We start from the raw sequence: 144,179 nt of genomic DNA, 5'->3' as shown, positions 1-144,179 counted from the left end.
TTTACATTTATTTAGTGCAATTTTTTTTAAACCCAAGCAAGAAATCATTGTAACCTGTCAGCTACGAGATCCTCCTGCACAGCATCAGTCTGCTGAACCAGACTCCATTCATAAAACAGTCATTTTAACAGCAATTTCCTTGTGTTCCTGCAGACAGACCTGACAAAGCATCAATTCAGACTTTTCCCACATCAGCATCATGTTGGAGTTATTTCTGCATCATTTTGATCCGTTTATTGACATTAAATGACAGATAAATCACTTTATTTTGATGCGTAACATCCCATAAACTTGGCCAAATAACATCAGAGCATCCCTTAATTTTTGCCTTACATCATCCCAATTTTTCAGCTAACATTTTTAATCTGTTTTGTGTTTCAGCCTCTTAAAAACTGTTTGACAATCCATATAAAAACTCCCTAATAAATGATATGCATTGATTTATAACCCTGATGAACCAGACTCCATTCAGAAAACAGTCATTTTAACAGCAGTGTTCTTGTGTTCTTGCAGACAGACCTGACAAAGCATCAATTCAGACTTTTTACACATCAGCATCATGTTGGAGTTATTTCTGCATCATTTTTGATCAGTTTAATGACAATAAATCACAGATAAATAACTGTATTTTGGCTTCATACTGATGTTTTAGTGCTGTAGCAGCAGTGATCCAGACACAGCTCCTGCAGAAGGTGATGAGGGTGATGAGATCAGCTGGAACAAATAACATTTATTCTCACAGGTGGAAGTCAGCGAGGTCAGTCCACAAACTATTTTCGCCCTGCAGGAATGTTTTGCAGCATACATTTCTGTGCAAACTTTTATTACAGAAGTCTGTGTTTGGAGTGAAATGTTTCTGCTGCACAACAACCTCAGACCGAAAACACTTTTTGCACACATTTTCTAATGTTTCTCTTCATGCATAAAACAAAAATACTCAGAAAACATGTGCAAGGAAACTGATTATCATAGATGGATTTCATTGGTCATACATTTATTCTCACATGTGGAAGTCAGCGAGGTCGGTCCAGAAACTATTTTACCCTCTGCAGGAATGTTCTGCAGCGATGTTTAAGGATGCATACGTTTTGGTACATTTCTGTGCAAACTTTTTGACAAAATCATCTTTGGGGTGAAATGTTTCTGCAACACAACAATCTGAGACAGGAAACACTTTTTGCACACATTTTCTAATGTTTCTCTTCATGCATAAAGAAAACATGTGAAAGCAAACAGATTATTATAGATGGATTTCATGGGTCATACATTCATTCTCACATGTGGAAGTCAGCGAGGTCAGTTATGAAACTCTGTTATTCTGCAGGAATGTTCTGCAGCGAAGTGCAAACATGTAGGAGAAACCACAAAATCAGTTTTGGGACATTTCAGTGCGTGCAAGGTGAAGAACTGTGATTATTCTCTGAGTCTGGTTCTGCTATTGTCTGCACGGCAATCAGACAGGAAACACATTTTTCAAATGCATTTCAAATGTTTCCACTCAGTTTGTCTTCATGCACAAAGTGACAATACTCAGAAAAACATTTATTCTCACAGGTAGAAATCAGCAAGCTCAATCTGAATGACTTTAACTCTGCAGGAATGTTCTGCAGCTGTGTGCAAACAGCCCATAAAATATTCTTTTTTTATTTTTTCTTTCCGTGCAAAGTTTTGACAGAAGTCCGTGCTCGGTGTGAATGTTTCTGTCTACAAACTCAGACACTTTTAACACAAACGTTTTTCAAGTATCATGTTTCAACTCTCACTTATTTTTATGCACAAACTGGAAAAACATGTGAGAGGAAACAGACAGAGAGGAAAAGAGAAGAGAAGAGAAGAGCTCAGACAGAGGAGAAGTAGAGTTCAGCTGAGGTCGAGTCCAAGCAGCCGACTGAGGAACATTCCTGACGTGCTGACGTCTCACCTGTTCCCCTCGGCTCACCTCAGAACATCCTGCAGCTCCTGGAACATTAATAATCATTATGTGACTCCTCCTCACACACCTGAAGCTGCTGCTGTGATCTGGAGCCGCCTGTTCCACTTATAATGGTTTAATTGTCTGAAACCAAACCTGATTACCATCTTTTATTGTCTTCATGACGCCAGAACAGGAATTCTTCTGTCCCGACCCGAGAGAGGAATGAAACATGGTGTTGCTCTGCAGCCACAGGGGGGCGCTAACCTGAAACCACAGAACAAACTGATCAACAGATCAACAGCAGGTTAACCCAGGTCACAGCCTGTCCTCCTCCTGTCTCCTCCTGGCAAAACAACAATAGAGGTTGTGTGTACAGGCAGCAAAAACAAGATTTATTTACAAATTTCACCATCCACTGTAATTAGCCCGCCGCCATCTTCACAACGTAGTAGTCAGTACGTTTACATGACACTTGAAAAAACAAATTATTGCCTTTATCCGACTATAACTGCACAACTGAAGTGCAGCTAAATGTGTTAGTGTTCTCCAACTCTGATTAGGAAACCCACATAATGTGTTTGGAATAGGATTATTTTGATGTATAACAAGGCATGTGCGCACGTTAGCCGGTCACACATTAACCGGCCACGTTAGCTGGTCACACATTAGCCAGTCGCTTTAGCCGGTTGCACATTAGCCGGTCACGTTAGCCGGTCACACATTAGCTGGTCGCTTTAGCCGGTTGCATATTAGCCGGTCACTTAAGCCGGTGGCACATTAGCCGGTCAAGTTAGCCGATCGCTTTAGCCAGTTGCATATTAGCTGGTCGCTTTAGCCGGTTGCATATTAGCCAGTCGTGTTAGCCAGTGGCACATTAGCCGGTCACGTTAGCCGGTCGCTTTAGCCAGTTGCATATTAGCCGGTCGCTTTAGCCAGTTGCATATTAGCCGGTCACTTTAGCCGGTTGCATATAAGCCGGTCACATTAGCCGGTCGCTTTAGCCAGTTGCATATTAGCCGCTTGCTTTAGCCGCTTGCATATTAGCCGGTCGCGTTAGCCGGTGGCACATTAGCCGGTCACGTTAGCCTGTCGCTTTAGCTGGTGGCACATTAGCCGGTCACGTTAGCCTGTCGCTTTAGCTGGTCGCACATTAGCCAGTCACGTTAGCCGGTCATGTTAGCCGGTCAGTAGCGACAGCACAACAGAAACTGCAGCCTTTTTTTATAAACAGAATTTATGAGCACTGGTTTGCACACCTGTAACTTTAATTTGTCTTTGACCCAGAAAAAACATTTGAAAGCAGGTCGAGTTTGAGAGCAGGAAGTCACATTATTGTGCACATGTTTAAATTCACCCCACAGCACTCATAAAATGATGAAATATGTCATTTATATTTATAGAAACAAACCAGCTTTTACTTTGTATTCTGCTGTTTTCATGTCATACTTCCTGTTTTTTATTATCAGTTCTGGTTTGTTTTTCTGGTTCCTGTTTCTCTGAAATTCACTAGAATTTAATAAAATGACCTCTCTCTCTCTCTCTCTCTCTCTCTCCCTCCCTGTCTGTCTCTCTGTGTCTCCCTCCCTGTCTGTCTCTCTGTGTCTCCCTGTCTGTCTCCCTGTCTTCCTGTCTGTCTTCCTGTGGGTTATTTCAGGGTGTATCAGTAACATTCCTGTGTGATGACTCGTCTGCTGGTGTTGAACTCGTCAGGTGACGATCAGCATCTGCAGGAAACCGTCTGTTTACTGTCCCGGACTCTTTACACACCGTGTCCCCGTCCTCAGGCCAGACTATCCACGTGTCTGTCCTCATGTCTGTCCTCATGTCTGTCCTCATGTCTGTCCAGCAGACTGTCCACATGTCAGACAATCACAGGAACAACAAAGACAACAGCAACATTTCTCTGCTCTGAAAACACACAAATAGCTGGAATATCTGTCCTTCCTGTGCTAGACGTCCCCACATCCCTCCTCCGTCTCCGTCTCCCGCCACAGAATGCAAACAATGCTGAGCACGTCCTTCATGAGACACAGAGACCCTGTCTGTCCTTACAAGGAGACGCAGAGGACAGATAGATAGATAGATAGATAGATAGATAGATAGATAGATAGATAGATAGATAGATAGATAGATAGATAGATAGATAGATAGATAGATAGATAGATTTTCGTATTTAAAGTTTATTTTGATCCTTTGAATTTCGACTAAATTTATTTTTTAATTTATTATTATTATTATTATTATTATTATTATTATTATTATTATGTTATTATTATCATCATCACCATTATTATTATTATTATTATTATTATTGTTATTATTATTATTATTATTATATTATTATTATTATTATTATCATCATAACAAATTATTATTAGTATTATTATTATTATTGTCATCATCATCATTACTATTATTATTATTATTATTTTCATTATTTTTATCTGTTGTGTTTATTTTTATTTATTTATTATATTGACTTTCAGTTACTGATTTTCTTTGATATTTTATTGTTTTATTGTTGTAATTTTTAGTTTTTATTATTAGTTTTTCTCTGTGCAGCACTTTGAGCTGCATGTTGGTATAAAATGTGATTAATAAACTCAATAAAGTTCAGTCCAGTTAAATACTTCAGTAACATTGTGACTTTCACTGAAAGTCTTTCTCCACTGCAGTATTAAAACTTAACTAACTGAAGTAAAAGAAGTGAATAATTCTTCCACCTCTGATGAAAATAAAACTCTCAGCTGAACTTTATTGAAGTTATTCTATAAACAGCCTGTAAGAAGCTGCGACGTCTTTAAACAGAACAAATATTAGTTTGAGTTTCAGCTCCGACTGTTTGTTTTATTTGAGCTTCTGTTCTCTCCGACATGAGAAATATTTCCTGCTGCTGTGACCTCAAACTGCAGCACAGAGACTCATGCAAACAAAGAAAGACATTAATAATAATAAAAAGATGTTAACTGTAATCCTGACTGAACTTCCTTCCTCCTCTCTGTTTATTGTAATATTATTTGGATCGTTTCCAGGATCAGATTCTCCTGATGTGACTCCATGTGATCGGACCTGTCGGCTCGGTCTAATAACTGGAAGTTAAACCTGCTTCAGGTTCACTTCACACCTTCATTCTTCTCATTCCTCTCTCTCTCTCTCTCTCTCTCTCTAACCGTCACCTTGTTTCTGTGTTTGTCGGATCTGCAGAACAAAAAACATCCTGATGATTCATCTGTTCTCTCTGAAGGTTTATTTATTTATAAAGCAACAAAGAAACTCACAGTTTCTGATAACACACATTAAATACCTCACAGGGCTGGGTTGCAATAGTTTATGTCTTGGATTTTTTTTTTTTTAATTGAATGATCAGATGTCTTTTAAACATATTTATTTAGATTTAAGATTTTTATTGTATGTTTATTTTATTGTATTTTTTATTATTATTACACTGCTTGTGTAATTGTGCATTAAACAATAAATAAATAAATATTATTTTAGTTTTATTTTATTTAATAAACAAATATATAAAAATATAAATAAACACATTAATAAAATTATAAATAAATAAACTGACAAAAAATTAATTAATTAAATCACAAAAATAAAACGAATGAATATATCAATTATACCAAATAATGCAATAAATAAAACAAATTACTTAAATTAATTAAATAAATAAATAGACTTTTATAAAACACTAATAAATATAATATATGAACACAAGCAAATAAAACAAATAACTTAAATAAAAAAATAAAAACAAAAAACATAACAAATAAGATAAATGAATGAAAGTAAATAAATCAATAAAACAACTAACTTAAATTAGAATAACAATAGAAAAACAAATAAAATAAATAAATCGAGTGTTGATCCAAAAGCGACTTGTCACCTTTCTGATCTCTGGTTTGATTTGATTGACAGTTGCAGAGCGACAACAACAACAACATGAGTCAGCGTGAGAGCGTCTCTTTAAATGAGATTATTAAAATCAGAATATGCAAATCAGAGTGTGTGTGTGTGTGTAGGAACACAGTGATCAGGTCGACTTGTTGATGTGACGTCGTCACGCTGCTGGTTTACATTCCTTCCTTCACTCTGAACTCAATGTCTTCAAACATAATGTAATGGTTTATTATAGATTAAACTATAATGGTTTATTTGAGATTAAAGTGACAGTAGAGACAGAAAAATCAGCTCAAACTTTATTGAGTCCAGAAGCTGCCAAAATAAAAATAAAAATAAAAATAATGAATACATGTGGGGGAAAAAATCTACATTTCAGTTTTGCTTATTTATGTGTTTACCTTTGAATTAATTATCATTTTTATTTGTTTTTATTGCTAATGAATTATTATGGACTAAACTGACAGTAGAATCAGTAAAATCAGTCCAGAAGCTGCCAAAATAAAAATAAAAATGTCAGTAATTTTGTATCATTCTTTAGTCATTTTGTGTCTTTTTTTTTGGTCATTTTCTGTCTATGTTTTAGTCTTTTTGTGTCTTTTTTTGTCATTTGTGTCTTTTTTTAGTAATTTTGTTTCTTTTTTTTGGCCATTTTCTGTCTATGTTTTAGTCTTTTTGTTGCTTTTTAAAAATAAAAAAAAATACATGAGAAAAAAAATCTACATTTCAGTTTTGCTTCTTTATGTACCTTTGAATTAATTCCCCTATTTATTTATTTATTTATTTATTTATATATGTATTATTTATTTATTTATGTATTTATAGAATTATTATTTACATATTTAATTTTCCCTTTCATTTATTTATTTCTTTTTATTACTAATGGAGGCTCCAGAAAATCATGTTTCAGAAGCAGCTCAGTTTTAAAAAGTTTTTTTTTATGACAACACAGACGCAGTTTGTTCATTTTTTTTCTTTTTTTTACACAGACAGAAGATAAATAGGAAATAAATGTGTGATAAAACCTTCAGAGCAGTCAGAATGTCTCACTGATGAGCTCGTTTAGTTTCACAGCTGATCGTCTCATTAATCAGCTGATTGGAAACAGCTGCAGCTCATTAATCAGCTGATCAGAGACTTCCTGTCTGATTTATAAGAGACTCGTCAAACGGATCTCACTGATAGAAACGACTGATTCTTCACCTCACTGAAAACATTTCTCATGCATGCTGATTTTCTATTATTTTAATTTTGTGTGTGATTTGTGGATATTATTCAGGTTTCAGGAGCATTTTCTGCACTTTCTGACCTTTAGTTTCCTGTTTACAGTCAGCACAAAACAACAAGGCTGCAGGAGAGACGCAAAGAAAAGAAAAAGAGAAAAATTTACTTTAAACATAACATACCATTATATATACATACAGTAATGGGAAAAAAAATATTAGACCACCCTTGTTTTCTCTAATTTCTTGTTCATTTTAATATCTGGTACAACTAAAGGTACATTTGTTTGGACAAATATAATGATAACAACAAAAATAGCTGATAAGAGTTTAATTTAAGAGCTGATATTTAGACATTTAACATGGTTTTATTGATAATGATTTTGGTTATTTAGTCGTCACAGCAGCTCAATATACAGACACATAGATATAACAAAAGAATAAGAATATAAACAATAAGACATATACATACATACTTCAACATGTTAAATAGGTTAAATAAGTTGTTGCATGTTGTGGTATAAACACCAATGAATAAATATATTTAAATATATGCAGAGATAAACACAGTATAGAATAAGTGGTATATGACAAATATAATACAGGAAAAAACACAGAAGGCCTAATATAGACCTATTGTGGTCAAATGTAAACAGATCAAATAAATTATGCAAATAAATAAACCAGTAAAGTGACCTAGTGGTACAAAATAATGTGGAATTACATGTTTTTAATTGAAAAATGTTGGAGAGTGTGGAGAAGAGAACCAGACGAGTTCTCTAAATGTTGGACTGTTCCTTTCACTCATTATTTCTGTTTCTTGAGATAGTGTGAAAATATAAATAGATTTTATCATCTGTATTCTCACATCAGTCTAAAGTGGGGTTTTTTTTGTCTTTTAAAGGCCCACGTTGGTTTGACAGCTCACATCTCTTGCATCACGGCAGGACGTCACGGAGTCACAGTGACGGAGCAGAACGGGTCACATGACCTCGGTTTCCCACAGCGAGGCGGAGCAGCCAGTGGTTTCCCTTCAGCTTCCTCCTGAGACGCTGCTGCTGCTGCTGCTGCTGCTGACGGCTGCTGGTTTCTGGTTTTCACCGCAGCTCACAGAGACGTCAAACTGAAACTGTCAGCCTTCCCCGTGTCACATCATCGTTTCCCACGGTGATCTAAGGTTTTCTATGATAATTTAGGCTTATCTGTGGTTATTTAGGGGTTTATTTATGGTTATCTGTGGTTATTTAGGGTTATTTATGATGCTGGAAAGTTATTTTTATACTGCAGATAATGGAATAAATCTACAGATAAACACAGGGATATTTTATCTCTGACTGGTGGAGTCAGTGTTCCTCTGTGAGTTAACAAAAATACCCTTTCACATGCTTGATTTTGCACGGATGATCTTATCTTTTTTGCATATTATATTCAAGTATTTTACTGCACAGTGTAGTCATGACTGAAGGTTGTTTCCCTGTTTAAATATGTGTTAAAATATATTTTTAAAACTCCACAAACTGTTTAAAAGGGTGTAGGTTTTCAAAAAACTCTGCTGATTAATTATTTCCTCCCTCAGGATAATTAAAAGTGATCCCCAGGGCTCTGTACTGGGTCCTTTACTGTTTACACTCGACATAAAGACGTATAATATCCGTTTCTATGCAGATGATACAGACTTCAACTTCAACTCAAATTATATCAATATATCACATACTTGATTTTGCACAGATGATCTTATCTTTTTTTTGCATATTATATTCAAGTATTTTACTGCAGTACAGTGTAGAGACATGTCGAGAAAACTTGAAAAGTCGTGACTGAAGGTTGTTTTCCTGTTTAAATATGTTTTAAAATATATTTTAAAAACTCCACAAACTATTTTCAAAGTTGTAGGTTTTCAACATACTCTGCTGATTAATTATATCCTCCCTCTGGATAAATAAAGGTGATCCACAGGGCTCTGCACTGGGTCCTTTACTGTTTCCATTGGACATAAAGACGCATAATATCCATTTCTATGCAGATGATACAGAATTCAACTTCAACTCAAATTATATCAAGATTAAAATCTGCCACCTTTAAAAATCACTACAGGATATTTTAGTAACCTTGTGCCTTTTTGGTAATTTTACATCTTTTTATTGGTCATATAATGTCTTTGATGCTCATTTTCCCTTTTTTTGTGTCTTTTTTAGTTGTTTTTTTTACATCTTTCATTGGTCATTATTGGTTGATTTTGTGTCTTTTTTGGCAATTTTACATCTCTTTTGTAATTTCACATCCTTTTCATGTCTTCTTTTGTAACGCTGTGTCTTTTGTAACGCTGTGTGTTTTATTGGTCATTTTACATCTTTGTACATTTTTTGTTTGTGTCTTTTTGTGTTATTTTACATCTTTCTTTGGTAATTTTGGTTAAATTTGTGTTTTTTTTGGTCATTTTAAGCCTCCTTTTGAAAAAATTCTTCCTGGGTGAAAGTCCTGGTTTGTTTGACTCATTCACCTTCCCTTCTTCCCACCCTAACTGACACTTTGTGCCTTATACTCAGAATCACTACAGCCTCTAGAGGGCGCTACTATCTCCAAACAGAGACCTGGAGAAGGATTGAGCTGCTGGGAACGACCTCTGACCCCTGCAGCCATAATGTGCTGAAGCCTCCCTGAATAACTGCTGCTCACTCAGCTGTTTGCCTCCCAGCAGCAGCAGCAGCAGCAGCAGCAGCTGGGAAAGTGTGTGTTGAGTTTCATGAGAAACACTGTGACCTCCTGAAACCTCCCAGAGAGCCAGGACCTGAACCTCCGACTGCTCTGCTGCAGGAACTCCTGATGGACAGACTGGGCTGAGGTCAGATCAGAGGAAGGACTCGGAGCTGCTGGAGCTCAGATTCTCTGGAACATTACAAGTTTCTGCTGCTGCTGCAGGGAAATGATCCGTCTTCTCTTCTCTTTATGCAAATATCCTGAGATTCACTTTCTCTTTGAGCTCCTCCTCCCTCAGGAATGTGCAGAGATCATATCAGACACATGATCAACAACCGCAACATGACCTCATTCAGCCCTTCAGCTGCACCAACAACCAACTCTGTTAATGTACTGCTACTGCTTAGAGCAGTAGTTCTCAGCCTTTTTGAGTTTGAATCTAACATGTTGTCTCACTGGACAGAATCTCACAGTTCAGATCAGACAAACTCAGTTGATACGACGAATTTTGGACAAATAATGAAGCAGACAACAACTAAAACATCTCTCTGTCTGTGCATTTATAGATATTTTTTATATTTTGTTGTAACTTTTAATCTAAGTCCTTTGCTATCAGTTTAAAGGTCCATTCTGACCTCCTGAGTGTGTAACAGTCAGCTTCAAGCCAGAGACTCCTTGGAAAGTAACAACTTGATACTTGAAAAGACACAAAATTACCCAAAAAAGAATCAAATTGACCACAAAATGACACAAAATGACCAAAACTTTACATAAAATGAAGCAAAAATGGACTCAAATTGACCACAAAATGACAAAAAAAATTAGGAAAAAATGACCAAAAAAGACACAAATTGACCACAAAACGATCAAAAAAAGACACAAAATGACCAAAAAAACACACAAAATGACCAAAAAAGACACAAAATGAGTAAAAAAAAAACCCCACAAATGACCAAAAAAATACATTAACTGACCAAAAAGACTAAAACACATGAACACTTTAACATAGTGGAGACAGAGCTGACTTCCAAAATGATTTGGCGACCCCCAGAAATCATCTTGTGACCCCAATTTGGGTCGGGAACCCAAGGTTGAGAATAGCTGGCGTGTACTACTGCCACTACTATGACTATTACTGCTACAACTACTACTACTACTACTACTACTACTACTACTGTTAGTTCTGCTGCTGCTGCCCTGATTCTCTCTGTGCTGATCACTTTGTGGTGCAGCAGCTGCAGTGTTTACCAGCCGGTGACTCGGCACTTTTGAACTGGACTGTGATCTGATCTGACAGGAAACAGGAGAATCACAGCAGAGTGACAACAACAAGATAAGACGCAGAGGAGTCAAAACAAATACTGGGTCGAGGAGATAATTCAGGTTCGTGTGAGGAGAAGAAACGTGATCGCTGCAAAAACACTCCAAATAACTTGTTCATTACTTGTTTGCATGTTAAAGATCTGCATCTTGAAAAGATAAACCAGTGTAGGTGATGCAGAAATACAACATTATTTACATGCACACACAAGTTTTTAACATGCAAACAAGTAATGAACAAGTTATTTGCATGCACACACAGGTTTACAACGTGCACACAAGTAATTAATGGTATGCAAATAAAGATGCAAAGTTATTAATAGGTCTGACACGGTTTTAAACACACGCAAATCAAATAATAATAACAATAAATAATAAATTAATGGCATTTTTTTTCTGGAAAAAAATGCTCAAAACTGATTAATCTATTGTCAAAATTGTTGGCAATTAATTCAATTGTTGATTAATTGACTAATATTTGCACGTTAATAACTTGTGTGTGCATGTAAATATCTGATCAGATATGTAAATTACTTGATAATAATTTGTTAGCACATGGGTTGTTTGGACCTATTTATTACTCATGTGCACAATGTTAATAACTTGTTTGCAAATATCAAGAATTTGATAATTTGTTTGCACGTTTTGAACTTATTTGCACGTATTAATAACACATGTAAATAACTTGTTCATCTTTTGTTTGCACATGCTAATGGGGTTGTTTGGACATATTTATTACTCATGTGCACATGTAAATAACTTGTTTGCACATGTTAACTTGTTAATAATTTGTTTGCAAATATCTAGAATTTGTTAATTTGTTTGCACGTCTGGAACTTTGAAATTTGCAAGTATTAATGTTTGCAATTATGAATCATTTGTTGCTAACTTGTTTGCACGTTGTGAACTTCTTGATAACTTATTTGCACGTATTAATAACACATGTAAATAACTTGTTTGCACATGTTAACTTGTTAATAATTTATTTGCAATTATTAATCATTTGTTGCTAACTTGTTTGCACGTTTTGAACTTATTTGCACGTATTAATAACACATGTAAATAACTTGTTCATCATTTGTTTGCACATGGTAATGGGGTTGTTTGGACATATTTATTAAACACGTGCACATGTTAATAACTTGTTTGCACATGTTAACTTGTTAATAATTTATTTGCAATTATGAATAATTTGTTGCTAACTTGTTTGCACGTTATGAACTTATTTGCACGTATTAATAACACATGTAAATAACTTGTTTTCACATGTTTCTAAGCTGAGCAGATGAATCAATATTTCCTGTGTGCAGCAGCTGAGTGCAGCTCTGTAGAGTAAAAGTCATGATGTGTGTGTGAGTCATGCTCCAGTCTGAGCAGCAGACCTTGTTGAGACGTCAGGACAAAGTGTTGGACGGACACTCAGACTGACTTCACGTCCTCTCGGCTGCTAACGGAGCAGAAAACACAGATGGTGAAATAATGAGAGCGCTCTGAAGTGCAGAATGTGCAGAACAGCAGCAGCAGAACATGCTGAGACGAAGAAAAACAGAGAAAAACAGGAGACATGACTAAATAAAATGAAAAAAAAAAAAAAAGTTAGTATGGAAGCAGAAAATGTGTCAAAAGCCCCGAAGATAGAGAGTTGATAATAACTAGACGACTTCCAGTAAGAGGAGACGAGGAGAGCAGCTCAACAACATGACTCAGCATCAGCTGCTGGCCTGCTGCCACACACACACACACACACACACACACACAAACACACACACGCACGTTTATACACAGCTTCATACTGTCGATAAACAACAGAAATATAGATTAAAAAACAGTCATAAATCTTTTAATATCCCCTTGTGCTCACATGATCTCTGTGCATTTATACATTTAGTATTTTTTAGATAAACATTGAAGTCATTTGGACTGAATAACCTTTAAAATTCTGCAAAACAACAATAGGTTAATAAGTTAAAAAAATATTATTTTTTTTGCCCAGCCATTCCTGCAAAATGGCACATAACAAATGATGAATGTATTTAATTTAACTAATGCTTTTAATATTTATTTATTTTCTATATTATAGTTGTATATCATAGTTTTTAAAAATATATAAATACTATCTATTTATTATTATTATTATTATTTTTATTATTGTTATTATTATTACATATTAGATATATTGTTTAAGTTTTTAATTTTTTAATTATCTATATTATCTGTATTTATTCATTTATTTTTGTGAAATAATGCCTGTTAAATTCTGTGAAACCCCATTAAATTAATTAGTAAAAAATAGAAAATAAAGTCATGCAACCTGGCACAAAAAATGTTTTTATTATGTATTTATTCAAACTAATGATTTTATTATATTATTGTTATTTGTGGTAATGTCCTGAATATGATTTTTTTTTTGTGCACGTTTTTTTATTGTATTTTTCAGTATTGTTTCTATGTGTATGTGAGACTTTTTTGAAACTAATATTGAACAGTTGCATAAATGATGCAATTTTTGCTTTTGAGCACTTTAATTTGAACAAAAATAATCATCTCCAGATTAAAAATGAAGAATGTCTGAATGTAATTAAAGCGTCGCAGCAGCCTGTCGTCTTGTGGTTTCTGTTATTTTGAGTTATTTTGGGAGTCGTGACGATTCGTGCTGAGGTGAAAGTGAAGTCAGCAGAAAGTGTCTGAGATTTACAGACGGTGAGGTGGTCAGTAAAGCAGACGTGAGTCAGTAGGACAATCTGTCTGTCTGTCTGTCTGTCTGTCTGTCTGTCTGTGACTCATGTTGATGTCTGATTTTCTTCATAACAAACCACAGCTGACAATCAGCTGATCTGTGATGTCACAGCTCCTCCTGCTGGTCGGCAGCAGCAGCTCACTCTATAATAATAATAATAATCTGTTTATGTAAATTAAATAAATCTGTGGTTTTTAAACTAGTTTTCCAAACAAAGACACTCTTTTTTAAAATAACAACCCATCAGTTCACAACAGGACTTCTCTATGAATCATCAGAAGAGCAAATCTGTGCATAAAATGAACATTTCTGCTATTTCTGCATCACATCAGATCTGAATCTTGAAAAGGTAAACCAGACATTTCAAAGAGATGTATATATATATATATATATATAATGACAATTTTTTCTGGAAAAATATGCTTAAAACTAGTTAATTTATTACCAAAATGGTTGGCAATTAATTCAATTGTAGATTAATTGATTTATATTTGCAACTAAACAACAAGTCCTCCAGACCAAACGACACAGAAACTTAACGTTGCCACTGTTAAAAGGCCAAAAGTTTCCTTTAAGATTACTTTACAAAACCATTTCTCTAAGGACAGAAAAGGCCATGGTTCGGTTTTAAAAGAGAGTTCAAAAAGTAAAATAAATGCACATAAATAGCTAAAGTTAAGAAGTTAGAAGGATGATGTTTATACTGGGAGCAGGGCGCCATGAAAAAAATCACATTGAGCCCAAACACGTCAATGCTGCAAACTGCACTAACCTTAAAAACACATATAATAATAATATATATATCCTAAAATATAATAATACTGGTAATAACGTAAGCTGAACAGCATCCAATAGAAACTGTGGGCTGTTTCTGTTTCATCCTCGGATCTCTGTGTGGAAAAATAATTGCTTAAGTGCTTAAAATCATATAATTGAAAATTACAATTATTATATTATTTTCCAGAATAATAATAAGAAATGTTTGTTATTATAAAGTAATTAATTTTATTCAGCAATATAAAGACTGTCTTGTTGTTGTCTAAAGAGACGAAGAAACAGTTAATATCATTGGCACACTGCGAAGAAAGGGAAGTGTGTGTTAAAAGTATAATAATGGAGAAAAAAAAGTCATATTTTATCTGATATCCATCTAATATTTTTTAGGGCTTTAGAATTGTCCAGAAACGTAAATATTAGTTGTTTTTTGCTCTAAGTACAAACATATATTGACGTTTTTCCACCTCCACTCCCACCTGTCTAAAAAGGAGACTTTTCGTGCTTAATATTATATTTTATTATATTATATTTTTCGTGTCACTTCCTCCTTCGTTCATATCTCCTACGGCCACTAGAGGGCGCCGCTAAACATCCAAACCTCAATCTGATGAACCTGGTTTGCTTTTTTCGGGTGTAAAAAACATTTTATTAGAGGGTTCATTGGCTTGACTGTCTGAGCATCTCACCTGCACGATGCACCTGTTCACACACACACACACACATACACACACACACACACACACACACACACACACACACACACACACACACACACAGCATCTAAAACACTACAGAGGGTTGAAGGTCTGCAGAGTCAGAGCACATGACTCAGCATCTGAAGGCTGCTGAGATAGAAATGCTGAGTCATGATGCTGCAGGAACACACGTACACACATACACACACACACACACACAGACACACACACACACACACACACACAGATACACACACTTCCCGGAAACAGCGATCGGCGGGGAAGGAGGAGGTGATGCTCGGCTCCTCGCTGCTCTTCCCGGCAGTCAGACAACCTCACGAGATGCAGCGCACCATCACCACGGAGCGAGCCGATTGGCTGCTGCCGAGCCGGCTTCAGGGCCAATCAGAGAGCAGCTCCGAGGCGTGTCTGTCGACCAATCAGACGTGAGGAAAAGATGAGATGAGAAAAGATAGAGAGAGTTCCCGTCATCGGTGTCAGTGAGGAGGACAGAGTGTGTGTTCAGCATGGATCATCAATCAGGACAGTACAGCAAACACACCTCTTATCACACACACACACACACACACACACACACACACACACACTAATATTGATCTGTCCAGCAACAAACAAACACACAAGTACTTTTATTTTACTGGGTTACTCACACATGTTCAAAATGAAAATGATAAACTAAACTAAACACACACACACTCACACACACACACACACACACACACACTAATATTGATCAGTGTAGTAGCAAACAAACACACAAGTACTTTTATCTTTATGAGGTCACTGTGTTACTCACACATGTTCAAAATAAAAAAGCTAAACTCATCTAAACACACACACACACACACACACACACAGGGATACACTCATTTTGATCATTTGATCATTATTGATTATAACCCGAACATTAAAACCAAGTCCTGACCCTGAAACAGGCCTCTGAAGAAGCTTTTTCACCATGTCCTCACTATGCTTGGTCCCCACTTTGAAGGACATATAAGTACAAACACCCACTCACACACAAACACCCACACTGAACTCAAACAAATACAGCACGGACTTGCTCCAGATCCGGCCTACGTGTTGAAAGTCAGGGCAGTTTGGTGTTTTATCTCCGAATGACAGAATCAAAACTTTGATTGGTCATCGACAAACATCACGTCAACAAACACACACTGGACATCTGTTCTCTTCTGTTGGTGGCACATTACAGAGCGTTATGTCCAAAATCTAGGTAAAGTAACCGGACAGTAAGTTAGCATGATAGCATGTTAGCAGCTTGGGGTCTTACTTCTCAAACTCAGTGAGGACTCTGAATGTTGTGGTGGTTAGAAGCTTAAATAAGGTCTGTGGTTAACACGAGCTGAAGAGATGTTAGTTTTGTTGTACAACATAAATTATGTTGAATTCTGTAGTTTTTAAGTGTTGTAAAGGTCTCAGGTTCGTAGATTGGAAGCCCAAGAGTAAACACACACCAGAGAAAAAGACTGGTATTACTGCAGCAGGCCTTTATTTAAGTCACAGGTAAAGTTATGCAGACTGACATCACTCTCACAGGATCCCAGTCAGAATGAGCCCCGATCTCTGTAATAATTCAGATTTCATCCTGTACAGAAATTGGACTCAAACGCAACCAAGTTCTTTTGACCAGTTACCAATGATGTGTTGGGGCATTAAACGTCATCACGCCAGACACGGACAGGAGCTCACTCACTAGTCCGCCAGGTTTTTCACAGATAAGGTTAATAAACGGCTGGTTATCTTGTCGGAGAATGTCTAAAGTGTGACGTTGAAGTCATGTGACCGTGGTGTAGTTCTCTATAGCTATACCATTGTGGATCAGAAATTGTTAAAGGAGGACACAGGGCTTCAGGAGTAGTTTCTTGTGGCTTTACTCAAACATTTGGCAGCATAGACATTACACCATATGCCACCAGGGGGCATCTACATATACCTTATACTTATACTTTATTCCCAAGAGCTCCCTCTAGGGTAATACCAAATAACAATCTCAGGATATTACAATAGCATAACTTTTGCTTTTTACTTCTGTCGGCTGCAATAACACATCAAACATCATGAAAATGCAGTTCATCCATGGAGAATAACCTTGTTCAGCAGGTTATTCTCCATGGATGAACTGCATCCATGGAGAATAACCTGCTGAACAAAACTTGTCAGCATCAGGAACGTGTATTTGCCACAGAATGTGTATTTGCCACATTATTTTCTGCAATCATCCAAATGGACTACATGGTGGTTTAGTGGTTAGCACTTTTGCTTCACAACAAGAGCGTTGCCGGTTCGACTCCGGCCTTTTCATGTTCTCCCCGTGTCAGCGTGGGTTCTCACCGGGTACTCCAGCTTCCTCCCACAGTCCAAAAATATGCACTTAGTTTTAATTGGTGACTCTAAATTGCCCGTAGGATTGAGTATGATTGTCTATTTGTCAGCCCTGTGATAGTCTGGAGACCTGTCTGTGCTGTGATTGGCTCCAGTCCCCCAAAGACCCAAGTACGGATAAGCGGTTAAGGATAATGATCCAAAATCTGATGCAAAAATAGGCTAATTCTAAAAAAAACAGACCCCATGACAATGCTAACTTCCATGTTGGCCTACAAAAATATGTCATTTCTTTCCCTCTTTATTGCTTTCCCGACTAGAGAATTGCTGCCTATCTCAATAAACCAACTCCTAATATTCACCTTAAAGTAGTGAGGGTAAACATGCATTAATTTGCATTTTCTTTAGTTGACTTTTCTAAATTCTGTTAAAATTTGCATTACATTTGGATGGAAACCTTGTTACAGTTTATTTTACATTTTCTGCATCAGCATTTCTAGTTAAATGGGGTCAGCAGCGATTTCAAAAGTCCCCTTTTCATGGTTTTGAAGCGGACAGAGTGCTGCTCACAAGGCGTAAATGTATCTGAAGTTACGGGTCAGTTGAGTAGCTGCAGGTCAGAGGAGCAGTGATGCATGAGAAGAGAGAATATCTGCATCATTTCTGAAGAACAACCATTATTCTTATCGCTTGCAGTGCATTAAAATGAGTTTAAAGTCCCTCCGTGCTGCAAAATGATTATTTCCAGATCTTGAGAAAGCTTCAGGAAACACGGTGTCAGCGACTGTTGGCCTGCACGTGTCCTGCTCATGATTTCTCAGCAGCAGCTCTGTGTTTGATGAAGTGATGCCAGGATCTGACTGTGTGATGGGAACAGCACAGTTTTCCTGAACCTTCAGGTCTGTGACTCTGATTTCTTCCTGGAGATCATGAACACCCTGTTGAACTTCTCATCAGTCCAGCTGAGTGAACGGTTTGTTCCAAACACTCAAAACACACACAAACGTTCCTAAATACAGTTTGTTTCAAGCATTTGTGTGTCTACTGTTGTTGAACGAGCTGTTTTAGCTGCAATTAACAACCTGTTACCGTTGTACATTTCTGCAAACAACAGATGAGTAAATGTTTGCTTACAATAAAACTATATATTTACTTACCTGCTGTTCCTGGATCTGCACTGTGTAAACTGTCACATCCTGAACATAAACTAAACGCTGATATACTGGAACTTGAACTATTTCAGCTGATAACCTCAACAAAATAGTTTAATTATAAGTTGTAGCTGTTAATTGTTTTATCTGCTAAAATTAACTTACACTTAGCCAAGTTCAACATAATAGTTGAGCAACAGAGTCCAGACACTAACCCATAACTGATCTGTTGGCTAATCTATTTTACCAGTTTTAGCTGCTTAATTGACTTGGGAGTTGCCAAATATTAGGTTATGAATCATTGTAGCTAACATGTTTGCTAACTGTCGTCTACCTTTAGTCCATCAACACAGAGTGACATTAGCATCTGAAGACCTCAAAATGTTAAAGCTACTCAATTAAACTGTTAGCTCTTCTTAAATTAACCACGTTAACTGCGATAAACAATTAGCAGTTACCTGACCTGAACCGTTCCCTAGCCTGGTGAACTCTGTTTATACTGATAAACATGCTTCTGAAAGCTAACCTGAACTATTTTAGCTGCTAAAATTAATCATAGAAACCAAAGCATCAGTTTATAAACAGACTAACTCCACATCCAGCAGACATTGAGCAACATCTGAGTCTAGAAATTAACACTCACTGTTGGCTATTTTAACAGTTTAATCAGTTTAACTGACTTGAGAGACACTCAAATATTAGCTTATAAAATCGTTGTAGCTAACATGTCATCTACTCTACATCCAGTTGACACAGACACAATCAATAATATCTGAAAACTGTCTTAAAATGTTTAACATAAACTGAATTAATCTGAAATTAACAGTCTTAACATCTTAAAGTTTATTTGAACCACACTGTTCTAACTAAATTATTAGCTACTGTGGTCGACTTTCTTTGAGCTACTAAACAAACTCTAAGCAAACAAGTTATTTAAACTCCTAACCTCAGCCAAAATGATTTTAATTATAAGTTATTAGCTGTTCTTAAATTAACCATCTTATTTCTGCTAAAATAAAGAGTCAGCAGTAAGCAAAGTTCAACATAATAGTTTTAGTTGCTAACCGGAACCGTTAGCTAACCGGAACTATCTTAGCTGCTAAAACGAATCAAAGACTCCACATCTGACAGTCTGGAAAATTACCCACAACTGATTCGTTGGCTAATCTAATGTAACAGTTTTAGCTGCTTAACTGACTTAGTCTTTTACTTCACATCCAGCCGTCACAGACATTAGCACGTTATTAACTTAAAATGTTTAACCTAAACTGAACTAATTTGAAATTAACCAATCTGTTTTAATAGTTAAACTACTAGCTAGTTTTGGACCACAGTAGCTAACTAGTTAGCTACTGTGGTCCTCATTCTTTAAGTTTAAAAACAAACTGTAGGCTAACATTAACCAAACTGTTTAATTACAAATTGTTAGCTGTTTTATATCCGCTGAAATAAACAGTTAGCAGTTAGCGAAGTTCAACGTAATAGTCTTAGTTGCTAATCTGAACCGTTAGCTAACAGAACTATTTTAGCTGCTAAAATAAATCAAAGACTTCACATCCGACAGACACTAAACAACATCTGAGTCTGGAAACTAACACAACACTGATCCGCTTGCTATTTAAAGCTGTTTTAGCTGCTTAACTGACTTGAGAGACACTAAAACATTAGCTTATAAAAATCATTGTTTGCAAACAGCCGTCTACTTCACAGAGCGACATTAGCGTCTAAAAACTGTCTTAAAATGTTTTCCATAATCTGAACTAATGTGAAATTAACAGTCCTAACTGCTAACAGTAAACTTTAACCACACTGTTTCAATAGTTTTAACTGTTAGCTACTGTGGTCCATGTACTTTGAGCTACTAAACAAACTGTAAGCTTCTAAAATAAATCAAAGACTTCACATCCAACAGACACTAGACAATATCTGAGTCTGGAAACTAACAGATAATTGATCTGCTTGCTATTTAAACAGGTTTAGCTGCTGAAATAAACAGTTTGCTAACTTAAATCAGTTTGAGCTGTTTAACTGACTTGAGATACACCGAAACATTATCTTATAAAATCTTTGTAGCTAACATGTTAGCAAACAGCTCGTCTACTTCACAGAGCATTAATAACATCTGAAAACTGTCTTAAAATGTTCAACATAAACCAAACTAATGTGGAATTAGCAGTCTTTACTGCAGTAACAGTAAACTTTAACCACACTGCTTTAATATTTTTAACTGTTAGCTTCTGTGGTCCACGTTCTTTGAGCTTTTAAACAGCACGTAAGCTAACGTTAATCAAACCACTATAGCTGCTAACCTCAATCAAACTGTTTAATTATCCACTTAACTGAACTTAATCCAACAGAAATAGGCAGATACATCAGATTATAAACCTACAAATCCAGTATTTTCTCTCTTTTAGTTCTGTTTTTGGTCTCTAATAACTCCTGGGGGAAATATTATCTGCTGGTTCTGACTGTGTCTGCATGTAACAAAGACCCTCAGAACCTCATGTTTCTGTCAGATAACTGGCCTTTATTTGGTTCTTTGTTTTAGAAACACTCACAAAACCCAAACAGGGGGGAGTCAGAAAGGTTGTAGCAGTTTTTTGGCTTTTTTACGGGCGTTTCCATGGCGACTGTGAAAATATTTCCAGGGGCTGAGTGTTTATCGTCGCTGGTGGTGAAGCGTGAGTCAGTGTGAGCGCCGTAAAACTCCTGCAGCCCGCAGAGAGCCAGTTTCCTCTGATAAAAACTACACACAGCCCTGGAAAACTGGAAAACTGGAAAACTGCTCTCAACATACTGATGACTCAGTCGTTCTGGTGACTGGAGGGTTTCCCTCTTACAAACTGTCTGAAACATTAGATGATTTAGCTCAGACACAAAGATTATTATAATAATAACTCTCAGTCCATGAGGCAGACATTTCAAACTGTGATTCAGAATTTATAGACGTTATATCTGTAACTCTTGTTCTACGGAAACAAAAACTGACAAAGAAACACTACAATAACCAAGTATAAAATATTAAAAATATATAGATAGATATGGATATGGATATGTACAGTCATGGAAACAATTATTAGACCATCCTTCCTTTTTTTGTTCAGTTTATTGTTAATTTTAATGCCTTGGACAACTAAAGGTACAGTTGTTTGGACAAATATAATGATAACAACAAAAATAGCTGATAAGAGTTTAGTTTAAGAGCTGATATCTAGACATTTAACATGGTTTCCTTGAAAAGTATTAAAAATGATGCTCTTGAATTAAACTCTTATCAGCTATTTTTGTTGTTATCATTATATTTGTCCAAACAAATTGTGCCAGGCATTAAAATGAACAAAAAATTTAAGAAAAAGGGCGGCTAATATTTTTTCCATGACTGTATATACCCTTTTTCTTGTGAAAAGCTTTTGACTTTTACCATTATTTTGTGTTTCAGTTTTTAAAATTCTGTCAGAAACAAACTGCACATAATTAACTTTATTCTGATATTAATAATCCAGAAGGAAAATCTGGTTCCAGATGGCTCCAACATTACAAAAACAATTAGAAAAACAATAGAATAATATAAATTTCAAAAAACAATATACAAAATTGCAAAAAAATAACAATGTATAGTATAAATATAAATTTAACCTCACATTGAAAGGTTTTTACACTTTAATGTAGCTGATGTTGATGTGAGATTAAACAGCAGCAAAGGAGAAAACCTGTTAGTTTAGTCTGAATTCACTGTATCCTACATTTCCCATAATGCACCTGAATAATGTCTCTCCTGAGAGTCTTGTTTTACAACATTTCCCAGAATCCCTCAGAAGCTGAGCAGCTCAGCTTCAGTCTGCAGACCACAAGATGGCAGCAGAGATCTGTTTACTGTCAGCAGAAGGAAGAAATTATGAAATATCATCACAAACATCATGGAAAAGACTATTTATCAGCATAATTTAAGTTTTTATAGTTTTATAGTTAATAAGTTAATGTAAAGAGTGTAAAACTTTCAATTTAATAGTTATTATTAACACTGTAAAAACTGATTTTTATTTTTTTTAAATAGTTTATTAGTTCATATAAACACAGGTGTAAAAACATTAATATTTCTTGTTTCATTCTATAGTTTATTAATGTTTCCTGTTGTGTTTTCAGCTCACCACACCCAGCAGTGACATACGGAGCTGTAATGTGAACCATCAGCCACCAGGTGGCAGCTGATCACTTTCAAAGATCACAACAGGATCAATATATTTAGCTGATAAAATTGGCTTGATCCCTGATTTGGAAACTTTGGAGGAAAGAAAACACTAAATCACCAGTTTACATATTTATTTTTCTATTGTTATATTTGTATTATATATTCTTATTGTTATCTAATTTCTTCATTGTTTTTCTTATATCATCCCATATTGTGATTGTTTTTGTAATTGTTTTGGAGGCTTTGGAGCGATCTGGAACCAGAATTTCCTTCTGGATTAATATTATTTTATCTTATCTTACATGTTTGTGATGAAATTACATAACGTGTTTTCTGTCATTGGTTGAATTTGTGACCAAACTGTAAAAGTGTTTTTCGTACTTTTAACTTTTTGATAAATAATAAAAATAAATATTTAAATAATATAAATTATTACAAAATATGCAAAAGTGACTTAAAGCCGAAAGACTTATCACGGGTCTCCTCAAGATTTATTAAAAATAAAAAAATGTAAAAACTGGTAATCTTGATTATCTGATAATGTTTTTAAAGCACTATTTGAACTGATTTAGATTTAGTTTTATGTTGTTGGATGTTGTTAATCCACATGCAAAACATACACATTTTCTGAAACTTGAAGATGTTTCGTATTGAACCTCATATATTTGGCATTGTGGCCTTAAAGTTCTTCTGTTTGGAGAATATGAAAAAGGGGGAACTAAAGAGGGTCAAAGAAGGAATGAAAGAGATATTTTCTGTACAACAGCGCAGTTTTTATTCTTCTTTACATGAGAAAAGTTTCCATTTTCCCTCAAAACAAATGAAGTGAAGCCACAGAACAGAGAGCAGCGACTCAAAAACATCTCAGAGATTAAAAATCAACCTTCAGTTGTGTTTCTCTGCACATTTTAAATGTTTCTTTAGTTTAAATATCCTAAAACTTGATTTGTCTGAAAGCTAATAGATAAATAAAAATCAATGATTTAATGTTGCCCATTTGAAACCCGCATAAAGCTTTGATCACATTTCAACCTGTAATGTGTAATGTAATGGGGAAATAACATTTACAGAAATTAGAAATGAATCTTCCCGCCCTCCTCGTCTCTCTGCACACCTGAGACCTGTCAGCTGATCAGGACTCACCTGCTGCAGCAGAAATACTAGTTCTCTGACTGATCGTCAAGAGAGAATTTAGTGCAAATTTTAGCCACATTTTAAAGGATTTTTGGTCCAAAGACAACACTAATGGACACCTGTGTCCACCACTGTTGTGAGTATTAGTTTGTTTTAACTCTATTGTGATTTATTTCCCCTTAAGTGCATAATAAAAATACATGATTTAGGAAAAAATTTAAACATTTTGAGATATTTGCTCGGTATAACCCAACAGCACTTTGGTTGATATTCACTGGACGGACCCCCAAAATCTTGGTTTAACAACATAAATCAAAATGGAGATACAGGTTTATGCTCTAACTGAACTTGCACTGACCCATATCAAATGAAGTAACAGAAACTGAAACAATTTTTACTTAATATTTATAGAAGTAGCTGTTGAAGTTTCTATTTGGTTCAGATCAATTATGAAGTTTATTTAAGTAACAATAACTTCATAATCCAAGCAAAACCTGCCAAAAATTATATTTAAGACATTTTTTAAGCTCTAAAATTCTGATTATTTGATTTTAGACTTTTTAAGGATCTGCGTAAACTCTGGTCCAGCCTCCTGCTATTTTTTACACATGCTACTCCCTGCAGGAAATCATGCTTAGACATGATATCAACTTAATCGCTATGCAGATGATGCACAACTTTATATCACCAGAAACATTTTTTAAAATAGATTAACAGCACAAATTAAATTAATAACTAATAATAATTAAGAGAAGCAACCACATTGCTGCCTTTCACTGGTTGCCTGTGTTTTTAAATGGGTGGTTATTTATTTGATTTTGTTTTATCTTGAGATTTTACAATTTGTTTTTACTCTAAAGCACTTTGTAATTCAGTTTGAAAAGTGCTGCATAAATATAAGTTATTATAATTATTAATTGAGCATTTATTTTTCCTTATTAAGAAAATTATTGTGGAAATCAACAGCTGAAAACTAATCTCTGCTCTTAATTTGCATGACATCATATGGTTCTTTCCAATGAAAGACGTTCTTTCCTTATTTATAAATAACCAACTGAATGCAAACAATGAGTCATTTGACACAAATCTTTTATCAGAATTACATAAAGGCATATATGACTCTAACAAAAATGATTCATAATTACATTTGGGAACACAAATCATCTTCTTACTGTGTGTCTGGGGAAAGATGGAGCTCATGTCAATGTTTAAACATTTGGTCTCATTTCTCTGCTGAGGCAAGTCTAAAAATTCTGGACCCCTAAAATAAAGCCCACTAAGCTCCTCTTGGAGCTGCCGTGTTTGTTTATATCTCACACTTATGAAAGCTACATAAACAAGTAAAAGTTATAATTCATGAACTAGAACTTAAAGTGCAGCTATTTTTTAATATTGCTGAAGCGGGTGTGAAGAAACGGGACGACGTCTCGGACACAAAACAAGTCAAAAAGCTTTTTACAGTGAAAAGAAACACATTTTTAAAAAGTGCATAAAATGTGATCAGCGTGGACTCGTGGCGTGTAAATAATCTGACAGACGGTTTCTGCAGGATGGACGTGTGCTTATCGGCTCGTTGCTCTCCAACTTCAGTTTGTTGTGTTTGTGCTTCGTAAAGTTTTAAGCTCACTTATGTTCGGAGAAAATACCAAACTGTCAAGTAAAGTGGAAGGAAAGGCATTTCAAATGTACAGCGGCTGCTCACGGGACGTCCAGTCCGGTCCGTCCGGAGCCTTAAAGGAACAGTGCAACATTTAAAAATCCAAAGAGAGACTTAACCTAGCACAACCTGCAGCAGGTAGGAGTGTAGCAGAAAGTTTCATTTTTTAATATAAATACAAAGAACACACTTCCAACAACTCTGAGTCTGATTTACATTGAAAATAAAAGCTTTGTTCTGCAGAACTGAAGGTTCTGGCAGCTGATGATGATCTTTTGTTACAGCTGATTAGAGCAACATGTTTTTTTTTGTTCGGCTTCAGCATCAGATCATGAACTTCCTATTAAAAATAAAGCAAAAAATGTCCTTAAAGGGCTCAGGATTTAATTAAATGCTCATTTAAAATCAAATTGAAGTGATGAAACAAAGCCGGAATATATTTTGACAGTGAGAACAAGTGGCGGCAATGTTATGTTTGCTTGCAATTCACCATTAAAAACATGAAAAATAAGCGGCCAAATGTTGTGATTGTTGTTTAAGTGTATAATGACCATGTTTGATTAGAGACAATTCTAAAAAAATATTCCTAAATAACACTAGTTAACTTGTACCTATTTAAAAAAGACTTTCTTTTTCAGTTTGGATGAAAATAAAGGCTTTAATGCCGATATGTAAATACGAGAAGTTGTTGTAAGATGGATTTCTACCCTTTTGTGATTGAGCTTGGCTAACAGTTTCCCCTTGCTTCCAGTCTTTATGCTAAGCTAAGCTAATGTAAACACGTATTTCTGTCCTGGATACACAGAAATGAAACTGCTTTCCGTCTGAGATGATTCCCAAAATGTTGCACTGTTCCTTTAAATAATATATATACAGTTCGTCCAACAGCTGCCTCCATCAGCAGCTACGTGTTGATGCTAACGGATGTTTTATCCAGTGACAGAGATGAAAACAGAGTCAAAGGCCGGCTTGTGCTTGTGGAAATCATCAAAGCCTTCTGAGTTTCCTGACGTCTGAAGAGCGTCTGCTGTTTCCTCTGCAGTCCGTCGGCTCATCTCGCCACCAGCACTGTGTTTGTGTGGAGGCTAAAGGCCGATAGCTCGTATGTAGGCGTTCCTCTAATGACGGCAGGAAGCAGAGCAGGAAGCATCCTGTCTTTTACGGTCACAACCGCCAAGAAGGGAATCATAATGGAAATGTCAGTCGTCTTATTAGATAAAGGAATACTTCACTGTTTTTCAGTTTTATCTGTAGCTGTTTCATTGGAGGCCCACAGTGTCAAACAACTGGTTTGAGCTGTTGTATGTAAATTGAATGAGGAACAGTCAAAAAAGACACTTAATATGCTGTTTCTCTTTGCTAACAGCTCTGTGGTAACTGATGTGGGTTCTCAAAGATTTGCCAAACAAGCATCAATCGGCGTCCAATGTTTTTCTGAGCAGATGCACTGGGACGCTTTTAAATTGGATTTCTGGAAATAGACTCTGAATAATTAATTATAGACTTCCGACTTGCAAAGTATTGCAGCACAAGTTGCTAATTTATTAGCATTTAAGTTAGTTGAACTTATTTCTTTGTCCTGTTGTTGCCGTTGCTTTCTTTGAGCCAAGTACTGCGAATTCAACAAACTCATGACTGTCCAATCATTGTTGAGCAAGTCTTCAGATTTCAACGTCGTGTCTAGAAGGTAAGGTGAGATTTACAAAAATTTGTAGAAGCAAAAGCCCAACTACCCATCTTAACCTTAACCATTCCCAACCAATTCCTAACCCTAACCATTCTTGACAATTCAAAGTCAATGCCTAACGTTAAACATTCTTAACCAATGGAGGTCAATGACTAAGTCTAGGATTTACTTCTAGATTTCAATCACTCTGTAAATAAAGTAGTTGCTTGTGGTGACTAATTTTAGTCTTTCCAAAATTATAAGAGTAAAAGTTAACATATTTAAAGCTCTGCTTCTAATATAAGCTGTTTATCATGTTCAGATAACTAGCTTTAGGAGTTAGCATATAATGTGCTAGCTCCATTATAGTGTGGAGTTCCAGGTTGCAATAGATGAAGGTCTAATAGCAACAAGGCATTTTTCTAAAGTTAGCAACTCTTTCCAACTCTTTAATGGATCTAAACCCCATAAACCTGCTAACAACAGTTGCTTTTGTCAACCCTGAAATCTAGTAATCATTGTTTGAACCTTTCTTTCTGACTTTGGCAATCGTTTTGTTGCAAGAAGCCAATGCCTTGCAAGCTAACAATGAGAAACTGACGAAATAAAGCAAATATATAGTTTTGGAGTCGGTCCAGGTCTCAAATTAGGCAGTACCAGCTGGGTTGGGTTTTGGCCAGGTTTGAGTCTTGGCTCATACAGAAATGTAACTACATCTGAGTGTTTGATATGAATACTGGAAGCTTGACTATGATCAGAAAAAAAATGTTTTCTGTCAATACTTCACTCTAATCTTTGTACTGTAACTGCTGCACAACAACATCCAGTTCTATCTCATCTTATGCTTCTGTAATTACAAGTTGGATTCATGGCTTGGCCCAAGATTCATAATAAAAAATGTGAAATATTCCTTTATTATGTCAGTGTGATGGTTAATGGTGGTAGCAGTTTGATGGGTCTGTATTTGTTTTTTGGGGCCAAAAACACAATCCAGTTCGGGGTCAGGAGGAGCCCCGAGGCCCTGGTATAAATAAAGTTCCCATTATCAGCCAGTCTCATGGTTTTGTTCCTCTGGGCTTCAGTGTTCAGACAGACGGAGGAGGAGAGCCACCACAGAACGGGAGGGGGAGTCTCTCTGGGAGTTTATCAGCAGACTCTCCCGCCCCCCTCCTGCCTCGTCTCCACGTCTCTACGGCGAGTCCGCCGCCGCTCGCCCTACATGATGCTGCACTTCCCCTTCAGCTTGTCGGCTCGTTTCTGTTTTCCCGATCGCTTGCCGTCGATGCTCAGGCTCATGTCCCTCTTCTTCTCCAGGGACAGCAGCTCCTGGAACAGTTCCTTCACGTTGGAGTTCGTCTTGGCCGAAGTCTCCATGAAGGCACACTTCCAGGCGGCGGCCTGAGCCTCGGCCTCCTTCGTCTCCACCTCGCGCTGGGCCGTCTCGTCACTTTTGTTGCCCACAAGCATGATGGGGATGGACTCCACGGTGCCTTTGATGGCCAGGACCTAAAAGGACATGGGACAATTCTAGATTTCTAGACATTCATGATGCAGTTTAAAAGCTTTGAGTTGTTACTGCCATCTAGAAACTAAAAATAAAGACTGGGACCTGTTGGTAAATGGGTTTGAGCTCCTCCAATGATTGGCGGCTGGTGATGGAGAAGACCAGGATGAAGGCGTGGCCCTTGGAGATGGAAAGGCGCTGCATGGCGGGAAACTGGTGACTTCCTGTCGTGTCGGTGATCTGCAGCGTGCAGACGCTCTTATCACAGCTGATCACCTGCAGAGAAAATGGGTACTGATCAATAATTCAACAAGTCAGTTATTACAAGAGTTTAAATGACTAACAGCAGCAGGGTCCTGTTTACATTTGAGATTAAAATGGAGTGTTAAATTGACAGGGAGGCGTTTATGGGGGCGTTGTTGTGAAGATGGAGCTGAGCTGGAAGGAAAGCTCTGGATTTACCAGTCCGACACTCACCTATGGTTGGGGAGTGACTGAAAAATTTTTATTGTTATTACAAGCAGCTAAAATGTGTATCCTGGCCTTAGAAACAGGGTGAGGAACCCAGATCTTGGGGGAGCTTGGAGAAGAGTGGAGTTGGTTCGGGCATTAATAAGGACACCTCCTGATTAAGGTTTCCCAGACAAGCCGGATTGGTAAAAGGCCTCAGAATAGACCCAAAACACACCGGCTGGACAAACCTCTGGGTTTGAAAACTTTAAAACCAATGCTGGGGATAGGGACATGTGAAATACTTAGCTAAGCTTGCGGTCCAGTAACCCGGTGTCATGCCATTGTTCGGACATCCAACTGGTCCAACAGCAATAGACTAACGAATTTATCTTTTTCTAACCTTAACCAAGTGTTTTTGTGCCAAAACTGCATATATCTAGATGGTGCTTATTCAGTTCAATGGGATTCCTCACCTGGTGTATACGCTAAAAAAGTTTTTCAGGCCTCCGGATTTATTTCCGAGCCCATTAAATATGTGCTGTAGTGTTTTCCCCATTCGCCTCGCCACTAGTTCCAACTCTCCCCGTAGACTTTACATTGCGAAGGCGTCACAAACTTTTAAATCTCTATTCTGGGCTGCAAGAAAGTTTTACAAACTTCATAAAAGAAAGCAACATTATTGAGCTTGTTTGCAATTTGAGGTGTCAACAGTTTTACAGACATCTCTTTTACTTTTGTTGTACGTATCTTGTCTGGCTTGGACAAACCTCTGGGTTTGGAAACTTTGGAAGCATTGCTGGGGATAGGGACATGTGGAATACTTAGCTTAACCCGGTGTCATGCCATTGTTCGGACATCCCACTGGTCCAATGGCCCAATAGTCCAAAGAATTGATCTTTCTCTAACCCTAACCAAGTGTTTTTTTCTGCCTAAACTTCATATATCTATGCATCAGACCCATGGATGTAATATAAGAACTGGATAGCGGAACCAAAGATGGTGCTTATTCAGTTGGGATTGGGAATGGGATTACTGCTGGGAAAATGATTTCTTGGCTGACCACTGGGAAAAATTGGCTGCAGGCCTGAGCGGTGGCACCCTATCCAGTTCATATTATTATTATTAGCTCCGGATAACCGGATGAAAATGGTTTAATGGAAAGTGAATCATACCTGTCTGTATGTGTCCTCCACAGTGGGGATGTAGGTGTCTCTGAAGGTGCCTTTGACAAACCGGAGCACCAGCGAGCTCTTCCCCACGCCGCCGGCTCCGAACACCACCACCCGGTAGTCGTTACTCTGCTCGGGCATTCTGGGAGTTGAAGTCCACCTGCTGCTCTGGAAAGCTGATGTATGTGCTGAAGAAGATAAGATATAAAAGTTTTATTATGACAGAAAGAAAAATCAGGAAATCAAAGTACACATAATTTACGACTGAATGTTTCAGTCAATTTTATACGTATCATGTACATTTCTGCTGGGTTTTACATTGATTTGGATTCATAATTGTTCTGATAAATTTTCCTTTTCGCTGGAAAATGAATAGTAATATGAAAGTGAATATCTGGTTACACTTTGAAAGCAGGAGAAAAGCAGGAAATGGGCATTAACCGTGATGACACTGTTCCAGTAGAAAGAGGCAGAAACACTAAACGGCCTGAATGTAATTATTCTAAGTGCCATCAACAGTAACTGGTAAATGAAAACCACTCTGGTGTTTTTATTCTGGGAGTCCTTCAGCCGGACTGCTTCAAGTGCAGATCATCTCCATCACAATGAGCATGTAATAAGCTTCAGCGCTTCAGTCCTCCTCCTCATTATCTCCACCGTCAGAGAGCCCAGCAGTCGATGGTTCAGTCTAAAGGTTAAACTGTCCGGTTCAGGTTAGCGAACGGACATTTAAGCAGTTAATTAAGCTAGTTTTAAGTTAATTTTAGTGGCTAAATTGGCTTGATGAAGGTTTCCAACAGTTCAGTTTAACTGCAGTTTGGTTTTGGTTAGCTAACAGTTCAGTTTTGAATATAAAACAGTTAAAGGAAGGCAACATTTAAATTTAACGACAGTTTGGTTCAAGTTAGCTAACGGTTATTTTTAACAGCTAAACAAGTTGGTTTAATGTTCAAACTAGCAGCTAAAACCTTTGGTAAATGTTACTAACAGCCTTTACAAAAGGCAATTTAACAACAGTTTTGGTTTAGGTTGGCTCATGGGTATTTAAAGCATCTTAAGAAGTTAGCTTAAGTTTCCATTAAATGGCTAAAACCGTCTGATGAAGGCAACAGTTCAACTGAAAACGCACTTTAGTTCAAGTTAGCTAACGGTTATTTTTAGCACTAACAGCTAAAACCTTTGGTAAAGGTTGTTAATATTCTAATTTAACAGCAGTGTGGTTCAGGTTGGATAATGGGTATATTAAGCATCTAAACAAGTTAGCTTTTAATTCAATTTAGCAGTTAAAAACAGTTTGATGAAGACTACCAACAGTTTAATTTAGAAGCACTCTGGTTCAGGTTATCTAACTGTTACTTTTAGCATCAAACTAAGTTTAAACTTTGACTAAAATAAATAAATAGATGATTAATCAGTTTGAAAGCCAACTTGGTAGCTAACGGTTCATTTTAGCCATTTTTTCTTGATAGCTAAGTATTGAATTTATCAGTGGTTTGGTTCAAGTTTGATAGTTCAGTTTAGAATAAAAAACATGTGGAAGCTTTTGGTGGCTTAAAGTTCGTGTTTGTTTCAGGTTAGCTAGAAGTTAAAACAAGTTTTGTTCTGGTAGGTAAACGGTTAAAACGATTAGCTTGTTTTTGATTCCGGTCAGCAATTGTTTAATTTAATAACTATAAACCAGTTTCAGTTCATTCACTCGGTTTTAATTTACAATTAAATATAACATAATAATACAATACTACAAAAGTCTACAACTACTGTAAATGTCTTTAAAGACATTAAATAAAACAATGTTTTCCCAAATAAAAGTATTTTTCTATCTAAATCTCTTTCTTTTCTCTTCTATAGTTCTAGGTTCAGATTTCAACTGGTGAAACTGGTAAAAGGTCCATTTTTTTAATTCAGAGTTTATTTTAGCAGTAATCAGGTTTTAGCTTTTGTTAGCGACAAAATACTTTGTTTATTTTTATTACTTTTTGGTTCATATTTGTTTTTTAGGAGCTAAAATATCTGGTTACTTATGCTTGCTGCTGAAATAGTTGAAATAGGTTTGCTAACAGTTTATTTGGGTCGGATTAGCAAACACTTTTATTCTTGTTGGCTCGCTGTTGTCCTGGTTCAGACAATACAAACTTTTTTTCCCCAGTATAATACAATAAATATAAAATTTCTCATTAATTGGGAATTGAATCTGGATCAAAAACTACGACTACGACTTCCTGAACTCAAATTTACTTTTCACCACAAACTACTGCATTGTTTGAACATCATGGTGTATTTTTTTCTTTTATATTCAACATTTAAGCATTTAAAAATAATCAAATATAAAAATAGGTATATATAATGTAAGTAAAACATGTGAATGGTGTAATGTATACGATCCAGTGTGTGTTTTTGTCTGTTCTGCAGCTCCGTGACATTTAAATCTTCAGCGGCTGAAGCATCCGGTGGGCGCCTCGTCCTCTCTGAACTCTGCGAGTGTATTCACAGATAACGTGACGAACGGGAATGAAAGGAGAAGAAGGAGCTCGGGCCTCGGGGAGTTTCCCAGCATGCCGAGCTGTATTCCCCCACAGAATGACTAACGAGCATTGATCAGAGCTTCGCGTGTCGTTAAAGAATAGAGCTGATAAAAGCCGGAGAGGAGAGAAAACTACCGCTTTTATTATTATCTATTTATGCAACAAACTGCTTTCACTAAGAGTTATTTTATATTTGGGGGCTTAGAAACAAGATTTAACACTTTTGACTGCAGAATATTTCAATGGGCTTTTCTCACTGTTTTATAATGTTTTTAGTACCAAATTCTTAATTGATTAAATGACAAAATAATAAATATACACAAAATTATAAATTAACACAATTGTTATATTAAGCCCTAGTTTCAACACATAAAAAAAAATTATAACACAATAAAAATAAAAAATTAAAATATGAATGATGAGAATGTATATTTAACTTGTAAATCAGTCTCGGTTAACCCACAAAAAAATCAAACAAGGCTTATTTTGTTATTAGGAGAAAAAGGTCAAATGATACAATTAATGTTTAAATATTTACATGTTTAAAAAAATGGACAAACAAATTTGGTGTCTATGCAGCGATTCAGATTTTTCTCTTTTTTTTTGTTTTACTTATATAAACAGTAAACTTGCGAACATAAACAACATAAAGACGAGACAGAGTCAGTCCAGTGTTTCCCTGTAATAAATCTGCGCTGAACTCTTTAATAATGCGTCTCCGGCTGACAGCCTCCTGCAGCTCACAGATCCAGACTGTGATAACGTCTGCACAACAAGACACGATACCATCGCACCATCCGCCTCGTTCTCCCACTGCTTCCTGCTGCAAGAGCCAAGCTGGACTCAGCATCACAGTCTGCGTCTGTACACCTCTCTGTCTATCTATCGATGTATAAATGTATGTATAACTTAGAAAGTGTTTATATCTCAAGAATGCACTTTAAAATAAATCACTGGGTCAGGATCTCTGAATTAAATATTCATAATGAAACAATTTACAGCACATTAACCTCTACAGTGCGAGTATTTAACTATTTAACTATTTATTTAAAAGCATTCTGTCTAATGTCCAGCAGGGGGCGACTCTACTGGCTGCAAAAAGAAGTCTGTTTGTATAGAAGTCAATAGAAATATGAGCCGACTTCTCTCTTGATTTCTGACCTCAGTAAACATTCTCATAATGACTTTATGGTCTCAGTCGTTAGTTTCAGGTCTTCTTCAGTACAGCGTGATGTTTATTTAGTCAATTGTTATTCTAAATAATATAATAAATAAAATATAAATAATATAAAATATTTTAAATGATTTAAAACGACATACAATTAAATATAAAAAAATGTAATTAATTAAAACCTAGCTTGAGACTTGAATATGATAATTATGTTTAAAAAAAATAACAGTAATAAATAATATATAAATATTACAAAAAAATTAAGAAAAAAATAAGAAGAAAACAATAGATCTAGCATTTGACTTAAATATGAATAATATAAAAAATATATTTTTCAAACAAATTAAACAAGAAAAATAATTGAATAATTATCCATCCTGGCACTTGAATGTGATACTTATATTAAATATATAATAACATATAGATAATAACACTGTAATATTGAGGTAAACAAAAAATAATAGAATTAGTCCAGGACTTAAATGTGTCACTTGTTTAAATTATATATAGATAATAAATAAATAATGTAAAAATAAAAATGAAGAAAGAGAAAAATAATAGATCTAGTCTGGGACTTAAATCCGATGCTTATGTTAAAAAAAATACAACAATATATGAACAATATATAAATAATGTATTTTTTAAAACGTAAAAATATATAACATATAGATAATTTAAATACTACAAAATTAAGGTAAACCAAAAAATAATAGACGTAGTCTCGGACTTAAATGTGACACTTGTTTATATAATATATAAATAATGATTGAATAATGAAAAAAATGTATATTTAAAAAACCTGGGACTTGAATATGATGAGACTATAGGTGTGGAAGAAATAAATCGTTTAAATGAGTAATAAGTTATAATGGTCTCCAGATTCATATTTCCCTATTTATAAACTTTTCAGCACCTGACAGAATGCTGTGGACCCCCCGGGGGCCCCGTACCACACTTTGAGAAACCTAACAAAAACATAAATCCTGACGGTTTCTTCTCACCGACACAAACACCAGACTCCATGTGAAATAACAGCGATTTTCATGTTTCTCATCAGCTGCTGACGTCAGCACTTCTTATCTCAGCCACAAATTTAGACCAGTGACGAATCAGCAGCTCGTTAATCAATCACACACACACACACACACACACACACACACACACACTCACACACCTGCCTCCTGATAAGGTCCATTGTGTGTCTGAATGTAACCATGGGAGCGTCTGAATGTACTCTGTGTGAGAGGAGAGGAGGCAGACAGCAGAGATTTATTCTCTCGTAGAGGAGTGCAAACATGTCATCACCGGCACGGCGCGTTGTCATGGTTACCCGCCTGCCCACATCATCTGACGTCACTTCCTGTGCGGAGGCGTGCGGCAGGGAAAACACCGCCGACCGAACAGCATCACAGAGACAGAAATAACTCTCATCACAGAACTACACCGACAAATATGAAATACTCAGAATATTATTATTATTTATCATGATGGTCTGCCTCAAACTAGATTAAAAGGGAAGATAGTAAAAATAGTGTATTAACCTGCTTATATTTGACAAAATACATATATTTTAAAGACAGAATAAGAAGAATGTGGGGAAAAATATAAAGATCAAACATTAAATATCAAGTAAAAGCGAGTTTATTTACCCGTGGGAAGATTTCCTCACCGTTAGCATGTTTATGTGCTAGGATGCTAAGCTAGCTAATTAACAGCAATTAAGTTATTTTTTTCAAAAACGGCTAAAATAAGAACGTGTCAACTTCAGACTGAAATAAATCAGAACATCACACACACACTGAGAATAGATTATATCACACACATCCAGTGTTGCATCCCTGTAGACCTGCAGAAACACCACAGTGTGTGTGTGTGTGTGTGTGTGTGTGTGTTTTACACCTACACTTCGACTCCTCACATTATTCTCACTCACAGTTTCTACTGAACATTTCCAAGTTTAATATTCTCCTCTTCATTCCTGCTGAAACTTCAATCTCATACACAAAAAAAACACTTTATGCTCATAAATAGATATATTAAATATAGGTATTTATACTACAATATGTTTCGCATATAACGATATCTTTTATATCTAATAATATAATACAATATACCAAACTAAATGGTGCCATGTCTGGATTTATAATCTGATCTGCAGGAATTTCATCACCTTCTGCAGGAGCTGTGTCTGGATGACTGCTGCTACAGCACTAATAGATCAGTATGAATCCTAAATAAAGTGATTTATCTGTGATTTAATGTGAATAAATGTATTAAAGTGATGCAGAAATAACAAGAAAATGATGCTGATGTGTAAAAAGTCTGAATTGATGCTTTGTCAGGTCTGTCTGCAAGAACACAAGAACACTGCTGTTAAAATGAAAAAAACATTCTGGATGGAGTCTGGTGCAATCAGAGTGTTGCAGTGCAGAAGATTCTCTGAACTCTGCACATTCTTTTTAAGTTTTTCAGTTTGAAGTAATCCAAAAGTAATCAAGTTAGATTACATTTTTATGTAATCAAATCAATTATGCAACTTTTTTTTTTTTAAATGCATGTAATTAGTAGTCAGTAATCTGACTCAACCCTGAAAATGACCCTGCAATAAAGCCGAATTTAAAAAAAAATGTTGATCTGAGATGTAGTAGAAGTATAAAGTATTGTAACATTGTAACAAGTATACCTAAGTACAGTAATATGTTACATACAGTCATGGAAAAAAAGATTAAACCACCCTTGTTTTCTTCAGGTTCTTGTTCATTTTAATGCCTGGTACAACTAAAGGTACATTTGTTTGGACAAATATAGTGATAACAACAAAAATACCTAAAAAAGTTTAATTTAAGAGCTGATATCTAGACATTTTCCATGGTTTTCTTGATAATAACCAAAATAATTTCAAGAAAAACATTGGAAAATGTCTAGATATCAGCTCTTAAATTAAACTCTTATCAGCTATTTTTGTTGTTATTATTATATTTGTCCAAATAAATGTACCTTTAGTTGTACCAGGCATTAAAATGAACAAGAAACTAAAGAAAACAAGGTCAGTCTATTAATTTTTTCCATGACTGTATGTAACATTTTACTGTACTTAGGTATTATCTTTACAATGTTACAATTTCACAGTTATTTTTGAAGTACTTGTACTTGACTCTAGTAGTTTAATTTTCTTCTACTTTATACTTCTACTACATCTCAGAGCAACATCTTTCGGCTTTATTGCAGGTTAATTTTCAGGATTGAGTCATATTACTGAATACTAATTATATGCATTAAAATGAACAAGAAATTGAAGAAAAAGGTGGTCTTATATTTTTTTCCATGACTTTATACTGATAAGTATAATAGAATAAACACTTGTAAGTGCTCTACATCTTTGCAGTAATTTTCCTCCTCTTATGATGATATTTGACGGAAGTAACAGGCTCTCGTGCACAGTGTCGTCACGACACACTACATACTGATGCAACACGCACGCTCGCACGTGCACGCGCACACACGCACACACTCAGCTGACCTGCTGCTTTGTTCTCAGTTTCAATCAGCTGCAGAGTCTCATTATCTCCTCACATCATGTTAATCAGCCTGACTCAGGCTATAAGGACGGCTCGGGCACGCGCACGCTTGGGCACGCGCATCCGGTAGTTTGGATGAACATGCACACACACACACATGCACACACACATGCACAGTGATGAAATGAGAGCCCCCGGTAGCACCGGAGCGGCTGCGGAGCTCCGGAGCTCCGGCGCCGGGCTGCCGTCAGTCCGCTCCCCGCTGACGGTGCGTGATAGTCGGCGTGATGTGTGCGGACTCACCGTGTCTCTCCGGCGGGTCCTCGGTGTCTCTGTGTCCGGGGTTGGTCTACTCTGGAGCGGCTGTGAGCATCCTGAGCCCTCCGCTCTCTGACTCACAGCATCATCATCACCATCATCATCATCACCATCATCATCAGACCTGCTGCTGATCAGCACACATCAGCCCTCCTCTTCCTCCTCCTCCCTCCATCACCATCACCTCCTCAGAGCGAGAAGCAACACTTCCGCCCGGGTTTCCACTGTGGGTTTTCAAAATAAAAGCCTGATTTATATAAACCCACAGAGCTCCAATGTTGGCAAAAAAAATTCTGTCACTAAAATTTGATTGTAAACAGCTGTCATTAATTTAAAGATAAGGTTAAGTAAAACATAAAATTGTTGGGTTTCTCTTAGTTGGTGAATACCTGTGGGTTTATGATTATATTTAGAGCCGTCCCAAATACTTTTTCCGGGACTTTAAAGCTTTAGTGAGAATGACCTTTGAATATTTGATGCTTCACCTGGTGAAACAAGTCAATCCACGGTGGTCACATTGATGAATTGCAGCCTGCGTAGCTTCCAACTGACTGAGGAAAAACTTTCATCTTTGCTTTGGGTGGAGTTCAACTTCTACGTTATCTGTATGTCAGATTCTGCTCTGACCACATATCGCCTCGTTTCAAACGTTATCACATGATTGAATGGATGATTATTATAATTTCCATCAGTATGGGCGAGTAGAAGCCTGCTCCACCTGCTGGTCGGTGCAGCAGGTTGTTATCAGCTCATTCAATGGCTGCTCGCTGAAAAGCCGTTATGTTCAGTTTAAAGGCAGCTGTTTTGTTCAGTTTAGGCTACAAAACCACTTCTCTAAGGTTAGGGCCAAACAGTTCCTGGTTAGGCGTTATCAAAGACAGTTTAAACAGTAAATAAATGATGTAAATTCTGGAAGTGAGGTAGTTACGAGGACGTACGAAGAAGAACACTTACAAGAAGTGACATAGTTAAGAAGTTAAAAGATGATATCAAATTCATTCATTGATAGCACTCATTACTGTGCTCTTTATCCTTTGTTTCCTCACTTCTGTAAAGTCACTTTCACCTCTGTGTCTGTGTTTATAATGACCAGAGGGTGCTGCTAACAACACATGTTAATATATCAGAACATTCAACAAGCTGATAACAACCTGCTGGCCTGCCAGGACTCTACTCACTCATACAAAAATTACCCAACAAAAGATGTAAAATGACAAAAGACAACTTAAAGACACAAAATGATTTTAAAAAAGGATGTAAATGACCCCATAAAAATCATTAAACACCAAAATAAAAACTCTTAACTGACAGGAGGAGAACAGTGTTGGTGTCCCATGAGAAAACAAAAGTAAACCATGTGAGTCAAACATCACTTAACTTCCTGCATCACGTTAAAAGGTTAAATAATTGCACATAAATGTCAGAAGTGAAGTTTCGAGGACGATGTGAGCACCGGATAACAACCAAACCGTCTCCTTATGGTCGAAGCACAAATATCAAGGAAAAATGACAAAATGACCAACTCAGTGAAGGGCAGGAGCACGATTCAGAGTTGTACCAGCAATTAACACCTGCGGAGTCAGACTAGTTTGATGTTAAAAGTTGTAAAAATGATTGTGTCGTGTGATATTTTCATTGAAAATATAGTAAAAAAGAAAAAATAGTCACAATAAATGATCTTAGTTAACCCTCTAGAGTCCATAAAAGCACCGGCACATGACTTCTTCATGACGTAAAGACATAAAAATGAAGCAACATTGAGTCTCTCCATCAGCTTCCCTCTAAAGTTCTGGCTTGAAACTATGTACCAGATTTTTTTTATATTATATTATATTCGGTCAAGTAAAACCGGAGATAATGTCAAATAAATTTAGTATAAAAATATGGAACCAGATATTATCCTCATTTTATCTGTTATATGTTATATTTGCAACCTGTGTTCATATTTTCAACATTTAAAATGCTGTGTATTGAAATATAATTTTCAAGATCAGATTTTATGTTTCCTTTGTTTCTTTTGGGTTCAACATTTTTATCAAGTAAGTCAAAGTTAAAAGTTAATTATCAGGACATATAGGTGAGATAACGCTGAAAAAACGGATACCAAGATGGCATGGTGAAGACTTGTTAACAGATTTTTAAAAGGACATAATAGCATAAAAGATTTCCGAGGGTTAAAAAGTTAAGATAAAAAAGGAAAAATGTGTGTGTCTGCTTTTATTTTGAAGGCTGTAATTGTGAAGAGGAAGTCTCAAATCATTTTCCACCCTGACATTTCATCATCATCATCATCATCCAAAGTAAAAATACATTTTCTCTCCACACCTCCATCAGCGTCACTCAGACACGTCAACAGCACAAAGACAGAAACATATAAGATCTATAAATATAATTCATCAGGTCACATTAGAGACAGATTCACTGCTGGAAAGATGATTAATCTGAGTTCTATATATACGTGTTTTATTACTTAATATTTATTATCATTTCATCCATATATGGACATTGTTCTCATCATACAAACTCATTTAGTCAAACAAGACAAACAGCATCCAATAATATAAACATCATATATAAATCTATAACAGTGTTGGATGAATAAAATATTATTATTATTATTATTATTATTATTATTATTATAGCATGCAAATGTTAAAAAAGTAAGAACAAAAAACATTTAAATTCATTAAAATAATAATAATAACAAAAAAAATTAAAATCATCATAATAAAATGTTTTTAAAAAGCGAACTTGATGTTAGTAGGTATTTTTATTTCAGTAATTATTTTTTATGTATTATTTATTCAATTATTTGAATATTAAAGCAAAATATACAATTTAACTAAACATATTTCAGTAAATTGCATTATGTTCATGAAATCGTCAATCATTAATCATTACTGACGTGAAAATAGATAGAAATAGAATATTTTTATTTTTAATCTCAACAGGTGTAGTTTGAGTTCCTTGTATATTTGTTGACGGTTAATTTAAAAGTTTCCATAATTATATTTATTTATTTATTTATTTATTAACTTCTTCTTGTTCTTTTAGTATAAGTATTTAATCAAACTCAAATCACTTAAAAATGTGCAAATTATTTATTTATTTTTCTAAAATTACCATTTCATGTATTGTACACATAAATATCTGAAAGTTAATTTTCACCTGCAGGTCCAAAATAAAACACAGACAACCAGAACAATCAGTTATACAGATCATTCACTGCAGTAGAAATACTAAAACCACAATATTTCTAAGTAAAAGTATATAAATATTATGTAGAACATTTTAGTTTGAACAGTTCAGGAACTTTGGATTCAAAGGTGATTAAACTTGATCAATAACTGTCACATGGTGCATTAGATAATAAACTGGTGTTTATTAATCTGATATTTTTAATGTTTCTGTCTTTGCACTAATATATAAAGATGAAGCTGATACAGGAACAGACCTGTGGCTCCCTCTAGTGGACAGAAGTGGAACTGCAGGGAAGAAGCACCAAAAAAACAACAATCCACTGTTGATTAGAGCTTCATATTATTATTTTATTTACTTTTTTCATGATATGTTTGCAACCATCTATTTTTTCTTTCAGTGTAATAAAGTTCAAACCTTATTTGTCAATATAATGCGGCCCAAAAACACTTTTTCCCATATTTACTTTTGTACAGAGACGTCTGTAAATCTGCAGTTTTAATGATTACATTTGGAAAGTCTAGAAGAGCCGTAAGATTAAATAGTTTTATTTATGATTGAATGGGTCTTTATCAGCAGTTATCATCCTATTAACATGTGTGAGAAGAGATCTGCTTCACCTGGTGGCAGGTGCTGGAGGTTATCAGCTAACAAAGTGGTGTTAAATATGTTTAAGACCGCATTTGGGTGAGAAGGAGTTCCACCTTCTAGCAGGCCCAGCAGGTCGTTATCAGCTCCATCAATGAAAACAAAGTGGCAACGTTTAGTTAAAAGGTGGTAGATTCCTTATGATTCCTCTACAAAACCACTTCTCTAAGGTTAGGGCAAAGAACTTCCTGGTTAGATGTTATAAAAGACATTTTAAAAGTAAAATAAATGCATGTAAATAACTAAAGTGAAGGACGACGGCGTATGCAGCAGAAGTAATGTAGTTATGTTGATCGACCAAAAACATGATGCACAGACATTACTTCACATAACAGCTTTGATTTTAGTTTCCAGACGGGACACAAACTCCAGTCTCCTGGTTTGGCCCTGGTTTGGCCTGCACTAAAGGCTCAAATATATTTGCTTTTGTACCATTTTTACATGTAGACAACCGGCTGCGGCTCAGTTGGGAGAGTTGGTTGGCCCCCAACCGAAGGGTTGGTGGTTCGATCCCTGACCATGGCAGCCTACATGTCAAACTATCTTTGAACAAGATACTGAACCCCAAACTGCTCCCGATGCTGCGTTCATCGGTGTGTGAATGAATTCCCAATGGTGGCAGGTGGCACCGTTTAGGGTAGCCTCTGCCACCAGTATGAATGTGTGTGTTAATGTAGGATAAATCCGTAGATAAATCTACATTGAAATGTGACCTTAGCACACAGGTGAAATATCAAACTCAGGGGAAAGGAAGGCCTGTTGGATGAAAGTCAGCATAGCGTATCCTGAGCGGAAGATCTGGTTAATACGATAACATTAAAATAAGAACAGGAGCTCCCAGGTGTACTCACATATCAAATGATTGTCATAACAGGAAAGTACAGGACAGTAAAACCTTAGTTACAAAGAAACAATGACGCACGAATTGAAGTGAAATGAGTTTGTGAGAGGCGTTGTCTCTCAGTTGTTGTTCTGACCATTGGATGTAATGTTTCATATGTTTTTACTATCTGCCAATTAAATCCCGCACAAGGCTGTGATTCGATACTATCTGTTCGTCAAGTGTTTTCTTTAAAGATTTTCTACAACATTAACGGGTGAATGAGCGCAGTCTGTAGTGTAAAGAGCTTTGAGTGGTCGCAAAGCGACTAGAAAAGCGCTATATAAGTGCAGGTCCATTTACCATAAATGTTCACATATATGCGTGAGTACAACGTGTGCTACTGGAGAGTTCCTCTAGAGGGAGCACTAGTAAATCAGACGGATAAAGGATCAAATAAAACACTGACATTTTCCGGCACGCACGAATGTACCGGTGCATACAACCCTACTACACTGCTCGTAGCGGTTAGCGTCAATTTCTGACAATACAAACCACTGCAGGATACACAGGGGCGCATTAATGAACAGGCTAACCTGGGCTACAGCCCCGGGGCCTCCACCATGAGGGGTCCTCTAAAAATGCAAATGAACACTGTACTCTAGCCTGACGTGGGTCAAAATATGTGGACCGCTTGTTAATGTGATCAACATAAATTATTTGTCCTTTTTCATCTGTTTCTTGCTGCCAGCCACACGGTAAATCTCCAGCACAACGATTTTTCTTTACTGTCTATGACGCTGCAATACAGTGACATCTTTCATGTTGATACAAGGAAACAAAATCACACCAAATATATCCAACATGCAGCTTAGTAGACGGCACACAAAGAGACAGGCAAGACAAGGACATGTAGATGTGGGGCTCATAAAGTTCTGTAGCCCGGGGGCCTCCAGTGAGGTTCATGCTCCCCTGAGGAAACACACCGCTGATGTCATCCATGTGCAATGTTAAAATCAATAATATTTCAGCATTAACAGCAACTTTTCATTCTTTATTCTCCCTAAAGTCGCTTCTGTCTTACCGTCGTATAATTACTACGACTACTAGAGTTCTTGTCTGAATGATATATTTTTATGTCTTTTGCTGGTTGCTTCATTTTTTCATAACTACAGTATGGTAACGCTTTATAATACGGTCCTTAATAACCATTAATTAACAAGTAATAAGGCATTGTTCTCGCTTTAGATCCGGTAGTTACAAAAAGCAAAGTTAACTTATAGTTAACTTATAATAGATGAGTAAATAAAGTATATTTTAATATCAATAAGCAAACAAAATAAGATTAATAAAGGCATGGCAAAGACATAATGGGTGGGTCATGGGTGTCTGTAATGCCATTATTAACACTTATATAAGCTTATAAACACACAATAATGTTAATAAGCATCTTGTAAGGACTTACAAGGGCCTTATTACTTGTTAATTAATGGTAATTACAAGGACCTTAATATAAAGCGTTACCCAGTATTTTATTCCAAGCGATGCTGTGTTGGGCTGGTTGACTTTAATCACAAATCTCCTCATTAAAAAAAACATTTGTGTCCATTAAAACATATTTATTGAAACCTGGGATTTGCAGCTGGTTACGAAATTAAAACATAAATAAATGTAGATAAATAGGTCAGAGAGTGAGAATGTCTTTTCTTCAGTTTTCTTTGAAGTTCACTGCTGTTTATGCTTTTATCATTAAATCAGCAGCATTACATGGTCTTAAAGTGATGATAATTTAGTTTATTTTGATTATTTCTTGGACAATTATCATAATAATATGGTTATTGTTCATTAAATCTGTGTCGTTTGATCAGAACGTGGCGTCCCGGTGCAGCCGTCCCCGGTCTCCCCTAATAAAGACACTGAGGATCATTAAAACGGATTAAAATGGATCCAAACATATGGTTCAAAAAAATCAGAGAGAGGAGAGATGGAGAGACCTGCAGCTCCTCCACCCCTCCCTCTCCTCCCTCCTCCTCTTCCTCCTCCTCCTCCTCCTCCTCCCTCCATCTCTCCCTCAGTGATCTTCAGCTCAGCTCGGAGTCATGAGGTAAGGACGAACTGCTCCTATTATTTATCATTTATCTCACATTTATCCCGCTCTGCATGTGAATCTAACCCGGGTTAAATACGCACGCGGACCCGCCTGGCCCCCCTTTTGGCTCGGCTCGGTCCGGTTCGTCCCGGTTCTGCTAATCAAAGACAATAAGAGGCTCGATGATCCGGTCAGAGGACGAGGCTGGTCCAGAAACGTGCAGGTTTAAATCTCATTTTAAAGGTTTTATTTAATGAGATTATTTGATTTTAATTCGCAGCTTGGTGATCCTCCATCATTCATGCGGGTTTTTGGGGGCTGCGTCCTATTTTCTTTCTCCTCCTTCATGCGGGTGGAGGGTGGAGGCTGGAGGGTGGAGGGCTGATGAATCATAGATGTCGTCAGAAAAAAAAACAGCAGCTAAAAAAAACACGTTTCAGAGGTCAAATGTAAAAATACAGAACAGGAACAGGTTTATGGTTTGATTATGTAGATAAACACATGAAACTGATATAAGAGACGTTCTTTGTTTCTGATGGAAATCTGAGATTTATTCAAACACGAATATCTGTTGGTTTCTACGGCCTCCAACGCCTCCTCTGTCCCAGTCGGTCCCAGTCTGGACTGGTTTTATTGGTTTCACTGGTTCATTATGACAGTCTGTACTGGTTTCATTGGTTGGTTATGATGGTCTGTCCCAGTCTGGACTGGTTTCAGTGGTGCATTATGATGGTCTGTCCCAGTCTGTACTGGTATTATTGGTTTTACCGGTTCATTATGACAGTCTGTCCTGGTTTCACTGGTTCATTTTGGTGGTCTGTTCCAGTCTGTATGGTTTTATTGTTCTGTTCCAGTCTGTACTGGGTTTGTTGGTCCATTATGATGGTCTGTCCCAGTCTGTTCAGGTTTTATTTGGCTGCCCCAGTCTATACTGGTTTTATTGGTCTGTCCCAGTCAGTACTGGGTTTGTTGGTCCATTATGATGGTCTGTCTCTATCTGTACTGGGTTTGTTGGTCCATTATGATGGTCTGTCTCTATCTGTACTGGGTTTGCTGCTCCATTATGATGGTCTGTCCCAGTCTGTTCTGGTTTTATTGGTCTATCCCAGTCGGTACTGGTTTTGTTGGTCCATTATGATGGTCTTTCCCAGTCTACTGGTTTTATTGGTCTGTCCCAGTCTGTACTGGTTTTATTGGTCTGTCTGTACTGGGTTTGTTGGTCCATTATGATGGTCATTCCCAGTCTATACTGGTTTTATTGGTCTGTCCCACTCTGTACTGGGGTTGTTGGTCCATTATGATGGTCTGTCTCTATCTGTACTGGTTTTGTTGGTCCATTATGATGGTCTTTCCCAGTCTATACTGGTTTTGCTGGTCCATTATGATGGTCTTTCCCAGTCTATACTGGTTTTATTGGTCTGTCCCAGTCTATACTGGTTTTGTTGGTCCATTATGATGGTCTGTCCCAGTCTATACTGGTTCTATTGGTCTGTCCCAGTCTAGACTAGTTTTGTTGGTTCATTATGATGGTCTGTCCCAGTCCATACTCGTTTTATTGGTCTGTCCCAGTCTATACTGGTTTTGTTGGTCCATTATGATGGTCTGTCCCAGTCTATGCTGGTTTTATTGGTCTGTCCCAGTCTATACTGGTTTTGTTGGTCCATTATGATGGTCTGTCCCAGTCTATGCTGGTTTTATTGGTCTGTCCCAGTCTATACTGGTTTTGTTGGTCCATTATGATGGTCTGTCCCAGTCTATGCTGGTTTTATTGGTCTGTCCCAGTCTATACTGGTTTTGTTGGTCCATTATGATGGTCTGTCCCAGTCTGGACTGGTGTCACTGGTTTATGTTGATGTCTGTCTTCAGACTGCTGCAGGGAGGCTTCAGCTGATTACTGTTTAAATTATTTTTGGGGCTTTTTTGTTTCTGTTTTTATGTTTATGTTGTATTTTACAGATGAATATTGGTGTTTATTCCTACAGATCCAGTAAAAACACAGAAATACATTTTCATTGAAATTACATAAAGTTACATTTTGTAAAACCATCCATGTTCCCCGAAACATGTTCAGCAAAAAAGTAGAGAATCTCCCGCACAGCATCCCCCTAATAACCCAGACTGCATCCAGAAAACAGTCATTTTAACAGCAGTGTTCTTGTGTTCATCAGACCTGACAAAACATTAATTCAGACTTTTTCCACACCAGCATCATATTGTAGTTATTTCTGCATACTTTTGATCCATTTATTGACATTAAATCACAGATAAATCACTTTATTTTGCCTTCTTACTGATGCATTATTGATGTAGCAGCAGTCATCCAGACACAGCTCCTGCAGAAGGTGATGAAACATTATAAATATCTTATTATTAATCCAGACATGATGACATATCTGGGACTTCCACAGCAGCTACAGAGCAGCAGGAGTAACATTAAAGGTGTCGTTGTTTACTCTGACACCTAACATGAATAAACACAAACGTGATCTCTATATAAATATATGAAAAAATCTCTATTCAAATTTTAAATCTGCTTTAAAAACTTGTATCTTCTCGGTGCAATAATTGAATTTGGAGATTTCTGAATGTAATTTTGAATGCACCACGTTAATTTATAAATTTAATTTATTCCAAAGTCTTTATTGTCCTCCGAGACTGGATTATATTTCTGATTCATTAATATATTTAATTATATTTCTATAAGAGTTCCTGTTTTAATGAAAACAAACTCAACACTTTCCTTCTTGTTTACACGTTCATCTTTATATCTCAATATTTTGTAATATTTGTTACTTGATTATGAACTTTTATTGGTCGACATTATTCAAATATCAGTGTTTTCTTAGTCAGTTTTAATTTTAATCTACAGGAGTTGATTAACCTGATAGTTTGTGCTTTTATTGCATTTATTCAGAACAAAACCTCAAACAGTCAGATATTTGTTCTCCCTGTGATGCGTTTACTGAAACTCAGACATCTGAGACTCGGCTGCTGAACAGAAAACACTTTTTGTTTTTTGATGATTCATCCTCTGATGCTGCTGAGTGTTCGGATGTCTGACTGTCCCTGAACACACCAGCAGGAAATGATCCGTCTCAGCACATGTCCAGAATGTTTGACAGCAAACAAACAAACAAACAAACAAACAAACTGATGGATTATTTTCTCTGCAGTGCATCAAAGTGATCAGGTAGGTGATCAATAACTGAGTCTGAGTCGAGGTTTAAAACTTTATTATTCAGCTGCTGCAGCAAACTGAAACATGCTGCTTCACTAAAAATATTAAATAGAAATATAAAAATAAATAGACATAATAAAAACAGCACATTTTATATTATAGTTATAGTCTTTTTTATTATTATTATTATTATTTTATTTTATTTTTCCGTATTTTTATATTTATTTTGTAGTCCTACAGACTGTAAGACTGCAAATAACTCAATAAAAAGAGAAAAAAATCACAGTAAAACTCAATGAAAACCAAACGTCCGGTCTGATATTTATATGTAATTTTTATTGATTTTAGTTTCCTGTAAGATAAATCTGCAAAGTGCACATGTGGCTTGAATTAAATTAAAGTTCCTGCAGGATTTAAATCTGATTTTAAAGGTTTTCTTCTCGCTGTGCAGATCCATTTCATAACATTTTCCTAAAAAATAGCTCAGAATCAGATCAAATAACATAAAAAGAAGCTGCTAAAATATCAGATTTTGCATCAGTGGGAATAAAGCATCTAAAAATCAAATATTAAAAATTAAAATCAGTTGATCACTGATTAAAATCAGTGACTTTATTACTTTATAACCAGATAAAGCAAAACTTTTATTTAAAAAAAAAGCTCTTTTCAGCATTAACATGTTAACACGTCTCTGTGCTGCAGAGTGTTTAACAGGTAAATAAATAAATAAATAAATAAATAACAGCTGTTTTAGGACTGAAACCATCAGGAAAATCATTATTGATTCATAGTTATAAAGTCATATCCTGATATATTTAGGCTGAATATTGATATACGATATATATCCTGATATTTTTAGCGTAAAGTGAGAGCAAATGTTCAGTCAAAGTCAAATATGACACAAGTAGTTTTATTGAAACTGTTTATTTATGTGAAAATCAAAGCTCCATAAAGTGCACATTGAAATAAAAAATATCTTAAATAAAAATAGCCTATGAAATAAAATAGGCCAATCTTTTTCTGAAATTAATATATTTATTTAAGAAAAGAATAACAAACATTACAAAAGAACTAAATATGACAACCCTAGTAAGGGCAGCATTTATATAGAAAGAAAGAAAAACAAAAACTATATTGATATATCCGATATGGTCTAATTCTATATCACATTTAAAAATATATCGATATATTTATTATAGCGATATATCGCCCAGCCCTAGTTGAAGTCATTTATTTATTTATTTATTCATGAAAGAATTCTAAATATTCTTGATTTCTTTAAGCCTTTCTGTGTTTTAAAGTCACAGTAAAATTAATCTAAAATCAAATCAAATAAAGTTTTATTGTCACATTTATAAACTCACATTCGACACAATGTCATTATAAATAAACAGATCCAGAATGAGCTGTTAGTTTTCAGTTACCTAGTGAGTTAGTTAGTTATCTAACTCTTTAGCCTGGTGACCTTTGACCTCAGATCAGATCAGCCGTTCTCACTCAGCAGCGAGCCTCGGGGTCGACTCGTTCTCTGAGCGCGACGAGGCGCCGATGATGTCACGATGTTACGTAACGGCGAGTTTTAGGAAAGAGAGGCTCCTCTGACCTCTGACCTCTGACCTTCATCCTGTCTGTGACTGAAGGTTTCAACCTGCTGAATCTCACAACAGGCTTCTCATTTATATATATTTTGTGACTTTTTATTTTATTTTTAGTTTAATCTTACAATGGATGGAACCCTCTTATATGTTATATTTGACACCTTTGTTCACATTTGCCACATTTCATATTCTTTATTGAGCATGATAGTGTTTTAAAAGTAAAAAAAAAAAGATTAAAAATCAAATTTTATGTTCAAATAAAGGACTAAAAAAGACACAAAATGACCAAAAAAGACACAAAATGACCACAAAAGACACAAAAAAGACACAAATGACCACAAATTACTCACAAAGACACAAAAAGACATGAAAATGATTCAAAAATAGACAAAATAGCCCTATATGACTCCATAGAGTTAAAACACGATCTTTCATCCTGTCTGTGACTGAAGGTTTCAACCTGCTGAATGTGAAAACAGACTTCTCATTTCTATATATTTTGTGACTTTTTATTTTATTTTTAGTTGTGCGTCTGGCCCGTCACGATCATTATAATATTGACTTGTTAACAAACATTCCAGAGGTCAGAGTTCAGATATCGAACAGTTTCACATGTGTGTTTATATAAGAATGTCCCAACATTTTATCCAACATAAAGTCATAAAACAGCAGTTTTTCTGATCATTATAAGACTTATAAGCAGTATTTAAACTTTATTTCAGAGCTCCTGAGCCTAAAGAACAGAAAACACATGCAGAGAAACGTTTTACTGTCGTTTCTGGTCTTTTTTTCTCACTGTTAGAAGTTTTCTGCTGTTTATCCTTTTATATCATCATTATATCAGCAGCATTACATGGTCTTAAAATGATGATAATGTTGTTTATTTTGATTATTATTGGGACAAATATTATATACAGACCTGATGAACTGTAACATGCAGCGTTCATTCAGTGGGAGCTACTTCATGCAGCTGCAGAGGATTGTGGGTCAAAATATCAAGAGAAGCTGCAAGATTTGGAAAAAAAACACTTCTTATTGTGATTCTGACTTATATTTGAGCCGCACTATTGGAGGAAATCACTGTTTTTGCCTCATCATTCTGAGCCAGAAGCAGACAAAGATTTTCTCTCCAGTCTGCAGCTCCACAATAACTCATTCACAGTGAGATTTTATTGAATTTTGCACCTTCTGTCATTTTGGATATTGCACTCGACCATATTTCAACTTCCATAAATTAATAAATGATGCAGATTTGGTTTACAGACTGTAAAACTCAACGGGATGCAGAGGGACGTCCTGCTGTTTCTGACACTTTATATCCACATTAACATGACGTGTTATGTAACTGAATCTGTTTCTGGCTGACTGACTCGTTGATAGTTTGTTTACTAGAATGCACAGCAACTTTTCCCTTCAGCTGTTTCTAGGAGTTGGAATAGTTCTGCTTTCTATGTAAAGCTGCTGTGTGACGTCTCATTACGTTAAAACACGATCTGTCGACCTGCAGAAGTCTCAGAGATAGACGCAGCAACAACAACAACAACAACAACAACAACACTGTGTGACTCACATTGTGACGACAGTTTGTTGTTGTGTATGAAGCATCATCCTCCTCCTCCTCTTTGACCTTTTGAGTCATTTTCATACGAAAAAAATCTCCAAATTCTCTGATTTCAGCTTCTGAAATGTGAATATTTTCTGGTTTCTTCTTTTTTGTCTCTCTGTGACAGTAAACTGAGAATCTTCTGAACAGTTCTGGATAAAATACGTCATCTCTGGCTTCAGGAAACACATTTCCATATTTTTCACCCTGTTCTGACATTTTATAGACCACTTTATATAATCGTTAGTTGCATCTTCAATAGTTCCCTCAAAATCAGCTGTTTGCTGTAGTTTTTATCAAACAAAAAGGAGGAAATGGTTCATTTGTTGGGGACGATTTTGTCCACGTTTGGTGCTGCAGTGAGTGTTTGTGTCAGCAGGACGATGTGGAAATAAACTGCAGCAACAACCTCAGAAGAAGAGAATCAGACTGTGTGGCTCTACTTTATGGTTTTCTTGTATCATTAATAGAGGAAGTGCTTTTATTGTCTCGGGGACTTCCTCTCCTCTCAGTCTGACACAACAGATTAAATCCTGGTTTTAATGTTCAGTAAAAGAGTAAAAAAACCTCCCGACTCGGCTCTTTGCTGTTCTCTCTGCCAATCCGACGCCATTTTCTCCTCTCTCTGCCTGGAGGATGCGGTTGCCGCGGTAACCAGACGGTCCCCACAGGGAGGATGTGGGGGAGGAGTGATCGACTCTCTTTGTTCAGAGACAGAACGCAGCGTTTAAAACGTCATTTATTAAGAGAAAATCTGACTTAATGAAGAGAGAACAGCTGGGAAATAATAATAAACACATAAATTAAGTCATACAGTTTATTATCAGTATCTACAGAGAGATGCAGCTGTCAAAATGAATTATTTAAGAGATGTAAGATTTACACACAAGAGGACACAATAACACATTTGTAGTTCATGAGAAAAACTGCAGGATTCCTGCCCAAACTGCATGAGATTTGCATAAAGTGGGCATGTCTGTAAAGACATCTTTGGCTAAAAATGGCTAAAATGTGTCCAAACTTTGGAACATTACTTCACCTCCTTCCTAACAAGGTATCATGACATGTTTGGTACCAATAGATTCATTAGATTACAGTCTCAGCTGAGTCAAACCCGATTTATGCAGCTCACAGACTGTTTAGGGACCCCAGGATGCACAAAGACTCACACACAAGAGGACACAATAACACATTTTACTGCAGGAGAAACACTGCATGCTTTCTGCCCCAAACAGCTTCTGATAAAGTGCATAAAGTGGGCATGTCACGTCTAAAAACAACTCAAATATTTAATAAAGCATCATATGAAACAGAAAAAAGCAGCCAGGGGTCCCACACAGATTTTTGTCTTGTTGTGTCTCACAATTTATGCAGCTCACAGACTGTTTAAACACATGTATACTTAATGCAAAGAACAAGCATAAAGTGGGCATGTCTGATTTTCCTTTGTGAAAATTTTGCCCAACTTTGGAGTTTTATTTCACCTCCTTCCCGACAAGATATAGAGATTGAATAAAATTGGGCTCATTGAATCCACAAGAGTCTCAGCTTTCCAGTCAGACCCACTTTATGCAGCTCACAGACTGTTTAGGGTCCCCAGGATGCACAAAGATTCACACACAAGAGGACACAATAACACATTTGTAGTTCATGAGAAAAACAGCAGGATTTCTGTCCCAACAGCTTCTGATAAAGTGCATTAAACTCTTATCAGCTATTTTTGTTGTTATCATTATATTTGTCCAAACAGATGCACCTTTAGTTGTACCAGGCATTAAAATGAACAAGAAACTGAAGAAAACAACTATCTAATCATTTATTTTCCATGACTGTTTGTGTATTTGTGTGTTCTGAGGTGAGATCGTTCTCTGTTCAGACTTTAATCTGACTCAGTTTGTTTAATCTGATCAGCTGATCAAACACTCGAGGCTTCCAGTGACTGTCACAGGAAGTGCTTTTATTGTCTCGGGGAGTTTCCTCTGCACCTGCAGTGTGTGCAGCAGATCAGGTGAATATTTATTAGCTGTACTGCAGTACAAGTATACAGGATTAGTAAACGGAAATACTTGCTTAAAGTGAAAAAGTACTGCATGTATATTCAGGGCAGAGAGCCTGTTTCTCCTCTCCTCTTCCTGTCTCATCCCTTCATCTCTTCATCTCTTCATCTCTTCATCTCTTCTTCTCATCTTCGTCTCATATCGGGGTCATGCGCATCAGATCGGCCCGTTGCCGTGGCAACTGCGTGCCGTTAACGGGCTCCATTAACGGTCGTTTTATGTCTCTGTCTGATTCGTTTATTCCTCCAGGGAGCTCCCACGCCTCCTGCAGCGTGTGTGTGTGTGTGTGTGTGTGTGTGTGTGTGTGTGTGTGTGTGTGTGTGTGTGTGTGTGTGTGTGTGTGACATATATATTGATGTCCTGTGTTTCCACGGTAACTGTCTCCCATCCCCCCCTGAATCACCACTATCGCCATGGTGACACATTTACATCAAGTGATGTCTCTTTCTGCCTCCGTGGAGACACACACACACACACACACACACACACACACACACACACACACACACACACACACACTGTGCTGAGCTCTGCAGTTTGAAGTCGACCTTCACACACATTTCTTCTTCTTCTGTAGTGACAAACCTCGTAGATGTGACCATGAAATATAATAACTGGTCATAATAATAATTTTATAAATAATGAAAGGATTATATATAATAATAATAATAATAATAATAATAATTAGAAAAAACTCAAAAATAATAATAAAAGAATAATGATGATGATAATAAAATTATATTTATAAAAAATAATTAAAATAACAATGAATAAAATACATGAAGATAATAATACAATACAAGTGATGCTATAATAATAATGTTTATAATAATAATTATAATAATAATACAAAAAATAATATAATAGTAATGATAAAAAGACAAAATATAGAAAATAATAACAAAAATGATCATAAAAATACATAATAATAATAATAATAATAATAATAATAACTATAATAATTCTTATTATTATTTTTATTATTATTATTTATTATAATGATATATTGAGGAGGCAAACTGCTTCAGCAGAGAAAAGACAATAAACAGATAAAGACAGAAGTTAAAGCTGCTGATCACAGAGTGAATCTGATCCATCACAACATTAATCTGATCATGTTTACATATTCAGGAGTGTAAATAACTCTCAGATACAAAACGGTTTGGAACTGATCCAGACGATCAAAATGATTCATGTTAAAATAGAAAACTGTTTAGATTATAAATTAATGTGTTCAGAAATCACTGATTGAACTTTTAAAAGCTGCATCGTGTTAAAATATGATCATATTATTTTATAAATCTGCCGTTTTGATGGAACAACGAGCTGATTGAGTCTCTGCAGTCTGAAACCTGATCAGTCCATTAAACCAGCCGGCTCTTATTACCCAGAATCCCCTGGGGCAGCTCGCCATCACTGCAGCCGAGCAGCGAGACATTTCTGCAGCGACTGGCTGATTATTCTGTTGGTTTCAGGACAGATGTTGGTTTTAGTTTAAAGAAAAGTTCCCAGTTGTTGTTGTTTTTAGGTGTTTGAATAAATATCAACTAAACTGGAATAATTCCTGCTGTTTATTTTTAATTTAATACCAGATTTTTTTTATATTGTGAAAGTGATGAAGGACAAGAAATAGAACCTGAAGTTTATTAGGTAGATACATTTTTTTTTATCTAAAATAAATTAAATTAAAAAAATAGAAAACTAAATAAAATGGAAACAAAATAAGGAATAAATACAAGAATGAATCAGTAAATTATAAAATGTTGGAATATAATTATGAATGTATCAAATAAGTTTAGAATAAAAGAAGGAAATGTGGATATATATATATATATATATATATATATATAAAAAAGTAAAATTTAAGAATAGGCAAGAATATAATGAAAATAAATTAATAAATCAATAAATTATAAAATGTTTAAAAAATATTTGGAAAAAAAATAATCAATACCAAAAATATAATAAATTAAATGGAAATGAGGAATAAAAATAATACATTTGGAAATATAAAAACGAATAAAAAATAATTTGAAAATACATTTTAAAAATGCTAATAATTATTATTGAACATTTTATTATTGGTCTGTTTCTTCATTCATCTAATATTTTATTTATTCCTCTTCATGTTTTAATATTGCCACATCAATGTTCTTATTATTTTCCACATTCATTCTCTGTGTGTCTCTGCAGCTCGTGTCCTCGTGACTCCATCGATCAATAATGTTGTGTAACTTTATTATCGGGTGCAAATTAAAAACGTGCAACACAGAAAAATCCATCAGAGAAACAACACGAGGAAATAATCAGAGATTAATTTAAATATTATGATGTTTCTCCAGAGGTTAAATAAACTAATTTATAATAAACTAGATGGAAATCTGATTCTCTGCAGGAAGATGAAAACAGACGAAGCGTAACGAGAGTTTTCAGGCTGATTCAGGATCAGAAAACAGCCGGCGGACAAACTGACATAACAACATTTTATAACACGACGTTATCTAACAGACGGAAAACAGAGGAGGAGGAGGAGGAGGAGAGCCATCTGCTGCCAGGAGGAGCAGGAGCAGGAGATCACCTCCTCTCATTCCTCATTTTGTGCAGCCTCATTTCCTTTCCTCGCTTCCTCTCATCCCTCCTCAGTCCTCCCCTCTGAGATGTGAGCGGAGGAGTCGATGCAACAGATAATAAACAAAAAATCAGATGAGACAAGGAGATGAGATGAGGAGACGAGGAGATGAAATGAGGAGAGATGAGGAGAGGAGATGAGATGAGGAGACAAAGAAAGGAGATGAGATGAGGAGACAAGGAGAGGAGATGAGATGAGGAGACAAGGAGATGAGATGAGGAGACGAGGAGGAGAGATTAGGTGAGATGAGATGAGATGAGATGAGGAGACGAGGAGGAGAGATGAGACTAGGAGACAAGGAGATGAGATGAGGAGTAATGAGGAGAAATGAGATGAGGTGAGATGATGAGGTGAGATGAGGATGAGATGAGGAGACAAGGAGAAGAGATGAGGAAACGAGGAGATTAGGTGAGGAGACAAGGAGATGAGATGAGGAGAGGAGATGAGATGAGGAGACAAGGAGAGGAGAGGAGATGAGATGAGGAGATGAAACGAGGAGAGATGAGGAGAGGAGATGAGCAAACGAGGAGGAGAGATGAGATGAGGAGACGAGGAGGTGAGATGAGGAGGTGAGATGAGATGAGGAGACGAGGAGATGAGATGAGGAGAAATGAGGAGAAATGAGATGAGGAGGTGAGATGAGGAGACAAGGAGACGATATGAGGAAATGAGGAGATTAGGTGAGGAGACAAGGAGATGAGATGAGGAGATGAAATGAGGAGACACAAACTCTCTTGTTTCTGTCTGGTTGTGATCAGAGTAAACCAGGCAACGTTTATGTTTTGAAAGAATAAAACACAGAAACTTTGGGTAACCGTCTATAAATGGAAGTTTTCTGAAAGCGGTTTGGTGGAAAGTGTTTGTTAAAGATGTTTGTCTCCGCTGTAAAAAGTTTGTCATTTTATCATAGAAGTCTACGGGGATCGAGGTGCAGGAGTCCAACAGAACGACTAAATATTAGTGTCATAAGACAAAAAAGTCTTGTTTCATGTCTGTTTAAAAATGTGAGCAACATTGTAGGTTAGAAAACTGTCATTTTCAGTTTTCTTCTGGATATTTCTGAACATCTTAATGTCAGATATTCATGACTTTTACTTTTATTTGTTGCACTTTTGAGCTGATTCACAGTCCATCACCTCCTCACCTCCTCACGGGTCTTTCCTGAGGAAACTTTTCCCCTCTATTAGATGTGCAGGTCTGGGTTGAATGGCCCCGACTCATTATGAGAACCAATCTGCATACAAATGCATTAATCAGCTAGCCCTGCTAACACCAGACTATATAACAAAAGAGATTAGTCTGGAAACCCTCCATTCATTTCTCTGTAGAGGAGGTGTGGTTTACAATCCTCCGGAGACGTTTATTTTGGCGATACGAATGTCAATCATAAACGTCTGTAGGTAGCTCTTAGCCAATCAGATCAGTTATACCAGATGACGTATGTAGAGCGACAGAAATTGATGTTTACATAGCCGGACTAGCCCATCTCTACTTTGAGACTAAAATGCTCAATTCTGCTTCTGCAACGTTTTTCTGCAGCATGTTTTGACTCTGGCTGCTCTGTAGTTTCAGCTCAGTGTGTGTGTGTGTGTGTGTGTTGCTTGCTGCTTTGCTTCTCCAGTTCTCTCTTTCTGCAAGATTCTTTATTTTTACTCCTTATCCCCCCTCATGTCATTCAACCACACACATCCACTGATTTTATGGTCAATAGACGAGCTGCTGGGGGTCTCTGGGCAAATCCTGTTGGAAGCTAAAGGCTAAAACATCCTTTTTGGTGGTGAAACAGGAGTGTAAAGTCAAACGTTGTTCTTCTTTTAAAATCAACTTTCGCTCTGAACTATCTAGAACTGTCTACAGCTAGATCCAAAGAGAGCTTGGCGTCTGCTGCAGCCATGTTGGATCCGTAAGAAAACTACAAAACTACAAGCTTCCATCTGTCCAATAGTACGCATCATCGTTTTGCTGTCCCTCCCCGCTCTGTGATTGGATCCTAAAACAGGGCTAAGAAACTGCTACAGTAACCAGACTGCCTTGCAGATCAAAATGAAATCGAGCGTGCAAGGCATCATGGGTAAACCAGGCTAGTAATCAGCCCCCATGAACCAAAAACCGCCAACTTTATATCCTGTAGTAACACAGCTAAATCACAATATTGGACTCAATGACATCATCCATCGGCTGAACTCCAAGAGATTATTATGTTTCGTATTTGTAGTTTGTTATTTAGATGCATCTGCAGCTGTTGTGTCTATTGTTCTTTCCACCGAGTGTAAAAAATAATCTGTGTCAGAAATCCCCAACATGTCGTGAGCTTTGCTTCCTGTGAGAAAGTCAAACTGTGTGAATGTGAAGCGGGTTAATAAAAACTAACGCTCTCCTCCTCTTCCTGCTCCTCCTCCTGCTCCTCCTCCTCCTCCTCTTCCTCCTCCTCCTGCTCCTCCTGCAGGGGGCGCTGCAGAGCGTGAAGATGGCCAACGCCGTGGCTTCCTACGACCAGCTGGCCCACCAGGTGGAGGCGCTCCGTAAGGAGAACTCCCACCTGAGGAGGGAGCTGGAGGACAACTCCAACCACCTGAACAAGCTGGAGACAGAGACCACCGGCATGAAGGTCAGTCTGACAACACGGCTCCATTATTATAAATAATAATAATATCAGGGTTATTAGATATTAACACAGAGGAATGAGGAAAATAACCCATAGAACCTGTAACTGATCATTTTTAGGCTTTTAATTATTCATTTGTTGCCCAGAAATATTTTTGTCCATGACGAATCATTTCAGGAGCCTTTAAATACATTGTAAATTAAATCTAAATTGAAAAAATCGAGAAAATCTGGAAAAATGTAAAGAGTTTGAAAAAAAATGGAAAAAAAAGAAAAAAAATATATAATTTTTTTTTAAATGAAAAAAAAAATGGAAAAATTGAAAATAATTGAAAAAAATTGAAAAAGATAAACCCTGGTATGGTCCTTTATTTAATGTACACTGTAGAAGTTAATTAATTGAGTTAATTATATATTATAATATAAGATCAATATAAAAATATATATGATAAAAATAAATAATAAAATAATACATTATATAAATGTCATAATAAAATATAATATAATATAATGTAAATATATTTTAATATATAATTTAATTATATATAAAACATATATAAATGTATGTTGATTTCAGATTAGATGATTGCCGTTCTGTCAAATATATTTGTTTATAAATAAATAAACAATGACTTCTTCGTTTTTATGCGCATAAAAATACATTTTTAAAAATGTGTGAAAAAAAACATTTTCAACTCACCCTTTAACTCTAAAGAACAAAAATCAAAACATATTGAAGTCTGTTCATTTTAAAAACATTTTAACTCTCTCTAGTTTCTGCTTGAAAATAAAATGAAAATCTGATCTGAACTACATTTGTATGAAAATAATCGACGAGAGAAAAATGAGGTTAAGACTCGAAACGTGCTGCATAAATCCCATCATCTGCACACACACACACACACACACACACACACACACACACACAGACTCACGTGTCCAGATGCTGACAGATTATCAGAGTTCAGCTGCTTCATCACAATCAGGACGTCGACACACAAACAGCAGCTGGATTCACCTGCAGCAGGTGAGACAGACAGACAGCAGGACACACACACACACACACCTGTCTGTCTGTCTGTCTGTCTGTCTGTCTGTCTGTCTGTCTGTAGGACCAGGGGACGGGTCAGGGCGACAGGTTGGAGGACGGGGGCGCTTTTGTCTCTGTCGTCCGTCTGATCAGGAGGAAACTCGTCTGAAGGAATACTTTTTATTTGATCTGCTGTTGGTGGATTTGACCCGTTTTATTGGATTTTATATCTTTTTTTTTTATCCTTTTTTTCCTTTTTTTCTCTCATTTCTTTTGGAGTTTTGATCTGAAAGGAACCACGGGACATTTTACTCCATTTGTTTTATTTTTGAGATCAAACCTGCAGGAACAAGGACATTTCTCTGTTTTTCTCAGTTTGAGTGAAATCTGTCCACAGCAGAGAGGAAACAGACACACAGGACACGTTCAGCTCTGATTCTCATTTCATTTGAAGCGTTTTATGTTCTGCAGGAAGATTTTACATTTTACACAACCAGACAAATAACACATGGTGGGTTTATAAAGATCATTCTGATATTATTTACATGACAGGTTAATGTTCAGGAACAGATCTTTTTTAAATTTATTTTTCCTTATTTTTGTTGTTTGTGCACGCAAAGCTAAGACAGATTTAAAAAAAAAAATCTTTACATAAATAAAAACCAAATTGACTTACAGTCACGGAAAAAAATATTACATAACCAATGTTTTCTTCAGTTTCTTGTTCATTTTAAGTGTAATTTAGAGCTGATATCTAGGCGTTTTCCGTGGTTTTCTTGATCATGATTTTGGTTATTATTATGAAAACCATGTTAAATGTCTAGATATCAGCTCTTAAATTAAACTCTTATCAGCTATTTTTGTTGTTATCATTATATTTTTCCAAACAAATGTACCTTTAGTTGTACCAGGCATTAAAATGAACAAAACAATTGAAGAAAAAGGGTGGTCTAATCATTTTTGATGACTGTAAATCTATTTGTTTTTTACTCATTTTAAGATTTTTTAAAATCTTTTTTAGTGAATATCATCTAAACAGTCTGACTAATACGTAAAGAAATAAATTAGTATTTATTCTTGACAGAAATATGATTTATATCAAACTGAGCCGTGAAATTAAGAAATAACCCCCATGACTTCATATGAGAGGACAAACTGTTAAAAACAGTTAACGGCTTTCATGAGGTTTCAAACTGGAGCTTTTATTTTGGCATCTCAGGTTGTTTCCTGTCTTTAAGTCGGTCTTTTCTTCTTCTGTGGTGCTGCAGGAGGTGCTGAAGCAGCTGCAGAGTAAACTGGAGCAGGAGGCGGGAACGCTGGCGTCGTCAGGGAGGAGCGATGTGCTGCACCAGCTCAAAGGTTTTATTATATTTATTTATTATCTTTATTTATTATATCTATTTATTATCTTTATTATATCTATTTATTATATTTAAAGGTTTCAGTGTAAAGTGTTGTACTGCTCCTTTAACGTCTCCGCTGGGACCAATCAGCTTCCACAGACACATTAACGACTCCATTGGTTAACCTGATTGGCTGCAGCTGTTTCTGCCTCGTTAAGATCCAATTAAACAGCTGATTCACTTTAATTAGATTCAGTTCAGTTTACAGTAAACAGCTGATTTTAATAAACGACAGAATCTGATTAATAAACACAACAGGACACGAGTCTGTCTGGAGACATGAAGGAGGAGAGGAGAGAGGGAAGGAAGGAAGGAAGAAGGGAAAGGGAAGGAGGAGAGGAGGGAGGGAAGGAAGGAAGGAAGGAAGGAGGAGAGGAGGAGGGAAGAACGGAGGGAAGGAAGGAAAAAAGAAAAGGGAAGGAGAAGAGGACGGAGGGAAGGGAAGGAGGAGGTAAGAAAGGAGGAACTGAAGGATGGAAAGAGGGAAATGAAAGGAAAAATGGAAGAAATTAATAAAGAGAGGGAGGAAAATAGGAAGGAAAGAAGGTAGAATAAGGGATGGAAAGACGGAAGAAGGGAAGGAAGTACAAAGGGAAAGGAAAGAGATGAAGACGGAAAGGAAGTAGGCAAGAAAAAAGGTAGGAGGACAGAAGGAAGAGATGAAGCAGGCAAAAAGGAAAGTAGAAGGTAAAGATGGAAAGAAAGAAGGAAGAAGGAAATGGCTGAAGAAGGAGGAGGGAAGGAAGGAAAGGAAGGAAGGAAGAGGGAGAAAGAAATGGGAGGAAGAAGGAAAGCATCAAAGGAAAGGAAAGAAAGAAAGAAAGAAAGAAAGGAAAGAATACAGGAAGGACAGGAAGAAGAAAAATGACTGTAGTGAATGAAAGAAAAGGAAGAGAGGAAGTAGGTAAGAAAAAAGGGAAGGAGGTTACAAAAGGAAGAAAGAAAAACGGGAAGAAGGAAAGGAGAGAAGGAAGAAGGTAGGAAAGAAGGAAAGCAAGGACTGAAGGGTGGAAAGGAAGGAGAGAAGAGGGCAAGAAGGCAAGGGAAGAGGAAATGAGGGAAGGAATGGAGTAGTAGTAGGGAAAATGATTCACAGATTGATTGATTGATTGATTGATTATTTATTGATTGATTGATTATTGATTATTAACTGATTGCTGCTCCTCCTCAGAGCTCCACATGGATCTCACCAACTACTACGAACTGAAGCACCAACCTCACAACCTGCGGCTGCTGACGGACAGCCTGGGAGGGGCGGGGCTAACGGGAGGGGCGGGGCCTGGTGGCGGCGGAGGGGCGGAGCTAGACGAGCGGCTGGCCCTGCCCCCCTCCTCCTGCTCCTCCTCCTCGGCGGTCAGCAGGGCGAGGAGTCCGCTGAGGTCTGCGTCCCGTCTGAGCGCCGCGTCCAGCGGCGACGTCTCCGCCGCCGTCATGCTGCCGCATCACTTCCTGGACGGAGCGCCGCCAAAGACGGCGGTGATCAGCGGCGCCGACGGACGGATGAGCGACCACCACCAGGAGGAGCTCTACAAGGAGAGGTGAGGAGAACACACAGAATAACACGATCAGTAACTATTCATTTATTTTGAAAGGTTTATTTTATTAAAGGAGCTCAATTTACAGCAATAATATGAATATTTTAATGTTAATTACATAAAGAATTATATATATATAATATATAATGTTTTTTCATAAATTATTATAAGCAATTCATATAATACATATTAGTATTAAGATAAGTTATTTAAGTTTTTCCATCAGTGCATGAAAAAATGTGTTGATGGTTAATTGTGAATTATATTAAATATAAATTTATATATGTAAGTAAAATAGTGGTAATGACATTAAGCATGTTAACAGATAATAAAACTAACCTATAATAACAAAAAATATTAAAAAAATGAACTTAAGTAAAGTATAAATGAAGAGTACGTTTGCAAAGACAAATAAAAGCAGTTCTTTTAATTAGAAATAATAAACATTTGGTTAATTTTCCCTGCACAGAACAATAAAAATTAATGTTTTTTTGAATGACATATCTTACTAAAACAACCCAACAGTATTTGTGTTGATATTCGGGGTTTTTTTTGCATAAAAAAAAAATTTTAGGTAAATACATCCAATTGAGATGACTAATTTTGCAATTTTTTGGGATAACTAACAGTGACACTAACAGTGATGCTAACCTTGATGCTAACAGTGACACTAACAGTGACGCTAACCTTGATGCTAACAGTGATGCTAACAGTGACACTAACAGTGATGCTAACAGTGACACTAACAGTGACGCTAATGCTGATGCTAACAGTGATGCTAACCCTGATGCTAACAGTGATTATCTCTCCCTGTGTCCTCCCTTAGGAACCTCCTGCTGGGGGAGATCGACCGTGAGGAGCGGGAGCGCTGCTGGTACTTCAGCCAGCTGGAGGCTCTGACTCAGAGACTGGCTCAGCTGCCGCGCATCGACACGGTGAGAACACACATTTATTACATTTAGGAAAGTTTGAACGTGGACTAAAAATATAAACAGACTTCCAAATTATTTGCTGCTTTAAAAAACAAATCAAGTTCTTCTGCTCCAGATTACAGTAGCTCGTAGAAAATCAGCTTTAACTCTTGTACTGATCAGTCCTGACCTCTGACCCCTGACCTGTGTGTGTGTGTGTGTGTGTGTGTGTGTGTGTGTAGTTCTCCCTGCAGATGGATCTGATCCGGCAGCAGCTGGAGTTCGAGGCGCAGCAGGTTCGCTCCGTGATGGAGGAACGCTTCGGTACCAGCGACGAGATGGTGCAGAGGACGCAGGTGAGACGAGGCTGCTGATTGGTTCAGCCACAACAGCTGATCGATGATGTCATCAGATCATTTCAACAACAACTCAATTAAAATCAATTTTTTTTTAAATTAAATTACATTGTTGAATCGTTGCTGACGGGACGCAACACAAACAGCTGGTGAAACATCTGTGTGTGTGTGTGTGTGTGTGTGTGTGTGTGTGTGTGTGTGTGTGTGTGTTGCAGATGCGTGTGGCTCGTCTGGAGCAGCTGGAGAAAGAGCTGCAGGAGGCCCGAGGGAGTCAAGAGACACAACTACAGGTCAGACATACACACAGTACACACACAATACACACACAACACACACTACACACAATACACATACTACACACACTTCACACAAAACATCTGCAGTACAGACAATACACACAATAGACAAGCAACTTCTTTTTATAATTTTGTATTGAATTATTTATTTATTTTTTACCTTTTTGTTATATAATTGTGAATATTTATTTAATATTATTATTAATTATAATTATAGTAATAATTATAATAATATAATAATAATTTGATTATTTATTTATTTTTATTTAAATGTTTTTTTAATATATTTTGCATACTTGTTTTAAAATTTTAAACTTGTTTTCGGATTTTGATTATTTTATTTTATTTATTAATTTTTTTTTAAATTTATTTTAAGCCACTTTAGGACAGATTTTTAATTCCTGTGTAATTGCTTTGTTTCCATTATAAAGCACTTTGAGCTGCACTTTTATTTTGTTATAAAAGGTGCATTTAAATAAAATGAATTATCATTCAATTCAATTCAATTCAATTCAATTTTATTCATACAGCCCAGAATCACAAATCACAGATTTGCCTCAAAGGGCTTTGCAGATTGTACAGGATATCATATTATCTAATATTATTTATTAAACACACACACAAACAGGAATACACAAACACAACTGACAGCTGACAGTGAATATTATAAATATATAAAGTTTCTTATTGGGTTTTTTCTCTGCATCAGAATGTTTTCAGCTGTGACCTGATACAGAAACAGTTTGTTGTTCGGTCTTTCAGTTTCAGAATCTTTGACTTGTTTAGGTTTTTAGTTGGAATTATAGATGTTTGTTAAATCAGCTGAAGGTGTAAACACACAACAAGACCCAGCTGGACCCGGTCTGTTCTGGTTTGTTCTGTTGGTTTTGGTGGCTAAAACCATGTAGTGTGTTAGATGTATTGAGAGGTTTCAGATCCAGTTTCATTTTTCATGTTTTGACTCCACTGGTTGCAGAAAGAGGTCTGACTGCATAGAGGTCTATGAGAAAAAGATGTGTGCTCTCAGTAAACATTCTCATAATGAGTTTATGGTCTCAGTCTTCTTCAGTCCAGCATGATGTTCATTTAGTAGATTATGGTCCATTTAGAGTCAAACAGAGCAGGAAGCAGGGAGGGGTTAGGGGCGGGGCTACAGCATGATTGACAGCTTGCTGCTATGTTGTTATCCATGTTTTTGTCATTGAACTTTGACCCTTAAAAGAAAGTCAATTGCAACGTTTTGTCACCTGAAAACATCTTGTTCAGTGTCAGTTGGTGCTCCAAGAAGTCGGCTGTTTATCTTTGCGTCTTGCTGACCAAATTATCAGCTAGTATTAGCATTAGCTGATAACTTGGCTCCACCCTCTCATCCCAAATATTCTTCTTGCTCCAACAAACAAGATGCGTCAGCCAAAATACTAAACTCAAGGCTTTAAACATGAATCTACAAAACAGTGGGTGATGTCACAGTTGCGTCTACTTCTGAACCCTCTCAGATCGCTACAATTTAACACCCTTCAAGTAATCAAACTGGCATTTAAAGGGTTAAAATCCTCAAAATAATTGAATGTTTGGTAGTTTTTAGCAGGGTGGAAGTTGTTTAATAGGTTTATGCAGAAAAAGTAGAAAAATATATTAATCTGTGAAGTTTTGGTCGCATTTTTTTGGAAGTGGACATTTTTGGCCTTTAATGCCCTTACAGGGTTAATACGCAGTGTATTATAGAGCCATTAGAGAGATTGAAATTTCAGCTCCAATATACAGTCTTGGCGAAATGTTTTAGTTATTACCAACCTTGTTTTCTTTAGTTTATTGCTCATTTTAATACCTGGTACAACTAAAGGTACATTTTCTTCGACAAATATAATGATAACAACAAGAATAGCTGATAAGAGTTTAATTTAAGAGCTGATATCTAGACATTTAACATGGTTTTATTGATAATTATTTTGGTTATTATCAAGAAAACCATGTTAAATGTCTAGATATCAGCTCTAAGATTAAACTTTTATCAGATATTTTTGTTGTTATCATTATATCTGTCCAAACAAATGTACCTTTAGTTGTAAAATAAACAAGAAATTGAAGTGTAAGGGTGCTCTAATCATTGTTACCATGACTTTATATCAAGACAAAAAACCTTCCAAAATCATGCTATGTGCAGCACCACAGCCAAAATTATTGCCAAAACAAAAGTGCAAAAATGACAAAAATGTCCCTAGTGTCCCAGTGGGTTAAAGTCACTGGAGCTCTCGTTCCCAGTCCAGCTCCACCTGGCTCAGCGACACTGAGCCCTCGTAGGCCCAGACCCAGAACCCCGGGTACAGGGGCTCGGTGAAGCTGGAGGTGAAGGTGTGCAGGTGGACCATGGCGTCCTGAGAGACACAGTAGAAGGACAGCGAGCCCTCAGAAAAGTTCAAGTAGACCCCGACCCGGTGGGTGAAGGGCTGTGGCGAGGAGGACCTGAACCTCCGGTTGCGGTGGCACGGCGTGTAGCTGCCCTCCGAACACTCCAGACTCCAGGAGCGCTCGTTGTGTCCCAGCAGGCAGCTCACCGCGTCCCCGTCCCTGGAGATGTTGTTGTAGGTCACACCGATGTCGGCGCCGCCGCTCCACACCACCTCCCAGTACACCGAGTCCAGCAGCCCCTCCCGGCACAGCACCTGGGGGCAGTGCTTGAACTGGTCCGGGTGGTCCGAGGGCCGGATGTGGGACCAGACTCGGGTCGCCTTCCTGTTGCTGTCGGTCAGCTGGAGCTCCGGGTTGGCCGTGTTGGGGTCAAAGGTCAAGTAACAAGCAACTGAGGGATGAAACAAAAACAAAAAAGGGAAGATTTCAGAAATTAAATTTAATATTTGAAGAATTATTTCTCTGTTTACCCTCTGAACCCCAACAAGCAGTTTCAATATAAAATCTATGTAAATCTGTAAGTCCTGCAGCTCTATGGAATCAGCCCAATCATGGCTACAAGTGGGAACAACTCAAACATGTCTTTGCGCAGAATAACACAGTTAGAATGACAGAAATCAGAAAAAAAACTGGAATAAAACGGAATTTATATATATAGTACTTTTTTCCAAGTGTCACGAATGTCGTCACAAATATAAAATGGCCAGAAAACAAGACACAAAATGACCAAAAAATACGTAAAATCACCAAAAGACAGACCCCAAACTACCCCAAAAACACACAAAATGGCCAAAACAAGGTTTTCTTCACATATTATACATATTGAAGTATTATCATGTTTCAAGCCTCTCCTGTCCTCTCCTCTCTGCTCTGTGTAAACAGCCTCAGCAACGCTGAACACAAAAATCAACATTTTAACACAAGTTTTGGTCACTTTTTATAATAGAAATGTTCAAGGGCCGTCAGAAAGTTAAAACTCTCACGATAATGCCTGTTTTTACAGTTTCTTTCTACGATAAAATTAGTATTTTTTGCGATTTCTTAAAAATCTGAAAAACAGACTATGTTAGTTAAAGTTCCGACTCTATGCAGATGATACTGTGCTGTATATTATAGATGCAGGGAGATTAAATGCAGGGAACTTTTTTTTTACGGGAGGCAGAAAGATAAAATAAAATCAATATGAACTTACAGTTTTTCAGCGCCCACACGTCTCCTCCCTGCTGATCCCTGCAGGAGCACAAATAACAACATCAGACACCCGAACATGATGCGTAACCTTAAATATCTTCCTGCTGTTTGACTCACCTCGTGTCCTCTTTGTTTGGGTCTCTGAGGGTGAAAAGATTGATTGCAGAGGACAAAGACGCCCAGGAGACAGACTCTGATGGCTTTTCTTTTTCTTTTGCTTCTTGTACTTTTTCTTTTACAACTTCAACTTTTTCCATTTCTTCTACTTGTTCTTTTACTTTTACTTCTTTTTCTTGTTCTTTTTCTACTTGTTCTTTTTGTACTACTGCCTCTTTTTGTTGATCTTCTGTTTGTCCTTGTTCTTTTTCTGCTACTACTGCTTCTGCTTTTTCTTCTTTTTCCTTTTGTTCTTCTTGTTCTTCGTCCTTCATCCTCTCGTCTTCCACTGACACCACAGAGACGTCCTCACTCTTTTCTTCTTCCTCACATCTCTGCTCGGCTGTAGAGTTAATATAAAGTATAAAACATGTTACACGCTGTAAAATTAAATACAAACCAGACACAAATGTTGGACGTTTCTGCTCTGTGACTGGTACGTTTAGCTTCTATAGATTAATTGAACTATGGTTGTTTAAGGTAAATAATATAGTATTTTTATCAGTTGATTTCCATTTTCTTTGTTTTTGTGCATATATTCCTGACAAAAAACCTGCAGGTGGCAAAAATGAGCCAAGAGAAACAGTCGAACAGCATGTTAAACCAACTTTCTCGACTATTTTTGTAACTTTTTGAAACAGAACAAATCATCTCAGGATACAGTCTAAGTCAATGAAACCTGAAAAGTCCCCATTTATTGTCATTAAACTTAGTTCATAATATCCAGGTTTGAGGATGTTTGGATTATGCTAAAGTCTCAGGAATATGTTTGGTTTTTTTCAGAAAGAAATGCTGAAAGACAGATTGTACTGAGTTACAGAAGCTACTGGAGAATAGACTCTGACTTTCTGTAATAATGATACTTTATTTGTTTATTGCACCGTTCAAAACACTGTTTACAAAGTGCAGTCACAGTCAAAGCCAAGCAAAAAGAATGCAAAAGGCAAAGTTACAGTTATAACCAGTTGTCCTTGACGTAAAGTTGTTCAAAGCATCGAAAGATAATCTAGATTCGAAGGTTTCTCCATCAATATCTAGTTTTACAGATAAAATTCGGGTCCTACCTGCCTGTGATGGAGGAACTGTCTCCTCAGTTTGTTGTGTCTCAGACAGACATGCGTCCACTTCACTTTCCTCTTCTCCGTTCTTTTCTACTTTTCCGTTTATTTTCTCTCCGTTCTGCTCGGAGCCGTCTCCCCTCAAACCAGCGTCCACTTGTTCCTCGCTCGTCTCTAAAGACGTCTTTTTAACTTCCTGACTGGTCTCTACTCTCTGAGAACTCTTCCTGAAGAGACTCTGTAGAAAAGGTTCGTCAGCTTTTATTCTGAAGGAGGATGTTTCCCTCGTGGTGCTCTTATTGTCTCGCTCCTTTGGACCGATCCTGAAGACGTTGGAGAGGTCCAGAAAGCTCAGACGGTTGATCGTCTTCTCTGCTGACTGAACCGGTTTGGGATCGGAGGACTTGAAGACGTTCGTCAAGTCGTCTCTGAACTGACTGAAGTCGTCTTTCAGGAGGTCCAGCGTGCTGCTGGCGGCTTTAGTCTCTGAGTCTTTGTCCCGGAAAACCTTCAGAACTTCTTCTTGTTCTTCTACTTCTTTTTCTTGTTGTTCTTCTTGTTTTCGTTCTACAAGTTCAGCCTTTTCTTGTTCTTCTGCTTTTTCTTCTTTTTCTCCTTGTTCTTGTTGTTCTTTGTCCTTTATCTTCTCGTCTCCTGTTAACACCACAGAGACGTCCTCACTCTTTTCTTCTCCACCACATCTCTGCTCGGCTGTAGAGTGAAAATAAAGTATAAAACATGTTACACGCTGTAAAATCACACACAAATGTCGGGCTTTTCTGCTCTGTGACTGGTACGTCCAGCTTCTATAAAATAATTGAACTACAGCTTGTTTAAGGTAAATAATATAGTATTTTTTGAGTTGATTCCCATTTTCTTTGCTCTTGTTTATGCATAACAGGTGTTGTAAGGCATTCCTGACAAAAAGCCTGCAGGTGGCGATAACGAGCCAAGGAATACAGTCAAACAGCGTGTTAAACCACTTTCTCTGTCAAAAGTCAAATTTCAATGAAACGTGAAAAGTTTGTGTGCAGGTGAAGTTTTTTTAATGCTACAAAATGTATTTTGTATCTGTTAAACTTTGTTCATAATCTTCAGGTTTGCAGATGCTCACTTGTCTCCAATTATGGGCAAAGAAATCCCAAGAATATGTTAATTTTTTTCAGAAAGAAATGCTGAATGACAGATTGTACAGTTACAGAAGCTACTGGAAAAAACAAACATCTATCCTTTGACTTTCTATAATGATAATTATTTATTTATTCCACCTTTAAAAACACTGTTTCCAAAGTGCTTTTGGTAGATAAAGCTGAGCTGAATGCAAAAGGAAAAGTTAAAGTTATATCCAGTTGTTCCCAACAGAAAGTTGTTCAAAGCAGCAAACTTCATAATTATTAGTTTTACAGTAAAAAGTTCTGGTCCTACCTGCCTGTGATGGAGGAACTGTCTCCTCAGTTTGTTGTGTCTCAGACAGACATGAGACAGTTGCGTCCTCCTCTTCTTCGTTCGTTTCTACTTTTCCGTTTATTTTCTCTCCGTTCTGCTCGGAGACGTTTCCCCTCAAACCAGCGTCCACTTGTTCCTCGCTCGTCTCTAAAGACGTCTTTTTAACGTCCTGACTGTTCTCTACTCTCGGAGAACTCTTCCTGAAGAGACTCTGTAGAAAAGGTTCCTCAGCTTTTATTCTGAAGGAGGACGTTTCCCTCGTGGTGCTCTTATTGTCTCGCTCCTTTGGACCGATCCTGAAGACGTTGGAGAGGTCCAGAAAGCTCAGACGGTTGATCGTCTTCTCTGCTGACTGAACCGGTTTGGGATCGGAGGACTTGAAGACGTTCGTCACGTCGTCTCTGAACTGACTGAAGTCGTCTTTCAGGAGGTCCAGCGTGCTGCTGGCGGCTTTAGTCTCCGAGTCTTTGTCCCTGAACACCGTCAGCACTTCTTCTTTTTCTTCTACTTGTTCTTTTTCTTGTTGTTCTTCTTGTTTTCGTTCTACAAGTTCAGCCTTTTCTTGTTCTTCTGCTTTTTCTTCTTTTTCTCCTTGTTCTTGTTGTTCTTCGTCCTTTATCCTCTCGTCTTCTGTTAACACCACAGAGACGTCCTCACTCTTTTCTTCTCCATCACGTCTCTGCTCGGCTGTAGAGTGAATATAAAGTATAAAACATGTTACACGCTGTTAAATCACACACAAATGTCGGGCGTTTCTGCTCTGTGACTGGTACGTCCAGCTTCTATAAAATAATTGAACTACAGCTTGTTTAAGGTAAATAATATAGTATTTTTGAGTTGATTCCCATTTTCTTTGCTCTTGTTTATGCATAACAGGTGTTGTAAGGCATTCCTGACAAAAAGCCTGCAGGTGGCGATATCGAGCCAAGGAATACAGTCAAACAGCGTGTTAAACCACTTTCTCTGTCAAAAGTCAAATTTCAATGAAACGTGAAAAGTTTGTGTGCAGGTGAAGTTTTTTTAATGCTACAAAATGTATTTTGTATTCTTTAAACTTTGTTCATAATCTTCAGGTTTGCAGATGCTGCACCTGTCTCCGATTATGGGCAAAGAAATCCCAAGAATATGTCATTTTTTTTCAGAAAGAAATGCTGTATGACAGATTGTACAGTTACAGAAGCTACTGGAAAAAACAAACATCTAGCCTTTGACTTTCTATAATGATAATTATTTATTTATTCCACCTTTAAAAACACTGTTTCCAAAGTGCTTTTGGTAGATAAAGCTGAGCTGAATGCAAAAGGAAAAGTTAAAGTTATATCCAGTTGTTCCCAACAGAAAGTTGTTCAAAGCAGCAAACTTCATAATTATTAGTTTCACAGTGAAAGTTCTGATCCTACCTGCCTGTGATGGAGGAACTGTCTCCTCAGTTTGTTGTGTCTCAGACAGACATGAGACAGTTGCGTCCTCCTCTTCTTCGTTCGTTTCTACTTTTCCGTTCATTTTCTCTCCGTTCTGCTCAGAGACGTTTCCCCTCAGACCAGCGTCCACTTGTTCCTCGCTCGTCTCTAAAGACGTCTTTTTAACTTCCTGACTGTTCTCTACTCTCTGAGAACTCTTCCTGAAGAGACTCTGTAGAAAAGGTTCCTCAGCTTTTATTCTGAAGGAGGACGTTTCCCTCGTGGTGCTCTTATTGTCTCGCTCCTTTGGACCGATCCTGAAGACGTTGGAGAGGTCCAGAAAGCTCAGACGGTTGATCGTCTTCTCTGCTGACTGAACCGGTTTGGGATCGGAGGACTTGAAGACGCTCGTCACGTCGTCTCTGAACTGACTGAAGTCGTCTTTCAGGAGGTCCAGCGTGCTGCTGGCGGCTTTAGTCTCCGAGTCTTTGTCCCTGAACACCTTCAGAACTTCTTCTTTGAACTGGCTGAAGTCCTCTTTGAAGAAACTCAGCGGGCTGACGGACCGTCTGTCCCTCTGACTCGTCCTCAGAAGGTCTGGAGTCCTCATCTTTATGTCCTTTTGGTCTTCTGGGTCACATTCGTTCGTCACCTTGTCTGTGTCTTTGTCCGTCTCTTTGTCCGTCACTTCGTCCATCATTTCGTCCTCTTGGAGACGGATTTCAGGAACTTTCTGCTCATTTTCCTGCGAAGGTTCATCAGCGAGACTCTCTTCTTCATTGGTGTTGTTGGAGACCTCAGAAAGCTCCTGAATCATCAGATAAATGTGGAAATAATTAGCGACACGTAATGTCTGTACCAATCATCTCTTGACTCTAAATAAAATAAAATATTATTAACTCTGAGAGCTCACGAAGAAAAAGTGACAGTTCGGCCCTCAAATAAAGCACGAAATGACAACGTTGAGCGCTGCCCCCTGCTGGTCATGCGTGTTGTGCATCTTTGGCACATGTTGCATTAAGCAAAGTGATTTAAATACATGTATATCTAAAAACAGTCATGGAAAAAAAATTTGAACCTTTGTTTTCTCCTATTTCTTGTTCATTTTAATGTCTGGTACAACTAAAGGTACGTTTGTTGGGACAAATATAATGATAACAATAAAAATAGCTCATAAGAGTTTAATTTAAGAGCTGATATCTAGACATTTAACATGGTTTTCTTAAAAATTATTTTCTTATTATCAAGAAAACCATGTTAAATGTCTAGATATCAGCTCTTAAATTAAACTCTTATCAGCTATTTTTTATTTGTCCAAATAAATGTACCTTTAGTTGTACCAGGCATAAAAATGAACAAGAAATAGAAGAAAACAAAGGTGGTCTAAACATTTTTTCCTTGTATAATTTATGCAAATTTAACAGTTTCTGGTCGTGATTTTAGCAGCATGGTTGTGATGCTGTTGTTAGCATTTAGCTAACTTTAAGCTCCACTGTGTGACTGTAGATTAACAGTTTTTACTGCATTTAATGTTAACAGCAGAATTCACACAATGCATTTTACAGTTTTGCAAAAATGTGGAAAGGAAAGTTAAAAATTCACAAATTCTAGTCACATAAAACAGTGATAAGTAGTAAATCCTTCAATAATAGCAGCTGAAGCCGTTTGATTAATGATTAAAATGTTGTTAAAAACTGTCACAGATCCAGTTTCTGACTCTCTGCTCTAACTTTACACTTTAAACTGAAGCGTCTTCACCTCTGATTCATGTTCAGACTCGTTTTATGATCTCAGTCAGATACTCACAGCTGCTGCAGCTGCTTCAGCCTCCATGTTTCATTCTTCCTTCAGAAACACAACAAAGTGACTTTAACAACCTAAGTCCAGCAGTGTGATCTGTAATCTGTGTCTCTCTGTCTCTGTCTCCGTCTCTGTCCGATCGGCTCTGAGTGTTTCTGGTTGGACCAGTTAGTCTCCATAGTTGACGGCAGCAGCTCAGCAGCTGATTGGCTGCTGGCAGCAGAAGTTTGGGTGTTTCTGCAGCTCTGAACTTCTCTAAAGAGTCGGAGCAGCTTTTAACTTCAGGTTTTACAACACACACACATCCTGAACTTCCTCTGAAGACACAGTTAGTGAGAAACAGACTCCTGGGCTTCCTGTTAGGACACAACCACCTCTCACAGTCCTTTATTATTATTATTGAGGAGTTTAGGGGAGACTTTTGTTTCTGATCATACTAATATTTTGTTGTTAGGGTAACAAGAGTAGTTTGAGAGGTTAAATTACATTAAATTACCTTTCTCAGCTGTTTGATATTGTGTTTATACAGTCGTGGAAAATTATTAGACCATTATTTTCTTCAATTTCTTGTTGATTTTAATGTCTGGTACAACTCAAAGTTCATTTGTTTGGAAAAAATATAATATTAAAACAAAAATAGCTGATAAGAGTTTAATTTAATAGTTGATATCTAGACATTTTCCATGGTTTTCTTGATCATAACCAAAATAATGATCAAGAAAACCACGGACACAAATTGACAAAAAAAAAGACACAAATTGACCCAAAAAAAAAAAAAGACATAAAATGAGCAAAAAAGATGTAAAATGACCAAAAGAAGACATAAAAAATGACCAAAAAAAGACACAATTGATAATGATTTTGGTTATGATCAAGAAAACCATGTTAAATGTCTAGATATCAGCTCTTAAATTAAACTCTTATCAGCTATTTTTGTTGTTATCATTATATTTGTCCAAACAAATGTACCTTTAGTTGTAGCAGACATTAAAATGATCAAAATGTCCATTTGGCCCAATAAAGTCCCAAATCTTGCAACTCTTTTAAACTTTTAATAATTGTTCTACGTTAAAGTAAAGAGAACTGACAAACCCCCAAACTGAGCTGTTTCTGAGCTCTTTTCTCATTGATTTCCTGTTATGATCTATGAGAAATTTTGCGCATTTATTTGCAATTTTTACAAAAACGACGAGGTGAATCAGACAAAAGACAAAGTTCAACATTTCCCGATCATTCGATACAGTTTCATGTATCTTTTGTCCAAAGCTGCTCGTGCTAGTGTGGGTTTACCCATGATGCCTTGCGTGCTCAATTTTGTTTCGAACTGCAATGCGGCATGGTGTCCATGGCTGTTTCTTAGCCCTGCTTTAGGATCCAATCAGAGAACGGGGAGGGACGGGAGACGATGACACGTACTGTTGGACAGACGGAAGTTTGTAGTTTTGTAGTTTTCTTACCGATCCAACATGGCGACATGTCGCCACATCACATAAATCACAAAACTTGCATAATGTTGCTTTAATCTGATAATAACATGAAACAGTTCTGTCGTTCAATAAACCATCAGCTGGTAGGAAATATTAAAAATGATGTTCAATGATGACACAGAATTTATCCAGATCTTCAGAGTTCTTCACATGACGGTTCTGGTTCAGTCTGCAGACCTCCTCCTCCTCCTCCTCCTCCTCCTCCTCCTCCTCCTCCTCCTCCTCCTCCTCCTCCTCCTCCTCCTCCTCCTCCTCCTCTTCTCTCCTCCTCCTCCTCCTCCTCTCTCCCTCCTCCTCTCTCTCTCTCTCTCTCTCCTCCTCCTCCTCCTCCTCTCTCCTCCTCCTCTTCTCTCCTCCTCCTCCTCTCTCCTCCTCCTCTTCTCTCCTCCTCCTCCTCCTCTTCTCTCCTCCTCCTCCTCTCTCCCTCCTCCTCTCTCTCTCTCTCTCTCTCTCCTCCTCCTCCTCCTCCTCCTCCTCTTCCTCCTCTTCCTCTCTCCTCCTCCTCCTCCTGCTCCTGGTTGCTGTGCAGAGGAGCCCGGTCTGGGCGCTGCGCTGTGATTGGCTGTTGTCAGGCTGCAGGTTGTCAGGGAGAGATTTAAAGAGACGGCGTTCCTCCGAGAATAACAACGAACGAACCGCAGAGACGAGAAAACATCTCGAGTTCACAACGAGTCGATCAGACACACAAACACACACACACACACAAATACACAAACACACAGACACACAAACACACAGACACACACACAGAGACACACACACACACACATCCTGTGAGTCTGTCTGGATCCAGGGTTCTGGGTCTTCAGGTCTTCAGGTCTTCAGGTCTTCAGGTCTGCAGGTCTGCAGGTCTTCAGGTCTCTGCAGTGACCTGGTGCAGCAGTATACTGATGGAGCAGCAGATTCTAGATAATAAACACTGCAGTTTTTATTTAAATTATTAAAACTCCAGTGTACAGTTTCAGTAAACAAACAGGGGACCGGCTCAGACCTGGTCCACAACAGATCATTAAATTATATATAAATGACTCAATGAACAAAATTTAAAAATAAAAATAAATGTAGGTATTAATTAAGTGATACAGTATGATACAAAATATACAGATATATAATTTATAAATATAAAATTATATAAAAGAAGTTTAAAGAACATTAGAAACTACAATAATAGGCCTCACATGGGACGTGAACTGTAAAATGTTTTTTTTTGTTTAAATAATATAAAATAATTTGAAAAACACACTATCTAATCATACATCTAGATTATTTTACATTTTATACAATAAAATATTTAAAAAATACATAATAATAATAATAATAATAATAAGTAAAAAATAATAATATGAGACCTCACCTGGGACTTGAACAATATACTGTAAAATGTTTAAATAATATAAAATCATTTGAAAAACACACCATCTAATAATAGGTTTAGATTGTTTTAAATTATATACAATTAAATATTTAAAAAATAAATCATTTCAAAAATTAAAATACACATAAATATTATAATATTAGGCCTCACCTGGGACTTGAATGTGATGTTATTTTATTTTGAATAATATGCAAAAAATATAGAAAAAATAAATAATAGAAAAAGGTTTGCATGGCAGATGCTCCGGACTTCACTGGAGAAAACTTTAAATCTGTCTCTGAGTGTTAAACTCTGTTAGGAAAAAAAATGTAAAAATCATAAAAACATCTTAAAACATGAGAGACGTTTGACATCTTAAAGAAGAACCTGAAGGTTTTAAAGTGTGTTTGTTTTGCACTTTGCTCCTTTTCTCTTCAGATTTATCATTTAATAGTTCAGCAGTTTGATGGAACAAATGAGTTTTCAGCTCTGCATGGATTATTTACGGACTATTTATGTTTGAAAACCTGCCTCTGAATATTTACACTTCAGATCAGATATATTTATGAATTATCAGTGTGTCTGCAGATTAATTTCCTGTTTTCAGCTTCTGTAAAGTTTGTGCAGAAACTGTTCAGATCTCTGATCCTGAATCTGACAGTCAGAGTCTGATGGAGTGAAGCGAGAATGTTCCTCGACTCGCTGGCCTCCATTTTGTAATGTGTGTGTGTGTGTGTGTGTGTGTGAGTGTGTGTGTGCAGCCGGGTGTTTAATGGAGGAGAGTTTGGATCAGAGCCATAAACAGACAGAGAGACATACAGGAAGGAGAAGAAGAAATATGCAGGATTCCTTTGTTTTACACACACACACACACACACACACACACACACACACACACACATCGAGCTTCATTTGGATTCACAGACTGAATCCTAAGAGAGTTTCAAAGCTTTCATCCCCCCTCTCTCCATCCCGTCACCATGGCAACGCCTCGGGGTGTGTGTGTGAGCCAAAGACCGTCTGCAGACAAAGACGAGTGTGTGTGTGTGTGTGTGTGTGTGTGTGTGTGTGTGTGTGTGTGTGTGTGTGTGTGTGAGGATTAGCAGGCGGCGGTGAAATGAGCGTTTTCACACTTTCTGTGTTAAATGGTCAGCTTTTTTAAAAATCTGTCTGATGAGTTTTTATTATTTATTTCTGTTTATTCTGTGATGAAGCTGCAGATGTTTTGAATGTTTTTCCAGCTGATGAAATGATGCAAATTAATTTAGCAATTTATTCCATTCAGTGGAAACATCAAAGGTTATAAAACAGACACACAAAAGGAATTCATGAATACAAAAAATAATGTTCAGAATCAGATTTATTCACCCAGTAGGATTTTATTTATAATTAATTTGCTTTGTTGTCCAGTGCATGCAATAAATTCATATAAATTAATAAACTATAAATGTATTTAGAGGGAATAAGAACTGTAGTAATGCAACATTAAAGAACATAAAATATAAGAATATAGAAACTTACATAACAATATGAATATACTACAACAAAACAAATAGTTAAAAATAAAAAATATATAAGAATAAATTAGTTTAGTTCAAAATGTGCAGCTATAATAATATAGTTTATTTTAAATAATTGAAACTATTATTATAAAGACAAACATTAAGATTAAATTCATTTGGAAAATAAACACAATTTTAAAAAGTAATAAAGAAAAACAAACAGAAGGAAAGCTGGGATTAAAAATAACCAAATTAAAAATATAATTAACAATAAAGTAGCCACACAGGTCAACAGTAAGCCACAAACATCAAGCATTTGGTTTATTAATACATTTTTAAAAGAAATGTAAAGATTACAGTATATATACCTTAAAATATAACTTCCCTTTTCTGATTTTTAATCATAAATTAAGTGATTTTTATCATTAAAAAACATGATAAAAATCTAGAAACCTTTACTGACAACATTTAAAACTTAACATGTAAATTCATAATGAATAAAATAAATATATATTCATATTTAAACACATATTGAAGTGAGAGCACTGAACCTCACTGCCAGTTCAACATTTTCCAAATCTAAATCTAAATTATAACTATAATCACTCTTTATGCTTCAGCCAGCATCCATCTCACTGAAATCCATAAAAATATAAATAAATAAATCTATAATTCTTCATCCTGAAAAACTGTGAAAGCAGAAATAGGTCAGAGTTGTTTTTCTTCTTCTTCTCTGGCGTTCAGCCCAGAACCACTCCACCTGCTGCTCCACACAGTTATAATAATAATAATAATAATAATAATAATAATAATATAAAAATACATTAAAAATAATTTGTTAAAAATTAATAATAATAATAATAATAATAATAACAATAATAATAATAATAATAATAATAATACAAAAATACATTAAAAATAATTTGTTAAAAAATGAATAATAATAATAATGATGATAATGATGATAATAATAGTAATAATAATAATAATAATTTGTTAATTAAAAATAAATACTAATGATAATTGCCAAAATAAATTAAAAATGTAGTATTTCTTGAAGAAAAAAATAAAGATACAGGATAAATAAATGAATATTCTATTAAAAATTAAAAATAATGTTTATATTTGTAATACTGAAGATGTAACTGATCATCAGAGACAGAAATCAGATCCTCTGCTGTAAAATGTCCTCATGTCTTCATGTCCTCATGTCTTCTTCTCCTCCTCCTCCTCTCTCTGCAGCTGTCTGGAGCGGAGAAGCCTCCTGCTGGAGAACCGGAGAACAACTCGTCAGCTGCTGCAGCAGGAACAGACGCTCCTGCAGACGGAGGCAGCAAGGTGACGCACAGAAACTCTTATTATTCACAGATCTCTAATAATAAATCATCACAACTAAATAAGTTAATTACAAACATTACAGTGTCATTTTTTTGTATTAAAATATCAAACAAGTTGATCCAATATCTGAGGATCAACATGAATAATATGTCAATAAATAAAATACTTATTCTAGACTATATATATTAATTGATAAATGTGACATCATATGATATTTGTCTTAATTTGTTATGACTAAATGACTATACTATGGAGTATAGAAAAAAAATAAAAAGATAAATAAAATACTTAATAAATGAAGTAATATTACTTCAAATATACCAAATATAACTGTAGGTATGAATTGATAAATGTGACAATTAATATTTGTTTTAATTTGTTATAAATATATATATAAGCCAATTTAAATTTCATCTTAATTGATAACTGTTCATTCCAGTACTAAGTATAAAACAAAAAAGAAAAATAGATACAAGACTTAATAAATTAAATAAATAACATTACTTAAAATATAGCTAAATAAATATAGGTATGAATTGATAAATGTGACATTTGATATTTGTTTTAATTTGTTATAAATATAGAAACACTATGGAGTATATACAAAATAAATTAAACAATAAATGACTTAATAAATGAAGTAATAATATTCCTTTAAGTGTAGCCAAAATAATATTAAAATGAATGTAAATATGAATTAATAGATGTGAGATAATTTGATATTTGTGTTAATTTGTTATAAATATATAAATTAATATGTTCAAATAATAATAATTAAGCTATTTTAATCAATAATTTCAGCTTAATTGATAACTGTTAATTCAAGTAAAAAAGTAGGTATGAATTGATAAATGTGAGATAATTTGATTTTAGTTTTAAATCTATTAATTAGTGATAATAACCTGAATGTGTGTTGTTCCTCCAGGTGGAGATGGTGTTCTGGCTGCTGTCCATGCTGGCTAACAGAGACAAGGAGGAGATGTCCCGGACTCTGCTGGCTCTGTCCAGCTCTCAGGACAGCTGCATCGCCATGAGGAAATCCGGCTGCGTCCCGCTGCTGGTCCAGATCCTCCACGAGGCGCCTGGTGGCGGTGGCGGGGAGACGGCGGCGGGCGCTACGACCACGGGCTGCAGCCGAGAGGCCAAATCCAGAGCCAGTGCCGCCCTGCACAACATCATCTACTCCCAGCAGGACGAGGGCCAGGCCCGCCGCGAGATGAGGGTCCTGCACATGCTGGAGCAGGTCCGCACCTACTGCGACAGCGGCTGGGACTGGATCGAGAGCCACGCCGGGACGCCGTCCCCCGGAGGAACCAAAACCACCGGTGAGTCCAGGTCCCTCTAACTCAACAACCAGAACCACTGACAAGTTAAAAAAAGAAGAAGAAAATTACTATACTATGACTTTTTTAAATCAAATTTGAACAATGTCCAAAAATGACCCCCTGAAAAAAGTGTTGCTCAAAATGGGTCAATTATAGTCTGTTGATATTACAGCATAATATGGCCAGAAATGACAGAAAACCATCATATTATGGGGTGTCCAAAAATGACCCCCTGAAAAGAAAAGTCATACTATAGTATGTCGATTTTTGTCAAAAATGGTCAAATTTTAAAATGCATAAAAATGCTACAAATAGCCAAATTATACTCTGTTGATACATGTAGTAGTAAAGTTTCTCCAAAAAATAGCCAAAAAACACCAAAAATGACCCCCTGAAAAAAGTCATATGTCGATTTTTGTAAAAATTTTAAATGCCTAAAAATGCTTAAAATGTGTCAATTATAGTCTGTTGATACATATTAGAGCACAATATGGCCAGAAATGACAGAAAACCATCATATTAATGGATGTCCAAAAATTACCCTCCCAAAAGAAAGACATACTATAGCATGTCGATTTTTGTCCAAAAATGTCAAATTTTAAAGTCAAATGCCTAAAAATGCTTAAAATGTGTCAATTATAGTCAGTTGATACATATTAGAGTATAATATGGCCAGAAATTACAGAAAAACACCATATATATGGGTAGTCCAAAAACTGAAAAGAAGTTATACTATTTTAACGAAACCTGAAGGAACCAGAACCAGGTCCTCTTTAACCCTTTGAACCTCAGCAAACATTTTCTTGGTGTTTTTCTTGTATTCACTGTGTTCTCTTTTTTCACTGCAATCTATAAAATATTTACGTCCTGCAGCTCTATAGAAACCGCACACAACTTTAAGCTTCTCAACAGTAAACAACAGTATCATCTGCATACAGGCAGACGTTTGTTCATTCAAAGGAAAACTCTTAACCCTATGAACCCCAACAAACAACATAACTTCAGTTTTTCAGCATTTAGAACCATTTTTAAATAGTTTTCTGAACATGAAGCTTCAGAGCAGTAAACAGCAGCATCATCTGCATACAGGCGGACATTTGTTCGTCCAGAAGAAATCTTTTAACCCTCCAAACACAAACAAACAGTTTGGGTGTTTTTTTTTTCCTCGTGTCACATTTTACTCTCTGTGTCCTTGTACTTCACTGCAATATATGTATATATAATATATATAAAATCTATAAATCCTGCCGCTCTATGGGTGAGGTGAAATGGAACTTAGTAGATTTATTCAAATACTTTACTTTGGTTCCATTTTAAAATACTATTACCATCTGTGCTGATGACATTATTGCATCAATATTCAAAATCCAAGAATACAATATTACGTTGAGTAATTTATTTATATTTTACTTTGAGGTACTTTAAGTATATTTTGATGACAATTCTTTTAGACTAGAGCAGAGCAGGTTTGCAGCTTCTTTTTGGTTCAGCGTAGAAAAAAACACAACTCAGAGATTAGTTTTCTTATTCAGTTTATTTATTGTAAATGAACTTCCATCTCTTGTGTTCCTCTCTGCAGACATCCCCGAGCCGGTGGACCCTCAGATCTGTCAGGCCATGTGTGCCGTCATGAAGCTTTCCTTTGAGGAGGAGTACCGGCGCGCCATGAACGAACTAGGTCAGTGAAACATCTCCGTCCTGACAGCCGGCCTGGCCTGCCGTCAGGGACTCGTTGCTCAGTTTGTTGTTGTGTTGTGTTGCAGGCGGTCTGCAGGTGGTGGCTGACCTCATCCACCTGGACCAGGACATGTACGGCATGCAGAACGACCCCATCAACATGGCTCTGCGCCGCTACGCCGGCATGGCCGTGACCAACCTCACCTTCGGAGACGTCGTCAACAAGGTACAGAGACACTGAGCTGGTTTATCATCAGCAGGATCACTGAGTCTGTCAGCATTATAATGTATTCATGACACTATAAGATTCTTTCATGAAGTTTGGACGACATACTATTTTTTAATTAAATTTTAAAAATGAAAAATAACATATTTATCAACAGAGTAAAATTCACCCATTTTAAGCATTTTCAGGCATTTCAAAAATTTGGCCATTTTTGACAAAAATCGACATACTATAGTATGACTTTTTTCATGGGGTCATTTTTGGACATCCCATAATATGGTGTTTTTTCACTATTTTTGGATAAATTATACTACTACATGTATCAAAAGTGTATCATTGGGCTACTTCTAGCATTTTTAAGCATTAAGTTATTACATTTTGGCCATTTTTGACAAAAATTGTCATGCATTTTTAGGTATTTTAAAATTTGACCATTTCTGACAAAAATCTACATGCTATAGTATGACTTTTTTTTCAGAGGGTCAATCTTGGACATCTCACAATATGGTGTTTTTTCCATTTTTTTTTGGACAAACTATATTACCATATGTAGCAACAGACTGCAATTGGCCTATTTCTATCGTTTTTAGGCATTCTAAAATTTGGCCATTTCTGACAAAAATCGACATGCTATAGTATGACTTTTTTTTCAGAGGGTCATTTTTGGACATCTCATAATATGGTGTTTTTTCATTATTTTTGGACAAACTTCACTTCCACGTGTATCAACAGATTATAACTGACCCATTTGAAGCATTTTTAGCCATTTTTGACAAAAATTGCCATGCTATAGTATGACTTTTTTTTTTCAGGGGTCATTTTTGGACGTCCCATAATATGGTGTTTTTCCACTATTTTTGGACAAACTATACTACTACATGTATCAAAAGTTTATAATTGTGCTATTTCTAGCATTGACCATTTTTGACAAAAATCGACATAATATGGTGTTTTTTTTGCTATTTTGGACAAACTATTACATGTATCATCAGACTATAATTGACCCTTATGAAGCATTTTTAGCCATTTTAAAATTTTGCCATTTTTGACAAAAATCGACATGCTATAGTATGACTTTTTTTTCAAGGGGTTCATTTTTGGACGTCCCATAAATGTGGTGGGGGTTTTTTTGCTATTTTTGCACAAGCTATACTACCATATGTATCAACAGACTATAATTGACCCATTTGAAGCATTTTAAGGCAATTTTATAATTTGGCCATTTTTGACAAAAATTGCCATGCTATAGTATGACTTTTTTTTCAGGGGTTATTTTTGGACATCCCATAATATGCTGTTTTTCTGTCATTTCTAGCCATATTATACTCAAATATGTATAAACAGACTATAATTGGCACATTTGAAGCATTTTTAGGCATTTTAAAATTTGGTCATTTTTGACAGAAATCGACATGCTATAGTATGACTTTTTTTCATGGGGTTCATTTTTGGACGTCCCATAATATGGTGTTTTTTCACTATTTTTGGACAAACTATACTGCTACATGTATCAAAAGTTTATAATTGTGCTATTTGTAGCATTGACCATTTTTGACAAAAATCGACATAATATGGTGGTTTTTTTTGCTATTTTGGACAAACTATTACATGTATCAACAGACTATAATTGACCCTTATGAAGCATTTTTAGCCATTTTAAAATTTTGCCATTTTTGACAAAAATCGACATGCTATAGTATGACTTTTTTTCATGGGGTTCATTTTTGGACGTCCCATAAATGTGGTGGGGTTTTTTTTGCTATTTTTGCACAAGCTATACTACCATATGTATCAACAGACTATAATTGACTCATTTGAAGCATTTTAAGGCATTTTAAAATTCTACCATTTTTGACAAAAATCGACATGCTATAGTATGACTTTTTTTGCAGGAGGTCATTTTTGGACGTCCCATAATACAGCGTTTTTCTGTCATTTCTGGATAAACTATACTATCATATATATCAACAGACTATAATTGACCCATTTGAAGCATTTTTAGGCATTTCAAAATTTGACCATTTTTGACAAAAGTCGACATACGACATATGACTTTTTTTTCAGGGGGTCATTTTTGAACATCCCATAATATGATGTTTTTCTGTAATTTCTGGCCATATTATGCTCTAATATGTATCAACAGACTATAATTGACCCATTTGAAACATTTTTAGGCATTTTAAATTTGGGGCATTTTTGACAAAAATCGACATGCTATAGTATGACTTTTTTTTATATAAAATTTCGACGACATATTATCCTATGACTATTTTTGCCATTCAGTTTTGTTTTGTTACATATTTTAAAACATACTATTCTATGGTTCTAACTCTGAGAAACTATATAAACTATTGCCTGTGGATTAAATGTGTTTGGTGAATGACAGCAGCACACAGATTGCTTTAGAAATGTTTTTATTGATTCAGCCAACCAACTCATACCCGTCTGCCCTCCACCTTGTCCCCCACCAGGCCACTCTGTGCTCCAAGAAGAGCTGTCTGCAGGCTCTGGTGGCTCAGCTGGCCTCAGACAGCGAGGAGCTCCACCAGGTGGTCTCCAGCATCCTGAGGAACCTGTCCTGGAGAGCCGACATCAGCAGCAAGAAAGTCCTCCGAGACATCGGCTGTGTGTCTGCTCTGATGACCTGCGCCCTGCAGGCCACCAAGGTAAAGCAAACAAACCAACCCACAACACACACAGGAGACAGGAAACAGGAAACAGTGGGAAAAGAGATCTGAAGACCTGAGAAACAACATTTTATATCCAGCAAAACATCTTCAAGATATACAAATATCTAACATTAAAAAACACAGGCTAGTTGTTTGAATAATTAGATTTATTTTGAAGAAATACAGTTGTACATAATCATTAAGTGCTATGATTAAACTTTTGTTTGTTTATTAGTTCAACTAATGTGCTTGTTTCTCCATTACTCCCATTTTCCTGTCTGTCTTTGGCGGTACTATCCACTAAAGGCAAAAAAGGCATGTTTTTTAATTAACATAACTGATGAGTATTGAAGTGTTAGCGTCATGTTTATTTAATCCTTAGAAGTCTAAGCATTCACATTATTAAACCCTTTGGAGTTTGGGGTTATTTTGTCAGTTTTTGACTCCTTTTCATTCTGCCCGTATATAAACCACTTAAAAATCTTTACCATGACATGTTGGTATCATTGTTTTCAGCACAACCTCACCTATATGACCTGATTATTATTTTCATTTTGACTTACTGGATCAACATTTTGAACACAAAAAAACACACAAAAACACAAAAAAATTATACAAAAAACACATAAAACATAAAAAACAAACCAAAAAAACACACACAAAATTACAAAAAACACATACAAACACACTCAAAACACACAAAAAACACAATAAAAATACAAAAAACACAGATAAAAACACAAAGAAATTACAAAAAACAACCGAAAAACAGTAAACACAAAAGATTGCATTACAAATGCTAAATGCACAAAGCTAAATTAGAAAAATCTGCTCCGGCGCTTTCATGGACTCCAGAGGGTTAATTTAGATCAAAGACCACCATTCTTTGTAAATAAAAATTATAATAATGATCAAAAATGTGAAAAATTCAACATCTTACAAACATCCTTTTACAACAAAACCATCCTGATTAAAGATCAATGACTGCATGTTGTTTGTGTTTAAATGAAATGTTTTTTGTTCTTCTGGTTTTCCAGGAGTCGACCCTGAAGAGCCTCCTGAGCGCTCTGTGGAACCTGTCGGCTCACAGCATCGACAACAAGGTGGCCATCTGTTCGGTGGACGGCGCTCTGGGCTTCCTGGTCAGCACGCTGACCTACCGCTGCCAGACCAACTCGCTCGCCATCATCGAGAGCGGAGGAGGAATCCTTCGCAACGTGTCGAGTCTGGTCGCCACACGGGAAGACTACAGGTCGGTTTATAACACTCAAACACTCACAGGAGCATTCTAGCATTTTTAGCCATTTTAAAATTTGACCATTTTTGGAAAAAAATCAACATGCTATAGTATGACTTTTTTTCTCAGGGGGTCATTTTTGGACATCCCATAATACGGTGTTTTTTCACTATTTTTGGACAAACTTCACTTCCACATGTATCAACAGACTACAATTGACCCATTTTGAGCATTTTTAGGCATTTTAAAATTTGACCAATTTTGACCCTCTCAAAAAAAAGTCATGTCGATTTTTGTCAAAAATTGTCAAATTTTAAAATGCCTAAAAATGCTAGAAATAGCCCAATTATAGTCTGTTGATACATATGGTAGTAAAAGTTTGTCCAAAAATAGTGAAAAAACACCGTATTATGGGGTGTCCAAAAATGACCCCCTGAAAAAAGTCATACATGCATGTCGATTTTTGTCAAAAAATGGGCAAATTTGAAAATGTCTAAAAATGCTTCAAATGAGTCAATTATAGTCTGTTGATACATATTAGAGCATAATATGGCCAGAAATGACAAAAAACACCATATTATGGGATGTCCACAAACACTGACCATTTTTGACAAAAATCGACATGCAATAGTATGACAGTGAATAAATTAATTGGCAGAGTAAATAGTTTGACAAAAAGATCCAAACTCAAGGGCCAAATGATAGCTTTTTCCTTGAGCTTTCAACCAGATTGTATAATTTGCTTATAGCAGACAAATACTACTGTTGATCATGTCAGAGTACAGTTTTACTGTTTTAGGATTGCTCCTTCCATGCAGCCATTGGTTTCCATTTATTTCTGTACACTATCAAATACATTTGTATCAATTAGGATACTGTTTTCACATTTACATAATTGTTTGATAAGTAACGCTTCAAAATAACCTGCACATACAACTGCATTATTATGTATCTATCAAGTAATCTTGATAACATTAAAAGCAGACATGATTTTCAGAGATAGATAACTAAAGCAAATTCAGGTTTCTGCTGATTTAGTGAAATTAATGGAAACCAACAGATGTTTGGAAGGAAGGGAAAAAACACATCAAAGGATCTAGAAAAAAAGGAAATACATTTCTGCATGTTTAAGAAAATTTGCATGGTGAGGTAAAGTATGTGATTTGTAGGAAAAAGGGCTAAAATATGCAAAACCACCAGCACAGTCCTTGAAAGAAAAAAGACTCAGCAGCAAGTATTAATTTGATTCAGTAAGAAATGTGTTTTCTTACTTCACAGGCAAATCCTCAGGGACCACAACTGCCTCCAGACTCTGCTGCAGCACCTGCGCTCCCACAGCCTGACCATAGTGAGCAATGCCTGCGGGACCCTCTGGAACCTTTCTGCCCGAAGTCCGAAAGACCAGGAGCTGCTGTGGGACCTCGGAGCCGTTAGCATGCTGCGCAACCTGATCCACTCCAAGCACAAGATGATAGCCATGGGCAGCGCAGCAGCTCTGAGGAACCTGCTCACCAATCGACCCCTGAAATACAAAGATGCTGCTGTTGTTTCCCCTGGCTCCTGCATGCCCTCACTCTACATGAGGAAACAGAAGGCTCTGGAGGCGGAGCTGGACGCCAAACACCTCGCGGAGACTTTTGATACCCTTGAGAAACAAAGCCCCAAGCACCTGACACTCAACAAGCCGCTGCGGCACATTGAGAGTCTGGCCAAGGATTACGCATCCGATTCCGGTTGTTTTGATGATGACGAGGCCCCCAACGTCTCCAGCAGCCTGGACACTGGGAGCTTCTCTATGTTGTCCATGTTCCTCACCAACTCTAACTTCCTGCAAAACCAGCCACGTAAGAGGGACAGCGAACCCGAGAGAGACGTCGACATGCCTCAGATGGCCGAGAAGAGACATGCACCTTCTGACGATGTGGTATCTGCCGCTGCAGAGAAGCTAGCAAAGAAGATCACCAACACCGTTGCTAAGATCGACCGGTTAGTGGACGACATCACCATGCACACGTCCTCGGAGGACAGTTTCAGTCTGAGCTCTGAAGACCACCTGGCGGACTGGCCTTACGGGATGGATGAACTCAATGAAGCCCGGGCAAAATCCTGCTCGCCCTGCCGACTCTCTGAAACAAGCAGCTTGGCCCACAGGGAGCGCCTCAGCAGAGCCCACGCCCTACTGCGCCTCAAAACCGCCCATACAAGTGTGTCAACGGACAGCCTGAACAGTGGAAGCACCAGTGATGGATACTGCGGCAGCAAAGATCAGATGCGACCCACTCCAAGAGCTCTAATGATGCAACAACGACCCAATCAGCTCGATCTCAAGGTGGCTCATCAGGATTATCTTAACGGAGGACCTGCTGCCCTGAGTGAGACTAACCAGCAGGATATTCCAGAGAGAGATTCTGTGGACAACCAAGATGTGAGACCTCCAGAGCAGAGCAGCACAGATGCAGAAAAGAACCAGGATCAACCTGCGCAAACACCTGTCAGTGTATCCACTAAAGTCTCCTCTGATGTCAGCATGACTTCAATTAAACTGTCTCCTTCTTATCAACAAGTCCCACTCATTCAGAGTGTGGCCAAATTCGGTGTAGCAAAGACGGCCATCAATGTCCAGGCTGCCCAAGCAATGAGGAGGCAAGCATGGGTACCAACTGTGATGACCGGTGGCAGCATTACAAAGTTTTCTCCAATGACGTCCACCAGAAGCCCAACCATCGGGTCGATGGAGACGGTCCAGAAATACTCAGTGGAGAACACGCCGATTTGCTTCTCCCGCTGCAGCTCACTGTCCTCCCTCTCTTCAGGCGACGGGGCGCTTGATGGACAAAGTGAGAATGAGCTGGAGAGCGACTCCTCATTGGAAATAATTGAAGTGGAGGATGGAGAAGTGGTAAAGAGAGCTGAAGAGGATGAAACCTTGGAGGATCTGAGTGACAGCCAGCTGCTGATGACCGACTCAAAAACCTTCCCCAGCAAAGAGACAAACCCGATTGAGATTCCTTGTCCTGCCAAAAGAGAAAAGGTGTTCCTTCGTGGAGCTTCACCAGCCATACTGGAGGACAGATCTCCATCCAGTTCATCTGACAACTACATCCATGAGACACCCCTGGTAATGAGTCGCTGTAGCTCAGTCAGTTCCCTGGGCAGCTTTGAGTCTCCCTCCATTGCCAGCTCCATCCAGAGCGATCCTTGCAGTGAGATGATTGATGGAACAATAAGCCCTAGTGATCTTCCCGACAGCCCAGGGCAAACCATGCCTCCTAGCCGAAGCAAAACTCCATGTTGCGTTGAGTCAAATGGACCAGAAACACAAGCTGCAGGAATAGCAGGGCAGTGGGAAAACAGCCTGCGAAAGTTCATGGAGATCGCAGACTCCAAAGAGAGATTTAACCTTCCTCCAGACCTGGACACCATGATCTACTTCACTGTGGAAAAGCCCACTGAGAACTTCTCTTGTGCTTCGAGCTTAAGCGCTCTGCCTCTTCACGAACACTACATACAAAAAGACGTGGAGCTGAAATTGACCCCACTACTCCAGCAGAACGACAAATTCCCTGATGAGGACGAGCAAGGACACGACCACGGCGAGAGATACAGTGAGGGCAACTCGGACGACGACATAGAAATCTTGAAGGAATGCATCAACTCTGCAATGCCCTCCAAGTTCAGGAAAGTAAGACCTTCCCTGATGACTACCATCCCTTCTCATATTCTCAACTCCCGAAAGCCGATACATCTTCCAGTGTACATGATGCTCCCAAATGGCAAAACCCAAATATATCCTGGGAGGAGAATTGTCATCCCACAAAAGGATGTCAGATACGATGACTCATCCTTTACCGACTCTGCAGAAGGCACACCAGTCAACTTCTCCAGCACAACATCACTAAGTGACGAAACACTTCAGTATTCAGTGAAGGACAGAGGAGCTAAAGACTGCACGGCTAAAGGTATGAACAAACAGGAATACCTGGACGACGAGGCGAAGAGAATCGAAGATCTGAAGATATTCTCACACTTCCATAAACCCAACAGGATGAACTACCCACCAGAGATACAAATGAACCGAACAACCAAACATATCGTCCCCACTCAGAGGGTGCTGATGCAGAGCAAAGAGGTAGCCGACAGAGTGGCAAACCAAAGACATCGTGATCACTCTCCTAACCAACAAAAGAAGAGGCAAGGTCAGGGCCAAGCCCGGAAATTTGAACTGCCTGTCATCAAGCAAAACACAGAAGGTAACCTCAACGTGGGATCACAAAAAGGAAAAACAATCTTCCGACAACTGACACAATCCTCAGAGGAGAGTAACAGCTTCTACGAGGACAAAAATGAAGCAATGAAACGAACGAGTAGGAAACAGATGAGGGAGGCAAGTAGAAATACTCTCTCCCGCAGCATGACCAATATTGGCAGGATCGATAATTCCCAAGCAACAACCAGAGGGTTCCACAGGATAAAACAGAATCTGATAAAAGATGAATCGATGTGTTATTCACTCAGCTCTTCACTGAGCTCACTGAGTGATGCCGAGTTTGAGGATCATCAATCAAAAGCTCAGCAAATATGGTACAAAAACAGACACAACAAAACGCTGAATATGATGAAACAAACAAAGGCTATGAACATTCACAGCCAATACGAAGATCCGAGCTCGCCAAGCTCTGTCAGCATGGATTCGGAGGATGACCTCCTTCAGAAGTGCATAACATCGGCTATGCCCAAGCAGAGAAGGAAGCTTGCTGCCAGGAAGAAGAAAGAAAACAGTCAAAAACAAAAGGCCTCTGATGTGTGGAACATGGATGAGGAGATGGACAGCGATGACACAGCCTGGGATAAAGATTCAGACCTCAATAGTGTTGAATGGAGAGCCATACAAGAAGGTGCTAATTGTGTTGTCACTGGGCTGCAGGCATCAAAGTCTCAAGAGCCATCCTCTGAAGAGACCGAATCAGTCCTGTCATTCATGTCGACGTCCAGCTTTACACCCAAAGAAAGGAAGTTTGCTAAAGACAAAAAGGCAAATAAACCTCTGGACTTTGCACCACGCAAGCCGGTTCCAAACCTTCCGGTGGTTTTCAGAGGCAGGACAGTGACCTATACACCAAAAAAAGAAACGGCTCCATCACAAAGACCTCCTCCCAGAAAAGTACCAACCAAGACAGATGCTCCAAAGAACCCGAACCTTGCTCAGCACAGATCAAAGAGCCTCCACCGATTAGGTCACCCCCAGGACATGGAACTGTCTTTGCCAAAGAGAAGCTCAACCCCACCTCCAAGGATACCAAAAAGTTCATCCTCTGGATCATCGCAAAGCTCTACACCGTCCAAACAGTCACAGAAGAAGATAACATCCCCGACTAAACCCGCCCAGAAAAAGAATGCCTCTCCAGCCAGAAGCCCGCCAGCGAGCAGTCCCCCTGAAAGAAAGGGACGCTCTCCTGTTGTGAATCACAATGAAAGATCCCCACCACCTAAAACTCAAAAGTCACCTGTTCGAATCCCTTTTATGCAAACTTCAGTCAGGCCAAGACCTCTGTCACCTCTGGTAATTAACCACCCAACCGCCAGGCAAGGCAATCAGGTCAACGGGAAGAGGGTGCCCCCCGGCAACCGGTATGAGCTGGTCAGGATGACTTCTGTCCATTCAAGTGGCGCCGAGTCTGAGCGCAATGGATTCCTGAGACAGCTGACTTTCATTAAGGAATCACAAACTGCAATGAGACGTGACGGCTCTGCACGCAACATGCCTGGATCTCAGAATGGATCGCCCCGCCGGGCAGTTCCTGGAGCTTCAGCTGTCTTCCTTTGCTCGTCACGGTGTCAGGAACTAAAGGTTGCTGCACAAACCCAGAGGAGGGTGCAAGTAAAAGCTCCAAGCCAAGCGCAAGTGCAAGTCCAGAGGCCAGACCGTGGCCTTCAGAAGCAGACTACCGCTCTCTCTAGAGCCACCTCCAGTGAAAGGGACCTATCTGCAAGACGCCCCGCCAGGAGAACGAGCTCCGAAAGCCCCTGCAGGGCGGCTCAGCGAAACGGGCCTGGCAGAGTGCCCGGAGTCCGGCAGCAGCAACAGCAAGACAAAGATACCTTTAAACGTCACGCCTCATCACCAAGCATCAACATACTGAGCCGAGTGACCAGCCGGTCTTCCCTCCGCTCGTCTTCGTCCGATTCAAGCGGAAGAGCAAAGAGCGAGGACGACACGAAGAAGAAAGGGCAGAGATCTGCATCGCGGCTGAACGACAGAGTCACCTGGAGGAGGATCAGGGACGAAGATGTACCTCAGATCTTGAAAAGCACTCTGCCGGCCAATGCATTACCTCTGGTGCCTTCTCCTGACGGGGAAAAGCCAAAGCCACCAGCTCTTCCAGGAAAACTGCCAACCATTTTACTTGCATCTCGCAAGACAAGTGACGCGACAGTCCAGACGGAGGATTTCTCAAACAAGACCAACTCGAGCACCTCTCCGTCCGTGGAAACAACTCGGGCGATCTCGGAGGAAGTTGCACGATTCGCGCTGCTCAGAAAGATCAGCGCCACCTCTGGGAGTAACCTCCAGGATGCAGATTCAGACGTGTCCATGAGGAGCCACAGCAGCGTCTCCACGGGAACGTCAGACAGCCACGTGGGCGGAGCTGTCCATTTCCGCCAAGGATCCCCCAGCAAGGCCGCCAGAATCACCCCATTCAACTACACCCCGAGCCCCATTTCCTGCTCCCTGCAAGAGGGCCAACCAGCCACAATCAATGAAAAGTCTGAGGAAAAAAGTGAGTCGTAGGACGTTTAGAGGTTTGCTGGACGACTCTAGTGTGTTCCTGAACGAAACTCAGCACTCAGGTGGACAGACAGGGAGTGTGCTGGTTCCTTTACCTCGGGTATTGACCCTTTACTTTCCCCCATTCACTGCATTCAAGTTTTTCTCTCCGAACTATTGATCACAGCTTCCATCTACCACTCATACAAGGTTGGATGTATGCATTGAGACCGGTCTGACACGAGCAGACCATCAATAACTTTTAGAGATGCACTTCGGAGGTCAAATCTCACACGAAACGGGGAGTGCATCTTTTTGTACTTTTTTTTGTATTTGTAGAATAATCATTGCCTGGTAGAAATGTAGTGAAACCATGAAGCAAAAGACAATGAACTTGATTTCAGCACATAAATCACCATCGGTCTCCTGGACAGAATCGATTAAAGAACAATATTATGCAAACTTTTGGAGGATTACTCAGCTTGACTTTTACCTGAGGAGGTGCAAACTGTGGCGACTGTTGACAGACTCTCTAAGGACGCGAACACACTGACATGTAAAGTATTTTTTACACACAGTACATCAACGTACATCAACGCTTAGGGCCTTTCCCTTTCCATCAACTGGATATGATACACTGTTAGCCTACTATACATAACACGTCCAGTAGGGTTGGGGCGACATTTTTGATAAAACATTTCTTCAAATTAATCGTACAATTTATTCCATATTTCTTTAATTTTGGACTGGGAGAAATGTGTATTTCAGGTTGGATATATAGATCGATAATGGAATTAGGATGTACAAAGTTACTTTAAAGCATTTTGAAACACAATTTAAACAATTAAATCAATTTGAGGGAACTGATTAATCAAAAACTATTAACCTGATGGTTTGGATTTGCCAATATTGATTAAATCTATCAGCGTAAATATAATTTTGATGTCATAAAACTGATAGATATTGTAATAAAGTACATTTTCTGGGGGGAAAAATAAAATGCATCTAATTCAGCTTGTTAGATACCTGACTAATTAGGGTATTTAATCGTTTGAATTCAATATTTCCAATAGGTGATTGGATTAATTGCATGCAATGACCTAAAACAAACTTAAATATTACAGGATTGCAATACTGGTATTAACAATATGGCAAATTTACAATATGTTTAATTCCCCTTGGTAGATATCCTCATATTGCCAAACCCTTCTTGTAGGAATAAAATACAGAGAGCTCAAATTATTAATTTGAAGATATGATTCATCATTAATTTTTCACCCCAACACCTACTGGACTCTGCACAGCTTATTATAGAACATTAGGGATGCACCATATGGATTTTCTCTGCTGATAACCGATAATAACCTGCCATATTTGACTGCGATTGTTCTTCTTGCAAACCAACTTTCACGGTGCAGAGCGCCACCTGCTGCATCTATTTTATTTTATTTTTTTATTTTTTTTATTTGATAGGGACAATGCAGTTAACATAGATACAGGACATGCATCCAATGTGCTGCATACAGACATATAGCTTCAGCTCATTTTCAACTCCTGTCCCTAGTTTGGCTTTTACAATTACATACAAAATCACAGTACTATAAAAATCCAATATACAATTACCCCATCTACAAAACAGAATAAAATTACAAACAATTACAATATACATTTACCCTGAGAAAGAAAAAAAAAAAAAACCCTGCATAAATATAGTTTAGAGTTTAAGATCCTCATAAATCTATACAACAATAAGGAGAAGAGAAAGAAATAAAATAGAGAAAAGGAAAAAATAAATCGTACATACCAATCCAAGGCAACTACTCAAACAAATATATTCAATACAATACTACGACTCCTACTACTGTATTTATCTGCTATAATTTAATTTTCAGAAATCATAAATATTGAAAAAACCGTCCCTTATCTGCAGATAATGAACATATGGTGCATCCCTGTAGTAAATCATGTCATTTTCCAAACTAGCGGCTAATTCCTGGTTAGCTTTCTCTCTCCTGTACTCTTCGTCTCGATCAGTGTTGTAAATAACATGCAGATATACAAAATCTTCAAAGCTTCCTGGCGAGCAGAAGGATCTCTGACAGCATGCTAATATATCCACACACACACACACACACACACACAGCTGCTGACATTGTGGGGACGTTGTTATTGGGAGGTTTAATGAAAGCATCGGGAGCTTCTGCAGAGAGCTGCAGCCACATTATCCCGTGTCTGCTGATCCAGACAGTTTGCTGTTGAGTATTTCCTGTCGAGAAACAGAAAGACTGTTGGGAAGTCTTTCTAACGTGTTAATATCTGCTTAACTGTGTTGCTGTAACAGTAGTGATAGGTGGAGAAGAAGTCCAATATAAAGACGATGAATATTCTCTGTAGTTGTACCATCACTCCTCCATGTGGAACAGCTGACTGAGGGGCTGTTTGTCCAAAAGAACTGGGTTTATATGTATTTATTGACCTCCCTCCTGTATCTGCAAAGCATGTTTTGAGAATAAATAAAGCCGAGAAGCTTTGAATGCAAACCTTTCAAATCCCTCCGGCTAATTTAAGATATTCAAGTGAAACAACAACAAAATGTTCTGAATCTTTACAGTATTAAACACTTACATGATGCATGAGAGACAGAATAACAGACAATAAGGTTTAAATGGTTCAAATAACAGACAATAAGGTTTAAATTTGTGAAATGATGCTCAGAATCAGTTTCAAAACTTGAGTTTCTACAGAGGTTTGTTTTTGGAAAAATTGTGTGGCAAATTGAAGTTTGCACAAGTGTCACACTTTCCAATAACTGCCTTAAATTAACTTTTTATTTATGTTATTTTACAGTTAATTTGCAGTTAAACTATCAAATAATCAGTAATATTTAGTAATTATTTGAAGTCCTTTAATTTAAGGTGTTTTTTTACATTTTATTGTTGCACACATACATTTTTTTATTTGCCAAATTATTATTTATTATTATTTAATCTGTGGCTATTAAAAAGTTGCAATTGATGATTATAATATCTTGTTGAAGGTAAATCGATACTTTGTAAAGCATCTATAAACATTAAAATATAAAATTTATCATTTTGTAAATACAAACTTTGTTTGCAAATCTAAATATTTTTGTTTGCAAATGAAAAACAAATTTTGTTTGTTCATCTAAATTTTTTGTTTGAAAATCTAAAATTTTTCTTTGCACATCCAAGAATCTAAAAAAATTTACAAATCCAAATCCAAAACTTTTGTTTGCAATTGATGATTATAATAGCTTGTTGATGGTAAATAGATACTTTGTAAAGCATCTACAAACATTAAGATATTAAAAAAATATCAGTCACTCTTTTATAAAGCAACAATAAAATATTTAACATGTAATATTAATGAAACTGTTTTAACACTTTACAAACCAATAACTAAACTAATGTTTATAGATGTTTTATAATTTATTTATACTATAATATAAATAAATAATATAATATATTAATATATATTAATTGTATTAAAATCATCACTTGAAAAATACCCAGTTTTACAAATAATTTCTTATAATTTTATTACAAAAAATGTAATATTGAATAGAAAATGTTAAAATGTGTGCAACAACAAACTGTTAAATAAATAAAAAATATAAATAATAATAAATCACAAATAAGGAATAAATATTATCACATCCATTTTTTATTTACAGTAAAATAACTACAGTTTAACTATTAATTTTGCAATTATTAATAAAGGTTATTATAAATAATAATCTGCAAAATGTCGACTGAAAATTTGACATTTTACAAACAATCATAAACAATCAGAGAGATTAAAATGATTTCTGAGCATCATTTCAAAAGTCTTTTAGTCTTCTTGTGTTTTATTGGAGCAGCAGCAGGTTTTTAAAGTGTTTGATGGTTTAAAGGAGAGATTTTGTGTGTTGAATCACTAACAGCCCTCAGAGTTCAATCAGGATGAAACCAAGGAGACGGACGGAGAGTTTGTCTCGTGTTTGAAGCTTCAGACGTCCTGGAGGTTCCACCGCCACCGACGCCGCCGCCACCGGCCTCGTTCACGCCACCAGAGACGAAAGTTCAGATAAAAAGACCTCCAGCTCTGAATTTAACTTATTATAATTCACAAACTACATATTCTAAATTCCTAAAGTTAACCTGAAGGTGCTGGTGGCTGAATCTGTCATATAAACTGAATATTAGAGTAATAATCACAGTTATTACAGTGATGTCATGTGGTGATAATGGCGGCGAGGCGTGGACGAGGCTCCGGACGGACGGAGGAGTTGTTGGTGAAATGTGAAATAGGCGAAGCAGCAGAGGTGTCATTATAAATGTTTTCATCCAATAAAAAGTGACGTGTTTCATTAAAAACGCTGAGTCGACTTTTCCTTTGTACAGATCAAGGTTATTATAGTTAACGTAAACTAACGAAATAACGAAAACTAGAATTGAAAAAACATTTCCATTAACTGAAATAAAAATAAAAACAAATTTTTTTTTAAAAAACAATGACTAACTGAAACTGTATTTTGTGGTTACAAAACTAACTAAAACTAACTAAAATTACAGTGAAAATGTCCTTCGTTTTCATCTTTGTCATCTTTTTTCATCCGTAAACCTTTTTGGTTGATATGAAATCTATTTCATCTATCTGGTTTTATGACTTAATAAACTTATTGAGGCTGAAATGGATCAGACAAAGGAAATAAAGAATCTGGACCCAACAAATACCTCATTACAAAACAACTAAAACTAATTAAAACTAAGCATTTTCCCAAAAAAAAAAACTAATTAAAACTAACAAACTCACTCTAAAAACTAACTAAAACTAATGAAAAATCCAAAACTATTATAACCTTCGTAGGGACACAGATTTCAGACTAAAAGAGGAAAAACATGATGTCATTAACATGCTGCTGTTTATCTACGTAGAGGTAACTTTGATATTTTATTTGCAAAACCACACATTTTATTGCCAATCGAAAACTTTGTAAACCCAAAATTTTTTTTTTTGCAAATCCAAAAACTTTCTTTGCAAACCTAAGAGTTTTGTTTGAAATCCAAAAGTTTTGTTTGCTGTTGAGATGATTTTCATGGGCGGGACCTAAACTGAAAGATGCGTCTCTATTGGCCAGTAAATCCCATTAAGAAGATGAGAGCAATAATACAGTTTTAATCACAAGTTTATTTTACTTGCAATAAAACATTTTGATTGTAATGTTGATGGTTTTAAACATAAACCTGCTTGTTTGTTTGTATAATGAAAACACAAAAGTAACTTCATATTCACTGACATCTTATTGAATGTTTAGACCAGAGGTCTCAAACTCAAATTACCTGGGGGCCGCTGGAGGCAGTATCAAAATGACCCAAAAAAAATTACTAAAAAAAGACACAAAATTACTAAAAAAAAGACACAAAATTACAAAAAAAGACACACCACTGAAAAAACACTAAAGACACAAGATTACTTAAAAAAAGAAATTATTTCAAAGACAAATACATTTTAAAAAGACAAAATTATTTAAAAAAAGACACAAAATGACCCAAAAAAAGACAGAATTACCAAAACAGACACAAAATTATTTTTTTTTAAAAGACACAAAATTACCCAAAAAAGTAATAAAAAAGTTTGAGACCCCTGGTTTAGACTGAACACGAAGCCAAATACAAAATTTATATATATATATATATATATATATATATATATATATATATATATATATATATGCTAACAAACTAATACATGTAAAACGTCCACTTTTTAAACTTTTTTATTGGTTCTTTTGGCGTCACAATAATTGTCTTCATTCACCTTTTATGTCAGTTTTCATACACATTTTTAATTTCTCAACACATTACAGATATTATAATAAACAGATTAAAGATCTAGTGAAGATGCTGATGGTCAGAAGGAGACTACATGTATTGGGCTTTTAGATTATATTATTTTCAACTTGGTATTACAACAGCTGCACAGCAGTTTCCCTCAAGATATTTATTCTTTTCTTACTTTATTAGCTCCAGATAACTTTGGAACAACACAAAGACATAAGATGTGGATTTGGCACCAGAAGGATCTTTCAGTGTCTGATATGAACAGATGGATGATTCTTTTGCAGGTAAAATCTGTTTGTGTTCTTATTAGCACCTGTTTGAGACAGAAAAATGTGATCCTACGCTTTAATTCTTCAACTACAAATGCAAAAATCACACGTTGCCCAGCAGCTGTCACATAATAACAGAATCAGACACTTTGAAAAAATGAAGGATTTTAGCATAGCAGCTTTTTAGAGGTTCAGTTCTGCAGAAATGTTTTTTTGCTGCTTCAATACACGTCATGGCACAAGCTGGGAATGTTTGAATAAGGTTTATAGTGCAGAAATGTGGAATATTATTTAGGATTTCACTTCAGGAACAAACAGAAATGTGAACTTCATGTTCTGTCTGAACACTTCACAAAGATCTGGTGAACAAAAAGTGCTGAAATGTAAAATCAATGACAATAATCACATCCTAAAACTACAGACGACTGGTTCTTTATAGCTTTTTATTTGGCTTTCAATAAGTGTAATTATTTTTACCAAGTATCCAGTAAATAATACGGGACTTTAGTTAGGAGTTAGGATAATTTATCATTTCTGTTGATATTTTGTTTATTAACCCTTAATAGGGCACTCATTGAAATAATAGAGAATATTGGAGGATATTACATACAGCCAGAAATGTGTAAAAAAAACATACGGACCCGGGGGAGGAGGATAATATTTTGAGAAATAAATTTACGAGATTAAAGTGGCAAATCTACGAGAAAAAATGCGCAGATTTATGAGATTTAAAGTGGTGAATATGTGAGAAAAAAGTTGCTGTTTTTCCCACTTTTTTCTCGTAAATCTGTGACTTTTTTCGTGCAGATTTGCCACTTTAAATCTCTTAAATATGTTACTTTTTTTCTTGTAGATTTGCCACTTTAAACTTTTTTCTCGAATTTTTTATTTTTTTTTGGATATCCGCTGAAGTTACCAAACACGGTTCTTCGCCCGATAAAGGGTTAAATGATTCATTTAAGACGTAAATTGCTACATTAACTTTATCAGTCAAGATTTCAGCCTTATTTTACTGTTTCATTTCTACCGCTAACACCAAACCAACATTTCATACACACACATATACATACGTATATATATATATATATATATAAATGTATATTTCAGATCCAGCGTCTTCTGCAGGTTGGACCTGAATCATCCGAGTCTTCGGAGGAAAACCGTAAAAAGTCCCGTAAAGAGAAGAAGAGTCTCTGAGAGAGGAGGAGAGTCAGAGTGTTTGACCTTTGACCTCGTCCACGTCGCTCTGCAGCAGCTCCCCCGCCGCCCTCAGCTCCTCCCGCTGCCGCAGCAGACGGCCCCGCACCTCCTGCAGCTGCTCGTTCAGCTCCAGGTACTGACGGCACTGCTCGAAGCGAGAGTCCACGTCGCTGTCGGAGACCCGCGAGTCTGAGGAGAACAGGAGAATTAATAAATTAATAAATAACAGGAGAATAAATACAGAAATAAATAACTCAATAAAAGGAATAAACCATGTTTAATTCATGTATTCGTTTCTTAATTAATTTCTTTGTTTAGTTTTTTTTTAATTACAATTTTAGAAAGCATTTATAATTTTTACATTTATTTTTTTATTTATATTTTTTTATTTATTATTATTATTATTTCTCATTATACGATTATATGATTATATTATTGTTTTTATTTTTTTTAACTGTGGATTATTTGTCATTTGCTTTTCCCCCCCAATATCTTTATGCATTTCTTCTTCATCATGCAAATGAGGGGGCTGTCCTTCCAAGTGAAAAAAATACATATAAAATTTACTATATATAAATTATTTACTAATTAAATAGGAAAGTAAACAAATAAAAAGGCAAGACAGAACTATCAGTTTGTCACATGAATTGTCAATTAATGTCAACATTTATTTTTAATAGTATTTTTTTGACTGATTTAATGGCATAATATTAAATTTATCAAGTTGTTTATTTATTTATTCATTCATTCATTTATTCGTGATTTGGCAGAGTATGTCCTCCATACAACAGAAACAGTAAACTACATGCACAAGTAAACATTTTTCCGATTGTAGGCGACAGTGTTGTAGTCTGTTTTGCAATGTTATATATTTTAAAAAGCCACTGTGCTCCAGCTTTAAAACCATCTACTCTTAATAGTCTGGGTTTGACTTTGGATAATGCAACCTTAACCCTATAAAGCCTGAACCATGAAATAATTGCCAGAAAATTCAAAATTTTCAAAACTGGAGTGTTTGTTGAACCGGCTAAAAAAAACGTTTGATTCAATATCAATTTTCATATATGAATTTAATTTGGATCATATTTGATACGTCAGGTCTTTTTGTGCAATTTGTTGCTCACAATTTGCTTTTCTTGAACTCACATAATCACATAAAACCTAATATTTTTAACCAAATAAAACTGACTTTCCTTTTAACATTTTCCTCAAACATACAAAATATTTTTTTCCATATAAAACAACATCATACATCTGCTGATATGAAGTTTTCACGCAGTAATGACAGATCCACCAGTGGAACCAGCAAATCATTTTTGATACATCTGGTATTTTTGTGAAATTTGTTGCTCAGTTTTTTTAATCATCAATTCATGTATTCATCAGGTTTTTCAGGAAAAAAAATATCACACTGATGATGTAGAGGTCTCAAAAACTTATGTATCAAATATGATACACTTGGCTTTATAGGGTTAAATCACCTGCAGCCTCCTCTCTCCTCCCCTCTGACTCTCCTCTGACTCAGCAGGTCTTGGTGGACTCACCTTGTCCAGTTTTCTCCAGGATGCTGAAGACCGGGTCGTTGGGAGGAGCTCTGTTGATGTCCTCCAGGATCTGGTCCACGGCAGGAGGCTCCGGACGGCTCGGCAGCACGACCCGCTTCTTACTCTTAGAACCGATATTCATCCTGCTGCAGAGCCAGATTCACCTGCTGCAGCTGCACACACACACAGCTTCACATTAAGACTTTTTACAAAGAAAATGACCATTTAGCTGCCAAAATAAACAAAAAACCATCCATTAATATCTGACACCGATGATCAACAGTGAAACTAAAGGTTAACACGGTTTTATTATGCTTGTTTACATCGAATTTTAACTGATGTTTGCCTAAAGCTCTATATGTAAAACTCCACCAGACCTCTGTTTATTTATCCATTAAATTAAGATTACACTATGTATGGTGACTGTTCACAGTTAGTAGAGCATGAATTAAAGTACATTTACATATTATTATTCGTTACTGTAATTTTCGGCATGAAGCAAATGACGCTGATAAGCTTCTTTTCAATAAATAATATGTAATTTAGCTTTGTAGCTAACACGATTGTCTCAGTGTCGTTGACGACAACACGACGAAAACAACAGCGCTAGCTAGCTAGCTAGCTAGCTAAATCGGTCCAGACGTGCAAATTTGTTGCAGCCCGGTGAAATATTTTTAAGCCGAATTGGAGAAAAAGTCCTTAAAGTTTATGAAATATCTTCTGTAAAGACACAGGACATTGTTATATTCACCGATTATCAGTTAAAGTTTAACTTTCCAAAAAGCTGAAGGGAGTTCGGCGTGTTGTTTGAAGCTACTATAAAGGTTACAGTTTGTCGGTTCTTACCGGTGTTTGATCGTCTTCCTGACGGCAGCAGCAGCTCTCAGCTCTGATCCGGACTCTGTTCTCTGACTTTCACCGGACTGAAGAGCTCAAAATCACCAAATTCTGCTGAAAATACAGATTTTTGGGGGCAAAACAAACGCCAACCAGAGCTGCTGAATGGACGCACGCAATGCACGACACGTCAACGCGTTCCCTGCTACGTCAGTACGTCGAGAGCGTAGCAGGCTCTCTGTCGCCCCCTGCTGGCCCGGTCTAGTTTATCCATTCAGACTGTAAACACACAGTACAGACTTTTATATTAATTACAGATTAATTACTATCAATTAGTATATGTTATATAATATGTTAATACATATGATAAATTATTATATAATGATTGTAATATAATTGTGTGTATATATGCATTGGATCATACACACACATAATGTACTATATATATATCATTATACACAATTATAATACTTATTATGGTTGTGAATAAAAACAGTAATAAATACACCAATAGCAACAATAATAAATATACCAATGTAATGATTAAAAATTAGCATTAATTAATTATATACATTAACATTAATGTTTTGATTCCCTTCTTTAATTATAAACCTAAGATATACATATATACTATAAATTCCCCTATTCATTTAATTAATTATTTATCTGTTTGTTTGTTTGTTTATATTATTCATATTTTCTGTACACTTAAAATGCATATGGACAAATGCACATTTTTGTAATGGTTTTTTTGTATTATTACTTTCTGATATTTATTTTTATTTATTTATTTTATTTTGTTGTGTTGCAGGGCAGCAAAGAATATTAATAATTTCAAAAGAAAAGCATTTTTTTTATCTGTCTAATTATTTATTGCATTTTAACTTTTAGTAAAAATAGACCAACAGACCCTGGCCTCCCCTACTTCATGCCACAGAGAAGTCGAGCATTTTATTCTGATCAGCATGTTTTTATTTCTTATCATAACATAATTGTCATATCAAGTTCAAAATCTCATTTATGCTTATAAACAAAAGAAAACATGTATCACATAAACAGTACGAGTAAAGAAAACAAAACAAGGTCATGGTGTCTCTGATGCGAAGAACCTGAAGACAGAAAGTCTCACTGCAGAGCTGCAGGCTCCACCTGCAGGCCGAGTCTTGCAGCTGCAGGTTGCACAGATGTTTAATATAAAACCTAAAAACACTCAAATAAATTGTATCTTTATACAGTCTATGATTGTATCCATAGTTTTCTGATCCAAAATCAACCCCAAAGTGATGAAACAGCTCCACCTGGTGGAGGATCTTCAGCCTAAACATGAGCTGGTGGGTGAGTTTGTCAGTTATATGAGTCAGTTTCAGGTGCTTTGCATCTAAAATAAATAAATAAATACCTAATAAATTGATTAAATAAATTAAACAATAAGACAGTGTTGAACATGAGAGCCTGTTTGTAAAGTTTTAATGTCACAAACTGGGATACAAATATAACATCTGATATAAAAAGGGAATCAGTCTGTTTGACTTCTGAGGACGAAGAGGAAAACCTTCGTCTCTGCTCCTCTTCCTCACGGAGGCTCCTCCTCCTCTTCTGCTGCTATCTGAACCACTGAAAACAGGAAACACAAGATCATACATTATTATAGAATAATAACCTTATAATATTTCTTGTAATATTCTCATAAGTCTCCTATAATAACTTTAAGTCAAAACTGTGTGGCGTCCCACAAGGATCCATACTGGGTCCTCTGATCTTTACTTGATAGGCACTTAATGTTCTTTTTACAGGTTACAATCTATTAAACTCTTTTCAGAATTATTTGTGTCAGCGAGACAAAACAAAAGTCTCCATGTTGGAGTTAGTAGCTGTTGTTTTGGGTCCCTGGTCTTTTTCAAACAGCAGGTCGAGTCTATGGGGGTTCAGAAGTCTGCATCACTCAAATCTGCAGTGTAGAACCACAGAAGAAGAACGCTGCTTCACCTTTAAACCAACCACTGCTCTGGTGTTCTACGAGGTCCAAACTAACATCACATCCACCACCAACACAAAACAGCTCACTTACCGTACTGGTTAACCCAGGAAATGCTGCAAGAACAGGACAGCCGAGTTAGTGGGTTAGTCATCGTCTCTAATCTGAATGTACAAACTACACAGTGAATGAGCTTGGCTTTTAAGGTGGACTAAATTTGGCCTTGGAGGTGGACTAAATTTGGCCATAAAGGTGGACTAACTTTGGCCTTAAACATGGACAAACTTTGGCCTTAAACATGGACTCACTTAAGCCTTAAACATAGATTAACTTTGGCCTTGAACATGGACTAACTATGGCCTTAAACATAGACTAACTTTGGCCTTAAACATGGACTATCTTTTCTAGTTTTTTTTTGTGGACTGACTTTAGAGGTTAATGTGGACTATCTTTTGCCTTTAAAGTGTACCAACTTTGGCCTAAAGGGGGACTAACTTTGGCCTTAAACATAGACTAACTTTGGCCTTGAACATGGACTAACTTTGGCCTTAAACATGGACTAACTTTGGCCTTAAACATAGACTAACTTTGGCCTTGAACATGGACTAACTTTGGCCTTAAACATGGACTAACTTTGGCCTTAAACATAGACTAACTTTGGCCTTAAACATGGACTATCTTATCTGGGGGTTTTTTGTGGACTGACTTTAGAGGTTAATGTGGACTATCTTTTGCCTTTAAAGTGTACCAACTTTGGCCTAAAGGGGGACTAACTTTGGCCATAAACATGGACTAACTTTGGCCTTGAACATGGATTAACTTTGGCCTTAAACATGGACTAACTTTGGCCTTAAACATGGATTAATTTTGGCTTTAAACATGAACTTACTTTGGCCTTAAACATGGATTAACTTTGGCCTTAAACATGGACTAACTTTGGCCTTAAACATAGACTAACTTTGGCCTTAAACATGGACTATCTTATCTGGGGGGTTTTTTGGACTGACTTTAGAGGTTAATGTGGACTATCTTTTGCCTTTAAAGTGTACCAACTTTGGCCTAAAGGGGGACTAACTTTGGCCTTAAACATAGACTAACTTTGGCCTTAAAGATGGACGATCTTTAGTGTTTATGTGTACTGACTTTAGCGGTTAAGGTGGACTATCTTTGGCCTTTAAGGTGAACTAACTATCAGGAGTTTTACGTACTGGTCGGTCTTCATCTTCACTCGGCACTGCTGGCGATATTTTAGCTGTAGATGTACTCGGTAAACTCCTGGGTTCGGGCGGATCACCTGACGGCGGCGGAGCGACAGATGCTGTCGGTCTCACCAGAGCTTTATTCTTCATCAGCGTGGTCAGGACTGGAGACAGAGAGAAGGAAGGAATATTCAGTCTAACATTTAAAAGTTCTGGAGTGTAACCACCCTGTCCTGGCTCTGAACCGCTCCGTACCTTCTTTGGTGAAGTTCTCGGCGGCGTTCATGGCGCGCCCGCTGAGGTCGCTCACCATGTTGTCCACCGTGGCCTCGTGGCGCAGGAAGATGGGCCGGACCAGTTTGTTGTAGATGACCTGGGAGCCGTTCCACGTCATGGGAGCCATGCACCACAGCAGGAAGAGACACTGCAGACAAAGACACAGACTCAGTGGACAGTTTACACTCATTTAACAAGTTTTCTTCATCTTCTTTTTTTACCTTAAAGGCGTAGTAGAAGGGGAACCAGTAGAGGAAGATATCGGAGAAGAACTCCCCCAGGCTGAAGACCCCGTACACCACCCAGTACGTCAGCCATTTGGTGTCGTCCTCTTTGTTCGAACTCTCGATGGCTTTGATTCTGCAGAGTGAAACGGGCTGTCAGGTGACTGAGGAGACGGTTATTTATCAGAGAACTCTGAGAAGAAGAAGAACCTCACTCTCTCTCCCTCTTGGTTTTCCTTTAGCCCTTTGATGCACAACATGGGTCTAAAGTGACCCGATATGGAGTTTTTATGTTCTTTATCTTTGCAATAATTTATTTGAATCATTCAGTATTCCAGGTTTTCCTCAATTCATTTGTTTTTCATCAAACATCCTAATTTTTATGTCTTCCTTTATTATTATTTTTAATAAAATCCCTTCTTGTGTCACTACTCTTTTAATGCACAACATGGGTGAAAAATGACCCATATCCATTTTTTGGCTAAGTAGCTAGCTAAGTAGCTTGCTAAGCTATCTACTTAGCTAACTTCTTGGCTAAGTAGTTAGCTTAGCAAGCTACTTAGCCAAGTAGTTAGCTAAGTAATAATACAAAAACTTTTTTTCTTCATAAAGTATGAGAAGCAAAATGGAAATAATGATCTGTTGTTATCAAAAACAAGATATTTAAAGAATACTTGGAATATTCAATCATAAAATAAGTTGATATCAAAAGATAGAGCACAGAAACACACAGCCAGCATTAAATAACAGGGGGAATTTTTGACCCGTGTTGTGCATTAGAAGGGGTTAAAATATGTTTTGCATCAAAGGGTTAGTAAAGGTTGATGGCTCCAGACGAGCCGAGCCTAAACACCAACACAATAAACAGTTTATATCTTAATTAAAAAGAAACTCACGAAAAATAAGCTGGATAGACGAAACCGATCAGGTTGCAGACGAGCGCGGCACCATATCCGTACACCAGGTAGAGTCCAGTCAGCGAGACGGCACCTGGAGACACACAGGACACAACTTATTTATTAATGTTTGATTACAATCTATTATATTTACTTTTGTGTGTTTAAATACGTCACTTCACCACAGAAAGTTCCAAAGTTTAGTTTGTGATGTTAAAAAAATATAGAACACGCTTTGAAATACAAAAACTATATCATATATATGTATATATTTACTGCCCAGGCCTTTAATAAATTAATAAACTCTACTAGGAGCTATAACAGCACAGTCACACATTATTCTGTTTTCTGTTTAGTCAGCAGAAATCCAGACTTCCTCTTCCGTTTACAGTCTGATCAGCAACGTAATCTATATTTTCTGAAGCTGTTTCAGGTCCAGGTGACGTTTCTGCAAATCTCTACAAACAGATATCTGCATATAAATAAATAAGTTACTTAAAAAAGCAGCCTTTTGTTTCTCTCCAAACTCACAGAAATGTTTGTTCTATTTACCAGGTTTATTCATTTCAGTTATACATAAAATGTCCAAATAAGTAAGTCAAGTAAATCTAATATAAAAAATAAAGTGCAATTCATGTCATTAAATCAAATAATACTGAGACAAATAGATTTATGTGACCAAGCACATTACAATTGAATCCTTTTAATTGGATAGAAATGCAGTTGCAATGAAAAACACATTTTTAAATAATCTGAGTTTATTTACGGTAATTTAAAAAATAAAGTGTTGTGAGCGAGCCAAATTTTCTGTCATCACAGAACATTCATGTTGATATCTCCATGAATGAGAAACTTCTTGAATCTGTGCAGAATTAAAGATGAAAGTTCAATTTATTTACAGACGAAACAAACAAAGAAAGAAATGTATTTCCTTCAATGTGGTTTTCTGAGGACTTTTTGACCATTTTCATCCATTCTCAAGTGCCCAAAGATAGCTTAAAATAGTTTAAAAATTAGGCATAATTGAGCTTGGAAAATGGACTTCAAACACTCATATCATAATGTTGTAAACACTCAAAGCTTTGAGCATTTGTATCAGCCGAGACACAAAGTTTTTCACAGATTTATGTCCAAAACAGGCAACTCAGATTCATCTTCAGGTTCCAGCTTTCAGATGAGGAACTCCACTTCTATGAGACCTCTATTGTTGACCTGCTGCCCCCCCTAAAAGACCCCCAGTCCTCTGCTAAAATAAACTTAAATGTCTCTTCCAGGGTTAATAAACTGTCCTCCTGTCTCTGAGACACTCAGTCTGGTCCTGAGAGTCTCAGCAGTAAAAAGTGTCCTACCTCTGATCAGCTTACGCTGCGCTTCACACATGGAGCCGGGCCGGTCTGCTCCCTGTCCCTCTCTCTGATAATCTGCTTTAAGTTGGGAGCAGCAGGAGCAGCAGGAGCAGCAGGAGCAGCAGGAGCAGAGCGGGGGAGCTAACGGGGGACGGCGTGCACCAGGCACTACGGTGACATCATCACCGCTGAGAGCAGCATGAATAGATGCTGTTGACTCGCTGCACGAGACCCGACCTGCTCCACATCTGGTCTTTATTCAGCTTCTGGTCACCCACAGGGTGTTTAAACTACAGCAGAGAGTCCCTTTAAACTACAGCAGAGAGTCCCTTTAAACTACAGCAGAGAGTCCCTTTAAACTACAGCAGAGTCCATTTAAACTACAGCAGAGAGTCCCTTAAACTACAGCAGAGAGTCCCTTTAAACTACAGCAGAGTCCCTTTAAACTACAGCAGAGAGTCCTTTAAACTACAGCAGAGAGTCCCTTTAAACTACAGCAGAGTCCCTTTAAACTACAGCAGAGAGTCCTTTAAACTACAGCAGAGAGTCCCTTTAAACTACAGCAGAGTCCCTTTAAACTACAGCAGAGAGTCCTTTAAACTACAGCAGAGTCCCTTTAAACTACAGCAGAGAGTCCCTTTAAACTACAGCAGAGCCCCTTTAAACTACAGCAGAGAGTCCCTTTAAACTACAGCAGAGAGTCCTTTAAACTACAGCAGAGAGTCCCTTTAAACTACAGCAGAGAGTCCTTTAAACTACAGCAGAGTCCCTTTAAATTACAGCAGAGTCCCTTTAATCTACAGCAGAGAGTCCTTTAAACTACAGCAGAGAGTCCCTTTAAACTACAGCAGAGAGTCCCTTTAATCTACAGCAGAGAGTCCCTTTAACCTACAGCAAAGAGTCCTTTAAACTACAGCAGGGAGTCCTTTAAACTACAGCAGAGAGTCCCTTTAAACTACAGCAGAGAGTCCCTTTAATCTACAGCAGAGAGTCCCTTTAACCTACAGCAAAGAGTCCTTTAAACTACAGCAGAGTCCCTTTAACCTACAGCAAAGAGTCCTTTAAACTACAGCAGAGAGTCCCTTAAACTACAGCAGAGAGTCCTTTAAACTACAGCAGAGAGTCCCTTTAAACTATAGCAGAGAGTCCTTTAAACTACAGCAGAGAGTCCCTTTAAACTACAACAGAGAGTCCTTTAAACTACAGCAGAGAGTCCCTTTAAACTACAGCAGAGAGTCCTTTAAACTACAGCAGAGAGTCCCTTTAAACTACAGCAGAGAGTCCTTTAAACTACAGCAGAGTCCCTTTAAACTACAGAAGAGAGTCCCTTTAAACTACAGCAGAGTCCCTTTAAACTACAGCAGAGAGTCCTTTAAACTACAGCAGAGAGTCCCTTTAAACTACAGCAGAGAGTCCTTTAAACTACAGCAAAGAGTCCTTTAAACTACAGCAGAGAGTCCCTTAAACTACAGCAGAGAGTCCCTTTAAACTACAGAAGCTCTGAGGGAAACTGATATTTAGATCAATTTTTTATTTGTTTTTAGCATAACACTACGAGTCGATTAGTGATCTGTTCTTATGTAAAACACATCAACAGTGGATGAGAGACGGACAACAGAGCAGATTGAAATATTGTTGTCTAAATGTTAAAATAAGTTTATGCTTGTTGTACAGATTTATTAATATAGTTTTGGCTTTTCTTGCACTAAGAGTAACGAGTGAAGTAAGAGGAGCTGCAGCGTGATAATACATAACAACAAAACATTAAAGACTAACCCATTAAAGAACCGGTAACTACAGTCCTTTAATCATTTACTGGTTGATACCAGGCGGCAACCTCCGTGTCTGAGCATGGAGGCCAACCAGGAAGTGTCTTAAGCCTGCAATCCACCAAAAATTCCAGCAGGGGGCGCTAAGTTTGGCTGCAAAAAAAATCTGCCCATTCATCTCAGTGCAAAATTTGAAAACTTCTGACTTGATTTATTACCTCAGAAAAAAATTTCAGGACAACACTATGGTCTCAATCACTAGCAAAAAATCTTTGAGAATTTGATGTCAATAGTTCTAATAATGGCCCCATTTAGAAGAAAATAGAAGATAAAGAATTGTATGATTTGGGGCGGGGCTACCTTTGATTGACAGGTCACTGACAAGGCGAGCCGTCATCAGGAGAGAAGCAGAGCAATGCGTATCCACGGCAACGTGTCAATAAAGGTATATATAACGTTATATAGATATAAAAGAGGACGTTTAGCAGTTTGGTCTCATAACTTTGACCCTTTCACTGTATTTTCACTTAATGACAGTTTATTTGAACGTTTTGTTCAGTAAAAATGTCTTGTTCAGTGTTTGGTTGGACTAACAGACACTCCAAGGAGTCGCTGCTCAGTTTTCTGAGGTCAGTAACATACATTTTGTTTTTGTTTTTTGCCAAAACTAACATCCCAGTTAATGCTCCAGTTAATGCTAACATGAATTAGCAGCAGCTTCTCTCAGTCAGGTTGAGGTGTAGAGAGGCTGTAGTCAGTGATCAGATCCCTCTCCTCCTCCACAGTCCAGATATGGTCTGCTCCGCGTATCGGAAACAAGATGGCGACACAAGATGGCGACGAGTATAACGCTGAACTCGAGGCTACTCGAGGCTGTGAACGGGCCACAAACCAATGGGTGACGTCTACATCAATGGCGAATGTGTGGAGAGGGTCCAAACCTTCAGGTTCCTCAGCGTACTCGTCTCCGCCGACATCTCCTGGTCGGCAAACATCACAGCAGTCATCAAGAAGGCTCAGCAGCGGTTACACTTCCTGAGAGTCCTCAGGAAGTGTAACCTAAACTCCAACCTGCTGCTGACCTTCTACCGCTCCTCCATCAAGAGCAACGTTATTATAGTTAACGAAAATTAACAAAATAACGAAAACTAGAATTGAAAAAACATTTTCGTTAACTGAATAAAAATAAAAACTAGAGTTTTTAAAAAAACGATAACTAACTGAAACTGCATTGTGTGGTTACAAAACTAAGTAAAACTAACTAAAATTATAGTGAAAATGTCCTTAGTTTTCGTTTTTGTCAAGTTTTTTCATTCATAATTCAGTGTATTTATTTGAACATGCAACACATGGTAAATATGTTTCCTGAGACTGGGATGTTTACACTAGAACCAAAATTCAAAACACCCAGAACTGTAAGAGTTAATAACCTTATTGGGGCTGAGGTGGATAAACCAAAGGAAATAAAGGAAACATTTATTATGACCTCTTTGAATCATGCACCCAACAAATACCCCATTACAAACAACTAAAACTAACACTAAAACTAATAAAAACTAAACTAAAAGCAAGCATTTTCAAAAAATAAAAACTAAACTAAAACTAGAAAACTCACTCTAAAAACTCATTAAAACTAACTGAATTCGAAAATAATCTTCGGCAATGTGCAATAATTTGTGCAATAAATTGTCCTTCAATGTGCAATATATTTATGAACACGAAACAGCATCATGGCAAATTGAATTGAAGACTGTGCACCTTACCTCCCTTTCTTGCCTATGTTTTACATTATATCTTATATACTTTTTTTTTCTTTACCTTTACTTGCCTAAGTAGGTGTTTGTTTATGTTTATATTGTATATATTTTATGTATTTTATTTATTGTCGCACTGCTTTCTGGAGTCAGCTCTTACATCTCATTGCACATGTGTATAGTGACAATAAAGGCATTCTATTCTATTCTATTCTATTCTATTCTTCTATCACATTTTAGAAGAAGAAAGTTAAAATTTGAAGCACTTTGGAACCTTCAAAGCAATGTAGTCAAGTCAAAAGTTTTAAATTTAGTGACGTAACAGTCATAAGATTCCCAAAATAATCCAAGTAGAGATACTGACTGAATGAACTGAAGTAAATGTACTTAGTTAATGTCCTCTCCTGCACTTTAAATCATCTAATAGAACTTTAAAATCTGTTACGGCTCAAATGTTGACCCAGAAAACCTGCAGCACATTTACAGGTTCCTGTTTAGAGACGGCAGCTGGAGCTTCATGTTCACAGGAGGATTAACTGAATCCTCTTCACTGCTCCACTCACATGCAACACAAAGGGGCTAAATATAAACAGGACAACAACAGGACCATTATAAAGGGGTTTATAATCAATCAACAGAAGCAGAGTGATCAGACTAAACAACAATAAACAAACAAACAAACATCACCTACCCACTGCGATGATCTTCTTCTTTATCCCCGTTTTCTCCTCCAGCTTCCCCAGAAAGTCCGTCACCACGTTCTTCTCATTCAGAAACTTGTCGGCTCGGTCTCTGATGGAGGACAGGACGTCCAGCAGGCCCATCGTCCTCACACAGGTCCTCTAACAGGTCCTCTAACAAGTCCTCTGACAAGTCCTCTGACAAGTCCTCTAACAGGTCCTTAAACAGGTCCTCTGATAGCAGAGGAGGGACAGGAAAAAGAGCTGCAGAGGACCAGAGAGGACAACACAACAGAGTGAATGTAATCCTCTGACTGCAACAATCTGCTTTAATGGAGAGAACAGGAGGAGGAGGAGGAGGAGGAGGAGGATAAAAAGTTCTCACAGGTAAAGGTACTTAAAGTTAACCCGTATGCAGATGATACCCTGTTGTTTGTCTTTGTATCATTCAGTAAAAACAACCTGACTAATGTTGCAGCAGATTATTTTATACAGTCCTCCTCCTCCTCCTCCTCCTCTTCATCCTCTCTCACAGGTCATCTGACAAGTCCTCTAACAAGTCCTTAAACAGGTCCTCAAACAGCAGAGGAGGGACAGGAGACGAGCCGCAGAGGACCAGAGAGGACAACACAACAGAGTGAATGTAATCCTCTGACTGCAGCAATCTGCTTTAATGGAGAGAACAGGAGGAGGAGGAGGAGGAGGAGGAGGAAGAAGAGGAGGAGGACGACGAGGAGAGAAGAAAAAGTTCTCACAGGTAAAGGTACTTAAAGTTAACACATATGCAGACGATACCCTGTTGTTTGTCTTTGTATCATTCAGTAAAAACAACCTGACTAATGTTGCAGCAGATTGTTTTATACAGTCATAGAAAAAAATATTAGACCACCTTGTTTTCTTCAATTTCTTGTTCATTTTAATGATAATAACCAAAATCAGTATCAATAAAACATGGAAAATGTCTAGATATCAGCTCTTAAATTAAACTCTTATCAGCTCTTTTTGTTGTTATCTTTATATATTTGTCCAAACAAATGTACCTTTAGTTGTACCAGGCATTAAAATGAACAATAAAATGAAGAAAACAAGGGTGGTTTAATATTTTTTTCCATGACTGTTTAAATGATAAATGATAAATGTATCTGAAGTCAGACTACTGACTGTGCTCATCTGCCAGTAAATATGGGCGAGCTGCTCCACCTGCTGGTAGACCAGTAGGTTGTTATCAGCCCTTTCATTGGACACCTTTATTAACCTGTTATTCAACAGCGCCCTCTACAGGCTGTTAGTAATTATGAACCAGAAGTGATTGGGGCGGTGAGGAAACAAGGATAAAGTATAAGGTAAACAAACCAGGACAACAGGGTTTGTGTAAAAAGTGAAAACCAGACTCACTCCACACATACAGATATTTAATTCTTTTAACTTTCTGTAAAGATTTTTTTTATTATTTAATTAACTTTCTGTAAAGATCTATAGATACCTCTAGATGACACACTGCAGCCTTCAGGGGACAAAACAGGACTGAAGACTAAATGTGAAGTTTTATTGTTCCTCTTCTTCTCTGCTCTTCTTCCTCCTCACACCTCATCCTCTCTCTCCTCCTCTCTCCTCACACCTCATCCTCTCTCTCCTCCTCTCTCCTCACACCTCATCCTCTCTCTCCTCCTCAAACCTCCTCAAACCTCCTCTTTCTCTTCCTCCTCCTCACACCTCCACCTCCTCTCTCTCTTCCTCCTCCTCTTCCTCTCTCCTCCTCCTCTCTGCTCTTCCTCCTCCTCATCCTCACATCACCTCCTCCTCCTCACACCTTATCCTCTCTCTCCTCCTCTCTCCTCCTCCTCAAACCTCCTCTTTCTCTTCCTCCTCCTCACACCTCCACCCCCTCTCTCACTTCCTCCTCCTCTTCCTCCTCCTTCTCACACCTCCTCCTCTTCCTCTCTCCTCCTCCTCTCTGCTCTTCCTCCTCATCCTCACATCACCTCCTCTTTCTCTTTCTCCTGACACAATCTCCTTCTCCTCCTCCCCCTCACTCCTCCTCCTCCTTCTCCTCACACCACCTCCCCCTCACTACTCCTCTCTCCTCCTCCTCTTCCTCCTCACACCTCCTCCTCTTTCTCTTCCTCCTCCTCCCCTTCCTCTCTGCTCTTCCTCCTTCTCCTCCTCACACCTCCTCTCTGTCCTCCTCCTCCACCACCACCTCCTCCTCCTCATACCTCCTCCTTGCTCCTCCTCTTCCTCTCTCCTCCCCCCCCCCCCCTCCTCCTGTTGTCTCCATCCAGCAGCAGGAGGTGCTCTGACAGGAGGAATGTGTTCTGCAGGCCTCCACATGTTTCTCCTCCAGGTGATAAATCCTCCTGTAGAGGTTTTTCTGTCTGTGTGACAGAAAGCAGCGATCTGCTGAGAGGACATGAGAGGATACCGAGCCATCAAATACACTTTATTCATCTTCTGCTACGTCTTCTGGGTGAGTCTCTCTCTCTCTTTATACATTAAACTCTAACATTAAACTGTGGGATCATCTTCTCTTTAAACATGTTGCTCAACATGGATTCACAGCCAGAGATTTCAAAACAGTTCAACCTGTTTATGGAGAGAAGAAAAACTCACTGTGGTAGAGTTTAACAGGACAAACTCAACAAAACATGCTGTGTTTTTGTCTTTAAAAAGATTAACATAAAACTCTTAATATTCAATCATTTAGAGCCAAAATGTACCTGTTCACCACATGGTCAAAAGTATTTGGACAGTGTGTGTTTTAATCAAAGTTCAGTTGTATTTTTCTGCCAGGAAAAGAATGGATGAAAAATGGATTTAATTTTATACATTTTTTTAATGACTCAGTATGTCAAGATTATACATTTCTGATATACAATCATGGAACAAATTATGAGACCCTTTGTTTTCTCTAATTTCTTGTTCATTTTAATGCCTGGTACAACTAAAGGTACATTTGTTTGGACAAATATAATGATAACAACAAAAATAGCTGATAAGAGTTTAATTTAAGAGCTGATATCTGGACATTTAACATGGTTTTATTGATAATAACTGAAATAATTATCAAGAAAACCATGAGCTAACACTTTTTTCTATGACTGTATCTGAAACGAAACAGTGCATAAGGAGTAACTTTAATTGGTTATTAAAATTTGTATTTTTGCCAGTAAAAAAACTGCTCGCAAATCCCAAATGTTTTATCTGCGAATCCAACATTTTTTTTGCAGATCTAAAAGATGACTTTGCAAATCCCAAATATTTGTTATTTAAGCTTTGCACAACATGTTTTTTTCAGGGTTATAAAAACAGACAACATGTAAACTTGTATTTTGATATTTCACACTGAATTTATGACTTGTTCTGTTGTTATGTTGGTGGAAAAAAAGGGAAACTAAATAAAAGTAATTTTGAGATACAAAGTCAAGTTTTCATCCAAATGCTGTACAAAGTTTAACAACATTTCCAGAAACATTAAACATTATTTAATGGATGTTTTCATGCACAAGCGTTTGAATAATAATAATAAGAGTTGGACAGTTAATTGATTGGAGGCGTGATGGGTTAGTCGATTGGAAGAAAAGAAATTGAACTTAATTACAAGGTAGAACAGCAAAATCATGACTTACTACCTGATCATTTTAACCACAAGTAATTTTACTTTTTACCATATTTAACGTTTCATCAAGCCCAGAAATGGACTTCTGTATATCAACACAATAATGTTCTTCTATCTTCGGTTCAGTCTCCTGTTTTTTTTTATTTCATAGAAACATTTTTATCATTCTTCTGATCTGTGAGTTGTCAAACTGTTTCCAGCAGCAAGAAAAATGAGACGCGAACCTGCAGAAACACGTCCACACCATGACACAGACTGGCTGTTTTGTCTTGTTTTGTTTTGTTTGCAGCGTTCTGATCAGATGATTCAGATTAATCAGCTTCATCTCTTATCATGTCAGAAATATGTTTAGCCTAGCTTAGCATAAAGACTGGAAGCGGAGGGAAACTGTTAGCCGATGATCAGAGCTGCGTTCTTAAACCTGAGGGCTCATTTCTTTCATTTGAGTTTCGAAAGAGCTCAAACCAACAACCTCAGACTTTAAAGTATTAAGTATTAGAAGTATGTTTTAATGAGTTAATGTGCTTTAATTGAGGGTTTTATGGTCTGTTTGTCACATGTCTGAGCTTCATGTGGGTCTCTGTCTCCTGATAAACGTTTTCATTTCGTCTGCAGGTTGTGAGTGCCGTCCTCACAGCGGTTGGGATCTACGCCAAGATCGCCAAGGAGAAAGGTCAGAAAATAACAACACTAACTGTTTGTTATAGACTTTTTCCTCTGCAGGAACCTGAAGACGCTGCAGCTGAACAGGGACTAATATTTACCCATATAAACACTTCTCTGGTTGATAATTTACATGAAGAAAATGACTTGTTTTTTCCTGGAATGTTTACCCCATAAGAACCAATGGTGACACCAGTGTAACAAACACTATAAATCTTCTATAATCTCCCATATTCAGCCTTTTTGCTTCACATTAACTCATTAAATCCCTAAGAGACGTATACTCAACACCCTGGTGTGGTGGTCATGTGCTGTGACAGGAAGTGACTTCTCCAAAAAGTGTCTGTGACTGGAATAAGAATTGTGAAAAACTTGCTAATTTCAAAAAGTGTATTTCTTGTTATCAGGCTAAGTTTAAACCCATTTAACAATTCTAATCCGTTAATAGGGAACTGAACAAATTAAAGTCACAATTTTGATATATGTTATGGCAAAAAAAAAGACAAATGGTTATTTGTTTTTATTTATTATTGATTTATTCTAATTTTGTTACTTAAAAACAAATCTGAAAAATAAGTTGTTGTTAAACAGCACTATTAATGTCACAATTTTGATAAATGTTGTGGAGATGCAAAGAAAAAGGCAAATTTGTGTTCCTGTAAGCAGAAATGTGTGTATTTTTTAATTTTAAAATAAGAAATATCATAAACATAAATACCATAAATGCCCATTGTAACATATATGTCACATCGCAGATCTTTGAAATTTAGGGGTAGTATTTTTTTTTTTTAAACATCATAAATGTGTTCTATGTGGTTCACTTAGTCTGTGTTACTGGGTCTGGGTTCTTATGGGTAAAATATTTTTTTTGCATTTTTTCTTTTCACAAGTCTGAATGAAAACAAGTTTGGAACCAAAATATTAAGTAGTTTTGCTGAAACCTCTTTAGTACGGCGCCTCCTTCTGCAGCCTGTTTTCACCTTATTTTACACTCACAAAAGCAGAGACACTTCTGCAGAGCTAACATGCTCGTGCATGAGATGCAAGTACTGCGTCTGTTTTGATTGGTAAAATTTGTCAATAGAAGCAAAATGCATGTTACAGACTGTGTCACATTGGCCTCAGGGTGATCAGGATCATTAAAAAGACGACAGACTGGTTCAGTCGGAGGGTGAAGTCAGCACCTGCAGAGAGAAAACAAGGACAACAGTAAAGCTGATGTGAAAATGATTTTCTTTCAGGTTTAAATACAGGTCTTGAGTTTAAAGGTGTAATTTGTAAAAGACCAGATTTGAACTCTATGGAGTCTTGGGCTATTTTGTCCATTTTTGAATCCTTTTCATCCTGCCTGTATACACCACATTGACGTAATAATAATATTTTTTTTATTCTGATTTACTGGATCAACATTTTGAACCAAAAAGAAACAAAGAAAAACCAACATTAATCTGAACTTGTGATTATGTGTTATCCTGTCATCCAACTCTGGTTTTTATTACTTTCTTATATCTTATTATTTCATTTGTGTCTTTTTTGGTCATTTTGTGTCTTTTTTTAGTCATTTTTTGTCTTTTTTGGTAATTTTGTTTCTTTTTTTGGTCATTTTGTGTCTAACATTAAACACAAAAGATTACATTAAAAATTCATTGAAATGCTGAATACACAGTGAAAAAATTAGAAAAAGTCTCTGCAAAAACTTCAGTAAATTCATGTTACACTTGGTCGAGGTGGTTTTAACTTTTGCTGAAAAAGAGTTGACGCACTAAATGGGACATGGAAACTTCTGGCGCTTTCATAGACTCCAGAGGGTTAAGACAAGCGTTTTATAAATTAGCTAATATTATCGACAGAATGAAGAGTTGGCAGTGTTGATGTCAAACACTTTCCTGTATTGTGTTGCAGAGATATCTACTGACATTAGCATGCTAACCAGCTAGCCCTGACCTCCAGGTCTGGTGCAAACGGCCAGGAATTACAGATTGCACCTTTAAAGATACGAGTATATAAATAAGAGTATATAGTAGAGGAATACAGAGGAAAAGTGAATGATCAAGAGTCATCAACCTACAGCCTGCCTGAAACAGGACACTAACAACATTACATACCAAAGCTATAAGGCTATTATAGTGTGTGTGTGTGTGTGTGTGTGTGTGTGTGTGTGTGTGTGTGTGTGTGTGTGTGTGTGTGTGTGTGTGATCTAAAAACAATATTGCTGATAACAACATTCCTGAAGATGAAGTTAATCAGACATGTTTGAACTTTTACTTGCTGATGCATATGATGGCTACAAGTCAACTGTGTGTGTGTGTGTGTGTGTGTGTGTGTGTGTAGATGTGGTTGACACCCTGACTATAGATCCAGCTCTGCTGCTGATCGTCGTTGGCTCCGTGATGTTTCTCGTCACGTTCTTCGGCTGTTTCGGGGCGCTGCGTAACGCCACCTGCCTGCTGAAGACGGTATGACATCACATCTGATTCATCTGGTTGTTTATTCTGCATGTCGGTGCTGCTGAGTTCTTACTACTCAGTTTCATCTGTTGTTTGTCCCTGTAGTTCCTGGGGATCCTGGTGACCGTGCTCCTCCTGCAGATCGCTGCTGGAGTCGTGGGATATCTCTTCACTGACATGGTAACGCCACTCTGCATACCATGAACACTCAATGTAACACATATGTCACATCACAGATCTTTGACATTTAGGGGTAGTATATTTTCTTTTAAAACATCTTAAATGTGTTCTATGTGGTCCACTTGGTCTGTGGTATACCCCCCATAATTTTCCTTTAAGAATTACTGGGTCTGGGTTCTTATGGGTTAAATATTCAAATGAGGCATTTTCTAATGCAAACTTTTGTTGAATTTAAGAGAAATCTACTGACAAAGTGTAGTAAAATAAACACATTAATGTGAATTTTGGATGTTTTCTTTCCACAAGTCAGACAGAAAACATATTTGGAAGCAAAATATTCTTCACTCTGCACACAGGAGACAGGAAATAAAATGACAAAAAAGAAAAAAAAATAGTAGATCTAGCCTCCAAGTTTGAAAAGTAAAGCCAATGCATGAGCATCTTAAACCTGCATTCTGTCCAGCAGGGGGCGACTCCACCGGCTGCAGAAAGAAGTCAGTTTGTATGTAAATCAATAGAAATATGTCTCTTATATGACTTAATTTGTGACCTCAGTAAACATCCTCATAAGAAGTTTATGGTCTCAATCGTTAGTCATTTTGTGTCTTTTTTTGGTCATTTTGTGTCTTTTTTAAGTAATTTCGTTTTGTTTTTTTTTGGTCATTTTGTGTCCTTTTTTTTGTAATTTTGTGTCTTTTTTTTTTATCATTTTGAAACGGCCTCCATTGGCCCCCAGGTAATTTAAGTTTGAGACCCCTGATTTAGAATCCCATTAGAGTCAAACAGAGCAGGAAGCAGGGGAGGGGTGAGGGCGGGGCTACAGCATGATTGACAGGTCACTACCACAACGACCTGTCAATCAGTGTAGAGGCGTAGCAACACAATCCAAGGCACTGTGTACATTTTAATAGCCGTGAACTTGTTTGTGAATAACTTTGACTTACGGAAGCCAACCCTGTTCATTCCTATGAAAGTTTCTCAGTGACTCATGAAGGCAAAAAAGTTCAACCGACTCTTCTGCAGATGCTTCCGTACTATTGGACCCAAAGAGCAAGCACACAAGCCTCTAAGACCAATCTTATTTTAAAGAAAATATCAACTTGTGGAGTGATTTGTGCCGACCAAAAGACTCGTCAGTCTTGTTCAGATTAACTCAAAAAACACCAAATAAAAACCTACAACAATCTTGATGTTGCTGTTCAGGTGATGGAGAGGACGGAGAAGCTGATGATGAAGGCCATCGTCCGCTACAGGGAGGACCGAGACCTGGAGAACGCCATCGACTTCATCCAGAAGAAGGTGAGGGACGATTTGTGTCCTTAACCCTTTGATGCACAACACATTTTAACCCCTTCTAACGCACAACATGGGTCAAAAACGACCCTCATTCATTCCCCATGTTATTTCATGCTGGCTGTGTGTTTCTGTTATCTTTCTTTTGATATCAACTTAATTTATGATTGAATATTCCATGTATACTTTAAATATCTTGTTTTTGATAACAACAGATCATTATTTCCATTTTACCTCTCATACTTTATGAAGAAAGAAGTTTTTGTATTATTACATAGCTAACTACTTGGCTGAGTAGCTTGCTAAGCTAACTACTTAGCCAAGAAGTAAGCTAAGTAGTTAGCTTAGCAAGCTACTTAGCCAAGAAGTTAGCTAAGTAGTTAATTTAGCAAGCTACTTAGTCAAGAAGTTAGCTAGGTAGTTAGCTTAGCAAGCTACTTAGCTAAATACTTATCCAAGAAGTTAGCTATGTAGTTAGCTTAGCAAGCTACCTAGCCAAAAATGGATATGGGTCATTTTTCACCCATGTTGTGCATTTGAAGAGTAGTGACACAAAAAGGAATTTTATTAAAAAATGAATAAAGGAAAACATAAAAATTAGGATGTATGATGATCAAAAACAAACTAATTGAGGAAAACCTGGAATACTGAATGATGAAAATAAATTATTGCAAAGATATAGAACATAAACTCTGTCGTGTCACTTTAGACCCATGTTGTGCATCAAAGGGTTAATGATTCAAAGGTTGAGAGGTAGTCCAGTCCGTTGGTAGTGAAAGTTTGTTGTGTTTACAGTTCCAGTGCTGTGGAGTGGAGGGCTACAAGGACTGGTCCCAGAACGTCTACTTTGAATGTTTGGACACAAATCCCAGTCTGGAGGCCTGTGGAGTTCCCTTCTCCTGCTGCGTTCCAGTACAGAACCAGGTCAGGACCCCAGTCTAAGGAAACCAGTCGGTCTCTGTGGTTCACAACAGGATGTATGAAGGAATGTTTTGGTGTCTGGATCACTTCCATCTCTGTCCAAATCTACCTGTAGCTGCAGAGTTATTTTTGTAATGCAGGATTTAGATTTTTTCTAAACCTTAAGTTAAAGAAATTGTATTTTACTCAATTGTTTCGGGGTTATTCCCATGTATTCAGTTCAGATGAAGGGCATAAAGACCTTAAACACCTCTTGCATCAGTGTGTGTGATTTCCCCTGCAGACGGTGCTGAACACCATGTGTGGTTATGGGATGCAGCAGATGGAGGAGGCTTCGGCCTCTCAGGACGTCTTCACCATCGGCTGCCTGGAGAAGATCGTCTCTTGGGCCAAGAACAACCTGCTGCTGGTGGGAGGTCTGACCGGCGGGCTGCTGCTGCTGGAGGTAACACCTCCACCTGGAGGTCCAGAAACATCTAATCACTAACCAACATCAGGGAGCTCCTGTTTAACAAATGATCCCTGGTACAAACACAAAGTCAAACTCTCATGAACGGGTTCGGATGATTTCCTGCTAAAACCTTTGTAGCTTCACTCGTTGGATATCCTACACTGAAAAAAAATATGTGTCCTCAGTTTTGTCTGTAAATTGAATCATTCGTTCCAAGTAATATTCACTAAACCAGTTCATTGGCTTCATTAGTTGATATTTCCAAGTAAAATATAATTAAGGGACATCAGTGAATTTGCAATTTACTTGTGTATTTTTTTCATCATCATTCATCAAAAAAACACATGAAAATGACACAAAAATTACAAAAAACACACAAGAAAATTACAAAAAAACACAAAAAAATTCAAAAAGTACAAAAAAACGTTAAACACAAAATATTGCATTAAAATGCATTGAAATGCTGAATGCACACTGCAAAATTAAAAAAATTATCTTCAAAAACTTAAAAAAATCATAATAGACTTGGTTGAAGTAGTTTTAACCTTTGCTGAAAAAGAGTTGATGCGATAATGGGACATGGAAACTTCTAGAAAAGCCAAAACTTTAGAGGGAAGCTCTGCTCTCTGGCGCTTTCGTGAACTCCAAAGGGTTAAAGTAACTTTGATGTGATTTTTCCCGTTGTTGTACCATTAACAGGCTCTGGTTGCCCTGAGCTTCAGGGACTCGTCCAGTTAATGACAGAGAGAAAAACAGACTGGAGTTTGGAGAGAAGAAGCTCTGATCAGTTTCTAATCTTCTATTTTCCTCCGACAGATCTGCATGATCGGCCTCGCTGCGGCTCAAATCTCCAGGATAAAGAAAAACAAACAACTACAGAACGAATATCCACTGAGGGGCCGATCGGAGAGGAAGGACAGCTACTGGTATCCTGCTTTCACAGACTTCGATGACCAATAAAATCAGCGTCTCGTTTGAGGTCAGACAAAAAACAGCTGAATGTTGATGAAACGGAGCGAGACCGCATCCGTTTACACTGTGAATTTATAGTTAGATATTTCAGGAATGTGTCTCAGAGGGTGAACAGGTTCAAACGGTTCTGTTTAAACACTTTAAAAACACTTGTTGAAGTCATAACTTCCAATAACGGGACACAAAAACAAGTTTCCAAGTTTAAAGTCCTGGGTTGGACCAAGAAACATTAACAGATTAACCCTTAATAGGACACTCATTGAAATACTTGCAAATTCCAAATTTCAACCCTAGAGAATATTGGAGGATATTACATACTGCCAGAATGTGGACTGTGGAATGTGTAGAGGGGGTTAATATTTTGAGAAAAAAGTTTACGAGATTAAAGTGGCAAATCTACGAGAAAGACATTTTCAGATTTATGAGATTTAAAGTGGTGAATCTGCAAGAAAAAAGTTGCTTTTTACCCACTTTTTTCTCGCAGATTTGCCACTTCAAATCTCTTAAATCTGCAACTTTTTTTCTTGTAGATTTGCCACTATAATCTAGTAAATTTGCAACCTTTTTCTCGAAATATTACCATTTTGGATATCCACTGAAGTTACCAAATACGGTTCTTCGCCTGATAAAGGGTTAACGTCTCTGGAAATGTAAAATGCCCATATTTTCTTCTGGTTATGGGTCTGAAAAACAAACATACAGGTCAGATGTGCAGGCACCTTATTATGACTTATATTGATGATTATTATAAGCAATTATGATGAGAGCAATGGAGGAAGTCCGGTGAATTAGTATAAAGAACAACAAAGTCTGTGTAGGGAGGTTTGGGTGGATAGATGGGTCAAACAAAGCCAACTCATAAAAAAAAAAGCCAATTTACTTTGTTAAATTGGGTTAACTTATTTTAACCCAAAACCATGCTCATTTCCTAAATCTCACCAAGTAGTTTAGTTTCACAACATTAAAGGTGTTTAAAGGCGGAGTCTAGAGAGCCAATCAGCTAACGTCTTGGAAGTGACTTTGGAAAAAGTTTTGGGGATTTTGTGAAAATAGTATTTTGGTCCTTAAAAAATACATTCTCGGACCAAAATTCAATTTTTCTGACTTGAATACATAAGGAACACAACTGGGAAAATAGAGAGTTATAAAAAAGCTTTAAAAAAACAGCCATTAAACAATGGACCCGCCCTTTAAAACTGGGTCCATGTGAATGATGCACAATGTTAAATAAAACGGTCATATATATATTGTTTTTTGGAGTGATTAGCGGTTGAACTACTACCTCATGTAAAACCATCTTTACACCATTTTTTTTTAAATAAAACTAAATGACTCTAAAATAAGGTAAATTTTGTCATCGGCATTACGTGAAAATATCTATTTTTATATTATAAAAAGCTGTTATTTGTAGATGAATTAAAAATGGAACGTTTGCTGTGTTTTCCTGAAACAACAAATATTGTGTTGACAGTGTGTATTTTGTGTACTGAATGTGTTCATTAATCCTGGTGAGAATAAAGCTTCATATATTATTCATCAGACTCTCAATGTGATGATTTTATATGTTTTAAAGCTGCATTTTATTCGTTGATGTGAGTTAATCATTCATGAAAAATGGATAAAGTTTGTGTTGAAAAAGGTCTCTTAAGAGTATTTGTCGTAGATTTTTGTTATTAGGTTTTTATTTTTGTTATTAGAGTCTCTGTCCATTGGAATGGAAAGAAAAAATTATATAAAATTAAATATTTTAATAGTTTTTCATTGTAAATGATTTCTGATATTACATATGTGTGTGTGTTTGGAATGTAATTGGGTTCAGAATAAGTTATTTTTCGATGGATTCGTTTTTTTTTATATTTTTGTCAGTTTGGGCTTTTTGAAGTCTTCTTCATGACTAAAAAGCTAAATTAAATTAAACTTGGCACAATTTTTAACTAGACCCAATACATCCCAATTAATATTTGTTCTCCAAATGAATTAACATAAAAGAATCAATAAATTAAACAAGCAAAACTGATACCAGAATAATATTTTAATTTTAAATTATTTCTGATATAACAAATGTGTGAGTGTTTGGAATATAATTGGGTTCAGAATGAGTATCATTTGTTCATGGATAAAAAAAATTGGATGTTTTGAATTGTCTGTTTTTGTCAGTTTGGGCTTTTTGAAGTCTTCTTTCTGACTAAAAAACTGAACTAAATAAAACTTGGCACAATTTTTAACTAGACTTAATACATCCCAATTAACATATTTTCTCCAAATTCATTAAAACAAAGGAATCAATAAAGATTCAAGCAAAACTGATACCAGAATAATATTCCTGTTCTGCAGCGACTCTCTCCCTCTGTGGTTGTTTCAACCATCTGTTGTTCTGCTGCTGCCCCCTAGAGGCCACAGTGTTAATTACAGCTCACATTAAGACGACATGGATGATACCTGCTACCTTGCAGCTTTGCTTTAAGTCCATTTAAATCACTTCATAGTCTTTTACAATAACTTCCTGATTTACTAGCTGCAACAAGGACCAGCCTATTTTAATTATTTCATGGTTAACTATCAAAATATCTCACAGGATCTTATTCTAAAGTCAAATAAGGTGAGACGAGCTGTCCGTGGACGTCCTTGAGGAGAGAACCTGGCAGCATGCAGAGCGCGGGGACCCCTCAGTAAACCTGCTTAATCCCTGTTGTTCCACCCTCACTCATTAAGTCTTCATTGTGACTTTAATCTGTGGTGCTGGATTAGCAGCGAGGCACCTGTGGCTGCGTGTCGTCGCAGGGCTTCAGTCCCGTGCGCCCTCACGCTTCCTTTATTGGATTAATGAGGCCATGCAGGCGCTCTGACAGTCAGTTAAATATAGCAGCAGAGTGGTGACGACGCCGCTCTGTGTCCATGTGCTCATCTGCAGGTTTCTCATGAAGACTTTGCAACAACCTGGGATATATTAAAGCATATTCTGGTTTATCATAATGTATTTTTGTCCCTTATTCAAATCGGCAATGATTCCTTTATTGTTAATATTATTATTATTACTTTAATTGTTAAGGAACACTGTTAATTGGGCGGGTGAAGAAATAAGCAGTCAGAGTTCAAGCACATACATTTTTTAACATTACCTTAACCCTTTATCAGGCAAAGAACCATATTTAGTAACTTGAGCAGACATCAGATCTGACAGGTCTCCTCGCTCTCCGTGAGGTCATCATACAAGATTCAAGCCTGCCTGATATGTAATAAATAATCTAAAAAAGATAATGTGGTAAAGTGGTGATGGATGCAAATGATGTGTTATTATCTATTTGGGGTTGCTGTGGGAAAGAGACTATCATAAATATAATAAAATTGACTCAATTGACCTCGATTTGCAATATAAAAATGAAACATTTAGCAAAAAGTCTTGTAATATCCTCCAATAACACTTCAGGGTTGACATTTTCAATTCCCAGGAGTGCCCTATAAAGGGTTAAAGGTTATGAAGAGCTAACCTGTGGGCTTTAAAGGTGTTGGTAGCTGTTTTTTTTTTTTTAACTAAAGATAGTCTGGCTCATCCATTTTCCCAAATTGTTGCATAGTTAGTGACTGAGCTAGCATTAGTTTTATAACTGAGGAATCACGGCAACTGGACTGCACTTCTTTAGATTTTCTACGTTAATGGATAATATGCTAAGGTAGAAAATCTAGAAAACTCATATTCGTATGCACAGAATTCTTTGATATGTGGACCAGAGGAGCCGGAGATCAAGCTTCTAGAGCATCACCTTAAAGTTGTCTGGCTGTGTTGTATTGTTAGCTAACAAGCTACTTTTTAAGTTTGTTTTCATTTCAACCCTAATTAAAATATGGTTAACTGAAATATTGTTTCTCTCTCGATATACAATAAACGTCAAGAGTTAGCCAGCCACAATTCCTGTAACCTGGTGATGGCGTTTTAACCGGAAAGGTCTCTCCGGTTTCTCTGGTCACACTGTCGGGAGAAAATAATTCTTTCTAACCAGCAGTAGACTGTTTTCTTTGTTTTGTTTTGATTTTATCTGAAAAGGGCCAACAGCAAAGGGACATTAATTGATTTCAGGTCAGCAGCAACAGCCACAGTTTTTATTATGAACTGTAGAAAAATTAAATATTTCAATGGCCAAATATTTCCTACGAATTTCCCATTGGACTGAAAATCCCATTTGTCCTACAGCCATCCGGGAAAGAAAAACACATTCATCCGAAGTCTCTTTACTTTTTTTTTGCCTGGAGTATATTAGTGTATTTGAACTTCCAAGTCCAAAATATTATCTTTTTTCAATATTAACCAGGTGATCTTTGTGCCCAAACCCTTTCTTAACAACATTGTCACGTCATAAAACATGATTATTTTAAGACATAAACCCATCAGTCACCAAACTCCAACAACTCCAGAGTGTGTTTTCAGTTTGTTGAGCTTGAGAAGCAATGGGTTTTTGTCTTTTGGATTATGGAATTTCAGCCCAACAGGGAATTTGTCTGACTATCAGGCCTTCAGAATAAAAGGATGTCCGACTAATGGGTGGTACCCCAAGTGGGAAAATGAGTATTAACATGTCACAGTCACTGGAGAAGAGAGAATTAAGAACATTAGAATTAGTATATTTATTCTGAAATCAACAGAAATTACACAGAATCCAAAAACACTTCCATATAAAAAACAAAAACAATAAATGAAGTTGTGAATGATGCAGTTTGATGAAAGTTATGCTTCAGTAATAATAGTTGAGTCGGTGTGAGTTGGCAGATGAACGTTGAGGTTTGCGGATTAAAAAACGACAGAAGGTCGTCAAATTAAGGCAGGTCTACGTTTTCACGTGTAGAGCTACTGAAACATCTACTTAAACACAGAAGAAGAAGTTCAAGGAGCACTTCACCCAAAAAAAAGTTAAATATTTGAGCCACTTTACTACAAATCATGCAACGTTAACTTTAAGTGTTCCTGACATTATTCGAACCATCACTTTTTAGACTCATTTTTTTTTACCTTCTAGAAACCCACTGGTTCTTTAGTTTTAAACGCAAGAAAAATTTATAAAAATTGCTGCAGATAAATGTTTTGTGAACATTTAGTTACCTCAAAGTTTCTTGTCGAACTCACATTATCAGTATCTCAGATGTCAGTAAACGATTTGTAAACAATTTGAGGTAATTAAGTATAAGTAGTAACTGAACCCAAACTAGCATCGTTAGCTGAGGCTGACTTTGGTTAGATCCCCATAATCCCTACAGCACTTTGTTTACTTTGCAACATTCAAGTCAAAAACAACAACAACAACAACAACAAGAGAAGAAAATAATGCACGTCGACTTCAAGTGAAGCCAGTTAGAACGCATGCCAGCATGCTGTCAATTCAATAAAACAAGACAGAAGAAGAAGAAGGTTGAGTCTGCGAGATGAAGAGCACTTGGATTCATTCAGCCATCGGATTGGACAGATTACCCTTCAACCCTTCAGTCAGTCTGAGCACCGGACAATCAAACACAGTTCAGTCTGTTGAAGTGTTAACACCAGAGAGAGTAAAAGAGTGTCAAGAACATAAGACGGAGAACAAAAAGCAGCACAGAGAAGGTTGTTCCTTTGGTAGATCCAACATTAAAACACAAAGAAAACGTTCTGGAAGACAGATCCAAGCTTATTCGTTTTGTTTTCAGGTTTAACCGCCGAGTATTTTCATCCAGTGTGATCCAACTGGGTTTCTTTAGTTGTGTCAATCCTAACAAACAGTCCGAGAAAAGATGGCGAGCAGGTAAAAAGCTCTGCCAAACTGTCCAGGTTCTGATCCACCTAAAAATAAAAATCAGGACCATTTGTCCAAATTGAACTGCATGTTGGTAGCACTTCAAAAATATTTGCCTACAAGGATGTCTCGCAGTTCCTCCTGGAAGATCCAGAGAAGTTCCAGGTCAGATAAACAATCCCTCCAGAGTGTTCTGGGTCTAATCAAAGTCTCCAGGAGGCATCCGGATCAGATTCCAACATCCCAACGTCCAATACTCCAAATAAGTGATCTTTCTCTCAACCTAACCAAATGGTTCTTGTGTCTAACCCTAACCAATACCAATACTCAACCACAGTATTGTCACACCATAAAACAATTATTTTTGAAGAAGAACATTGACAGTCCCTGGACTTTGAGTGTATTTTTGGACTATTGGACCATTGGACTCATGTATCAATGTTTTGGATCATTGGGATGTCGAAACAAAGAGCAGTTCCAGCTTTGGACAAGAAGAAACAGCTCCTAACCTGGTCCCACTGCACTGATTTTCCACTGGGTCTTAGTTAAAAGTGAACAAAACTGAATTTTGACCTCAAATAAGCTGCCCTCCTGTAGTCCGTAGCATTCAAGTTATAGCTGCTTTGCACAATATGTTATGCACCTTGTTTTGTTGATCACTTTGTACCAATTATATGCTTTTGTTAATTTGGTGTCATGAGTTGAGACACTGATGGAACCTGGTTTTGGCTGCTGGCATCTGTGATTAATTTGGTGTTTTAGCACCAGAGGAAGTTTGTTATTGTTCTATCGTTTTATTGTGTTCGCACCTCAAAACTAGGAACAATCGTAGTTCTTAGAACGCTACTTTGAGGGACTTTTTTAGCTTCTGTCTCGCAGTAGCTGCTCTCCCAGCACAAAAGGAACCGTAAGTGTTAGTCAAACACATCAAATTTAAATTCATCAATGCAGCCGCCAATGTTGCGTCAAGAGTTTTGTTTAAAATGAATTTAGAAAGTGATAGACGCAAACTGAGAAGCTTACGTGTCCGTGGATGTGAAGACCAACGGATTTTTGTTTTAAAATAACAAAACCATAATTGGAAAATGGGACGTTTCCCTATTTCCATTTAGTAATAGGTAAACAAAGAAACAAAAGTGACTCGTTTTTCTTTTTTTTGTAGTTATAAAAATAAATTGGAAAACGAAACATTTTTTTTGTATACCTATTACCAAATGGAAATGTCTCGTTTTTCCGATTTTGGTTAAAAAGAAAATCTGTTGGCCGTCACGTACACAGACCCTTAAGTCACTTTAGAGTTCCTGTTGGCGGTGTGAATGCAAACAGAAAAAAAGCCCTTAAAGTTTTGCAGTTCTAGAGGGTTACTTCCATGTGCAGTTCTTCTCAAGGAGTCAAAAGAATAGTTTGGTCCCAAAAAAAAATGCAGATTCTTTCAGTCACTTCCCAAAGCTCCCGTTCCATCCTCCATCATCCATTTTTCATTGAAAATCACAAAATGAACAAAAAAAGCGGGGAACTACAGACACATTGGGTCTGTCCCCATGAGGTATTAAGGTTTGATATCCAGCTCTAGAATCCGCTGCACGATATGAACATCTTCGAGGTGTCGCTGTCCGACCAGATGATGAACCTGCAGGTGCTCCAAGGAGGGCTTCATGTACCCATAATCCTCTGGTGCAGATCAGGCTCCAGTTCATCCTGATCTTATGCAGAGATGCTGCTGGATTTCTTTGTTTATTTAGCAAACTTCTCACTGATGGCGAGTTTCCAATAAAATGGCATCATGGTCCTGGAGCTCCAAACGAAGCCAGTTTTGGCCAAATAAAGTTCCCGTCACCAACATTAAAGAAGAAGCTCCGTTACCACAAGGTCTGTCTCTTCTTGGCGCTCCTGTTCAGAGGCACGGTGAGATTTTACCGGACCGTTGGTGCTTTGAGGCGAGCTCGGTCCGGTCCGGTCCAGTCCGGTCCGGTCCGGTCTGGTCTGGTCCGGTCACACCTGGCAGATGTTGTAGTACACGGTGTGTGCGTTCCTGTCGCCTGACGAGTCGCCCATCGTGTCGAACATGCAGTCTTTGTGTGTGTGGATCTCTGTCATTGGCACGTTTACGCTGTGAGAGTTGTTGTGAGTGTGAGGAGTCTGAGTCCCGTAAGACGGGACATTCTGGACAGGAAACACAAAATCATACGTTAGAATCAGTGAAATAATGAAGATACATTGTGATTATGAGGTGTTGAATTAAAAGAACCAAATACTTTGGTGTCATGATGAGTACATAAGAGTTCAGAGTATTAAAGCTGATTTAGTTGGTTATTAATGGACTTTTCTGCCCGGCAACAGAGTGTAGCAGAGGGGGCAGGACTTGACAAAGACCCAATAGGATTTGAGATGAGAGTCAGAGGCTAATCTGTTGTGGTTGTTGTTCCCATCTGAGTACACTGCTGTAATCTGATCCAACCCAACTGCCATGAATGAAGTAACAGGTGAAACGGACATGTTTCCAAACAGAAGTTACATCAACTGACATTTGGTTTGGGAGATTTTTCTCAAAAATAGGAAGCAAGAACCAAATAGTGTTTTTAGTTGAAGTGTGCACACGGACGGTCCGGTGCTCTGGCCTTAATACTGGGAGATTAAAATTTAGAGAAAATTGACTGCAAGTCAAAATTACAAAGTCAGAAAAATTGTAAAAAGTAAATTATGTTTCAGTCACATTTATGAGATCAAGTTGTTTTAAATGGCAACAATAACAAAGTCAAAGACTTTTCAAAAGCAACAGATTGATTTTTGGGTTGTTGTTTTTTTACCTTTCTAGTTTCACTGAGGGGAAAGTCTTTCCGACAGAGGTGGGCGATGATTCCCGCCGCCAGAGCGTCACCAAGAACGTTGATCATGGTCCGAAACCTGTCGCTGCAGAAACAAACGGGACGAGAGACACAGTGAAACCAAAACCACCAACTAAGGGCAGTAACTGGAAGAATTTAACATGGCAACAGTGGAAAACATCAAGTATCACACTAAACCACAATTTACACATGTACTTTTGAATATTTCCATTTTATGCTACTATATATCTGTATTGTTGATTCAGATAAAAAAAACCTGCATGATTACCAAATAAAATATAACGTATTGTCAGAGTGATGTATAAAACAAGTTATCATATTAAAATGATAATTCTACATCGATAATTACAATCCAGTAATACTTTACTCTGAGCTGTGAACTTACAGGATCCAGTCGATGGCTACGATCAGTGTGATGTCATCCGGCGGCAGGCCCACTGACGTCAGTACGATCACCATGGTAACCAGGCCGGCCTGAGGGATCCCCGCCGCACCGATGCTGGCAGCTGTCGCCGTGATGCTGCAAGAGGAAGAAGGAACAGAAGTTACATTCACTCATAGAGACTAGACCTGAAAATACAATTTTTAGTCATCAGTGTGCTTATAATTGATGTTATATTTAATTAAAAAGTATATCAAGCCACACTGTAATATGATTAATTGCATAACTAACTTTGGAAGCCGCCTACATTTTTGTATAATATGTACATACATCACTGTATCGTCTGCATATGGGTGAATTTTTTTCATGTATGTTTGCAGAAGAGAAGCATGTCTGTTATAATTCTGACTAGTTGAAAGTATAAACTCTTGTGGGACGTATTTTGCAGTAGATATATGATTATAAACACACATTTTCCTCTTACATTTGGAAAGATTCTTTTAATTCAAGAATATCAGGTTTAGACACTTTCTTAATTTTTCATAAACTCAACAAAACCTCCTGATTTGTCTCTTTGAGCAGGTCTGTGTTGGTTTACCTGATGGTGACCAACTGGCCGAAGTCCAGCTCGTAGTCATTAACCTGAGCGATGAAGATGGCCGCCACGGCCTCGTACAGCGCCGTGCCGTCCATGTTGATGGTGGCGCCCACTGGGAGGACGAAGCGAGCAATCTGCCGGTCCACGTGGCAGTTTTCCAACAAACACTTCATGGTGATGGGCAGCGTCGCAGAGCTGAGAAGTGACGAGACAGAATGAAGTAAAGTAAAGTAAAGTAAAGTAAAGTAAAGTAAAGTAAAGTAAAGTAAAGTAAGTAAAGTAAAACCCTGAACACATCCACAGATCTTCAGGATAAAGTCCCGGACTCTGACCTGGAGGAGGTTGCCAGGGCGATCACCATGGCCTGCAGCAGCCCACGGATGTAGGAGAAGGGATTCTTCTTGGTGAGGACGAAGTAGAAGAACGGCAGTAGGATGAGTCCGTGGACGAAGAGGCCGGCGAGCACCGTGATGCCGTACCAGCCCAGCTTCTTCCCCAGCGTGCTCGGGTCCTGCATGTCCAGGATCTTCCCCGCCACCAGGAAGATGATCCCGAACGGAAAGTACCTGAACGGATGGAACAACAGCCTGATGATTGACGGCTTATTGTTGTTTTAGTGCTGCAGAAAGGTCGACCCGAAACCTTCATACAGTCATGGAAAAATGATTAGACCACCTTCAATTTCTTCAATTTCTTGTTCATTTTAATGCCTGGTACAACTAAAAAAACATATGTTTGGAGGAATATAATGACAACAAAAACACCTCAAAAGGATTTAATTTAAGGGCTGATATCTAGACATTTTCCATGGTTTTCTTGATAATAACCAAAATCATTATCAATAAAACCATGTTAAATGTCTAGATATCAGCTCTTAAATTAAACTCTTATAAGCTATTTTTGTTGTTATCATGATATTTGTCCAAACAAATGTACCTTTAGTTGTACCAGGCATTAAAATGAACAAGAAATTGAAGAAAACAAGGTGGTCTAATAACTTTTTCCATGACTGTATGTTTGCACTTTTGGGGAAAAAAGTTTGTTTCTTGAAACCAATTACAATAGTTTTGGGTGGCACTAAATCCAGGATGCAGCATCATCATTTTTCTGGAAAATCAGGGATTTATAGCATGTGTTAATATACTGAAGAAAACTGTACCTACTGAAAGAACAAGACCTTCTCTAAATCTCATGAAAGCTGCTGTTTTACAGTCATATATCTGAATCAACTTTATTCAGCTGCAGCCATTTCTTCCAGCTGACAGATCATGTAGGGCTGTTTAACAGGTGGCCTATAACTCCTGATAATCAGACCTCCATCCCCAAATTAACAAGAAAATATCGTTCAGCAGATCGCACTTCAGGTGCAAAAGATTGCTGCACTAAATGCCCATAAATGACACTTGTGAAATAATTGTGAAATATTATTATTTTATTTTTGTTTAGTGTTTGGTTTGAGTGTCTGATGGTGTGAATCCTGCAGAAATCTCTGTATAAAACACTGAATGTTTGCAGTGACTGTAGCTGTAGAAGATAAACAGAGTATTTGTGTGTGTGCTCAGTGTTCAGGTCTTTGCTGCTGCCTTTAATCTGCTCAGGTGCTGCAGCAGGATGACGTCACGGCCGGCACGTTTCCTCCCCTGACGGGTCACCGGGTCAGATCTACGGTCACTCGGCAGTGGGACCACCCGTTATCCCCTCACTGCACTCAACTCTTTCATGTCACCGTGGTTGACAAATGCACACAGATATTGCATAAATATTTAAATCCTGACATTTTGAGGGTTTTTTTGATGATCTCGGTTGTCATCATGTCATGACTTTTTTCTGTTAGGTTCAGTAAAATGTGTTTGTTTAGATAAGAGTAGAGGGGCCTACTTTGGGCTGGGCTTGTTATCTTCTCTACTTTTGTTCTTTTTGGCCACCCATCAGTTTTGGTTTAGACCTGTCTGTTGGCTGGTAATTTATGCTGTTTGAAAAGAAACTGAATATTGCTTTTTTTATAGCATTGCCTGACAGTTTTGGAACTGTTTTTATGAAGAGCGTTTCTGAGGGGGAACATGACGATGCTTGTTTCATACTCTGTGTACTGTAAGTATTGTGTGTACTGTGTGTATATTCAGAGTATTCTCCTCACCAGACGGCAGCGTTGATGATTTTCATGACGCACTCGTTGATGCACTGACAGACGTTGACCAGCGGAGCTCCTCGCTCTCCCATCCTGCCCAGCAACAGGCCTGCAGCAACACACATTAATTGGATTATTTTAAAAATCCATATCAGTCTATCCCCATAACAGTTTGTGCACAATTATTTCTAGAGTATACAAATTATTATTAGCAGTATTACAGTTTATAGTATGGCTGGGAATCACCAGAAGCCTCATGATAAAATAGTACTGCAATTTTACACATTTTTCCATTTGCTGATGACGGTGATAACATATATTGAGATATTTTACCTTTTTAACTGCATATTATGTCCCAAAAAGAAAACATAATCTTTAACGTCTGTTATGAAGATTTTGTGTGAGTGAGTTTATGTGACCAGCAAAATGAAACAGACTGACCAACTGAATAGTTTGTATTATAGTCGTGCAAACATTTGTGGACTACTGTATTTATTATACAATTAGTGTATTTTAAACAATGCAACTTGTACAAATTTCTGCAGCAATAATAGGATAAATACTTCATCCTTCCAGCACCAAATTAAATTAGATTAAAATCTGTATTAACAATATTGATCATTTTTATAATAAAATATAAATATTTGGCATCTGTGTGTCGATAAAATTTCGGCTCACAAAATATCCAAAAAAATTCTCGATTTTAGTATTTTGAGTATTTAATATGAATTTTATTTTATTATTTTATTTAATACGTCTCACTGCAACTTGAGCAGATCAACAAGTTTCTGGTGACCAAAGTCGAAAATAAAAAGACGAATAAAAAATACGAAAACTGGGGCAAGGAATGTAAAACCCAACTTGCAAAGCATTCTGGGAAGAGGATTGTCTGAACTGATGCTTTTACTCAATTATACAAGTTCTTCCACTTCTGATCTGTTGATGATAAATAATAAAAACCAGAACCTAGAAGACTAGATGTGACCCTACTAAAAGCTTTAAAATGTATTTCCTGTCTCACCCATGGTGGCGGAGAAGATGACGATGCCGAGGACGTTCATCTGCTGGCTGGTGCCGGGGCTCGTCTTGTACGTGACCTCGGGGGGCGGAGTCATCTCCAGGTACACCGTCCGGCCCGTCGGGTGGCTCTCGTCAGGGAAGACGTACACGAAGTTGGGCTGGACGGTTCTGGTCTGGACTTTGAGGATGGGAACCAGGTCCGTTTTATACTGAAGGGACACAGATGAGTTTGGTACAGAAAGTTAGATCAAGTGATGAACTGTATTTGTTGTGTGAATGAGTTCAGGAGCTCGTCTCACCTGCTGGAACGTGGCCTCGATCAGGTTAGAGGGAACCATGTTCCTGTCGGGGAACAAAGAGACACATTATTATTAATTCAATAATAAAAATGACCCACAAGACCGCCAGCAATCCCGGATAATATTCATTTGTGTAGAAGAATGTTGGAGCCTCCGTTTCAAAACAACAAAATCAAACTAATCCATTGGAGGAGGTGAAATGATGCTCCAAAGTAAAGTTAAATTTTAGCAACATGCTGACATGCCCAATTTCAAAGGCGTCCCTTGACCTCTGACCTCCAGATATCTGAATGAAAATGAGTTCTTTGTACCTACAAGTCTCCTCTTTACAGACATGCCCACTTTATGCTACTAACATGTTTTTTCTCCTGCAGTAAAATGTGTTATTGTCTTCTATCGTATGTGAATATTTGTGCATCCTGGGGTCCCTTAACAGTCTGTGAGCTGCATAAATCGGGAGATACACCAAGACAGAAATCTGTGTGTGAACCCTGGCTGCTTTTCTCTATTTCATATGAAATTTTATTAAATATTTGGGCTGTTTTTAGACGTGACATGCCCACTTTATGCACTTTATCTGAAGCTGTTTGGGGCAGAATGCATGCAGTGTTTCTCCTGCAGTAAAATGTGTTATTGTGTCCTCCTGTGTGTAAATCTTTGTGTATCCTGGGGTCCTAAACAGCCTGTGGGCTGCATAAATCTGGTCTGACTGTAATCTAATGAATCTATTGGTACCAAACATGTCTGATATCTTGTTGGGAAAGAGGTGAAGTTATGCTCCAAAGTTAGGCTACATTTTATCCATTTTTAGCCTGACCTCTGACCTCAAGATGTCTTTACAGACATGCCCACTTTATGCAAAACTCATGAATTTCGGGCAGAAATCATGCAGTTACTCTCATGAACTACAAATGTGTTATTGTGTCCTCTTGTGTGTGAATCTTTGTGCATCCTGGGGTCCATAAACAGTCTGTGAGCTGCATAAATGGGGTCTGAGTGTAAAGCTGAGACTCTTGTGTATTCAATGAGCCCAATGTGCTTCATGTGTGATGATGTTGGTGACTGAATTCATGCATTCAACAGGGGTCAAAAATAACACACAATCTATGCAAAAAATAGTATAAATCCAAAAATTGCTGCAACAACTTATGAGACATAATTGAGCAAGGAAATCTCCTCATAAAGAAAAATTGGTGTCAGAGGGTTTAACTTTTTAGGTCTTTAATTTAAATGCAAAAGGCTCACAAGCTTTTATCGATGAACTATCCCTGTGATCCCAGGTGTTTGTGACTCTCTGAGCAGGAAGGTAAACACGGTCGAATCAGGAAGGAAGTGCTCGCTAAGATGACCCAACCTTCACGGGGAAGGTCAGAGGTCAACAGGATGATGAGGAGCACGGTCTGCCAACGTGCCGCAGCAGAGATCATTGAATCAGACCGCCGCTGACTCGGCTAATCTGTCACTCATCCCCGCAGGATTACTAAAAATATACTGATCAGCCCGCCTCTAATTGGATTGATGAGTGTGTGTGTGTGTGTGTGTGTGTGTGTTTTCTATGATTTGTTGAAGAGTTGTTCCATTGAGTGCCCTGTTGGAGTTTCTTTAAGTTGACATTGCCATCCTGCTTTTACTCCACCAAAAAATAACAAGTACAAGCATCATCTCAAAACAACATTTCTTTGCAGAAAATAATGAACTAATTGGCTCACTGACTGAGATGAAATTCCTCTCGAAAAGCAGCAGAGACTCAGTCAAAAACACATCAAGTCACCTGTGGCAGCCAATCAGATTCCAGGGATTGCTCTTGCCGCCCCATTATCCTAAACTATGATTGGCTGTCTGCCAGGTGAGAGGCGGGACTTTACTTTGAATCAGCTGTTTTGACGAGGTAAATTAAAACAAAGTCATGTAAGAAGATGCAATTTGCTTCTTTGTCACTGAGGCTGCAGGACCGGGCATCTGTGCTGCGTTCATAAAATAATCAGAGAAATTAGTTAAAAAAGCTGTTTCATGCTTCTTACGGTCAGCACGGTGCAAACAACAATGCTGTGCAACTGCTCCAGTGAGACTCCTGTGAGTCTGTTTCATGCTTCTTGCAGACAGCGTAGTGCAGATAGTGCTCGGTCCCCACACAGGTCTGGTTGTTTCATACTGATTGGAGCGGCTCACAGAGCGGTAATGAGCACTTCTGGGTCCTATAGCTCGCCAATCACTGCTACGCGCTCTGTGGGAGCCTGCCCACATTGTTACAAAACTTTGGAGTTGTGTGGCTCGGTGCTCAGACCCTCTGTGCAGTCTCACAAGCCAGAAATGTGTAATATCAACTGGCGTAGGTCTGCGCTCTCCTAATGATCCTTCTGGTTGTCCATATAATCCACATGCCGTTGGTCTGCCAGAATTTCTTAAATCATTTCTCAGCTTTCATGTTGACGTAATTAATCCTGATTAAACACTGATAACAAGAGTAAAGGTTGGACACACTGGAGGAGGTGGTGGAGAGATGACCTGTCAACATGTTGGAGGCCATCCTGAAACACCAGATCATCTGCTACACAAAACCTTTATGGACCAAAAAACAGCAGTGGACGGCTCCTCTCTCTCTGCTGCAGGACGGAGAGATTCAAAAGATCCTTCTCTCCTACAGACATCAGGCTGTCTCATTCTAACAGAGATTCTACCAGACTAGCTGAATTTACCCTCAGGGATAAATAAAGTAATTTTGATTTGATTTGATTGATTTTGATTTGAAATTTATGCCACATAGAAAACTCACTCAAAAAGCTTGGAACTCCACTGACACCGTGTCCGGTCTCACAGTGTTCATAAAAGTGAAAAATGATTTGTGTATCCGCCCCGTGATTCAGATCTGCTACAAAATGTACTGGGTTCTTCCTGAGTCAATGGACAATTTTTATTTATTTATTTTTTTTAATGTATTTATTTACTTATTATTTTGCATTTTCCCCAATATATTATTCTATATATATATATATTTACGCATTTAAAAAAAAGTATATTTCTTTCTTATTCAGGTGCTGTCATTTGGTCAAGTCTTCTCTGATTAATTTATATACATCAGAGTGCATGAATCGGCTATAAAATAAAGATTATTCTGCTATTCTTGCCAGCTTCCCTCCTCCACAGTCCCTCTCTACGTTGACCTCTGACCTCTCTCACCTGATGAGGTCGAGCAGGGCGTCGGCGGAGGTCATGACGGGCCCGCCCCCCAGCCGGTGGCTCTCCATCTCCGTCCCCACGCCGGGTTTGATGATGATGACGAGCACGATGCCCACCACCACCGCGATGAAGGTGGTCCACAGGTAGTAGGTGACGGTGAGGACGCCCATCCTGCAGCACGCCTTCGACTCCATCGACGACAGGCCCGACATCAAACTACACACACACACACACACATAAAGTAAGTAAAACTCTCTGCAGAATCAGTTTCTTCCCTTTGCTGCTCGCTTTAATAACCAGCAGAAGGATTATTGTAACACTCTCCTTTCTGGTCGATTAATGAATACAATAAATCAGCTGCAATTCATTCAAAATTCTGCTGCACGAGTTTCTGATTAAAACCAAAATCAGAGCAAACATTACACCTTTTTTTAAGTTTTTGCACTGGTTTACCTGCATGACTTTTTAAATTCAATATAAAAGTATAAAAATATATATATATATATATATAAAAGCAAAAAACTACGTCCCTGAAATGCTTGAGTTCTTCAGTTAGACATTTAATATGGGAATATTAAGATTATATCTAAAATTAAAATTACAAAGGTATTCACAGTTGAATCAATCTGTATTTATTTTAAATATAAAAGGTGACAGGTGAGGGAAAAGGTGCTCAAAACAAGCTAAATTATCTGTCCGTGCAGCAAGATGATTTCACTTGACAAGATTTCTTTAATTAAGATTGTTAAATCTAGAAATAAGATTATAGCGTAAAGTCGAACTCTTAAAATAAGAAACTAACTCTTAAAACAAGATAAATTATCTAACATTTCGAAATCTATTTTTTTTAAATCTTGGTTAGAACCAAATGATTTTCAGTGTAGCCGTGATTATGATAATTCCATAGAGCTGCAGGACTTATAGATTTATATATAGATTTTATATATTGCAATGCAGTGAAATACAAGGCTACTTTCAGTCTTCCTGTGCCTTTTCCTGATGAAATTACAGTTTAAATGTTTTTCATAATGTGTTTGCTGCTGCTGTGTGACAAACAGAAAGCATGAACCTACCTGGATGTGATGAGAGGAAGAATGAGCATCTTCAGCATCCTCATCAGCAGCTCGCCGGGGAAAGAGAAGTAGATCTTCGCCTGAGGAGAGAAACCAGAGAGAAAATGTTTGAGAAAAAAAGATTCACAGGAATCGATCTATTCGTTGCGTAAAGAAACACTTTCTGCTCTGTCAATCAAACTGTGGGTGTTGAATTCACAACCAAGAAGAAAAGTTCTGGGTTGTTGTTGCTGGTCGGAGCAGGATTATTATGTTATATTCCTAAAGATATGAATAATATTTGAAAGTTTGGGTAGAGAGACCAAAAACATAAACCACATTTTATTTACAAGGAAACAGTGAAAATATTTTAGTTTCAAGAGCTGCAAAAACAACTCCGATACACACTTTAATCAGCTGTAAAGTTTCAGTGGAGAAGTGAACAAATAAAATAGTTCTTCAAAGCTAGAAATTAATAAATTCAGGCAAGGTAATAAGTTAATTTATCCAGTTTTCAGATTTATCTGAGGTTTAAATCTAAAACAAAGACTTGCTTTCTTTGCAACAAGAATGTTTAATCTCAAATTTAGACATAATAAAATTATTAACTAAACACATTTTACCTTGTTTTGTAAAGAAAGTCTAAAACATGGAGTTCATTTAAAAATATACATATTTTTAAGAATTTCTCAAATAAAAAAATATAAATTTTCTTTTCTTTCTATTAAATAAACACATTTTTACCCTTTTTTAATAAAGAATATTTAACATATGGAGGCAATTTCATCATCCATTAACCAAACTGTGAAAAGTTTTTTTTTTTTTTTTTTTTTAAAAGCTTATTAAAAAGTAACTAAATTACCTTATTCATACAATTATGAAAACTTAAATAAATATTTATGTGACTTTATTTCCAACTTAAAAAAACAACAGTGGGGACAGTAAGTAGGTTAAATCAGCTTTCCAGTACAGATCAGGCATTGAACTGATTCTGTTCTGATTCAAACACACGATTGTGAACTGTTTGGAGCATTTTCACCATAAATGTCTCAAACCATCTCCTGATAAGACACGTTTATGGGCTGAAATATGTGCCACCAGAAACTGAGTTTGAATTATTGCGCTGATTGGCTGAAGAGGCGCTATGGCAACCGGGTGGCAACAAATGTTACAAAAAAACCAGAGGTGCTGATTGGCCGAAGGGGTGCTATGGCAACCGGGTGGCAACAACTGTTATGAAAAAAAACCCAGAGGTGCTGATTGGCCGAAGAGGCGCTATGGCAACCGGGTGGCAACAAATGTTACGAAAAAAAACAGAGGTGCTGTTTGGCCGAAGAGGCGCTACGGCAACCAGGTGGCAACAAATGTTACACAAAAAAAAAAAAACCCGGAGGTGCAGAAAATTTAATTTGAATTGTGAGAACTGAATGTTCAGTTCCAAACTAATAAATTAAATTTCAAATTACAATTCAGATTCAGTTCTGATGCAATGATTCAAATTGAACATCAAATTGAGCAATTATTCAAGTTAAGCAATTCAAATTCAAATATAAATCATTCAAATTCAGTTTCTGGTGGCTCATATTTCAGCCCATACACATGTCCTGTGAAAACTGGGTCCAGCATTTACTCTGTTGACTCTGGAACAAAGACTCGGTTATAATCTGAGCCCACTCTTCAGGAACGAGCTGCATGAAAGAGGAGCCTTGTTTAAAGTCCCCTGATCGGAAGACATGACGTCCTCTTAAACCTTTACCACCGGAGACCTTTTAATTCCTGGAAGCTCCTCGGAAACAGACTCATCACATCTGAAATGAGAGCCGCTGTGTCAGTGGTCGGCTAACCTCCATGATTCTATATCCAGACGCTGCCTGAGACGGATCAATTATTCCTGGAAACACTGTTCACTGAGAAACGGCACTATTTATAACCAAGACTTTGAATGTTTCAATTAGTTCAAACTGAGTCTGCAACTTCATTTTAACTGTCATGTTTTCAGGGTTAGGGATATGTTTGAAACAGAATAAAGTCTCAGACAAAGGTTTGATTTTCAACATAATTTGCTGTTCAATTATTCAGTAAATAATCATGATCTAAACACAGCTGGTAAAATAAACAAAATGATAATATACATTAAAGGCTGTGGCTGTAAATTACTGATGTAAACCTTATTTTTTCACAGTCACAATTTAGATGTAATGATAAATGCTTCAAAACTTTGTTTTAGGTGCCTTAGCTGTAAAATACCTCAATAAATAAATTAATCTTGTAATAAGTTCACTGATTAACTTATTTCATTTCAGTTAGTTGTTAAATTAATGTCATTTTAAGTTGACATGAATGAGCTCAGCTATTAATAACCGTGTTCAGTTTCAGCTCGTCGCAGTCGGCAGAGGAAACATGTTGGACTGAAACGGAGGAAACTCATTTGACCATAATGGAGCAGAGGAAACATGTTGGACCAAAAACGGAGAAAAACATGTTGGACCGTAACGGAGCAGAGGAAACATGTTGGACCGTAACATGTTGGACCGTAACAGAACAGAGGAAACATGTTGGACCGTAACGGAGGAAACATGTTGGACCGTAACGGAGGAAACATGTTGGACCGTAACAGAACAGAGGAAACATGTTGGACCGTAACAGAACAGAGGAAACATGTTGGACCGTAACGGAGGAAACATGTTGGACCGTAACAGAACAGAGGAAACATGTTGGACCGTAACATGTTGGACCGTAACAGAACAGAGGAAACATGTTGGACCGTAACAGAACAGAGGAAACATGTTGGACCGTAACGGAGGAAACATGTTGGACCGTAACATGTTGGACCGTAACAGAACAGAGGAAACATGTTGGACCGTAACGTGTTGGACCGTAACAGAACAGAGGAAACATGTTGGACCGTAACGGAGGAAACATGTTGGACCGTAACGGAGGAAACATGTTGGACCGTAACATGTTGGACCGTAACATGTTGGACCGTAACGGAAGAAACATGTTGGACGGTAACATGTTGGACCGTAACAGAACAGAGGAAACATGTTGGACCGTAACATGTTGGACCGTAACGGAGGAAACATGTTGGACCGTAACAGAACAGAGGAAACATGTTGGACCGTAACGGAGCAGAGCAAACATGTTGGACCGTAACATGTTGGACCGTAACAGAACAGAGGAAACATGTTGGACCGTAACGGAGCAGAGCAAACATGTTGGACCGTAACATGTTGGACCGTAACAGAACAGAGGAAACATGTTGGACCGTAACATGTTGGACCGTAACAGAACAGAGGAAACATGTTGGACCGTAACATGTTGGACTGTAACAGAACAGAGGAAACATGTTGGACCGTAACATGTTGGACCGTAACGGAGGAAACATGTTGGACCGTAACAGAACAGAGGAAACATGTTGGACCGTAACGGAGCAGAGGAAACATGTTGGACCGTAACATGTTGGACCGTAACAGAACAGAGGAAACAT

The 144,179-nt window shown here is 37.4% G+C and overlaps 6 protein-coding genes and 1 long non-coding RNA gene across 9 annotated transcripts in view; 3 read left to right on the top strand and 4 right to left on the bottom strand.

Moving 5' to 3' along the window:
- The first annotated feature begins 23,728 nt into the window (after positions 1-23,728).
- Positions 23,729-34,572, top strand: LOC131977841 (uncharacterized). The gene is made up of 3 exons (XR_009394917.1): positions 23,729-24,241; positions 30,581-30,735; positions 32,964-34,572. It is a non-coding gene; the product is annotated as an uncharacterized LOC131977841 (long non-coding RNA).
- diras1a (DIRAS family, GTP-binding RAS-like 1a) lies at positions 26,596-38,131 on the bottom strand. Of its 2 annotated transcripts, XM_059341283.1 has the most exons (4): positions 38,069-38,131; positions 30,558-30,742; positions 29,038-29,208; positions 26,596-28,934 (listed from the first exon to the last, which is right to left on the bottom strand). In XM_059341283.1, the coding sequence occupies exons 2-4, from the start codon at positions 30,693-30,695 to the stop codon at positions 28,644-28,646; spliced, it is 600 nt and encodes a 199-aa protein (XP_059197266.1). In that variant the 5' UTR covers positions 30,696-30,742; positions 38,069-38,131; the 3' UTR covers positions 26,596-28,643. The 2 variants fall into 2 exon arrangements, with proteins under 2 accessions (XP_059197266.1, XP_059197267.1); XM_059341284.1 differs by lacking the exon at positions 38,069-38,131 and having other exon boundaries at positions 30,558-30,901.
- A 6,683-nt stretch (positions 38,132-44,814) lies between these two features.
- Positions 44,815-95,619, top strand: apc2 (APC regulator of WNT signaling pathway 2). The gene is made up of 14 exons (XM_059340550.1): positions 44,815-44,853; positions 58,350-58,511; positions 60,806-60,896; positions 62,112-62,478; positions 63,302-63,410; positions 63,629-63,742; positions 63,958-64,032; positions 79,084-79,179; positions 80,105-80,504; positions 82,084-82,182; positions 82,268-82,407; positions 84,879-85,073; positions 86,114-86,328; positions 87,592-95,619. Exons 2-14 carry the CDS (start codon positions 58,371-58,373, stop codon positions 93,101-93,103), a joined length of 7,554 nt encoding a protein of 2,517 aa, XP_059196533.1. The 5' UTR covers positions 44,815-44,853; positions 58,350-58,370; the 3' UTR covers positions 93,104-95,619.
- A 3,224-nt stretch (positions 95,620-98,843) lies between these two features.
- Positions 98,844-102,967, bottom strand: c9h19orf25 (chromosome 9 C19orf25 homolog). The gene is made up of 3 exons (XM_059341212.1): positions 102,782-102,967; positions 101,936-102,108; positions 98,844-100,580 (listed from the first exon to the last, which is right to left on the bottom strand). Exons 2-3 carry the CDS (start codon positions 102,075-102,077, stop codon positions 100,402-100,404), a joined length of 321 nt encoding a protein of 106 aa, XP_059197195.1. The 5' UTR covers positions 102,078-102,108; positions 102,782-102,967; the 3' UTR covers positions 98,844-100,401.
- Positions 102,968-103,721: 754 nt separating this feature from the next.
- reep6 (receptor accessory protein 6) lies at positions 103,722-113,126 on the bottom strand. 2 transcript variants are annotated; one of them, XM_059341468.1, is made up of 6 exons: positions 112,903-113,125; positions 107,343-107,436; positions 106,444-106,582; positions 106,202-106,370; positions 105,956-106,110; positions 103,722-104,386 (listed from the first exon to the last, which is right to left on the bottom strand). In XM_059341468.1, exons 1-6 carry the CDS (start codon positions 113,033-113,035, stop codon positions 104,375-104,377), a joined length of 702 nt encoding a protein of 233 aa, XP_059197451.1. In that variant the 5' UTR covers positions 113,036-113,125; the 3' UTR covers positions 103,722-104,374. The 2 variants fall into 2 exon arrangements, with proteins under 2 accessions (XP_059197451.1, XP_059197450.1); XM_059341467.1 differs by lacking the exon at positions 103,722-104,386 and having other exon boundaries at positions 105,894-106,110; positions 112,903-113,126.
- Positions 113,127-115,186: 2,060 nt separating this feature from the next.
- zgc:113223 (uncharacterized protein LOC541424 homolog) lies at positions 115,187-123,772 on the top strand. The gene is made up of 8 exons (XM_059341671.1): positions 115,187-115,358; positions 117,123-117,180; positions 119,502-119,626; positions 119,723-119,797; positions 121,001-121,096; positions 121,886-122,014; positions 122,295-122,456; positions 123,279-123,772. Exons 1-8 carry the CDS (start codon positions 115,302-115,304, stop codon positions 123,420-123,422), a joined length of 846 nt encoding a protein of 281 aa, XP_059197654.1. The 5' UTR covers positions 115,187-115,301; the 3' UTR covers positions 123,423-123,772.
- A 7,007-nt stretch (positions 123,773-130,779) lies between these two features.
- Positions 130,780-144,179, bottom strand: part of slc1a8a (solute carrier family 1 member 8a) — a 17,991-nt gene continuing 4,591 nt past the window's right edge. The window contains 10 exon segments of the mRNA XM_059342092.1: positions 130,780-131,353; positions 131,998-132,100; positions 132,422-132,556; positions 133,017-133,236; positions 133,314-133,582; positions 135,154-135,253; positions 136,166-136,373; positions 136,464-136,506; positions 139,641-139,856; positions 140,714-140,793. Coding sequence (XP_059198075.1) covers positions 131,183-131,353; positions 131,998-132,100; positions 132,422-132,556; positions 133,017-133,236; positions 133,314-133,582; positions 135,154-135,253; positions 136,166-136,373; positions 136,464-136,506; positions 139,641-139,856; positions 140,714-140,793 — 1,545 coding nt within the window. The 3' untranslated portion in view covers positions 130,780-131,182.

Source organism: Centropristis striata, chromosome 9, assembly GCF_030273125.1.
Source record: "Centropristis striata isolate RG_2023a ecotype Rhode Island chromosome 9, C.striata_1.0, whole genome shotgun sequence".
NCBI lineage: Eukaryota > Metazoa > Chordata > Actinopteri > Perciformes > Serranidae > Centropristis > Centropristis striata.
This window is presented reverse-complemented; position numbering and strand designations above follow the sequence as displayed.

Bases quoted from the DNA above. Each gene is read 5' to 3' on its own strand.
- diras1a (XM_059341283.1), bottom strand. From the start codon at position 30,695: ATGCCCGAGCAGAGTAACGACTACCGGGTGGTGGTGTTCGGAGCCGGC. The intron at 29,209-30,557 runs GTATGATTCACT...TTTTCTCTGCAG, and splicing joins TGGAGGACACATACAGACAG to GTGATCAGCTGTGATAAGAG. The intron at 28,935-29,037 runs GTCCCAGTCTTT...ATGTCCTTTTAG, and splicing joins TCAAACCCATTTACCAACAG to GTCCTGGCCATCAAAGGCAC.
- zgc:113223 (XM_059341671.1), top strand. From the start codon at position 115,302: ATGAGAGGATACCGAGCCATCAAATACACTTTATTCATCTTCTGCTAC. The intron at 119,798-121,000 runs GTAACGCCACTC...GTTGCTGTTCAG, and splicing joins GATATCTCTTCACTGACATG to GTGATGGAGAGGACGGAGAA. The intron at 121,097-121,885 runs GTGAGGGACGAT...TTGTGTTTACAG, and splicing joins TCGACTTCATCCAGAAGAAG to TTCCAGTGCTGTGGAGTGGA.
- c9h19orf25 (XM_059341212.1), bottom strand. From the start codon at position 102,077: ATGAATATCGGTTCTAAGAGTAAGAAGCGGGTCGTGCTGCCGAGCCGT. The intron at 100,581-101,935 runs GTGAGTCCACCA...TGTTCTCCTCAG, and splicing joins CCTGGAGAAAACTGGACAAG to ACTCGCGGGTCTCCGACAGC.
- apc2 (XM_059340550.1), top strand. From the start codon at position 58,371: ATGGCCAACGCCGTGGCTTCCTACGACCAGCTGGCCCACCAGGTGGAG. The intron at 58,512-60,805 runs GTCAGTCTGACA...GTGGTGCTGCAG, and splicing joins CAGAGACCACCGGCATGAAG to GAGGTGCTGAAGCAGCTGCA. The intron at 60,897-62,111 runs GTTTTATTATAT...GCTCCTCCTCAG, and splicing joins TGTGCTGCACCAGCTCAAAG to AGCTCCACATGGATCTCACC.
- reep6 (XM_059341467.1), bottom strand. From the start codon at position 113,035: ATGGGCCTGCTGGACGTCCTGTCCTCCATCAGAGACCGAGCCGACAAG. The intron at 107,437-112,902 runs GTAGGTGATGTT...GTGTGTCTCCAG, and splicing joins GAAGAAGATCATCGCAGTGG to GTGCCGTCTCGCTGACTGGA. The intron at 106,111-106,201 runs GTACGGAGCGGT...CTCTGTCTCCAG, and splicing joins CGAGAACTTCACCAAAGAAG to TCCTGACCACGCTGATGAAG.